At 40.9% G+C, this 144,179-nt stretch overlaps 4 protein-coding genes and 1 pseudogene across 4 annotated transcripts; 4 read left to right on the top strand and 1 right to left on the bottom strand.

Annotated features, from left to right (window-relative positions):
* Nucleotides 1-12,798: 12,798 nt before the first annotated feature.
* LOC131263458 (segmentation protein fushi tarazu) lies at nucleotides 12,799-14,528 on the bottom strand. The gene is made up of 2 exons (XM_058265662.1): nucleotides 13,481-14,528; nucleotides 12,799-13,394 (listed from the first exon to the last, which is right to left on the bottom strand). The coding sequence occupies exons 1-2, from the start codon at nucleotides 14,526-14,528 to the stop codon at nucleotides 12,799-12,801; spliced, it is 1,644 nt and encodes a 547-aa protein (XP_058121645.1).
* Nucleotides 14,529-32,910: 18,382 nt separating this feature from the next.
* Nucleotides 32,911-49,408, top strand: LOC131259708 (homeotic protein Sex combs reduced). Its single transcript, XM_058261278.1, has 3 exons — nucleotides 32,911-33,106; nucleotides 33,164-33,772; nucleotides 49,104-49,408. The coding sequence occupies exons 1-3, from the start codon at nucleotides 32,911-32,913 to the stop codon at nucleotides 49,406-49,408; spliced, it is 1,110 nt and encodes a 369-aa protein (XP_058117261.1).
* Nucleotides 49,409-54,468: 5,060 nt separating this feature from the next.
* LOC131263448 (uncharacterized) lies at nucleotides 54,469-56,623 on the top strand (annotated as a pseudogene).
* A 29,435-nt stretch (nucleotides 56,624-86,058) lies between these two features.
* Nucleotides 86,059-100,594, top strand: LOC131259572 (homeotic protein deformed). Its single transcript, XM_058261089.1, has 5 exons — nucleotides 86,059-86,710; nucleotides 88,630-88,730; nucleotides 88,844-89,027; nucleotides 99,698-100,101; nucleotides 100,202-100,594. Exons 1-5 carry the CDS (start codon nucleotides 86,059-86,061, stop codon nucleotides 100,592-100,594), a joined length of 1,734 nt encoding a protein of 577 aa, XP_058117072.1.
* A 22,445-nt stretch (nucleotides 100,595-123,039) lies between these two features.
* Nucleotides 123,040-126,433, top strand: LOC131263437 (homeotic protein proboscipedia-like). Its single transcript, XM_058265641.1, has 2 exons — nucleotides 123,040-123,307; nucleotides 125,142-126,433. Exons 1-2 carry the CDS (start codon nucleotides 123,040-123,042, stop codon nucleotides 126,431-126,433), a joined length of 1,560 nt encoding a protein of 519 aa, XP_058121624.1.
* The last annotated feature ends 17,746 nt before the right edge of the window (nucleotides 126,434-144,179 follow it).

Below are 144,179 nucleotides of genomic sequence, written 5' to 3'. Positions count from 1 at the left end.
GGCTCGTCTGCCATCTGACATACATGGGACACCTTAAAGCTTGTTTTACTTGGTGTGTTTGTATTTTTTTTGTCTCGCAAACCAACCCCCGCTCGTTTTTTATTGACGCCAGCTGTGAATGACTGATGAGGCGTACTTTGATTGCGTACTCTGCTGGCACAAATTGATCTCAGCAAAATTGCTCCCTGAGAACCAAGAGAACATAGTTTGCATACATGTTGTGTGTAAATTGAAGCAGAGAAGCGCGTACAAGTTCATGCAAATTCGCCCTGCTTGACAGCGTTTCGCAAATATATTTGGTAAGTTTGTCCTTGCAACATGTTGTTTGTGATATTTGGAAGTTACATGCTGCTATTCAAAGCGAAATAGAATTTATTGGGTAAATATGCCTCACATAAATACTTGAGGCTCTAATAAAATTAGGGTGGCAATGCTTTTCTTCACACGTCGCTTCTAAAGTTTGCCACAATGCATTAATCAACTATTTTTGAGGGCACCCACTACAACTATTCGCTACAGTTCAATACACCGGATCGCTAGGAGTAGCAAGAACATCATTCACGATTATTGCTCATGTCATTTATCACAATTTGATAGGGCGAGCAGGGCGCGTGCAGGTATTCTCGATTATCGGGGATATGCTAGCTGTCGGAGAAACTTTGGCATATACATTTTATTAATTGAAAAACGTAGACTTTTGACGCCTGATGGGTGCTCGCGTACGTTTTCTTCAACACCAACGATCATTATATTGCATGCAACAGCTAGGTGCCAACGAAACAACACACGATCGCATCGCGTTGGATGGTTATGTTTTTTTGTTCCTTCAGAGTTGTTTCTTTTTATCAACACTATTAAAACACCATCAATCATATGCTCAATCCGCGGGTGGAAGATGGAGAGGTATAGTTACGTCTCGGGTTTGGTACGTCCTGGGAGTTCCGCTGTTGTATTGATAATTTATTGCTTTCGAGCACATTTTTCACACTTCACTCAAGCCAAGCCGCAAGAGGTTATCGGTGTCTTGTTAACCTTATGTCACGTGTTGATCAACGACAAATTCAACAGTCGCGATCGTTTTACGAAATGTTGGTAGTTCATCAAACACTGTCTCTCGAACTCTTCAAGTAACGGTTTGATGCCATCAAATTTTAATGTGAAAATCTACGTTCGAAGACATGAACCACCCTTTAGCAGATGATTAATAAAGCGAAGTTCACGCATTATTGCGTTAGATGTAATTGAATGTTGATCAAAACTATTTGTGAAATTTATTCTTTTTTAGTATGAACAAATTAAAAATTCCTGTAAAAGAAACCGTAGAACCGTCAAATAAATTGGTAGACAGGTATTATGCAGTGGAATTCCCTGACATATGGAAAACAGATAAAACCACATGACACATGAAACATCTCGACTGCTTAAAATTCTAGATTGATTCCTTGAGCCTTTGAATTTTTATAGTTCCTTTGGTTTCATAAATCTATTCTTTTGCTTTGCATCAGGACTGGTTTCAAGCCTAAACCCAAATCAACTATATCGTCACCCATACGCAACGACGTAAAGAGCGAAGAGAAAAACGAACGCTTCTTCAGCAAGTGAAAAAGTGGAGAAAACTTTATTCAGATAAGCCTCCGCATGAAAAATGGTAGGCTTCGATAAGTCGTTTCCAATAAAAGAAATATTAAAATAAGCTCTCTCACGAACCCAGCAAGTAAAAAACCTTTACAGTGATCGAAACTTGCGAGCGATGATATCATACTGGCCTTCCCTGGGGGGGAGGCCAACAAACGGTCCGCTGGAAAGTCGTATGATCAATCGGTAAAACGACGAGCATCGGCATGGCACAAGGAATTTCGGAAAGACAGATCTTAGTATCTGATCACGTGTAATTAATGACCAATTTTCAAACTTCGAATACAATCTTACAACATGGTCCGTAAACAATGCTCCACCATCATCAAGCATTCCTTCATGGTTCGGAGAGTCCATGGCTCTAGCAAGCCCTATCTATGCACAGGGGAGCACCAGCCTTTCCGATCGGGTAGGATTGAATTCATAGGATCGAAATAATAATAATAATCCCTCCAACTATTTACGCATTTTGAAAACGCTGTAGCGACCGTTAGAGTGGTCGGGAAAAAATCGTCGAAATATTTCCCGCCAACATGCCGCAGAGGAGAAATTCATGCTTAAAGGCCACGGAGTGTTGGGGAGCGTTGTCCTGATCCGGTGTCATGTCGATCTCGCGCTCGACATAATTAATGAACAACTTCGTATCTTGCGCTACGGTCAGCATCGGCACGACCCATCGAAGCTCAAGATTTCTATTCTATTCCCTTTCCCCCGATGGCGATCGCTTTATTAAGTAAGTTGTAGTGTTATTTTTCTCTCCGCTTTCTGCGCCGTTCGACGGTTCCTCGAACGTACTACTTGTAGCAAAGACGGTGCTATCGCTCACCGCGATTGGACGATCGTGCCAGCTCGTTGAGCTTTCCGTACCTTGGGACGCACGGTCGGTTCGTCGCAGGAATAGTAATGAATTAAGACATCGTTTTTATTCGTCCAATCCCTACCACCACCTCCGATGCCAAGCACACACACACACACACGCCCACTACGGCAACGTACCGGTGGTACGGACAAGAGGGAAGTAAAACATTATAACTAACTTATTAAATTTAAAGATCATTAAGGAAATTTATCATTGTATTTAAGATCATCAATTACGGAATTGTTATGTGTTCGGTTTCCGATTGCAGTCGTCGCGCCGTCCAGGAATGGCTTTTCGCTTTTGGGAAGAAAAATGGCCGCCGATCGGCAACCAGTGCGGTCAGGAATGGGTAAAGATATGGTCGAGATATGGCGCGACGATCGACGATCTTGTCATAGAATCGGAAGATATTGAATTCAATACAGGCGTAGCCCATGGTCGCGACTGTAAGCTGAGATGTCACCGAGACTTGCCGGACATGTCTGCCAAACGCGGGCCAGGTTAAAAAATGGCCCATTGGGCAAGGTACATTCCGTGTCTTGAACCTATTTATTCATATGAAACGCGAGCAGGAAACGGGATGGAAAAATAAAACATTTCCTTGATGGTTTGTTTTTCACTTAGTGCTGAGTTCTAGTCCGTCTCTAGATTGAACTAGATGAAACAAAAGAACGTCATAATAAACAGCTCAATAACAAAGGAGGCGTTAATTTGGGTTTAGAATTTACACCATTTCCTCCACACGATAAGTTAGTTTTGAAATACGAATTTCAATTCACTTCACCTTTATCACAGACATCACCGTGGCATGACCGGCCCCATTTAATGAGCAATCTGTGCTTCTAAAAAAAACTTATGCATTCGTCGTCTAAACAATCAAGATTTATTCTTCATTTCTATGGTACTTTTCAGAGACGAAAAAATAGTGGCACCTTCCACCGTCTCGATCTGGGGCGGTTTTTATTCAGTCACATTGAATATTCATTAAACAAGTCACAGACACTCTACCACAGCCGAAACTTACCACGAAACCGACCAACAAAAGGCATCATACTCCAAAGTGATTACCTTTAAACATATATTAACTTAATTTTTTTCATTAATGGCACCAGCATTAAAATTAATTGATGTTCATTAGGCGGTTTGAATCTGATGCTTAGTGCGAACAAATATTTCAATAGTGGAAGTCGTAGTTCAATGACTTGCTTCAGAGACAGGCAAGATCTTGAAATAATGAAAACGAATATCATGAGAATTTAAAACTGTTGCAACAATGCAGCGTTTTCATGACGTCCATGTAGAAACCAAACCTTGGGTAAATGATCCAACTTTTTGACTCAATATTGCCTTGTTTAAAAGATAGGTTCATGTTGATGATGTTCCCATTTAACGGTAAAGGGTATATAAAAAAACAGGTATCTGTTCGTCTAAGCCATGTCGGGTGATAACTATATTAATTTTCCAATTTTTTTATATTATGGGAATTTAAATCAATGAACATTAATTCTTCGTAGACTGTGTCAAGTTCCGATGTGATTTCCGAATCATAACTTATTAAATATTTCTTTACATCGTTGCAAAAACATTTCGTTTAAAGATTTCAAATACCATCGACTTTTTCAGTAGCATATACAATATCCAACACTTCTGGGTGGTAAGCAGTACCCACAATAGCTACAACTCGAGACGTCTCCGTTCTGAAACAGCGTTACTGGATATTGAAGCATTAAAATTATCCTCCACTTCGTAGTACTACGAACAAAACCTCTTTACCTAATATCCCGCGCTTTTGGCAAGATTCAGCAGGAGGCACTGATTCCTGAATCTCATCACCGAAACGAGAAGTTTGTGATTGTTTGCGACAGGGATTAATTACTTACCATAAATAATAATTCAAATCGGACGTACTAGGGTAGGGTTGAAAAAGTCGCCAGACGAAGCGATTCCCATGCACGGTTCTAGTTCGAGTTATTTCGCTCGCATTTCCACCAATGCTCCAAGCTAAACAGAGTTGGAAGCCATTTGATGTTTCCGTTATGTTTTATCGGTAAACGGAAAGAGTTCTCTTAAGCTTGCTGAAATACACCGATAGGCACTGGATAATAAGACAGGGAGTCCGTTTCTCAGCCGAAGCAGTGCTTTGCGACCCCTACCGACAGTGCGTGTGATTGATCTTGATGAGCGCAAATAAAGATGACATTTTCTTTTCAATTTTCTCCCTCGTTTTTCTAATGACAATGAGACGAACCTGTTGGTATCAAAGGAAAGGTTAATTGAAATAACTGAGCTCCGACGATGCTTGAGAAGAAGCCTTCAGCGTTGCCTAAACTTTCAGGAAATCTTTATTCTAGAAGAACAATTATTTCTTGAAAATTGTCAGATTCAATCAGGTTATGGAACTAAAACTTGCAACAAACTTCAGAAAGTACCCGCTTTGATGCGATTAATCAAGTTCATCTGCGGGCGCCTTCAACTGTTGAAAACTTTTACGATACAAATTACCCGTCATGATGCTATTTTGATGGAAAACAATTAAATGCGGCCTGTTTTGGTGGCAAAATGTCATCGCTCTTCGATATACTTTCAAGAATCAGTGGAAGCTGCTATCCCGAGTATTCATTGAGAAGCTGATTGACGCAGGGAAGACACGGAATCAAACACACCGGACCTCCACTTCCACGTCCCACAATCTTTGTTTCAACCTCATTGTTGCCGTTACCAATGCAAACTCACACAAATCAACCTTTCTTTGAAACTTTAACAAATGGACGCGTACATTCTGACAACTCTCAAAGGCTGTTGAGAGGAGCTGTTGGCATCAGCAAGGATCCCAAATGGGGTGCAAGATGAGTAGCTAGCTTTAAATGTGATTGTCTGCCGGGATTCGGAAGAACGAAACACTTCAATAATTATCATAATTATTACCTCCCATTTGCAATGGCCGCAGTATTGGATGCTGGTAGAGTTTCTTTTGTAAATTTGAGTCACATAGCACACAAATGGCGCCGCGAATCGGGTGCAATATTTTTGTGCGCAAACGTGTACAAACCGACAAGTCGTCATCCATCTAGCTTCAAGATGCTCGGTACTCTCTGGTTCTTAGGAATCAGACCCGAGGAGATAGAATGGCTCACAGGACAGCCATGCCTCAAACGGAAAGTAAAGCGTGTGCCGATCATTTAAATTTAATTGCAAGCCATAAGATCTAACGACTTCTAATCAATTTATCGTTGCTTTCTGCTCTCAAATTGGTCTGGCAGGTGGTGTGTTTGCGTTTCTTTCATGAAATGTAAAATACTTGTGCCACATGTTTGTGGTTTTTTTAACGTGTTTGTTTGATGATCGAAACAGTTGTTGTGCTTCAACTATTTTTTAGATGATTGAGTGATACGTATACCATTTAAAATATTGTACTTTCCTACCGCGATTGTAACTAATTTAGTAAAAATGCAATGGAAATGATTCATGATTCGAAGTGCTTCTGCAATCCTGTTGGATTGTGAAATTGGTTTTCTAGCGTTGCTGGTTTTTCATATTGGATCGAGGATTTCCATATTTTCCTCAAATCTAAGTCTAATAAGCATTGGGATTTTTGTGCTTTAAAGCTTTTAATGACTCAACTTTCCTCTACCAGATGCCGCCCGGAAACCGTTCCGATGACCTCTGATTAACAATCCCGAAATGGCAATGTCAGACTTCCCGGTTCATGCCCGGTTCGCCCGACGGCCAAGGATGTTGCAGAAAGATGTGCCTACGGCCGAGGTGTAGACGGCAGGCGAAAAAATCTGGAATTCTTGAGGTTTTGAACGGTTCAAAAGTCCGGTACACCGGAATCGGAACAGCAATTATGTGTGAAATTTTGGAAATTCGTTACAAAAAAAGTCTGAGGCATGTTCCTTGAATAGTATTTTTGCTTTTCCTATGACCCATATTGGCAGATGAGTTACAGTTGTGGCAATAGTGCGAAAAGAAAGTTAAGGCAGATTAAGTTATTTATTTTTTAAAGACAAATTTAAACACCCAAGCAGCTAGGGCATTTTCGAATAATGGTCGAACGAAGTCATAAATACATTTAGCCCTTGTTTAAGCAAATGATCACAAATTTGGGACTGTTCATCGTAGGGTTTTGATGATCTTAATCCCGAATCCTGTTCAATACTTACCATAGTCATGAATCACCTGAAACGCATCGTCAAGAATTTCTTTATTCTTCTATTCTATTCTTAAGAATGACAAGAAATTGACAGATAACAGAGTATGATAGTAATATTACGATGCTTTACTTACTTTTATTGAAGTGCGTTGCAATGCAAAGATCGCAACATGCATTTAGATTCGTAAAGAAAATAATATAACCAAGTTATTTAGAATACATCTTCTCTATTTACGAAGTTGAAATTTCGAAGCCTATCGAGAGCATATCTTTCCAAGGGTAATAATTTGATTGGCTTTTGGATCCCTATTTCATGGCTTACCTATTTTATGAATAAGTTGTGTTGGCTCTTAGTTCAAATTTTTATCTGAAGGGTTCTTATATTCTCTATGCTAACCCCCCAGCCAAGTTTTTAAATTTCCTGTATTTATATTACTTTGCAATTTATTGAGCTTTTTATATTGTGTAAGTATTGTCAAGGTTGCATAAGTGACTTCAACATAATTAAGCTGCAGCAGCGGCTCTAACGGTAAGCGGACTAAGCGGCCGCGGGGGGCCCCGACCTGTCTGGGGGCCCCGAGGGCGATGTGGATCACACAAATAATTGCAGCATTCAAAGCTGGATTTCAGCAAATCAAGGAAGCGTTAAATAAAATAGTTACTGACGAAAATGAAAAACAGGGGGCAATTCAGGAGGCAAAATCATTGTTAATAAAAAAATCTAAATTTGAAATTTATTCAATGACCATAATCCGGAATAGAATTTTGCAATGAATGAATGCGACCAATCCGTAGAATGCGAAATAAAAAAATGGTCAATTTTACTTCGATCTTTCACACATTTTGTAAATAATTACAGAAATAATTTTGATGAAATCGAAAGGGAAGCTACAAGAATAACTAGCTTATCGTTTGATTCGAATGAGTGAATTCGAAAAGGAACAAACAAAAATCTGAATGATATCAGAGTCAATACCTTCTACAGCATTTGCGATATTGTAACTGCCCAAATAGCTCAAAGAGCAGACAAATACGAACAAACTATTGAACTGTTTAAAATATTTGTTGACTTGAATTTATCAAAAGAACAAAAACTGCAATTTCGATGTAAATTATTTGATGTAAATTATTGGGAGGATAAATCAAACAATTTTTATTGTTTATTAAAGAAAATAATGTAGTAGTTGGTTTCCAAAATGTACAAGAAAAATTAAACGAGCTTCTTCCTTAAAATAATATAAATTATGTATACCGTGTGAGCCAAGAAATGACCTGCATTTTTCCAAACATTGAGGTAAATCTAAAAATTTATTAAATTTAAACAAAACCAATTCGAATTCCTTAGGAGAAAGATCGTTTAAAGGGTAAAAACCTGTTTGCGTAATTCGATGGGTGAAACAAAATTGAATAGTTTAGCAATACTTTATGTCGAACGAGAATTTTTAGATAATATTGATGCAACAGACATCATAAATATGGACAGGAAGAAATGTCGAAAAAAAATTATTTAGAACTTACACTTACTTTAGGATTTACAAGCGAGTTATGTTTCTTTTATTTGAATATATTAATATCTGAATTTTCATCCTGCGTGTACCATAGTTTCAATTTTATGTTTGCATTATTTGTAAATCGATAAATCTTTTAAAAATAATTTGATAATCTTAACTATTCCTCGAATTGTAAAAAACACATAATTTTTTGAGTAAACGTAACAATATAACGTAATTAAATCCTGCATACATACCTCAATCTTGAATAAATGAACAAAATATTTAAAAAAAACTTACAAGGGCTAGGCGGGCGATGCATCACTTAAATATAATATTTGTAAAAATCAAAACCTAAAGATTGATCAAAGGGGGCCCCGTTTGATTTCCCGCGTGAGGCCTCCTAGTTTGTTAATCCGCCACTGTTAAGCTGATATGTGCTCTGTTTGTTTTGTATACTGGAAGAATATCTGGATCGTTCAGTTATTAAACAATCAATGTTCTATGGTAAATATATAACCGGATAAATATACGGTAACGGCTTGGTGATGTTGGTGTTAATTGTTATGACGAACGTTATCGTACAAACAACAATTTATTTTAAATTTGACTTACACAGCAGATATAGTATATGATACTGATATACATGTAAGAAAGAGGCACACTTTTGTAGTTAGTGTTGGAGTCCGGCCTTGGTAAATCTTTCCGACTCGTGTCTTAACAATTAACAGCAATGGGAAGCGGTTGGTCTAAGCTTCGAAACATTAACACCATCAACCGTTCGAGGCCGTATAAGGGCTTCGTGCACCCAATCGAATGAGGATCGTCCAGCGAGGCTTCTCGAAAGGTGGAGAAATGCCCTGCTGTTGTCGTTACGATCGCCACGATCAGGATCTTGGATCGATCGAAGGACAGAGTAATAAAGACATTGAGCGAGGAAGTTCGTCAATGGCTCACGTGGCCTTGGAATGACGATTTAGGCCTCGTGCCTCGTCACCAGCGTCTGTATCCCAGAGCAATGGCGGCAGGCAGTCGTGTGACCGTCCGTCCGCCTGTTTGACGGTTCGTCCCCGTCTATTCGTCGGCATATCTTATGTTCGTGGATCTCCCGTTGACTTTGGGAGGCGATGCCGCTTAGCAGGACGTCCGAAGCGATCGACCTGGACAGCTACAGAATGTTTGCGTTGTTTTGTACATTATAATTTGTTTTGAACAAACTAATAAACAAATAAAGCGTCACATACTGCGTGCACGAACCTGGAAGCATTAGGGCTTCTCTGGAGGTGTTGTCGTTCCGTAGTTTAGGTTAGAGCCTGCGATGTTTAGTGTGTCGAGCAAATCAAACACCACCGACTAGAGCAATCGCAATCATGCTGGTAAACAGATCGACGGTATGTGGGGTTCTATCAAGCGGCGCAATCTCCCATCGGAAGCTTGTAAACATGACGGATTCTTTCCATCAACATTCGGAAGGCGTTAATTATCTTGCTTAACAACTTCCGATTGCACTCGCGTACACTTGATGAAAAGCGGTTTCGCTGGACTTCTTTCTGGTTTTGACTTTTGCATTCAATGTTTCGCTGCTTCAATGTTTTGGATGGTACTGCCACTGTAAAAACATAAAAGTTATATCGATCCGTCAACGCTCGAAGATATTTCATTCGTAGCAAACGAATCGTCGCTGCAGACTGTTTGAATTGTTCATCGGCAAGGCAAGCAAGGCTTGCCCACTGTAGCTTTTCCATCGGGTCGGAAGGTCGCAGGGTCTTGTCGCCGAAGTTGCAGACGGATTGCTTTATCACTTTATTAGGTACGTTTTATTGGGAACATTTTATTGTGACCTACACCTCCGGTACGTTTCTGACGGACACACAGCCCTGTACGGAACATATTCTGTCCAGAGAAGTTCCGCTATATTCAGGGACATGCAAAATAGGCGATGCTGAAAACAGCCAGCGGATAAAACGTTACCCCGAGCGTCAAACGGCAAAGGACTTCTTACTGTGTTTATTTTCAAATATTTTGATTTTTATGATTATAGAGCCTTTTGACGGATGAATCCCAAGCCGCTCGAGTATCGCACAGATGAAGCGAGCCGTGATTTCTCACAGAAAGAGGACGGAGAATCCTCTACCATTTCGGTACCGTGAACCAGCTCGCATCTATCGATGGCTCAGTGTCATTAGAGTACCCGATGGCTCAGCAGGGATCCGGCCATCTACTCGCCCGTACTGCACACGCAGCAAAACTGACATGGTCCCAGCAGAATCGGGCGAAGAGAATTTTCTCCAACTTTATTGGTATCATTACGAGTGTAAAACCATAAACTAGCGTAGTACGCTTGCGCTCGCTCGTGTGCCTGCGAAATGTTGAAGTAAGGAGCGGGAAAAATGCTGCTTGTCTATGTATTGAGCAGAATGAAAAAGCAAAACGTGTCTCCCGGAGGAAAAATTAAACAAAATAGCCAATTGCGGCAATGCACACGAAGCGTGTTGATATTTTTCTGCATCTTTCTTGTTCTTTTACCTTAGGTACTAGTCTTTTAAATTGTGTTGTAAAAAGTGAAACAAAAAGCCGTATTCCTTTACTTTTCATTACGTTTTCAATAGTACAAACTGTCGAAATACCAACAATTTTGTGTTCCTCTTATTTACATACCCACCCCGATATCGAACTCAGACATAAAATAAAAAAATTACAAAATCCATACTTCGACTGGACACGTAGACACAAAGCCTTTGATAAAGTTATAGAAATTTTATTTTTTTAAAAAGTCATCGAAAGAACTTTTCACCGTTACTTAAATGTTTATTTAAACCGTACTTAACTTCTGTGCCCTGGCAATCATTTAAAACTATATGTTTTTAAAACAACTTGCAACAATGTTGCACGCACATAATAATCCATCCTTAGTTTCTGGTCTGATTCGAGGAAGTACCCGAAATTCAGTGATCTCTGCCGCATGCATCTACCAAACCGCAGTTTGCATACTCTTTATACCCCCACTTGCCGGTCCCATATTGTAAGCGCGTAAAAAACAGGCAATTCTTCGCAAAAGATGTTCCTACAATCCGTTGATCATTCATGAACGCGTCTCATGTTTACTGTCGGACAAACAAACAGCCGCCAAACCAACAACCAACCGAGACCAGGAACTGGTCTCATACACGAAGCTCACGGTAACGAGAAAGAAAACGGGACACGGACACCGACTGAAAGAACGAACTAATAAATTAAGCTACGGCACACATGAATGCCAAGCGGCAGCGCTTGATACGAATGGTAGCGAGCGACAAGTGTTCCCTATTCGCAACCAAAACCCTTTTTATGTCTCCTCTACCAAAACACCACTATTTGAGAACGAAACCCTGCTCAAGCCCTGGTGAGAACTTAGCTTATAACAACAGATCTGCCACGGAAATTTAAAAAAAAATGTTACACGGCCTTTGCGGGCGGGTTGCAATTTTGGTAGAGATTAAAAATCGTTCCGCGATTAAAATCATGTGGCGACAGTTACGCGACATTTACTTTCTATGGTGCGTGCAAAATACAGATTCGTCTTTGCAGGAACCTACAATTTAATTATTTTATTTTCCCCACAACTCGCACGGTAAGGCCACACATAGGAAAGAAAAGCGGATGTTTGGGAATTATAAGAATTGAGTTTTCAGAACAGCCCAATACCTCGCAGAATCTGCAAAGAAACGCAAAACAACATCAGCATAACATTATGCCAAAAACCAGCGGCTTACTGTCCTTGATCACGGCCATTGCAAACACAGCCTGCGTTACTGTAGTGAGCCAACAAGGCGCCAACGTTTACGCACGGTTCGTGATTGGTACTGCTCTTACCGCTAATCCGGATTATCACCGGAATCAATAAGTAAGCCAATCATAGCCGCAAGCAACACCTTACCCATTGCATGGGTTGCCCTTGCTGTGCAAACTGTGAGACGATTATCCCGTCCTAAGCTGTCACCATGCCGGATCGCACACCATGCCGAACTGTCCCCTAGTCCCCTAGAAATGCGCCATCCCTGGGTTTTGCTGGCACAGGCTGGAAGCGCTTGCAAACCTCAACTGCTGCTGAGGGTTATTATTGCCGTAAGAATTGACCCTCCGCTGGGCTGCGTTCGTCCCTTCGTGTGCTGGTTGCCCTTTTTTACCTAAAAACCATCTGGCCCTTGTCTTCACATCATGCTTCGACGCTGTCGGCGAAGGTAACTGGAAAAGGTTGCCCTCACACTACGTGAAGTGCGCAGAAACTGCACGATCCACCGCAAAGCATCAGCTTCACGCCAGGAAACGGACTCTGAACGTTACAGTGTCACGCCGTTTGCGCCGTAGGATCGATTATCGACGAGCAGGAGGAAGCTTAGAGCTACGGTTCTCACCTTGCACGTGCACAACACCGTGTACTATTTATGTATATGCTTTATTATAAATCTTGTTCTTAATTCCACTAATGGATGTATATACTTATTCATTGAATTCTATTTATTCTACACTACCATAGTATTCGTATCACATTTTAAAACCAATCGTTAAGAAATAAAACAAGAATTATTGCTTTATCAAAAAGCATCACAGTATCGCTGGGCAACTATAGATATATGGTCGTCAAAGGCATCTAAGGAGTTGATCGGACCGATCGATCATTTTTAAAGATAAGAAGGCGTCAAATTCAGAGACGACTGGTGATGATCGTACGCCGATTGTCCGTAGGAAGCGACGCTTAGATGATCTTGCTGGTTTTGTAGCTGCTGCTGATGCTGTGCTTGGTGATGCAGATGCGTTTGTGGGTGATACGAGGGAGTTTGGGAATGATGATACGGCCACTGGTTCACCGTTCCGTTAGGTGTTGCACCAGTTTGCTGGTGGACCTGATGGTATGGATGCACGAGGTGGTGAGTGTTCGCTGGCGAGGTTGTCATCGATGCCCCGTAGGACATAGGTTGCGGGTGAACGGCGGATATAGACGGCATCATCATCGTAGAAGGTGCGGGCTGCGAGAGTTCCGGATCGAACACTAAGTCCGGGGTGCTGGAAGCCGATTGGTTGTCCTTTTTGGCCTTCATGCGACGATTCTGGAACCAAATCTTAATCTGTCGCTCAGTCAGTTTGAGCAGGCCGGCGATCTCAATGCGACGTCTCCGGGTGAGATATCGGTTGAAGTGGAACTCTTTCTCCAACTCGAGAGTCTGATGTCGAGAGTATGACTGACGGGTCCTCTTGGTAGCTTCCTTATTGAGAGATGCTATAGAAAGATACGGAAAATAGAGAGCAATAAATTGTTAGTGAAAACCGTTCTAATCGCTTATTTAGCCATTCGATGGTACCTACCTTCAGAGTCGCCATTTTGTGGCCATTTTCCAGCTTCCGATAGTGACAAGCGAGGCGATGAGACAACACTTTCTAGATCCTTCGGGGACAGGGGCGGAGTGCTGACACCATCGTAGGATGGCGTTCTGGGTTGGACCAAATGACTCATCACATAGTGGGTTCCCTCGGCCGCTTCGTAACCATGCTTGGTGTTGTCCAGGAGGCTATCGATGCTGTCGTCGGTTTTATTGGGGGATAACGGCGCTATGTCGGGCACGATGCGATCGCTGGCCGGAGAAAGGACGCCATTACCGCATTCTGCACCGGGGCGTTGGAATGATGCTTTGGAGGCTACGCTGGCATAGTGTGGGTTGTACTTAAGCTTCTTGGCCGGATTGGTGAGTAACGCTCGCAGGGCTGGTGAATCCGTCGTCTTGCTTTCCACATCTGTGCCGCGCCTCTCGTCGGCCTCATCTTGATCTTCCTCGGCCGAGCACTTTCGTTTCTCGGCTGGCGCTTTCGGTGGCTCCACAATCGGTTCGCAGATTTTTCTATAAGCCGTAAGCCCACCATCGGAGCTGTCGGACTCGGGCCCCTTAGTTGCGTTACTGTATGAACGATAAGACGCCAGCGACAGGAATTGCGGAGTATCCTGGCTTTTTGATGAGCCTACGCTATGCTCCAGCGCAACGCTCGAGTGCTGCTGATGATGATGAGGCGTGATTGGCTGATACTGATAGCTGTAGTAGCCATCGAACTGATTACTGTACTGCTCGTAATAGGGTTGCTGTCCAGCGTAATACTGGTTCGGGGATTGATACTGCCCATCGCCGTGGTACTGGGAGGTGCATCCGGACGTCGAGGACGTTACGCTTGTTTGGCTTTCGTACTGAGACAGTGGCGGAATGGACGGCTGCTGCTGTTGTTGTGGTTGGCCCAATGAACTTTCGGGAAACTGCGACGTTGCACTAACGGGGCTATATTGATCATGGCTCAACTGAGAGTAGTTGTAGCATGAGTTGTAATAGTTTGCCTGATATTCATTGTAGAACGGATGTGCTGTAGCCATATTATATCCTTTTTTTTCACTTTTGCCACTTTTTGCGTTACACAAACTGATAACTGGCTATTTCAAATACGCGCTTTTCTGCTCGCTTCGATCTTTCACCGAACGGTTCTAGTTGTCGAATGAGTAGGGGATTCGAATTGCCGGCTGATTTTGTCAGCGAAATTTCTACCTCTACCTCATCCACGGTTTTCGCCTACAGGAGGCACAAATGGCAGAACGTATCGATGGCACACGACCTAACCCAGCGTACGAAGCGTTGGCCGATAAATGCTATAAAATAGTTCCATCCCTTGTACTCTGTAGGGTAGTTTTTCCCTTGCCTTGAGACTGCAGTCCTGCCCGCGCCAAAAGTAAGGTAGACAAAGAGGGGACGAAGGTAACTGTATAGAGGGTGAAGATGAATGCAGAATTTTTCTCCTCCCCGAGAGGCTTTCGGTGATGATTACCCTAATCCGAAAACGCACAGACACATACGCCCCCGGATCATAGTACATAGAAAGATCATCCTAACCGTGAGGAAAATTTCACGTAAAATTTTCTTATGTTACTCTTACCAACATAGCTCGGAGCTCCTATGTACTCTGCCGCGGAGGATGATGCGTAAAGAAATGTTTAAGGATCATAAACACAAACAGACGCAAATACATGTTGAAGGATCGTTTATGACGTTTAGGGGTTGGCTAAACCAATTTGCTTCCTTCGACGATCTCTACGGTTATTTACAGTAAACACGACTCTTCAAAAATGCACACACGGACGACTTGCCTTGGAATTTACGACAAACAAAGGTGCCAAGGACGATGCCGAAGGCTGCAATCATTTCCGACGAAGCGTGGATCTGTTGGATAGAATGCGACAAGGCTGCCGAAAAGTGCAGAAAAGTAATTAGGATGGGAACACGCACGTCATTGACACGTCCTTGCTGCCGCGGGTATTATGGATGGTGTGAAGGCCGTCGTAAGATTCTTTGCTGGCTTCCGAAAATCTTCCAAACGACGCGTGTGATCGTTATAAGTATGCCGTCCTCACGAAGGCCACGTGTAATCCTTGAACAGCAATGTTAACATTTTTCAGATCACCTTTGATTTTACCGATTGAATGACTTTATTTGAATATTGGAATGATAGAATCATGTTTTTTTTTACTAAATGGAAATTGCTTATTTAACCATTGGTAAATCAAATGTCCAAAGGATCATTCGTTCCACAATACACTGTCCTGAGGAAATGTTCGTTTGATACAACAACGATCAAATCAACAAGCACGCGCTTCGGCGCTCATTGCAAGTCGGTTATTCTTCTTCGACCTAGCTTTGCCCTTGCGCCCCTGGCCTTAGGGATGTTCCTGGGGACCCTAAGGTCTTTTCTGGTTCTAAATCATGTGAAAATCGAACGTGGTAACAATAGCCAACGAAGTGCACAGCCAGTGACACTGTAAATTGAATTGTAACTCACAGAACATGCGACACCCTACTTTTGCATCGTTGGACTCCTACTGTCCCTCCCGAGTTGCCACCCCCAGAAGAGGAAATGCGCCTTGTGCCCGTGGCCAGCCTTTTCGCAGCATCCCTCCGATTGATCGTTCGATTGGTGTTGATTTTGATTTCGATTCCGTTTTCCGGTCGCTTTCCCCCTTTTTGCAACGAATCGGCGACAACACCCGCCCCGGCACGAGTAATCGGGCTGAAAATGAGACAAACGCGGGAATAAAATAAATAGTCATAAATTAAGCTTCTGTGGCATGGTAGTGCGTAACAATGGTGCGGGATTTTCGAAGCAATCTTCACAGTGCAGTGCAAAGATTGGCATGGGGTCGCGGAACTTTGCGGCGAGCGCTGGAGTTGAACATCATTTATCTCGTTGATATCGAGAATAGATTTCGGGGCCGCTAGTCGGAAAGCGACAGATGTATGTATGGAACCCAAATCCGAGGGTCTGCTAACGCTTCCGATTTCCAGTAAGTTCCGGTAGTGACCACCATCGTGGCCTTAGGAAGCTTCCGCTACCTTATAGGGAGTGTTAGAATGAGAAAAAAAATGAATCTCCCAAATGTTGGATTGACTTTCTCTTCAAACTGAAACTTTTCGAAATGTGATTCATTAATCATGTATCCGACCGGCCGCTCTTTGGGGTTCCGTCTATAAGGCACAGAGTGCAGGCTGTCATAAAATGCAACTTGGTTTTGAATCCGTCCTGCCCTGTACAAACGAAAACACTGGGTCTGATTCAATCATGATATTACAAAACCAAAAAAAAAAAAAACAAAACCGAACCAAGTCCTCTCGCTCACCTTGAGTCATTATTTGCCCAATGGATGTCCTATTCAGGTGACACGATTACGAGGATGAGCATTCATCAATTACCAAAAAAAGTCCATCAACGTTCAATACGAAGGCGACAAATAAAAATGCATGTGGTCTGCACCGGATTAAGTCTTTTCTTATTTGGTCGGCTTGCTGGCTAAAGTAGTTCATACTGTAACGTTCGTGCTGATCTTGTATTGATGGTTCTTCTTATTTTCCATCTGTTCGATATGCCTGCAGTATTAACCCTTACTTCGTAGCTACCTTCAAATGCAACTCAAACATTCGCAGGCTTTCTAAAACAACTCCCGTGCCCAATTGACCCACTGAAGGAGTAAGGAGTAAGACATGATACAGGTAGCGCCTCACAATAAAATAACGGCACACAAACAAGATGGTCGAGGTAGAAAATATCTACGATACGATACTTTGGGCATGTTAAACTTCCCTGGGTATGTTTTGCTAGTACTAGACACATAGTGACCTTCCTTTACCTGTATTTAGTACCCGCTCCGTTTTCCCCTGCTTCACTCACTGGCAACGATTCGATGCGGTACGAATCTGTCATTTAGCCAAAGTGTTTTCTTTCACTCAATTTTCTTTTTCGTTTGGACTATATGGTTAACCGGCCGTAACTGCCACTTCCGTCTGCACCAAACTACCATTAATTGTGTATATTACTGTAATAAACCGATTTGGGACAATTTCATTGTTTGGAATAAAAATTATGTGTTCAACACGGTTAAATATATGTAATGTCAACAAAATCTTAAGATTTAAACGCGAAGGATACCTGAGTCGAGTTAAACTTAGATCATCCGTTTTCGATTCTATGCGGGAAGTTTGGTTCTTTCCTTTAAAACTGCTGGATTTGATTTGACTGTTTTTCTTAGCACTTTTTTACAACTCTTGTAGTTGATGGATATGCTAGAAAGATGTTTGAGGTACATTTGAGGTGTCAGAATATGATATTTATCAAAAATAAAATCCATCCTAAACAGCTTACAGAAGCCTTCGTCTTTTTTCGGACTCACTTCACAGATAGAATACTCCACTGACACATGCAACTTCGAATTATCGATCGTGGTCGTCAAAATTCGGAATGAATAGCGCTAATTTTAATGTTGATAATGAGAAAACTAAACGGTAGCTTTGTAACATTCTCAAAGAACCAATATGTACGTATCATGAATCCTTATGGACATTTTCCAAATCATTAAATGACAAGCGTGATCTGTTGCTTGCTGTTTTATCCTCACAATGGAAACAGAGCTTATTTTACCACCAATATAATTTCTCCCGCTTACCCAGCAATGCGCATCAGCGTCAGATTGTTTGCTTTATGTATTTTATTATGCACGAAGCGAGTGATTGATTCTTCTAGCTTTCAAATTTATGTGCCAACGAGCCGGCAGAATTTGTTAAGTTTGTCCGTATTGCTATCACTTTTATTTCTCAGCAGAGCATTTGCTACCACCGAAACTAACCCTCCTATCCAACCTCAGAAGGTTTCGTCGTTGCTTCCTCGCAGAGTCCCAAGGCTTTTGTTTTATCGTTCTTGATGGCGATAAAAACAGGTACCCAAAACAAGGCCATAAACTATACAGCACCCATCAGCGCCGATCAGTCAAACGATGGACAATAACGGAAGGGAGCGCACGTACGTTTCAGATTCAAATGTTGTGAATCGCTGAACTCGCACTACCGTAACGCACTGCCACTCCCTCTAAACTAGTCGCTCCTCGTAGCCGTTCGACCATAGACGAAGCTCCAGTTGGCGCTCCACTTGAACGTGCCCGCCCTCGGCGAAGGCGAATCCCACCTGTACGCTAATAAATTACAATAATTTGTTGAAATTCATAATTTATTTCTTCATTTTCGATTCGTGATCGAGCTGGGTCGATTCTGATCCTTCCTGGTGGACGCTTCTCCGAGCTTTCGCTACACAGTCTTGGGCTCTGAAGTAGCGGGAGACTTCAAGCTAGTCACCAGCTATCTAATCAAACCTCTAAGGTTAGCCAATGTGTGTTTGTGAACCATATCGCACGCTCAAACGGCATAGCTGCCAAAACCCACCACTCGTTCAGCTCATGCTTGGTCTCTAAGTCCAAATCCACCTCCGGGGAAGGCTGGAAGGGCGCTTACGCACCGTGCGCTCAACGGCATAATTTATTAGGTTAAAAATTAGTTAATATTTAATTTATAGCCTTTCGGGTATTTCCTGTCCCCGACAAATGGGGGACGAAGCGGAAAGAAGAGCGCTGCAAACCCACCATAAAAAAACTCTGGAAGCGTAAACAACGATACCCTCCCGCAAGAAGAGCCATAGACCATCGGAAAACAACGAAACCTAGCCAACAGTTTGAACTAATTTATATGAGAACCTTCCGCCAGCTCCACACTCGAGAAGGGTTCCAGGGGTCATTGAGGCGACGTTAAACGACGCTTTTAGGAATCACATCGAGAGTCCGACTCGCTGGAGTCAAGCGAAAGGAAAATTTATGCCTTTTTAAGTTGTGCTTTGACGTTTCGTGGTTGATTTTGGGCCGTCTTTTTTATTTATGATAAAATTTGAGCTTTTATCTGCAAACCACTCTTTCTTCGTTTACCACTCCTGCCATCGACTGAAACAACCGAATGTGCTCGGAGTGTTGGCATACGTTGCTGTGTAAGTGACCGGCGAATCGAGATTTCGTTTTATGCAAACCTCGTTTTCGGTTAACGGTGGAAAACGGCTTCTTGTGCTACGGCCAATTCGCAGCCGCGTAGCCTACGGTGTCGGACAACACGGCGAACGCAGAACTATCAGCTTTCCCATCACGGTCGCCCTCAGTCGCCCATCCGCAACGGGCGGTTATCATTTGCTCCACCTCGTCGGCGTAACGTAATCTTCGCCGCGACTTGGAAAATATACCGAAACACAAAAAACTGGGGCCCCAACCGGAGCAGAGATAAATCTTGCAACAAGGTTGAAATTAATTAGAAATCATCTTGTGCGCTGTTTTCGGTTTGCAAGCCACTGCGTATCCTTAAGTGACCGACGCCGACAACTCGCGCAACATGCCAACAAGCAAAAACCACGCACGAAACGATAGACGATCGTGCAGACGGTTCAGATCCTTCCGTTCGCCACAGAAGCAGTCGAGCTTTGATATGCATTCTAGAAAAGGGGATTTCTTGACGAAAAAAGGCTTTCCGCGTGATCTGCACAATGCTTAGAGCGAACGTCGTCAACCCACTCTGGTCTGGAGAAGTCGGTTGGTTGAAAGGAGGGATCATTAATTTTTGTTGTTTTTTTCTCGTAGTTAAACTTAATTTTCTGATGAAAAAGTGGCCGATAACGATCACATTTAGTTTTAAGTATATGGTCATTAAAATTTTTCAATTTTCAACCACTGGTGTTGAATATGATTATTCTTCTGAGCCACCGCAACTGGTTCTTTGTCGGGTTGCCGTTGAATTCTCCGGTTTCCACACATTCGGATGTTGACGTTACTTCAGTTACTTCATCTCGTTTGCTTCATATGTACGCACCGTTCACGACGTGTATCACTATTAGCTGACCAAGATTTTTTCGTTCGAGTGCTAAATCACTTGCCTCAAACTTGCACCCTGTAAATGCGGATTTGAGGAAAGAGTTTTGCAATGACGTGAGATCAGATTTCTTTTCCTTCCCCTTCTTTAGTGTGCGGTTTGCTTTCATGTGTGAAACTTCCTTTATATACCGGTTGTCAACAGCTTGTTGCTCTGGGTAGAGTTTCACTTCGCCGTCACAGGACACAGCGTGGCGGAGACACCGGGCGTCGCAAATGGGGTGTACGATTTATTTCCTCTTGATTTCACTGGTTTCATTTAATTTTTGGCCAACTTTTCCTCGGCTGTGTGTCGTCCCATGAGAAACGCTCTTCGTGCACGGTGATAGCGATGCTGCTCGTCATATGGTGTAAGGTTTCCGGCTCCCGAAACTTGCACAAGCTTCGCTTTATCACTTTGGATCCACTCCGGTAGCATGTGGAGGTATTTACAAGGGAAGCTTTTACTTTTGGCTCTTTGATTTCCCACAGTGCTCAGTTGTGGTCTACGACGTGAACAAATAAAAAATTGTCTTTCATTTTCGATGTAATTTTCATTTTCCAAACGACAAACTAAACCATTAAGAAAACTATTAGGAAGTGATTTGAATAGACAATGAAACTTCTTTCAAACAACTTGTTGCAGAAAAACTGCAAACGCGAGTACACATACCACAATACTTAAATGGATGCCCCTTTCGGGAAGCTAGACAAATTTCTACTGCGTGTAACAGTAAAAACATCACTTCAATTGCCATGAACAAATAAACTCGTGTAAAGTACGAGTGCAACTGTGTCGATGACGGTAAAAAAACGCCATAACCACAAGACGCTTGCCATTTGTGTGTTGTTACTGTTTGTACTCGTCCCCTTCGACTTACTTCATGCTTCCCGATTAACGATGCAATTCCACTGGGCCGAAGCAGAGCGAAGGAAGGCATTTTGTCGGTTAAGTAAAACAAAAAAAATGTTGCGTGTGTAAAACATTCTCGATGAAAAGTACGGTGAATTATAAATGGATTTCCTTTGTAGGAAGCCGCCATATTACAGGATTTCCATGCAGTTCTATCTTGTTGAGGACCAACGGAATAATCGAGTGCAATATAGTGAGTATCACGTTGAAATAGGTCTTTCAAAATGCGCGAAGAATGCTGTTTTCCAGTTGAGTAAAATTATGTTAAATTTTTTTTGTTATTATACATTTGGGTCACTTTTCACACCTTTAGCTTCCTACTGGTTAGATCGTGAATTCGCGTCAAGGCCGAATCATGTATTGTTCTATAAATTTGAATCTTTCCTGCTAGACAATCGCACAGACCACTTTGAATGTCACTTTAAATTCCATCAGACATGAACCAACCACCAGGACTGAATTCTGTCGAAAAATTACTTTAAACCGTCACATTCAGGTATTGTGTTTTCTACAACGCAGCCTCAAACGGTTTCGCAACCTATTTCCTCGGCCACATTCCAGGGGCAGAATAAATAAACAAACCGGTAACCAACACGATCACGGAGAGCAAAATTGATTAATGAATTCTTCAGGGCTGCCAGCGTTTCCCCCTAAGTGAGGCCGGTTTTTCACGAGACGAAGACTTTGCCACGCACGTGCTCACGTCCTATTCGGGCGTGCATCTGCGACGCTCGCCGGGAAATTTCGAGTGTTGGTGAGAAGAATTTTCACAGCTCCAGCCGATAAACCAATATGCCAACACTCGCCCATAAGCAACGGGGAACCGACAACATGCAGAACATTTCCTCCTCTGGTAGAAAACTGTGGTTCAAAAAGGGCACATTTGCTTGTAAAAAACAATCACTCTTGAAGGGAACATGACAACCAACAACATTTATCGACTTTTACATCCAACCATGTCCTCCTCCGCTTGCACAAAGACTAGACGAAGGCTCGTTGAGGAAATATTTTCACATTTCCTTTGTCACTAAGCCAGCCAGCATCGATGAGTTAAGGCAATGGTCGCAGCGGGTTCTAGAAACTTACGTTAAGGTGAATGTTAGACACGCCGTGGAATTTGGGTGCAGTTGGTTTTTGCGTATGCTTTCTGTAGATGCTGCCGGCATTTCCACTGGCTGACGCAATAAAGTTGGAAACGACCGTGACGACTTTTTGGCATTGGCAAGATAAATTGAAAACTGAAAGTGAATTTCATGTAACAAATTCAACCAACCATTCCTGCACATTGAAGTAAGCGAAACTTTGGCTGGGGATTTTACCTAAGAATAGCTCAATGGAGGACTCTACTCCCATGCAATTTTGCGTTACACGTTTTAAAGAATTCATTGAAATGATCATTTCAATTATTGAAAAATCAATAATTCAGAATAAAAATTGACCTGTTGAATACACATTTCATTTAACGAATAATATCAGCCTAGCCGCTTCGGACGAAATCCAAAATGTGATGTGGAAATACGGCACGAAATTGTCGTCCGGTCTCGGACTCATCGTTTCTGGATCGAAAGCGAAGTCCCAAACATATATCCTCAGGACATGCATCCTACTGACATCTATCGATGGATAGGGAAACTCAAAGTTCAGAACTTCAACAGGACCTTCCATGACCTTCCAATTGGTACAATGGAGTGCTTTTCTGAATGAGAGTTTTTTCGTATGAATTGGGCAGGATGATTTTGAGGAATCTTTTTTTCTCAGTGGGACAAATTCACACGAATTACCTTCGAATACATCAAGACAGGGGTCTCCAGACTTTTTTTAATGCAGGCCGCATTGGGTGGAATAACCGTAACGTTGGGCCATATTTTCCCAAGGAGGAGAGGGTCTCGCGGGCCGTAGTTTGGAGGCCCCTGCATTAAGACATTGAATCTTCTATTGCGGTTTTTTCGTTAAAATAGGAATTTTAATTACATTTCAATTAAGTTCATATAACATAATTCTCTTGAATTGTTAGAAGGAGTTGTTTGTGGTGCGTTATACACGTTATTGGGACTATATTACTTCTTCTTCTTCTTGGCGTAACGACGTCTTGGTCATGTCTGCCCGTTAAGGGCTTACGAGACTTGTTTCCCTGTTTTACGTGGATAGTTAGTCCTCTCGTATCTCGTAAATCAATAAATGTTAGACAATGTCAAAAACCTGAATAACTTCAACAGAAAACAGCCTCGGTTTGGGCAGTTGTTTGCTATACATTTTTCTTTGTCTTGTTGGTGGCGCCTCAGCAGGCACATCCTATTTCACAACACCACATCTCGAAAACTCAAGTAATACTCTTCATCTTTTCTCCGTTCAAGATTAAGAAATATGGTTCATTTTGAATTATGCAATACAGCCAATGATGCAAACATTTTCGAACTATACGCTGGCTACACAAAGCGGACAAAAGAACAAATTTTAATTCTTTCTTGTTGAATTTTAAAGTTAACTTCATCAACGTTAAAGATGACCAGTAAGTCACAAATTTAATAGAAAGTAAAAGCAATGGCACATACAAAATAATTGCTTTCATAAGCTGAATTACCACAGCAAAAAAAATTAAAGCATTACTTTACTCTCTCATCAAAACATACATAACAGCTTTATTTAGTGTACACGATAAGTGACTATCATTTGTTTGTAAGGGCCTGATGCAAGATTCTCAAAACAACTACTTGTTGAGTTGGGACCTAGAACTTTATATTATTTTATAATATTTCAACAAACTGTCTTCAAAGATACAGAATCGTGGTTTATCTTTACAAAAACACGCCAGAGCATCCTTTCAGAGTGACCTTCTCCTTTATCCCACATACTGTCCCACAGAGGTACACCACAGCGAATCGATCACAAATACCCATTGTTAACAATGCGTATCGTAACTTTGGGATCACGTTGTGCTCCACTTTTTTGCAAAAACCGTAACAAAAGCCAAAAACCTTGAATCTTACTGGCAGTACAAGAACTTTTACTTGTGGTCATCCCAAAACGGAGAACATGAGCTGAAATACCTGCCGCAAAGAAAAACCCTTCCTGAGGCACCAAACGTGTGTAATGCGCGTAGGTTGAAAGAACCCATTAGCAAATTAGAATATTTGCACCAGTTTGCCAATTGGGTTCTTTGCATGCTGCTCAATATTCGGGGCTTCCTGTCGTTTGCTGCACTGCTTTCCTGAACCGAAGACATTAATTTTAATGGCCGTTTGGTTTCTGCTGGTTCACAAAACTACGCGTGGAAGTCTCTCGTTTCGTTTCTTTGTCTCAAGGTCCCGGATGACATTCGATTTTCAACCCCTTAGTCATACGGATGCTTCATGGAACCGGTTTCTCCCCGCAGAAGCGAGAGCAGAAGAGCAGGTTGGCTTACAACTTGTCCACCAGCGGAACATTTCATCGTGGCTGGAGAACATAGGAAGGACCAGCCTCGGGGATAAAGGACCTCACCTTAATCAACGCCCACTTGCTGCTACCACGTCGCCCCATCGGGATCACGCTTCGCAGGCCTGCCTGGTCGGGTAGCACGCCATGAATCTGTGACGTTTGGCTGCTGACTTGGCTAAAAACATAAATTCAGCGCTTGCGTGTTCGCGCATCCTGCGAGTGTGACCATATATCTTTATCTAACCATCATTGTGGTGCGCTTGCTTGGGATAAACGGGGAAACCAGAGAATCGTAAAGATGAACATTATTTGACTGTTTCAATTTTGTCCTTGAATAGCTTCCGAATTCGAGAGAGTGAGAGAGTCAACATATTCAGAGAAATCTTGGTGTCTAAAAGAAAAAACTACACACACAATAATCATGAAATTCATTGAAATCGTCGTATCCAAATAAAACAATATGGATGTCATCACGCTTGATAAAACAATGTTTACATAGCCAATTTATTTCATAATCTTCATAAAAATCAGTGATAAAAGCCGATTTATACAAATCACAACGTCTTCAGACATATAACTATCTATATGATATTCTGCCATTTCTGGATAAAGTAGTCATTCAGGTGGCGTTATGCTATTCTTCCTTTCACTTATCGAACTTCTATGTAGTCATGCCTACCCATTAAGAGTTTACTAGGGTTTTCCTCTTTATTTTCCCCGTGTGCCAATGCGTGCCTGGAAAGTCTGTCCCCTCTTACTGGAAGGGTTCAATTTGAGTTAGAATTTCACATAGCTTATGAAAGACATCCCACGTCTGACGCGGATTCCATTCCGCGTATTAATACTTAATTTAATACGCCAGTTCCATAGTTTTCTACACTTTTTAAAGCAAACTTCAGTTGGCAGATTATGGAACTTCGTTTACATTTTAAGAAATTATTGGTTCAGCAACCTTTTATTAATGTAAAATCACTTCAATATTCAATTATCTGGTCCTTTTTTTCTATTAGAAACTACATTTGAATTATAAGAATTTGTTGTGGTGAGCTTTGAAACTAACCAAGTGGTGTTATTTAGATATTAAATCTAATTGCTGGAATTTTTGATATATTGAAATTTAAAAATCATAACGCACCACTACGGATCCATAAAATGCTATCAAATAAACGATAGTGACAATCGTCACAGTGCCCATTTTAGAAGGATTCAAATTCCTGCCATAGAAAATGAATGTGAAAGATTTTGGATAGAGAAATGGATGTGTTTCCACCAATATATGTATGATTTAAAAAACAAAAGAGTTAATATTAAATTTATAGCTGTATTGTTCTACTTTTAAAAAGAGGAATCTGTATTGGATTCAACATTTTAATCCACCTGTAAATGTGTAAATCATCTTCATTATTCGATTGCTGATTTCGATGATTATCAATTATCGATTGTGATTGTTTATTTTAGCTTTTATTATTTTTTAGTGCAGACACTCATTTAAACCGATTTAACTCACTACCCCATGTTTGAATTGGCATTCCGTTGGTCAAACGTAAAGAAATAATCACAATTGCATATTTGCTCAACTTCCTCTGTTCGTCGGCCTCGTACACCAATCAGACGGAATCTCTTAATTTACCCTCCTGCAAATAGCCTTGAGACGGTCGCGATTTGCACATCCATCTGTGGTATAGATTACAGTCTTTTTCAAACCATTTATGTCATCGAAATATCGCCTCAGCATTGATGGTAATTTATGTTTGGCCCGCGATCGGCGTCTTCGCTGGCGAACAGCAGCACCACAACAGCGGCTTTTGCTACTTTGGCTGCCGATAGTGCTACTGCATTGCTTTAGGAGCTGACGGTGCATTCCCACACGCAAAGCGATACAAATGCATAAAGCTGCCTTGTGTCGATGAAGTTTGTAGCTTCAACGAGCCGTTTTGTCTCTTTCTGGCCACCTGCAAATCGCTGTCTCCTGTCCTACGTCATCAAATAAAAACGTGCAAGAGAATCGTTATTTATGGTGCTTGTGCGCTCATGCGCGTGATATTCGCTCTCACTCTCGCTGCCCACAGAACGCAACGGAGCAAAGGAGCTGATAGACAATGTTCCATGTGCGCAGGGAGGTAACAATTGACGCAAACGATCTCTTTCTCACCCCTGCACTATTGCGTTAGGTGGGCGGTGCTTGTTGCGCTTGTTGTCTCAACCAGTTTTGATGTTCTTGCTCGTTCGCTCGCAGGTGATTTCGGTCCTGTCTACGATTTACAGCACGAGCGACCGCAAAAAGCAACAACTCGCGTTCATAAAAACAGACCCTTTTTCTTGAAGGTCCCTTGGTGCCGGTAAAGAAAGCAGTAGGACCAGGAGCATTATGTTTTACATCTCGTTCTATCACCTAACTTTAAACAACCCAAGATTGCGTCTGGTGCGCTTCTCTTTCATCGACGAAACTTTACTCGATTGTTGGACACGTGAAATCGACGAAAGTGGTTTTTGGGATGCTCGGAGTATGCGTCGCCCGTGACAGAAACAGTGCCGACTTCTGGTTAGTGAGAGTGAGATAACATAGGGAAAGAGTCAACTGTACGCAAGTTGGAGTGAAGCGATACGCTTCCTCGCGAAACACGATGATACCCACGGAATGGTTTAACGTCGATAATCGTCGTCAACTAGCGACAGTAGCGTAATAGACCGCAACCGAGAAGTAGGCACGCGTGAGCTGCGGATGGTAGCAGACGATTTCGGAGCAAAAGGCAATTCTCGTCGAACATTTGCGCCGTCAAGTGGAGATGAATGTCGTGCAACCACGTGGGGGTACAGTGTAGTTTTGTGATGGGCCGGATCAACACCTGATCGAAGCCGGTGGCTTGCGTGTTCTGTTCGTTCTGTCGGTGGAATCGGTTCCGTTACTTCACCGTGCCGTTCCTGAGGCGTGCACGTTCTTGGTTGATCCGTTTCAACAGTTTTGTAGTGCAATTTGTGTACAAACTGTGCAGTGAGTGAAGAAACTGGCACATTGGCGCAATAAACACATGTGCGGCTTATGTTCGTAAAAATAACGCCAACGAAGAGCAAAACAGTGTATTCAGTGTGCATGCTGTAAGTTGAATCTTGCGCTGAATGTGTGAATAAAGTCAGACAGCAGTGTGGACAAGATCATTCGCTAAGCAACGTTGACTTATACTTTTGATGAAACAAAGTGGTAATGTGTGACTATTTAGTTATCTAAATCTACATCTAGTATCATAACTACTTAGAAGCCAGGGTTGTGATAAACTATCAATTTTACGCATTACACAAAATGAGAGCATCTCACACACAAAAGCTCCAAAACAAATTGTGCAATTCTCTCAAGTGATACAAATATGTAATGAAATTTCAACGCGAAAAAGTATCACATTCATTACAAAGAAATGAAATATTAATACTTAAAATTTATTCAGTGATCGAGTTGGAATATCTGCTCTTACGGCGGGGTTCATGCACGAATATTAGAAGCGGTCGTAAAAGATGAAACAAATGTAATTAATACCAACAAATTTCATTCATTAATAGTGTTTATAATCCTTGGTGATTGTTGTGGAAGTGCAACGTGTCAGTGAGAATATATTGATCGTTAAACGGGTCAGTTGATAACGTGTTTATTGATGATTTAAACTACTTTCAACGCCACTTTCGGAAGTTTCGATTGGAACAAAATACTCGCCGAAAGTGGTTCTTCTGCACCCAAACCATCATTGCTGACGGAAGATCGTACAAAACTAGGATCACTGTATTGGAATCGCATCGACGTCGGCACCACGTGAAGTGAGTGTATTTTTTATTTGTAACCATTTCATTCTATCCTTTGGAAGGACTTCCCCTTCTAGTGATTAGGGTCAGGCATTTATTGTGTACAGAGATGCGAGAACATCTTCAACATAATGGCAGAAAAAACACAGCCACACTCACAAGACAAAGACTTGAAAGCCTTGACTTATGGTCGAAGGGTGAATGAATAGTGGCTAACCTCTGTTGGGGAAGAACAATACGATAGGGTATCTTTAAGCGTCTATGCATGCAATTGATCGAAACAAAATTACCACAGGCTGGTAAGATAATTAGAATAATTGCATGTGACAGGGTAACGCTCTGGTGTAAAATGCGGAAATGAAACTCAGACAATTTAAAAAAAAAACAAAAACATTTTGAACCCTTTCCCGATGGCCATAACGGTATATGATTTATGATATTTTTATTGACTCTTTTAGATGGGTTATTCATAGTTATACACTAGTTGAATTGGCCAACATCTTTGGTGATCGGATTCTCATTTCATGTTTATTCAATTCAATAAAAACTTCTGACTGCATTGATAAACTAGATGAAGATATGCTCGATAACAATTATTTCATTATATCATTTGGATAGCCAAAAAGAATCCATTGAAATAAACACGTTGAGACATATACTGCGGTTTACACAATTTCTTCTATAAACATTGGTATGTTCTACATTATGTTATATTTTTTCTCTATTGTTGGTTTATCGAAATGGCACAATCACATTCAAATAATTCGTATGCAATACAGCCTTCACGTTTGGCACACAAACCATACCTTTGAAAAATCCCCGAATATTAGTGCGGTAGCAACGATCAAGCAATTTTCCAAACGAGCAACGATCAAGCAAAATTCCAAAATTGTTGACACTGTGTGGGAAAACCTCGGTACATATTTTCAGTTTTTTTCATTGCAATAACCGTCCGTCTCGCTCGGTATCATCTCTCGTCACATTCATAACAATAGCTTGTTATTTCCACCCCTCAGAGTGCCGGCCAATATAATTGCTGTAATAAAGAACCAAAACAATCATTCTTCCTGCAACTGCGGCTTGATCAGTAGCCTTTTTAACAGTACGATTTGACCGTCCGACTCGTTCCCAGCAGGCGGGCAATAGCAGAAGCATTGGGGATGGCGATCCGATTGAACTTAATCGGCGAAAGATTGAGTTATTACACTTCCACCCTTCCCCCATTGCTTTTCTAGGTGCTCGAAACATGGCCTATACAATCGTGGCCATCATCGCTTTGGCTTGCAGTTCCCATAATCTACGCGAAAACTATAATTTCTCGTAAACACGAGCACATACTTGAAACGCGATCGCACCTAGGCTATTCCCACAAAAGACCACTAGAAAGATGGTACCTATGACTTGCAAATTTCCGCCAGTTTTCTAGTAAACCCTTGTCTTGTTCCGACGGTGAAACCCCCCTCGGAATGGAAGCAAAACAAAACCAAATCCGTCAAAACGTTCAATAAACCATATGCTACTACCGGCTTATGCAGAAACCCTAGGTAAGGGGGCTTCCAGGTGATCGGCCAGGCGCAATGCACAGTGATTATGTGATAATAGCCAGCACTTATAAAGGCTGCCTGTAGCTCAGGGCAAAAACATGGCAAGCGATAGGCACAACTCTAAACCTACAGTCCAATCTCGAAGTCCGAGCGAAGTATGGTCTGTGCTGATTCGTGATGTGCTCCTTCGATGCTAGAATTGATAGTTTCATGCTATTACAAGTTAATAGTTTCGTTTACTTTAAAAATAAAGATAATTGAACCACCACGATACACCCAGCGCCGAAACGAAAAGCGGAAAGGAGGAAAGGGGATGGAAACGAGACGGCCTTCAATATTACCGTGGCTAATGGCAGCAACCGAGGTAAAAGTGGTTGTTACGAAATGCATTGCTGGGATTAAAAGGTAAACACCGTATGCCTTCGTCGACCGACGGATCAACGCCATTCGGTCACTTTCCACCGTATCATGTCTCGTTTTGAGCAAGACTGATTTATGGCGTTTCCAGAAGCGTTCTGCCTACAGCGATCCTCTAACGTGATCTGCAGCGACGGCTTGGCTGATGCGACGTTCATGATGATCGGTTCTTGGTGATCCTTTTCCTTTGCCTGGCAAGATTGACTCAAAATATTACTTCTACCCGGCGTCGGTTATCAAACTCAGATGAGTAATTCTTCGCTCCAATGCCTCGAAGCAGCAGCACAGGCAAGTAAGGGATGGATGGGAATGTGCACCCCACCAATATGGGACCTTTATACCGATGGTGAACATTATTGTGCCGTTTAAGCGCCATGTGATAATTTCTCTCAACCGATGAAAGGGTGACAAATTGGAAATTAGTTACTGATGATAACGGTTGTGTTGTTTTGAACTTGGCGGTGGGTAAAGAAAAACAACGATTGAAAAAGAGGTTTTTTAAATATGATTGTGAGCTTTACTTGACAAACGACTGACAGTTGGACTGATAAACTGAACAAAAATTGCTTTCAATTGAATTTTACATTTGTTTCAACTTCATAATTTTCTATTAAAATTTGAATGACGTTACAACCTGTAACGTTACAAGTTTACAGGTTGGCCTCAAACTTTCAAGCACCAGATTTGTGTTTTATGCATGGTAACACTTAAACAGAGAACAGAATTACTCATTTACACATGATATGTTAGTTCAGAATCAAGGATTGACTTGCTTAACTTGCCTGAAGGGCTTAGAGATTTCTTGCAGAGTCTAACCAATGTTACGGTTAGTCATGCTTCGACGGCAAACCAAAGTAATGAAAATTTGCTTCTGATGTTGACCGTGTTATTATACGATTGAAGAACATTCATAAAAGTGAGATGTAACCAAATTGATTTCCAAAAACCAAAATTTTCAATGAACAAATTCAGCACGTTCTACAGAGATAAGATATAATGAAAATAACCTTAAGGCTCGATAGTCCGTAGCCAAAAGCAGTACACAAATTAGCCCCATATTCAAAAGTTTTCGTTTTCGCCACTTTGCATTTTATTACTTCAGTGTTGAACAATAACCTAACCCAAGTTGTAAGCATAAGAATTGATCATCGTACTGCTGTGAAAAGGACGTACGGCTATCGGCATTGTCCATTGTCGAGTCAGATCGTGCAGAAAATGTCCAGCGAGGCCATACTTACGTCGCATTTCGCCATGATTCAACCACCCATCGATGCAACGTGTTCGATTAGTACCGCTATAACTTTAACGTTTGGCAGCGTTACGTGCCATTTAATTTAAGACCATTTCAGCAAAACAGAACTCCAATACACCAACACGCACACTTACGAACAAATGCGATCATCAGCGAAGATCGGAAAGGGAAGTTACAAAAAGGATCGTTGTAAGAGTGCACTGTAATGTTTTGCTGGCGTTAGTGTTTTTCTCTTTTTTTGCATCTTGCCTTCCGAACAATCGGCCAAGTTTTGCCAATCTTGTTTCGGTCTTTTCCTTTTCCACAACTCACTGATACTTCCTTTTTGCTTTTGCGAAGCGGTCGTTCTTAACAAACAGTTTTATTCAGCTCGAGCTAGCGAAGCGTCCAAGTAGTTTTCTTCTTTTGCAGTCCAATCCGAGCAGGTTCTTCCTCTCGATGGTTTGCATGGAAAGCCGATCGACGCTCGATGATATTGCCCGAGGGTTAAATTGTTCATTGGCTCGAAATTGCAGGGTTACTTTCGGAACTCCGTGCTTTTGAGTCTTCTCCTTCCTCCTACAGAGAGAAACCAATTCATCTGTACGCTCGCTGTCGGTGGATTTTGTATGCTAACGCTCCCCATGTATGGGTTGCAGCATCACGGCCGTCGTCGGCAAAGCCACAATCGTCGCCATCATTAAAACCACCTTTAAGGCTGATGGCGAACCGTTGGGATCTTGGGTTGCTGCCGATTAATTTTATAATCCAGTCCTTCTCCGTAAATGATTTCTGGTCCGGTAGCACTGACGGAATACCCATTTATTCTGTGAAACGGTTCACTTGTCGGTGGAAGTATTTATCTTTTTCAAATACATATGACGTTCATTTCCGGTTGTTTCCAAACCATTTCGTCATATTTTAACTATTAAGCCACCCTGTATGAATTTTATAAGTATTTTCAATTGCTGGGATGGGTAAAACCATTGAAATATATAATATATAAATATATTTTCCTGTTTCGTAAACATCGTAAATCTTGCTTCTTTTCAAAGCCCGGTCTAATAAGCTTGCATTACAGATGAATACGATTTAAAAAAAAAATAATGTAAAAGGACTAACACATTTTTTTCTTCTTTTTATAGCTCTTTCGAAATCAAATAAATCTGGAACAGCCGCTATAACAAACGTTTAAACATGGATGCCAACAATTTTGTGATGTCTTCCTATCAGTTCGTCAACTCGATTGCCTCCTGCTATCCCAACAATGCACAAAACACAAACAGCACGCAAGGTGCTCCGGGAGGCCAGGGAGGCCAAACCGATGGCTACTTTCCACCATCCGCCTACACCCCGAACCTCTACCCTGGCACGCCTCATCAAGCTCACTACAGTCCCCAATCCTACAACCCGCTGACCGGCGCCGGAGCCACGAGCGTGAACAGTGCAGGACCCGGCGCTGGCACCGGTGGCCACCAAGCGAGCGATATGGTCGACTACACGCAGTTGCAGCCCCAGAAGTTTCTCCTCAACCAACAACAGCAGCAACAGCAGCAACAGCAGCAGCAGCAGCAGCAACAGCAATCCGCCCTTAGTTCGCAAAGTTGTAAATACGCCAGTGATGGCACTAGTGCAGGTACAAATGTAGTTAATAGCAACAATAACAATAACAGCACCACGAGCCCTCAGGACCTGAGTACAGCCAGCGGGGCAGGTGGCGGAGGCGGCGGTGCCAGTGCCGGAAATGGTGGTCGCCCGGAGATTTCGCCCAAACTGTCCCCGAATTCGGTCGTGGAAAGTGTAACTCGCTCGCTCAAGTCGGGCAACTCGGCCACCGCCGTGAGCTCTAGCAATACGAACAACAACACCAGTAACATCAGCAATCGCAACCAGGTGAGCCTTCCGCTCGGTAGTCCGGATGGCGATGAGTCGGACGCAAGTGATGACGACAGCGGCACGGAAGGAGGAAGCTCCCAGGGTGGAGGTGGAAGTGGCGGCAAGAAGGGCGGACCTCCTCCACACATTTATCCATGGATGAAGCGAGTGCATATTGGACAAAGTGAGTACAAACCAACATAGAACAATACATTCCTAGTGCACTTTTCCGCGAACAATAGCATACATGCGATGCAATAAATTTGATTATCATTAGATTCATTTAATGTCTCGATCGACTAATAAATGAATATGAAACATGTTTCACAATTGTTTTGAAATGGATCTTTCCCTAATGAAAATTCGATGAGTCAGTTTAAACAACATTACAAAAATTGCCAAATATTCGATATGTTAAAAATGTGGTTGGTATATAATCAGTTTGTCTATGTAACTTCTAGATCGTTATCATTTCGAATAATATTTATCTACCAACATTTTCAACTGACAAGAGAACGTTTCAACCCCTTTTTAAGAATAGGGTTTGTTCAACAGTAAACCACTTCATTGGCAATAACTGCCATGCGCAACTATTGATATGTAAAATCTATAATAACCAAATTCAATTTATTTTATTAAATTGTGGACGCATAAGATAGGCGTTGGATAGGCGTAAAACCAACAGCGTGGAACGGATTGATTCACAACTTCAACAATATAATATCCAGGGGCAGTTCTCATATTGATCTTGAATAGTTTGAACGTTTTATTAGTTGATATAAAATATCGGGTGTTGAAACCATTTGAGATCAACAATTAAAACAATAAGCGAAAATAGGACTGAATTAACTTGATTAGCTGTAAATGATCATGATGTAATTAAAAAAGAATGCATGGATATTTCGTGAATAATCTTTCATTAGTGCTCATCGCTGTGGGGTTAGGTTTTCTAAAGCTGATCGTTAGAGAATGCATCTATCAATATTTTTTCACGATTGTAAATGGTTTGACCTAATTCTGTGCTGCACATTACATTCGTAACACTAACGCTGAGAAGCTCTCCCATTCTATTCACGCATGTTCTTCTCTGTTTTTTGTCACAAATTGAACAAGCGTATCCCAATCGGCTGCATGTAATGCTTCACGCACGCCAACACTTGACGCATGCATGAACCTCTTCAAATAAAATATATTTCAATCAAGCGCGTGCATAACAAACAATAAATTAATCATCGAATCACTTCACACCTCACTATACCAGGCCGTTGTCTTAGTGTGGGTGTCCGTGTTTCCCCACGTCACTTCTTCAAAGCCACCCTGACAACGCGCGCCTCCTCGACAGGCAAATGAAGAACGGCATGCCGATCACTGGAAAAGTGTTCTACACGTATGCCCACAACACTCCTGGCAACACTAGGGGTGTACATGAAGAAGGGGAGTGAAAATTGATGGAAAAACAAACAAAAATATTCCTCAACATAAACACGCTAAGCATCCACACTTGCTCGTCAGTCAATTGAGCAGAGCTTGCGGGAAACCGGTGTATGCGGTATAAGGAAAGGCAACGCCGAGTCCAGGTGAGGGTACTAGGCGGCATTCAAGCCTTTTGTTCTCACACTAATCATTTTCCATCGGTCTTGTAAAACCGAACTACTTTGCTTCGTGTGTGGAACATCTTCCTCCGTGGAATCTGTTTGCACTTCCACCCCATCCTGGCAGTCGAACATTGTAGCGTAAAGCGGGGCCTTACTGTATTTGTTTGTTGGATTTCGATGGCAAAGGCCTACCTATCGACTCGTGTATCTCGATCCGTCGATCGGAACCACCATTTGTATATTTACTGTACCATGTTGAGAGAGAGAAGGAGGTAAGCTACCGTCTTGGTGGCCTCAACGTGAACGCTGGACACCGCTAATACAACTTCCGCCCGACCGCAGGTTTCGACCGTCCAGCAAGCGTTTGCAGCTCAACAAGTGTGAATGACGAAATAGGAACATTCCCTGACATATGAAACATATTTCAATCACGCGCATCATGATCGCCAACTGTCCTCTTTCCTTACCAACGAACCACAACCATTACAATCATATCGAGATATTTAAGAGCTGTCGATGTATTCAAGTCATACCGCTTAGAGCAAACAAGGCCGGCAAGCTCTTCCGGTTTTATCAGAACTCTGCCGTTTCTGTTCCGGATGCCGATGGTAGAAAGTTGGAGAATCGATCATGATTTGTTGTTCAGGAAAAATGATCATACCCTCGATGACTTGTAAATTACAAACTACTAGTTTTCCGTTAAAAATTTGAAAGTACTGAAGTAATCATAAGATTCTATCTATTAATCAGAATATTATTCCAGGATATAATGTGATATTATAGTTCGCTAGGTTTTATTTCTATTTATCACTCTGTATCTTAGAATTATCATTTAATCCTTTGTATTTTGGAAGGTCGTTGTAACGACCTTTTTTGACCTCAGGGCTAAACGGGATGACGATATGCACAAATAGGCAGACTCCTGTTGTAAATTTTGAATATAGCATATGCCAGTTATTATGTACATAATCTCGATGGGATTTGAGCTATTTAAAATAATGTCAAATAACCATTGTAACAGATTCATCTCATAAGATGGTATTGGGTTTTGTTTTGGTTCATGGAATGCATAATAATGCATAATCCTGTTTTGGCTCTGTATCGTAAAGTTGGATTGAAACCTCAGCGAGAAGTATGATAATGTTGTTGACGAGAGCAGCGAAATTATTTCAAAATGTTCCTTCACATTTCCTGTTGCATATTGAAAAGTTTGGCAACCTACAGCAGGAGGACATCATATGTAAGGCCATCGATTGGATTTACGTGAAGAACATGTCAAATTGATAAACTTAGCATTACAGAGTGACGTGTAGGATCTATGCCCCTTTGAGATTTTTCTTGTACTCCACAGCTTGGCAAGAATCTATAATCCGACGGTGAAAATAGTCCCTTCTGGATTGAGAATATTTAAATTTTATTTTATTTATTTCGGTGATGAAAACTCATTCTTGATAGCTAGATGTTGTTTGTTGTTGTTGTTCAGTAAATATTTCCACTTTATTATCAGGTGTCAAAGGAAAAGGTCAAGCTCTGGTATGACCAACACTTGTAGTTATTTCTTTATTGTGTACCCTAGTTTCCTCAGCCCCAAGAAAAATCAAGTTTTTTTTTAACGTTGAAGGATTTAATTTTTGAAAATTATACAGCATTTTATACATAAAACATGGAGTGCCCAGAGCCTGAATTGATAAGAGATAATTGACGGACGAAAGAGAAGAGAAATGCATTTTCTTTAATAGTTCTGTCCTGCGGATTTAAAATGCCGCGCCACGGCAAAATGTCCGCTTGGGTACCAACCAGGCAATCAAGAGAATGAGAAAGAACGGTTCCCAAAAAGGGCACGTAGGCTAAAATTTGTGTCCATTATTGCAGTGCAAGATTTCGAATATTTTCGATGACCCGTCAAAGAATACACCTCATCGCGTAGCGGTCGTTGGACCATGCTGCTTCTTCACTGGCCTGGTTGTTGACACAAAAATTATGTGAAAATCTGATGTAAGTAATTTTTCGATTAAAAGCAATTTACCCTCCTCTGCCCAAAACCGAATCGTGCGATCGATCGTACGATCGCCAATTTTGGGCGTTCTCGTCCGTTGTTCGTTCGAGGCTAGAGTTTTTATTTTCACGGCAACGCTAGCAATTCCTTGCCGCCCTGATAGCAGCTGCAGTGAGGAAGTGAGAGCGAGGCGATCACTTAAATGACGATGATGAGCGTCAAATTAAAAAATATTTTCCATCATGCAACTTGTTCCATTTTGGCCTGAAGGCAACGCATTGCCCGCTTTATTATTTTTTGTTCTTTTCATTGCTTTACGCCGACCGTCAACGCAAAAAACCAACCTCCAATCGGATCGCTCTTTCCGATCCGCGCATCGAAAAAGGAGAAGAAATCCGGACACGCAAGCATGATAATTTGCATTTTGTGGAGCAACCAAGTTGCAATTTACTTAAGTACGGGCCAGCCCAATTGCGTAGGGCTGTGCTGTCTCTGAATGATAATGGCATGGCTGTATCCGACAGCAGTGTCCATCGTGAGCATGCATACCGTCCAGTTTTTGATTATTGGTCGGTCCTGCTGTCTTTTGAACTCTCTATTCGCAATGGCTGCTCATTTGCGCTTCCTTCGTTGTGCTATCCACGATGGACTGGCTGTGGGGTTGAGAAAATTTCTGCTCCAGAACAAAATGAACGGTCGATTATTGATCACACTTTAGAGCACAGTGATCGCAACATACGAGGGATTTTTCAGTATGCAGAAGAAACCGGCTGTATTCCTCACCTCGGAGGTAGAATGCAAACAAACAATCAACAAATATATGGGAGGCATTAGCTGCCGACTGAGAAAAAGCTCAAGCGTTACATCATTGGAAATCACTTTTCACATTATCTCTCCCAGTTATTTACGCTTTAGGATGAAAAATGCTTGCAAATGTTTTGTTACAGAAAGCATCGCGGAACAAATGTTACCCCAAAAATGCCAGTAGAACAACAATGCGGACAACAGATCCAAACAAAACACGGCTGATACAATCATTTTTTCTCTAGCAGATCATTACAACCCACGCACGGTTCCGTATGGATGCGGAACATAATAAATGGTTGTTTAATTTTCGGAGGATTTTGTTTGGTCCCCTGAACTGCTGCAAAATGGACACCAACCATATGCCGGCTTATAGCATTACGAGTGAGGCGGCTCTAAGATCGAGAGCTGTAAAACATCATGCTAGGCTCATCATTCTAGTTGATGCCGATGGCGAAACCATCTCCTGTACCAACTCAATTCACCTCACCACCCAGTGTTTGCTGCTGCTAAATACGTATCCAACAACCACACGAATCTGATGGAATCATATGGCACAACATAATAACACCAAGAAAGGTGCAGATGCAGAACGCACGCAGAACATCATTCAAACGCGTTCTCCACTAGCTTCTAACTTGGTTGAATCTAAGTCACACTTTCCGCTAGAATTCGAATGTTCCACACGCTTGAGTGAAACTCGCATAGGACGGAATGGTACGAACGTGACACTAGCTGGCTCACATGCTCCAAAGTTCATCAGCTGTGCCATCAGTGAGGAGATCACGATGAAGATGCTTATGATTATCAACCCCAAGGTTTGGTGAAGGGGCGACGAATCAAATGCAATATTCAGAGTCGATTGGGCTCTCCTTGGAACTTCTTATCGTTGCAAAATAATCGTGCTAATGTAAGTGTTCGTGTAATCATTTCGCAAATTGTTCGTTTCCACCACTCTATTGCGGTATCAAAGTACTGCAATCTTACCTACCACAACATTTTAGGTAAACGTCAGTATTCAAAAAAAGGGCGTGAAATTGGAGCAGAAAGGCTAAATCGACCTTACGTCTTATGTTTATTGTGGGTATCAGATACGTACAGGTTGTTATTTATGAATCAATCAATGGGCATGGGATGTAAAACAAGTGCTGCAATATTTTTGACTCTAAGATATGCGCTCCAAACGAAATACGAGAATCAGGATGACACGGAGACGAATTGTATGCAATAGCAGGGAATCAAATTCGATGAACAGGTTTTGTTTGCATACGTTGACGTCTTCACGTGCCTACTTGATGTTCGAATGATGTCGCGAAGTTTCTTCGGTTTCAAATTTATGAATTTTCATGCTACAATATTGCATAATCACTTTTGCGACATGATTGTTGTCGGTGATTGAATATTCTTTATTTTCAATGCTTTTCGATGAATACCAGCGCTCTAACATGTTTAAGTTGAAGGAGTTGATGGAGTGAACGCATTTCCAGAATTAAGATCGTGATCTATTTTTCAACTCAGTAAAATTAATCTATAGATGAATGGGTTCATACTATAGGTTTTGCACTGCATGAAGCTCCTTTTCATTTCATCACATGCTTGAAGCGAGATGTTTTCTCTTTCTTTTGGAAGATGAATTGAAAAATTACTCCATTCCACATGGTAAGAAAGCAATATACAAGAAATTATTCTTTTTTGACGTACAATTTCGAATCCTCTTTGCTCCGTACGCTTTGTACCACCTCCATGTTCATCACGCCCTTCGTTTTACAGTATTTTTTCATTCTCTAGCTCTCTTTATCATTTGTTTGTTCCGCTGTGTTTTCTTCGCACTGGTCAATGAACGTGGTTGTGCCTTGAGCCGCTGTTCCTGGAAGCGAATGAGATTCGTGTACATTGCAACTGCATTGCAATCTCTGGCCATGTCTAAGGTCAACATCCTTCCGCACCCAAACGTTTTCCAATGACCCGATCGAATGTGCAACCCTTCACTGAAACGCACATCCAGGGAAAAGTAAGTTAGTAAATTCATGCACAGTTGTGGGACTTCTCGGTGGAAGGATAAGAAGTTTCCTTGTATCTTGTACTGTTGGCCTGGAAAATTGCTAAGCTTTTAAAGGTTTATAAAAGAAAATAAAAATAGCAACTAAAGATCTAGTCAGACTGGAGCGTTGACTTGTTGAAGTAGTGAGCCAGAAAAATAAATAAACTTCTGAATGGCATGTAAAAAATGATTATTATTAATTTCAGATTAGATTCGCACATTTTTGCATTTTCATTTGAAATTATCATCGATCCTCTTTTCCTTCCTGCTTCGTAGCACTCCTTGCGTGAGGCAAAAAGGGTGCAACTGTCCTATATTCCCGGCTACTTCCTCCTATATTACCCGCGACATTCCCAGCCACCACCGTTGGCCGTGTGTGTGCTCGTTCATTTCGAGTACGTGGAACAAATCCAGGACCCGCTCGGAGGCCCCAGTCTTACTGCATTGATTATTAAACTCGTTGAATGCTGCTGCTGCACGGATCCAATCTCGCGCCCACTAAAACGGTACCGATGATTTACGATCATATGTTACAGTTCACCGCTTCCTGTCTCGGACTCCCTCTAGTTCGATGACGCAAATGTGCCTCTCAACAACTACGTAGGAACACATGAATGGAGTTGAATAAGTGAGCCCGTTCCGGTGTCGACGAATTGTGCCATTGCCTTACCTGTGTTATCTAATTGTCGCTTTTCCACCTTTGCTATGGGCCTTACGACTTCACGCTTCATACTTGGTCAGTTCCTTTTGGCCAGCGGCGGGTCCTTATTGAAGGATCAATTTATCCTGAGAGGTTGCAGCCATAGGTTGGCATGCTGTACCGATACTGGCTAGGTCTTAGTTCACTTGCCAAAAGGGTCAGTCTAAATCCCGATAATCAAGCGACAAGAGTGGTTTTGCTACACGCAACGCTGCTTCTGGACCCCTACAAACGGACACTCGCACAAACAAATACTCGCGGTCAAAAGGTTCTTCTACCCTAGTCGTAGCGAGATCTGGTAAGTCTTCCAGGTACCGTAAGGCACGCACACATCCAACCAACGACGAGGAAAACGAAAAGCCAAAGAGTGTTAAGGTTACGCCGACCACACCGGCCCCGGCCATGCATCGGGCCAGTGCACAAGGTTAAGGATATTATTGTCGTACAATAGATTTGATAAACACCCTAGAGCCGGTGTTTTGACTTAAGTAAAATTTATTGCTTTATTTTCGGACATTCCTCTTCTCACCGTGTGGCTTCCATCTGTCCGCGTCCAAGTCTGCAGGGTTTCCCGGAGCGGTTTTTTTTCTACGGTGGTAAGATTATTATCATTGAATCCAAAGACGCCGCCAGGGGAGGTGTCTCGATGAGCTTGGAGTGTGCAGCAACTGGTCGTAATCCGGTGCTTGGTAGGAAGATGGTCTTCAGGACGGTTATTATCATGAGACCGAGGCGACGGAGGAATTCGATCACCGTCTGGCTCTTCCCCCGACACACTCGAGAGTGTGTATGTATATGGGATGGATAGGGCGCGTCAAAGAGTTGCTCAAATGTGGGTTACCACATTCTAGTGCAACGCACGTTTCGTGCTTTTCCATGAGGGGATTCCCACAGTGCGGAAGTCAGGAAAAGGTACAGGTCGTAATTCAATCGCTGATTTATTGCTGCTCAAACTAACACGTTAAAAAAACCGAAAAGGAAAAAATATGCTCACTCCATAGTGACCGCTAAAGGTACGCTAGTATTTGTGTGTGTGAATTAAAATTAGTAGCAATTTTAATACCCCATGACACTTGGTAAATCCGTTGGCAACTATGTTGAACAGGCTAGCTTAGGTGATGGATAGCTTACCGGATACGTCATTCCGTAACAGTACTTTCTCTCCATTTCTGCCAGTTTATCCCATTTTCCTGTGTGTCTCCTAGCCTGGGCTGACACTGTAAAGAACCGCGCTTATTTTCATCTTGGCCGTTTTCTGTACGCTTTACCATGTGCGTGTCGAATCTTTTGTTTTTAGTTCGTTTCCTCTTCGTCGGCCTCTGCTTGGACACAGCCGTGCGAGCAACGGTTCATTTGGTTAAAGAAGATCTATTCCTCATAGCCCTTGGCAAGCACTAGGATACCGGGAGGAACTCCTTGAAACTATATTTCATGGCCACGGACGAGTCCATTGTAGCGAGGTCCACGAGTTGCGTTCGGGTGGCACGAACGATTTTGCAATAAAGATAGAAATCAAACTTACAAATTCTTTTTCTTTCGCGAGGTGAAAACTGGCACTTTCGAACCACCAAAATGCGCACCAATGGTGGAATAAACTTCCTGACTGCCGGTCACCGGCGATAGGTTTTCTCAATGCCGCAAAGCGGGACAGTTAAAGCCAAAGACCAATGTATTTTATTAATTTCGTGATCCACTCCGAATCCCGAATGTTCAAGCACGGTTAAGATAACACCAAAGACAGCTAACAACAAGACCGTGCACAGGGAACTGCGGTGATTCCCTTGGGCTTAACAAGCAGGTCGATTCTTCTTTCTTCTCCACACTTCTTGCTCCGTATGATTCCACCAAGCCCAAAATCAGGCTCAAACGGTTAACCTTACGTTAAAACGGACATGATGCTCCTTGTGTACGATCAGCAGTGTGGCTTTCAGAAAGAAGTCGAGGCGGAAAGAAAATGGAAAAATTTCAAATTAATTTAAAATCGCACGCCATTACCTTTATAGGTTTTCTGCACTGCTTTAGCACGGCTTTGTGGCTTCTTTGCGTTGCTGTGTTCGATAGCGAGGTTCCGATTTCGCGCCCAGTACTCCAATCAGTACAGACCGTTTTTGTGCTTTTGTGAGCATGTTCCATGGCGCATTTCTGTGGTGGAATACATGCCTTACTTGTAGGTACTGCTGTGAAACAGAGATATTAAGATGAAGACAGGAGTAAAGAAATAGTAATGTAACACGTTTCGTTGCTTTTCTAGTGTTGGCACTTGATGACGCATAACTTATGCTCAATACTGGGGTCAGATTCTTCTCCGAAAATAGAATCTCACTCGCTATTTCAACAGCGTTTATTATTGTAATGGACGGATAATTTTTAAAAAGATCCTACAAGTCTTAACAAAATTTCTTACGAGTTCTTATTCATCAGTTTTAGAATAGTAAACGAAATGAAAAAGTTTCATTCCTCCCTTGGAAATAAGACATAAGTACCCGCCTAAAAGAACAACTGTTTCAAAAGTTGCAGAAATTCAGGCAAAGTGACAAGACAGGCAAAAGATAACTTAAAAATGTAGGGAAAGGGTGAGGAGGTTCATAAAGTATGTTTTGTATACGTTTTTACACATCATAAAATATTTTGTTAACTCCGTATTGGTCCCATTTAAACGATGCACGCTATTCGTGTCCAGAATTATGTTCCGGTACCCGAAATGTAAGCAGTGCAAAACGTCGGCCAACCAACGGTGGAAGGGACTCGTTGGATATGGTACCGGTTTTGCATGATTCTTTTTCGTGCTTCGCAATCATATGCTATCCTTTGTGCTGCCCTGAGCAGCCATGGGAGGCAAAATGGGGAGGCGAACAAACCGTGGACAGCAGTCAGGATTCTCAACGCAACTACACTGCATCGTAGTCATGTGGCATCGGCTGGGTTGGCTCGGGTAGTAACGATTTGTTGTTGTGTGTAGTTTTATTTTATTCACTCTGCCTTTTCAGCTCTTCACCACAAGGAACCCCACACACCCTGCGCTACTTGGATACTCTTAGGCATATCTTTCAGCGTCAATTCTCGCTTTTCACCTCCAAACCAGGCCACTTTGGAGCCCTCTGCTTGGTGCTGCTACGACGTCGATGCACACCTTGCTGGCTTTATTGCGATTTTATTATTTATTTGTGCAGTTTTCGTCGTTTATTGTTCACACACGCACACAACACCACGACCCACAATCAATGTTACTGATAGTTGTCGTCTCTTTTGGTCTCATATATCCTTGCTGCAACGAATATCGTTTAATCGGACGGCTTGGTGAAGTCGCGATGGAGAAATGAAAAAGTGCAAAACTAAGTCGATTTCGAACGTTTAGTCAATATCTCTGTCTGACTTCGTTCCCCAATCATATCCCCTTTTCTAAACTGTTTCATCGGAGGGTAAAATGAATTATCTCAAAATGCATTTCACTTCAAGAGAACGACCTGATGGTTCCATCATCCATTACTAAGCCCCTGACGTTTTAACTACGGCTAGACTATGACAAGTATGGTTAATAATGCACTTTATTTTATGTCAAGTATATTCTAAGAGTGATTAAGATGTAAAGCATTTATAAGTATACCTACATGATACCATATTTTAAAAAAATGCACTTAACATCGCCTTCCATACCACATTTTTATTTTCATTGCGATAAATGCAATTTTCAACTGATATATCTTGTTGTACTTTCTTATAAAAACAAAGAGTGATATCTCATTCAAAGAACATAAACGTACTGATTGGTATGCTTGCATAGCTTCGATGATATTATAACTGCTATATCAATCGATAAATCGACCTATTCGTGCAAAATTTTGCTTCACTGACCTATCTCAACAAACACATTAATAAATAATACGAGGGTTAGCAATGTCGCGCCATCACGAAGACGAGAGTTTCAAAGACTCAATACAATGTCAAATACAAAAATACTTTCGTCAAAATGTTCCAGCCATGTATGGGTAAATGTGAGGTTATCGTGTTTTTTTCGAAGCTAAACTGTGATAATCTACTAGTATGATTTGGTATATATTACTTGAACCATAAATGTTTATAATTCGTCGTTGACCATAATATTTCTGACCATTTATCAATAAGTACGAATGTTCTAGCTTTTATCTGTGACAAGTCGTAATATATTTAACTATCTCTTTCTTATGGATTGATTTGCAAGGGTAATTTCTTTTCAAATGGTAGAGTAAATACTGTTTGATTTTCAGGGTTTATTAAATTCAAGTGTTTCAAGTTCATTAAAAAGCAACTTAAAAAACAGGCAAACAATTCTTTCAATCAATTTTTATTGCAAGAAGGATTGACAGCCTACACTATGTAAGAATTTGTCTGAAGAGTAAAAGGTATGCGTAAATGTGAGACCATGATTAATGATCTCCAGTGAAATGAAAAAGGCCAACAAGGCGACTGCTGTTTGACGCTGGGCTTTAAAGTAGCAATTGCCGTGCAGTGGCAAGTGTCAGGTGTAACATTTCCTAGTTCAAGGAGCTTAAACAATTATTTGTTTTTTCGTAGAACGCACGACATCTTTAATGTTCTTTACGACAATACTCTCCATTGTGGGGGAAACGGCATATGTAAGCATCGCATTGAACGAGACATCTGTCAAGGGATGGCTACCGCGAGCTGAAAGAGGTGCTTTCAGGTCGAACAAGCAGTGACCAAAAAAATTTGGCAACAAACGAAATCGAAACGCTACTTCTGGAGGACAGAAGCATAAATGTATGTTGCACAACATGATTGTGTGTGTGTGTGTGTGAGTGTGTAGCGCGCGAGGGTGGCTGTCATAATAGCCATTGTCTCGCTTGATTGATGAATGTCCGATATAGTTTAGTTTCGTTTCAACCACTCTCCAGAATTTCATTGTATGCTTTCATCCAATATTCGTTACATTTCAAATTCTGTCTCTTGGCTTAGTTTTTTGCTCCTTTCTGCTCTTGAACTCTTGCAACCCGTCTACACAAATTCCATATCGCTCATATGCGGTGGAGGAATGTTCTCCCACTACCCTGCGGCTAATTCACTTTGCTGATCATAACATTTCGTGTTGGACAGTATCGATTGGTTCCATGGATAGCAATAAAAAAACGGCAAAAACCAAGTATCTAAAACACAAAAGTTAAAGGAGTTAAAGGTGATACGTTCATACCACCATCAGTGGACCAATGTTCCATTACTCTCAATCGATCAGCACTGCGCGATGAAGGCAACGATGGAAATTAAATCATTCTCTAGCGTTGGGAAAATTGACGGCAATCGTCACTGCGATATTTGTATCTCAAGGCATCTTTTTTCGCTCGGGGCATGCCGTCCGCTACTCAGCAGTCTGTTGCAGCGGTGATCGTGACTCGTAAAGAAAAGAGCACGTCGACTAAGCGAACTGCTGCGGTACAAGCTCTTGATCGTTGCTCTAATTATATAATTAACATGGAAGTCAACGCGTTTTTCACACTCATCCGTCGTTCGTTGGTATTTGTGTATGGTTGGGATGTTTTCGTTTTTTATAGATGCAAACTGTTCAGAATAAGAGTTTATTTCCCACACAAGTTCGGATTGCCTTGGATCTCCCTAACAAAACTTATTGCGAAGAGAAATACAAGTGAACCGATTATACAAAGGTTACGTATGGACTATGAATGGAATATGAAGGAGAAGTTTTACAGAACTCTGATTGCTTCCTTAAGGTCACACACGTAATTAGTTTTACGTGATGCGATTTTTTCTAATCAATATTTAGCCGAAAATTATAAAATTGTAAATGACAAAACATGGTCTCCATTTTCAATTTTCTACAGTTGTTTCATTGTGTTTCCCGGTAATCTTAGTTGTATTTGATCATTTGCGAATCAATATACCATAACCGTGTACCTTTACGCAATAGATAGAAAAGCAATCGAGAAATTCTGGACCAGAGGGATTTTTATAACTCTGTCCTTATTAATTGTAGAAAATGATAGATTAGGAGCTTATAGAACAGATTCGTGGGGATTTATAAAATTGAAAGCAGGTAAAACTCATTCACATTCATATGACTGACTGAAATTTAATATTGCAGAACTCTGTTTTTTAACGTGGACAAAACTTTACTGCCATTCTCTTACTTTATACACTCTCACATTCATCCAACCTCCCTTGGCGAAATGCGGACGCGGTTTTGCCCTTTGAGAATGATCTTCATCGCCACGATTGTTAACTTGTTGTGTGTCAACGTTTTGTCACTTGTCTCTCCACCGTTCACGCCACCACTGACAGAGAATGTAGCAAAGGATAGGACATAATGAACGCCTTGTGTCGCTCTAAAGCGATCTCGCAGTAACGAAAACTGTCGTCTAAATACCAAAGTCAAAACACGATCAACGTTCAACGGCGGTAGAAGTACCCGACGATCGCATTGGACGGGCATTGAAAAAAGAACACGCTCCCAATGTCGTTGGGGAGGCAGCCGAAGAGCTCTGCTCCAATCTGTGGTCATTTTCAATCGATCACCAAGTTCGCACCCTACCCGACCACAGTCTGGCGGACGGTCTGTGTTCGTTCCAAGTGTGTGGTTGCTACAGGCCATCCAACTAAAACGAGATGATGATGAATGTTATGTTGTCCTACTTAAGATGAGCCGGTGCTGGACAAAATATTCGGCTCGAAGAGACACTCCCGCATCTTCGTCTGTTGTCTTGAACCCGATTCACAGTTTCATCGGCTCGTCCAAATCGAGAGAATGACGCATCCACCACTTTTGCGCAACCTTCTCAGCGCTACGATCCACCGATGTCACCGGGTATAGTGGTCTGTCATGTTCCGGCTGCTTACGGCCGATGCCACCTTGCTTCAATGCGTTCGAAGGATTAAGATACGACGAAAACGAACAAATCGATGTAAATTAGTCAACTGAAAGTCAGGAACTTTCGAGGAACGCTCAATGGCTTCAAGTATTTTCTGTTTTCTCAGACGCTCAGGCGGAGCAGGTCAACCGGTATTTCAAGGACACTGACCTTTTGGATGGGGTTACTAGCAGTGCAATTCAGGTCTGAGTTTATGTGCGCCATCGATCCCTTTTCCGGATTGCTTCGTCGTCAAATCACACAACCATGTGGTTGGTAGACAAAAAAGCATATATTTTCTGCTTTCTTGCTTGTTCTCTCTTAAAACATAAAAAATCGATGAATCCCGCAAAATACACACATGGCTATTTTACCCCTCCTGTAACCACCGCCCCCTCACAGTGGTGGAGAGAAGATAAATTGAGTTTACTCAATTTTCTTTGCGGCTGACAAGCGAGGGAGAAAATTCCGACAGAACCAAGGTAGATGTGGTGGCACTCGGCTAGATTTTGAGTTGTTCTTTTCACTGTTGGAGTGGTGTTATCTGCCTCCCGTAAAGGGAACAATGGTTTGGTCGGAATTCCCGAATTGAATTTAAGGAAGTGACCGTGAGCAGCCTCTCATGTTTTTTGCTACCGGACGTCATAGCAAAGTAAATGATAGTTTTTCATTCATCCTGACAGATTAATGTTACTTTAATATGATACACACACTTTATGTCCGGTTGCTCTGAACAGCCGACGGGGGCGCAAAGGGCTTTTCCCTTTCCCAAGCCCTGGTGTCGATTGGATGAAATAGATGTAAATTTGCGAGGTTGATTGAAGTTCGATTGAGAAGGGATCCGTATTATCATATTGATAAACTGTCCATCACACTTTGCCATCACTGAACAGAACGTAAGGGTTTCGAAAACGCGAAATTTTAGCTCTACCCAAAACACCTAACAGCTTCACCGAGTTAAACCTCTGTTGAGGCATGAGCTGAAGAAGATTAATTATTGTTGCCCTTAGAATTGGCATTTATTTGAATTCTTCCGACGTAGCGCTGTTTTGTATCGTTCGGCAGCGGAAGGGGACAATCGTGTTAATGGAGTGCCGCGCGATACGGAAGGAAGTGTGAACAACTCGCCCCTCGTGCCATGTCTAGTTTTCTTTTATGGAGTTTCTCTGTTTCCAGCGCCCGTCGCCTGCAGGTTTTTCGCCTGACGAGTGGTTTTTCTCCAATTAATTGGCAAACTTATTTCTTCACCATCGCACCTCAAGCCACCGTCATAATGATACGCTAATTGTAGATGATAAAAATGTTAATTGCCTTAATTGAATTTATCCGTTTCCTCTGACTTACGGTTTTTACTCTTCTCTTTTTTCTATGTCCTCCCCTTTCATCATCATCGAACGGAATGTTCATCGACGGGACTACCCGGAATGCTGCTGATCGCACTGATTCGTGATGGACGATGATGGAAAACTTGTCCCTACTTGCCGGATCGGATGACTGCTTGGAAACGACCCTTCAACTGCGTTAGGTACAGTGAACGCTAACGGCGAGACAAAACGACAGCGCACCTCGTACACCCGTTATCAGACGCTCGAGCTCGAGAAGGAGTTCCACTTCAATCGATACCTGACGCGCCGACGGAGGATCGAGATCGCACACGCACTTTGTCTCACCGAGCGGCAGATCAAGATCTGGTTCCAGAACCGGCGCATGAAGTGGAAAAAGGAACACAAGATGGCGTCGATGAACATCGTCCCATACCATATGTCGCCGTACGGACATCCGTATCAGTTTGATATTCATCCGTCACAGTTCGCGCATCTGAGCGCATAGGACGCGTGGCACTTTTCGGGTACTGGTTAGAGACTCAACCAGCTCTATCAGGAGCAGTATCAGGGATATCAGGGCAATCAGGATAGCGTCCTGTTTGGTGGTGGTGGTGGCGGTGGTGGAAGTGGCGGCGGCAGCAGTACGCCCTCAGACACTGCCAAATATAATCAGGAGTTTTGATTGTCCCCCGAGCTGTTCGCGATCACCCTTGATCCGTGCTGACTCGGAGGAGAAACCAAAACTACCTTGCCCACTCTTTCGACGGGAACGGCTCCTACGCTCCGCGATGTCTCTGATGCGACTCCCATTTGTACACGAGCTGCTGTTGGGCGGAGAACAACAATGGACACTCAGAAGAATAATTGGGACTCTGTACACGCATTCCCACGCGTGGCTGTAAGGATATAGCGCCCAACACTCGATACGTTGATTTCGCGCTTATTTTCTTCCAGTGCACTCTACACCTACTCCAACCTATCCAGATGATTTCACTACTTCACTATGTACATACTTGTCCGTAAGCGAATTTCCTTTATAGTGCACTGGAAGCAAACGACCGGAAGCACGTATCGAGTGTATCTCTTCTCTAATCAGTATTCGAAAAGCAAGCCTCGCATTCCACGAGGCGCCTCCCCTTATGTTTAAGAACCATGAAGAAACGTATTCGTCACCCCGCTAGATCAAGGTGCTTTATTTCCATTTCTTCAATCGACAGACAAACGACAGACAAACGACAGGACAAGTTTAGTTGTCAGATAGTTCTGGTTTTCAGATAGCACTGTATGACGAGTATGTGTTGCTGAACGAGATGGAGGGAACGTTTTGCATTGATACCAAGGGAAAACTTCCATTAAACAACAATGAATGAACGTGATAAACAATAGAAAGATAGTTTCAGTTGAACGATAGTTTTGAGATGAATTAAGTTCAGATGGTAAAAATACTTGACTTGATTTGTAAACGGTACAGCACCTCTTAGTCAGATTTACTCCTCATTATATTCAGTTTATTTTCCGATCAAATTCATATTCCTTTCTGTTCAGTGACACCAACAAACATTCAAAATTCCAAAAAAAATTTCAACAAAACAGCTCAAATATTAATAATCAAAAGTTTGCCATGGTTTTCTTTAGCAATATTTTTCGCTATGATCCCTTGATGATACTGAGTTGAGCTTCAAAACAGCTGGGTGATTGACCCACGTATATGAATCATGTATAAAAGCAATCTTAAATTGAGAAGACAAGTTCAGGTTCAACACCATGTTGGATGCAATACTAAATTCGTTAAAATTATGCATAATTTACTTAAGTCTTGCTGATATGAGTTGATAGTTTGTTTGTAACTTTCAATGTTCTAGAAACGGTGGGAACAATATGTTCATTTCTGTTTGAAATTCCGTAAATCTGTTCTTCATGGGTTGTAGTTTATTACCTGCAAAATAGTTTAATTTTCTTTATTTGTTATTTTGAGGCTCGACGTTAGCTAATAATTGATGAGTTTGTTATACTAAAAGAAATTTTATAGCCTGAAAGAGAAAACATTACAAAAATAATTGTACCCTTCAGAAGAAGATGGTAGCACTCTCATGTGCACGTTAGGCGACAGCAAATTCGGACGCATACAGGGGTTTTTGTGTTTACGATCAACGTGTTAGAATGATCTTCTCTTGCACATGTTCAGATCACTTCCTTCCACAGTTCTTTGATCGTGTTTCATTATTCCTATTAGAGGAAATAGAAAGGCCAGAGAACATGCATGATTGAATACGAAAAAAATATTACGTTTATGTGAGTGATTATGTTTTGTACATAGCTTCCCTCATAGAGAGAGATAGTCCGAAATAGAGAAAAAAGAGAACAGTAAACCACAAAAGCATTACAAAATTGAAATGTGTTGCATCTTAAATCGTCAGTACTAAAGAAAGCAAATGTTAGGGGCTAAAGGAGAAAGTTATGAATATTTAAAAATTGTCATGATAAAACAAAACAAATCCTACATTTTTTAGAAACGGAATTGATAACAGTTCTCAGCAGATAAACGCAATACACTGCATCCTCAAGTGAATAGGTAAAACAAATCACTAAATCATGACCGCTAGTTCGAAGCTAGCACTAATGAGCAGTTGAACAAATTTTCTATGCATTCCGGGAATTCTACGATAGAAAAATGCTCATTTCCAGGCATCACTGCTATCACGAGGAAAACAACTGCTGGTTCTTAAACCACCCCCTGATCCAGTGTATGTGTGTAGAGGTCATAGTGTAAAAGGTCTTTTATTTATTTTGTTTTAAGTTCTAAACTAGACCATAAGTGACACTTTGAAAGGCTTGTACCGACGAAGAAATTTACGTTTATGTAAACATATGACCACTAGGCAGTTCAGGCAAAAGTATACGCATGAAATGGTGTTTTGAAAGAGTCAAGGCCGATGGTACATAAAAATGAAATTAAAAGCATTCTCCCAAGATATCACAAAACCAACAAAAACTAAATTGAACGATTTGGGAAAAAGTGTACTACTAAAAATAGAAAGAAACATCACACAGTTTAGTGTTAATTAAAACAGAACGAAATGAAACCTATATTTAAAACCACGCTAGACGAATAAAACCAAGATTAGGACAGAATAAGGAGTCGAGTTCATTTGGAATACAATGGGTTCCGCTTGAAATGGACTCAAATATCATTGAAAAGGGTACAGTTAAGTGAACACAGAAACACAAACAAATACATCAGAAAACCTGCGAACTGCTAAAATAAAATCTTATTAAACGTAATCGTCTGCATCGAGTTTTTCAATGATTCCGATTCCCTCCTTATAACGGGTCAACACCATGGTAATCAGTTAAACCCGTAAAAAATATTCATCAAAGAGCAGAACATTACATCGTAGTTCCATGATGCACATGGAAGTTTGCACAGTTTTGCATTACCCGAGTCTATTTCCAGCTGTTGAACGAAAATGATAGAAGAGTCGGAATACGAGATTAATTTTGATTGAAATAATATATACCAAAGACGAAAAGAACGAAAAGGAAAGAGTTCATTTTAATTATTGTTTGATTTTGTGTTAGATACATCGGAATCGCGAAATTCCAAGTGATTAATCGAGCGATGTTTAATGAGTTTATATTATAAACCGACACATAATGGCAATTTTGAAAATTAGTCTTCTTCTTGTCGCAGCCCAAAACGCGTCAGTTTAAAAAAAACCATTGTTTGGATCTTTACAAAACTTACAACCAATCATGTGCATAACTCAGCCACAGCATTGAAAATCAAACATTTTCAATCCCGAAAACTCAAAACATTTGTTCTGTGTGGCAGTAGGTGTAATACTACGGAAGAAATATGATTTTGCAAAGAAAGCTACAAAACGTACGTCTATCTGTAGTCTTATTTGCGTCTATTTGTAGTCTTAATTGGCTGCGTGAACCAGCCAAAATGGAAACGAACCGAGAAAGTTGACATTGTCTATTTTAGCGGGGTCTGTTGGGCAGAGGTCATCGAACCGGGTACCCTCTAGCGGTCGGTTCCAAGTTGGTTGATTTCGAAATTCGACGACCGGAACGGGTTTTTATTTTATTGGATACAACCATGGTCTAATGTAATACTCTAATACTATTCATTAACCGTGGGATACAACAAAGAAAAGTGCATGGTTGTCAAAATGTCCGACTTCTAGCACGGATTCACTGTTCACTGAACTTCACAATCCAGCCCAGCGGGCTTTGTCATCAAACATTCTTTTAAGCCCACATTGAAAATTATCAACTGTATTCTGGTTTTATTAATTAAATTAAGAATCGGTCGATTCCATTCTGATTCGTTAAACAGAATAGCATTTTATCTTTTAAGTTCTACGAAATTAAAAGCAACATCATTTTGCAAAGCGTAATCAGCTAAAACAGCTGATTTACGATGGTATTTTTTGTAAGCAGATTTGAAATTAAATTAATTTTTGCTACGCTCTTCAAAAACCTTATTTCGCTTCGCAAATGTTTTTCCGAAGAATGCAAATAAATCCGCCCGGTCACGAACACCCTGGATAATTGACTTTTATTTGAAACTGTTGTTTTACGAAGAACAGTTAAATGTTCAAAATTATCAATTTCTAATTTCATACTTAGGCGAAAAGAAAACAGATAAAATTTGGCAAACTCCTCTAAGAAATGGTATCATCGTAATTTCTTGTTTCAAGAAAAAACCTTCTGTAACTAAACATGATCAATTCATTTCCATAAAAAATGTGAAGTGAGGAATTTTCTGAGTTTATGGAAATCTTCTTTCAACCCTTTGCATCTGTGACGCTAAACACAGCCCTGCCATAAAATATGACAATCGCAATCAAACCCATTCTCAGATCCGGATCTTCGAATCCGAATCCTAATCCGTCATATCCTGCATGCTCACCTAATTTGTCGTTATTTCATATCATTTGTTAAAGTAATAATTAGACAATCAATTGTTGATTGCGCCCAAAAGCAATTTCGATTCTGCTAAAGTTCTACAGGATTACCAGGATCGCAATCCGTTCCCAGGGGGAGCTGTTTTAATTAAGTTCCCTCGGAGTTACCCACCACTACGCCACAAGTGCTGCGTGTGGCAGCATTATACCCTTATTAGACGAGGAATATTTCTGTCCGTCGATTTTGGAAGATAGTGTCAAGTGGCCATTGACAGCAATATTGCTGTCAGAAAATCGGAACCGCCCGCTAGGCGGTTTCGAGTACTTTCCTCCATCCGCAACCACCCCTGACCTATACTTTGGATGTTGCATACAACACTCGGTGCATGCTTTCTCCCTTACACGCACGGGCTATTTTTTTGCTATCTTCCTCTTCTGTGTTATGAACGTACCGCTTCGAAACAACATGGTGTGTGAAACATAGTAGCCCGTGTCTGTACACTCGTGTGTTTCCTTGTGTTGGTGCTAGAATTGCTCGACGATTCGGTGAAAATTTGACAAGTTCAGGTAAGCGCAAAAATTTCATTCTAGAGCAAGCCGCACTAACGACAACTCTTTATATTTTAGACGATCTACGCACAACTCTTCAAGAATGGCATCGAGATCATCAGAATATCGGAAATGTCTCAGCTTTCTGGATGAGCTACAAGAAGAAGTGGAAGCAGAATTCTTGGAGATTCAGAGTTCATCAAATGTTCCGGAGGGTTCAGCGGTAACGGATAACATTGCAATTGGTAAGTTAAAAATATATAGTGAAAACTATAAATCCGTAGTGCAAAAGCGGTCCCAAGTTATGATGAAGTGTTATTATTGTGTTAAAAGATGGTAGCCCATATGTTTCTATCCCCATGCATTCCATGCAGCAAAGTGCAAGTTTACGCTAGAGCCTAGCTGGTCTTCCACCTGTTGGCTGAGGCACCATCCGTTGGTCCGTTGTCGGCCGACATCACCTTTGAGATGTGTTAGAAACGTCGGTTCATTTTATTTACGAATGATTTGTTTGTATCATATCAGAAGTAAACAAAAGTGAACAAGAGAAAACTACACATGGAGGCTGGAGATGAATCTAATCACAATATTAGAGCGCACGATTCATTTTGATCATCGGCAGACTATCATAGAGTTACCAGTGCGTAAGACTAATTCCAAAGTTACCGATGCACATCGCATGCCAACACCAAATCCTGCCATGACGTGCCAAAAGAAGTGGGACGATCCGTTGATGCGGTAATACGAGCCGGTCTACCGTCGAACGATCGGACCACCGGTCAAATCCGGCCCGCCAACTTTTGTATCCGAGCCGTGAAAAAACTTTGGTGCTTCATACAAAAATTGCATCTCTATTTTTATCCGATTTGTTCACGATGTCACGATGTAAATTATCGTGTAAGGTGTCCGGCCCACGCTTTCAGTTTCCTTTTACCATTTGGCCCTTTTTAGGAAATGTATGCCAACCTCTGGTCTAAAGCATCGGTAACTTTATGATTAGTCTGCCGATGGTCAAAGTAACTCGTGCGTTCTAATGTTGTGATTAGATCCATCTCCATTAGGCCTCAATGTGTAGTTTCCTCTTGTTCACTTTTGTTTACCTCTAATGTGATAAAAAAAATCATTCGTAAATAAAATCAACCAATATTTGTAACACGTCTCAAAGATGATGTCGTCGGTCGGCAAAGTGTTCAGATGCTGTATAAAAACTTATCATGCGAGCTGTCATGGGAAAAGTGATAAAATATCCCTTCATTTTCGCAACAAATTAGCAGAGGAGCCAGACTCTAATCCTGACTTTTTTTTTGCTTTGTTTTTCTTTGTAGATGAAGCGGAAAGATGCACGTCCAACAGAGTTGGTGAGAGTAGCGGAATTGGTCAGGGTATTTATGCTAGGGAAACTAACAACATTAACGATACTAACAGCTTGAACGAAACTTACAATACTAACTTGGGAAATGTAGAGGAATTAGAGAATTCAGAAAGACACACAAGAGTAGAACAGAGAGAAGAAGAATTTTGGAACGAGACTTATAGTTTTTTGAACAAGTTTAAATCCCTGAGAGAGGCATTGCGCCATATATCAGTAGTAGGGAACCTTTCTCGGAACTTTGTTAATCTATTATTGGCAGTTTTAAGGATGTTTGGTCACCCTGATCTTCCAACAGATCGGCGAGCACTTGTAGGAACTCCCAAAGTTAGTCATGAAATTGTAAAAGTAACGGGAGGAGATTTTTGGTACCAAGGGATAGAGGTTGCTTTCAGAAATTATTTCAAAGATATCATTCCTGAGGCAATGAGTTTTACGCTACAAATTTTCATAGACGGGCTACCACTTTTTAAAAGTTCTGCAACTCAGTTTTGGCCAATCCTTGTAAAAGTTGTAGAACTACAAGATAGCCCAGTTTTTGTAGTGGGTGTGTTTGGTGGTCAAAAAAAACCTGAACACTTAGAAACATTTTTGCGGCCTCTCGTGGTTGAATTAAATAATTTACAGCAAACAGGCCTGACATTTGATAATAAAATAATACCTGTTAATGTAAGAGCATTTATTGCCGATTCTCCGGCGCGCTCTTTTATCAAATCAGTAATGGGATTTTCCGCAAAACATGGATGTACCAAATGCAATATTCTTGGAGTTCATGTACAGCCAGAAAAGAAAGTTATTTTTGAAGGTGTATCTGCAGCACCACGCACGGATGCTGAGTTTCGTGCTAGAGTAGATAAAGCACATCATAAAATCATTCGCTCCCCCTTAGAAGATGTTGCTAATCTTAACATGGTTTCCAATTTTCCAGTAGCTGATCGACTTCATTTAGTTGATTTAGGTGTTACTCGCAAGCTACTGCAGGGATTTATAAACAATAAAATGGCGAGCTTCGATCGGTGGTCCAATGATCAGAAGACTAACATTTCCAAATTTTTAAAACAAACAAAATTACCTTTCGAAATTAACCGACCCTTTAGGCCTCTAGATTCCCTTCATTATTGGAAAGGCACTGAGTTTAGATCTTTTTTGCATTATGCTACTCCGGCCATTTATAAAGACTTTTTACACAATGAAGGTTACAATCATTACCTTCTCTATTTTTGTAGCATTACTATATTTTCTTCTGCTGTATACAAACATTTATGGCCTCTTGCTGGAAGAATGTTAGTAAAATTTGTTAAAGATTTCCCCACTCACTACGGCCGCACACATATGTCTAGTAACGTCCATAACTTGCTTCACATTTATGATGACGTTCAAGTACATGGAGAACTTGATAATTTCTCTGCTTACGATTTTGAGAATTTTTTGCAATACCTCAAACGATGCGTAAAGAAAGGCTCCAAATGTGTGGAACAAGTAGCAGCTAGGTGTAAGGAATTTGCCTCGATTAGTATACCTCCTCAGACTGCTAAAACGAAATATCCTTATTTGACGGTTGATGGATTGAAAGTAACTTCCAGTTTTATTTTACTAAAAAATTTTAAAGATCAATGGTTTCTGACCAGATCCAATTGTATAGTCAAATTTTTAAAAGCGGAAATGTGTCCGACTAACGGCATTTCTATTGTTGGTATATTGTATGATAGTAACGAGGATTTTTTCAAATGCACCTTACAAGATGATACTTCTACACTTCACATTCCTTCATCTAAACTCCATATTTACAACATTACATCTTTCAATTCATTTAGAAGAGTGAGACTTACAACTAATTCTATCAAATGCAAACTAGTTGCGATAAATTTGCCACCTCGCCCCCTTGTTTATTTTGAACCTGATGAAATCGTAGATGATACACTTGGATCCGTATTATTCATTCCACTACTACACACTTTTATGAACAACTAACATTATTAATTTTCGTAACTTGGCGTATTAACATTTAAATATTTTGCTAGTACTGTTGTTTTGGTGATGGGGCAATCGTAGTTATTAACAACTAACTTCAATGATTTTAATGTAACCGTATTAACATTTAAATATTTTGCTAGTACTGTTGTTTTGGTGATGGGGTAATCGTAATTATTAAAAATTAACATTATTAGTTTTCATCACTTGACGTATTAACATTTAAATATTATGAATGTATTGTTCTTTTGGTGGCGGGCCAGTTGTAATCATTAACAACTAATTTTATTGATTTAATCGCATGAATTTAATTGTATTAACTTATAATAGTTTGCTTGACATTTGGTTATGGTGGCGGAAAAATAATGATGATGTAAAAAATAGAAAGGAGTGTATAGTGTCGAGACTCGCGCGCGTTTTTGATTTCGATTTTCGTTTATTCTCAATCTATACACGGGAAAGGGGTGGGGCTTCATCATTATTTTTCTCTATACACTTATTACTATATTACAATACAAATTTTATCTCACTCATCTTATTTATCAGAATAGATATACAACAACAGGTTTCACAACGGGACTAAATAATGCAAAAATATTATGTAAGTATTAACAATTGCTATTCCAAAATATGTTTGATGTTTTAACCAAGTTGTTTTATTTTGTGTATATTTCAGACCTAAACCACATCCCAGTAATAACACTACTTCACTAGGGACAATGCAATCAACAAGTATGTTTAGCGTCTTAGATATTGTAAGAATGATTAACTCTGCGTTTCATAGTTCAAAGATATTTATTACTTCAGGTCAAATCACAGTTCAAAACTATTTACATGATTTTAAAAACTATTTACATGTTTGTACTACAACCATAAAAACTTTTAAATTATTTACGTGATCTAAATCTAAAAACATTATCAGCATGGTTCAGTTTCAGTTTAATCCAATGTTTGATCTCTAGTTCTGTACATTCTCCAGCCACTTCATGAATCAAATTAAAAATATTCTGAAATTTCGCAAACGGGATTTTGTCATCGTGCTTTCCTCGCCCGCTCCACGACATAGTTACCAATAACGGTCTATCAACTATGATTTTGAGGCTCTCGAAGACCCGCTGTTTGGAATCACCAGTTCGCATTTTTGTTTTCAACCATGCAGCGAATTGGTCCAAATAGCTTCTATTTTGTAATTTGTTATCTAGGGTTTCAATATCTTGTAGTGTTGTAGCTGGTCCGGAAAAATCAGTGGGGGCCGGCACGAAAACCTCCGTGGTATTATTGTTTGTGTTTTTAGCTTCCCGGGCAAGCAAGAGATCTAATTTTCGATTGATTTCGGTTTGCCCTGCGTGAAGTCTAGCCACTGCTAGCTGCACTAGCCGAATCGCCTTAGCCTGATCCATTTGATTTGAATTTATCTGCAAGGAAGATTTTTTTTGTTAGTTACCATTGTTATTCTTCAATTGCAGCACTTTAGATAGATGACTAACCTCGTAAATTTATTTTTCAATAAAGCACCTGTTTCTCTTGAAGGAACAATTTCAGTTATGAACCTGAGTTTGCTTCAATCCGAAAGAAATGCGCTAGCACTAATACATGCATGAGAAGATATCACAAACACAAGTAAACACCTCCGAGCACACTCACACAACTACAATTTCTGAGTCGCTGGATGCACGCACACATCCCCATTTGCTCTGTTTATTTGACTGCTCGAACGTCCTCCAACGTTCTACCGCGTGCAAGCTCCCATATAAAAACGTCCTCCTTTTACCCAGGCCCGAGGCCTGATGACACAAGTGGAGGACAACTTGCATGCGACCTCGCCTAGCGGGCGGGCACGACCGATTTTCTTTCGACTAGTATTTTTATGTCAAAGTAGCGATTTGTTTACTTTTTGCTCTGATGTTTGCAACAGATTTTGTTCGTTACTCTAGGTTGAAAAATACGCTAAATTCAAACATGATAATGATCAATTAAATGCAAAACACGTTTTGTGGACCTTTGCGTTATTACACGAGCGGACAGTATTTTTATGTCAAAAGCCAATTTTGGCAGAAAAATACTGGGCAAAGATGACAGAAAAATCCCTCGTCTAATAAGGGTATCAATGTCTCCAAAACTAGGAACGACGGATAAATCTTCTTATTTCAGTAGAAAATACCTACCAAGGTTCCTGTACTTACTCCTCATTCAATTAATTATTTCATAAACTAAGAATTACGGAGAGAAATCTTTATTGTATAAAGTTGCTTGCCTTCAAAAGATCGTTAATTTGAGGGTTCATCTATTAAAAATGGCAAAGGCAACTTTTTGTTCAACAAATTTGCTATTTCTGCCATTATTCGTGACCCTGGTCACCTTACACACTGGTCACCGTTGGTGGTATGGCAAAGTCACTGGACTGCCAAAATTTTGACATTATAGTGCCTCTTGGTAGTCTGATAAGGCTGGTGTCAGTGCTTTACCGCGTCAGGTTTTGACAGGCGGAAATGTATGGGATTTGACAGCTGCAAGCTGTCGCATGATTTTATCGTACGATAAAATACGTACGTTTAATCTTATTAAAATTGGAAACATTACAGAAACATTGGTGGTCCGATAAAATATCGTGCGACAAAGCACTAAGGCCATACCACTTGGGAGTAGAAGTTTATGTCATTCATTTTCGGTTCATGCGGTTTTCGGCTGTTGATCATTGAAATAACGGCATATTGATTGTTAATAAAATCAAGAAACATGAATCACGTTCAAATCGAGCTTAATGCCAGATACAGCAAATTCCACACAATGACAGCTCAGTGATATGAGAAAGCTAATTTCACCAACGGAACCCCAGCCACTCCAACGTCATTCTCGTTTGACAATCCAGTGACTTTGCCTTGCCACCATTTGTGGCCAGTGTGATAACGCAGTAACGAATATTTTGCAATAAAAGTAAAAACAAGTAAATATGTCCCTGAAAGCACATATTACACCACAGGTGAAGGTGCAACCTGAACCAACAGGGAAACCGAAACCGCAGGTGGTAAGCTTAAAATATTCTTGTTTTTGCTTTTTGTATTAAAATCGGTCCAAAAATAATCTATCATGCTCCCCTCGCTACAAAGAATGGTAGCAAATAGTTTCAGTAAGACTTGACGTGCTATATACACTTTTAGTGGCGACCACTTGTACTTTATCCTCAGCGACTCAAAGGGTTGTGCGTGTAGCCACCCCCATGTGTGGGGGTTCTTCTTTTGATTGAAAAAATGGAACGAATAAATATATTGTTATCATCAATTACAAGAACAGGAACAACAAAAACAGCCTAATCAACGTGACCGATACATTCAATAGATGCAGCATCATCAGAAACAACAGCAACAACAACTTATGCAACAACAAATAAAACCCAAACAACAACAACAACAACAACAACAACAACAACAACAACCGCTGTTTGGTAGAACTATGGTTTATGTTTCAAATATTGGTTGTTGGCTTGTATCGCATTGTATTAAAATATGATTTTCATTTAAAATTGTCGACTACTTATTCAATTGTGTTTTTTTACTACATTTCAGGTGTCATAGCAAATGCAAATACAACAACAATAAATGGAGCGGCAACTGCAACAGTTGAAGGAACAACTAAAATTTCATCTGCACCAACAGGAGCATCAGGAGCTAGTCAGATTAAATGTTTACTTTGATTTTAATATCCACTTTTTTGCACGATGATCGCATTTTCGTCTAGAAAAATTCTGACAATCAGCTGTCAGAGTCAGAATGCATAGAAATTTCCGTTGCAGCCGAAACCAAATTTCTTTGCAACTATTTTGTCCCACTTTTACATCGAAATTAAAATTATTTTGCGAGCTCAAAAAATTAAAGTAATGTTTTGATATTTCCTAAAAACCCGCAAAGCCTAAGAAAAACATTACTTCCGATGTTGTTACGCAATGGTTGCTTATATTTCAAGCTGGGCGAACTATCGGCTTGAAGTGTGACAGCTTCGCAAATTTTAACAATTTTCTCAAAACCATTGATACTCCCAAAATTGGTATTTGACTATAATAAATCGATTTTAACACTATGAAAAAGGTTAGGGCTCATTCTTATTTGAAATCAGTGTGATAATTGATCTCCTTCTAGTGGGCCAAAAGTCCCGCACCAACCCTACATTCACAACCGAAAGCGATCTTCATCTGTACCGTTTGAAAAGGACAGCAACGGTTGGATGAGAAAGAGAGCAATAGACTCTCGCGTTGCTTTTGTGGTGATATATCTCTTTACCGTTTTGCCAACATTCAGTTGATTTTTTGACTTCTAGCATTCAGCACCGCCAACCGAGGACAAATCAGTCCACGCAACCGTGAGACATCGTAACTTAAGTTGCAAAAGGAGTTCCTAAACCATCCAGTGTTCTCTTCAGTGTTTTAAAACCCCTCGTAATCATATTTGCCTGCATAGTATTTCAAGTAAACCCTTCAATTTTCTCTGCAGTTTAAGACGCACCGCTGATTTTGCCAGGACCTTGCCAAATTTAAAGAACTAATATTGGATGGCATCAGAAAGCAGCGAAACAGACAGCTTCAAGCTAAGCTGCATGGGCTAGTGAACGAATGTTACAGTAACTTCAACCTAATAGAACGAATTTACGTTGCATTGGCATCAGAAAGTGAAGTCTACGGAAGCCTACCATCCATGCACCATGCACAGTTCACGATGCTTACGATGTTCCAGTGATGACCTTCTTGTGAAATTATCCGATCTGGTGATTTGCAAATGCTTGATGGCGAAAGAAGTCTATGTAAGTTGAAGCAACTACTTTTTAAACCTTCGTTTATCTTTATGTTATTCATTTTTTTCTTCAGTGTAAAACATCCAACATTTGGTCGATAATTTACGCTCGGTTGTATCGAGATACCTGCTAGTTTGGGTCTGTTTGGTTAGTTTTGTCGCTACGCTTTTTCAGCATCCTATAACGATTCTATCTCTCCCGGGGAAACACATTAAGAACTTTATTGTTTTGTGACATTACTGGAACAGAGCTCTTCAATCCTGAAAAGGTATTTTTTACAAGCCTTCGGGCAGAGCCTACCGTTTTGGCCTTTAGTAGTGGTATAAGGCACACCAAAAGTACGCATGTGCAGCACCCATTTTGTCCTCTTACTTGCTCCCTGTTAAATATGTTATCCTTTTTTATTATTTTTCTCGCTCATATCTTTTCTGTCCCAACACGCCCAGTATAATATTTTAATATAAAGGTACTTTTTGAAAAACTTGAACGGCTAATAATGTAATGATATGTGTATACAATTTGAAGCACACGTAACATTATATATATTCTTAAAATGTTCTGATGTTCACTGATCCGAAGCATTGTGATTTCGGTCGTGATATTGATTTTACATAAAAACAAACACATTTGTAGTCACTCTACTACTACTATCATAAAATTGGCAACCCCGCTGAAGGAAGGAGCAGTCCCTTTTGCACTCTATACATAAACTCTCTCACACTGAGAATTAAGCTATATAGCAACACCAACATACACTGGATCAATTATCATATCATACGATTTTCAACAATATTGTCATCAATCTGTCGACGGTGTCTTAACTTGATTTAAATTAATGATGACCAGGTGAAAACTTCACCACCTCCAACAAGGTGTCTGTGAGTGGATTTTTCTTATTTGACTTTTTGCAATGTAATCCTAGTAGAGTACATCACCAATTATTATGTTATGAAGTGTATAAGAAGTTTGGCAACTTTAAATTATGCAAATTTTATTCAAACAACCAAACATTCATATAAAGTCTTTGGACAACGTTCGTCGCTTAGCGCAATGTGTGAAATACTGTGCCCACGATGAATTAGAGCATCTACCTTTCAGTGTCTACATCATGAAACCCGGACCATCACGCGGTCGTGTGTAATGTTGATTTTTCTCATTAGACTGCTACGAGCGGATGGTTTTTCCGTACATTTCTCACCTCTACATCGATGGATTCCCGGGTTGCCTTTGGCATGGGGCATTGGAGTGCGCACGACTGAATTGTCGAGCGGGTTTCGTAAGATAGGAAGAGCAAATTTTGTTGAGCAATCATTTAGCACATCGCTTCTTGCGGTATTCACCTTACTGCTTAGGACGTTAGCAACCAGCAAGTTAAAGATTAAGTAGAAAATATCAACCGATTGGTTGTTTTTCCTGTACATCATTCTTGGAATGAAAACCAAAGAAACAAATGCTCGGTAGTTACATTTAAAAATTAATCATGCACATCACAAAACATTCTATTTTAACGCTTTCTACTAAAATATCATACTAACAATTTAACTTTTTCAAACCTTTTTCATAATTCAGATTTTTTGTTTCATACATTGGTTGGGCCTTTTAGTGGTGTGCAAGGCGCACGCGCTACAGTTTGCAAGACTATGTTTTAGAAACGAATTCAATTTAGTAGGATTATTGAACATAGAGAATGATAATATGCCTTAGAAATGAATGGGCTTTCTAAAAGCTTAACATTAATGACTAGCATTGTTTAAATTCATACAAACGAAATGAAAAGGAATGGACTTAGTAAATACAAATTTTTATTTTAAAGTTCATTAATAGGTCAAGTTGATAACACAATTTTTATGCTGTAATGATTGCAAAGAGAATGTTTTCAACTCAAGTCCATTTGTTAAAATTTATGTGCCTTTTGACTCAGGTTTTATAAAGCCGGTAATGTTGCCCTAATGCCAATTGTTTGTGGAGGCTATCCAAAACTGTTATTTAAACTACCTATTTGTGCTTTTGGGCTTATTTGAATTTCAAACTGATTCTTAAGCGGTAGCTATCAACCAAATAAACATCAAAAGTTGGTAAACAAACCGAAGTAACAGATAAGCTCTCATGAAAACCGCTTAAAGGTGTAAAGCGGATGAAGAAAACATAATCCTTCTCAACAGGATTTACCTGCAAGTCACGTGCCATTTTTCAGCGCCACAAATTGTGTCTTATGATCTAATTTCTCATCAATTCGATATCTGTTTGAATCTATGACGTCCGATAGGCGAATGTTTCTTATGTTTCGAAACTTGACTAGTAAAATATGTTTTAATTGAAAATAACAATAAACGCATTGCTGTGTTTACGTTTCTATTGCAGTATTACCTGAACTCATACATTTTTCAAACAAACATTTTAGTTTATAGTGGAAGAAAAAAAAGAATCTATACAGCTTTTTCGGTATCACTTTATTTGGCTGTAAAAAACTCACTGCGCCTCAGAGATACGCATAAAGTCATAAAGTGCTCCCCAACAGGCCCGTTTTCTACCTGGAAAGGCATGCTTCCTAGGGCTCCGACTCTCGTCGGCGAAAAATAGCGGAAAAGAGAGCGGTTGAACCTCCCAAGGCCCTAGGCAAGCCAAAGACCGTGGTCCCTTTTATCGTCCGCTTGCTTTCCACCGAAATATGCTTGGCTATTATTTTCTACCATGAGCCGTGTTTCAGTTTCAAAGGAGAATGGCAAATTTTACCATTACCTCAGATCACCACTACTACCGCGACAGCGTGCAATCATCGCTTCTGTCGACCCCTGTTCACTATCACTTCAACAGAAACGCTTCCTTCAGCGGCACCAATACTGTCACAGTTTCCCAGCATAGCCGCGCCTAGATAAAAGCCACTATAAAAAATCGACCCTCGTCTACAGAATCCCAGCGAACGTCAGGACACATGCGCGGTAATAGAAAATGGGCTCGATGCGATACTTTCCCCTCTCTAACGTGAAATCTACGGCCTTCACTAACGGTCCCACGGTCTTTGTCCTGCTATTCGTGCTTCGTAGGAGGACGACAATCAGTGACAATCACGGCCCTTTCCTTGTAAGGATTTGGGCGATTAAACACTTTGCGAGACCACCCTTTCGCCTTCCTATTTCCGTGCGATGGTGAAAAATTGCGAAGATCCTGATGAGCTCGCATAATTTCGATGAATATTGATCACTTCTCGATGCTTCAGGAAAGGTGTTGATTGGGCAAGGATTTATTATTTGTTTCATATTTTTTATCGAGCGTACAACACATTTGTAATACATCTTTAAAAAATTATGCTGCATCGCAATCCCTGTATAATGCAACGAATATATGCAAGAACAGATATACTCATTGTTGAGAGAAAACATTGTTAACAAGGTTATCTAATCAAATTAACAAGAATCGGAAGTGAACCCTTGTCAAGAATGACAAAATATTTACACGAATAATTATTATCACAAACAAACTACGTCTTTTATCCACAGATATTTGGAACTGCATGATCGATCATGTTTTGCTGCAGGCTTAGGAACACAAGTTTCAAGCTGTCAATGTTTGGAAAAAGCGCCATTTGCCAGCGGTGAAACGGTTCGCATCAAACTTCGTACCGTCCTCGGAAAGCATCCTGTCAATCGGCCTTCAATCATTTTGTGGCCATTTCACCAACCCTCTTGGCACCCGGGTGCACAAATACCACTCAGCAAGTCACGAAAATGACTGCCAAACAAGACCATGAAAAAACCAAGGGGACGAACCTGCTGAGCCACCTCTCCTCGAGCACAACATGAGTTAGGGTAAGAGCCCTAGTATATTGTTAGAATTCCCCGGACGCTCGTTTAACCTTCACTCCGTTTTCCCCTATGCTCTTTTGCAATCAGTTGTCGCTTGAATGTAGCTGCCGGGATACGCTTTCATCCTTCCTCGACCATGCTCGAGGAAAGTCCTGTTGGAAGGCTGTGAGAAAGTAGGAAGGCGACGAGGTCCTTTTCAAAGAGGGAAAAAGAATAGTTTTTATCTTTTCTTTAGCAATTCGATTCTTTTTACTTCAGCAATGACCAGCCGCTGTTGGCTGGTATGAGTGTCATTTACACACACATCTTTGGATTGATTGGGGATTTAATAGGTTTCCCTTCGAGTTTTTTACTTAGTTCGCTTCTATTCCAAACATACCGCTTTAAATGCAAATAAACGTACGAAATTTAGTTTAAATGAAACGCAGGCTAATTCTATTATGATTTGTATCGTTCTTTGCAGCTACTCCTCAGCAAAGGTTTCCAATACAAAATTGACGCTGTTCGTATAGATGATTCTGACAAACTGATAAATGATGTGGTTGTCCACAGTATGAAAATCAAAGCCTCAAACGCCATCGCGCCTTTGTAGATTTTTTCGTCGATTTATGTTCTACATCTACCCTGTAGATCCGAATTTGTTTGAATTTTAAAAAGCGACAAATTCGGTTCTAGAGAGGTTTGTGTGGAACATTTGATAACAACGGATGTCGCAGAAATGAAAATCGACGAAATCTGCAAAATTTGTATTATGTCAATTAAATGACGTATCAAACATAGAAACTATCTGTAAGTACATCGATATCAAGTCATATATTTGTTAATATATCTACAATTTTTCAGGAAACAATCATCATTCATTATGTAAAGACCAGAACATCTTCTGTTAGATTGGTAATGATCGCTTAATTTATAGTTATTTAAAACGATAATAATATTAGCAATATTAAATTGCAAATTAAAATTTTTACGTTTGAAGATGTATACAAACGTTTTAAGTTTAGTTTTTGAAAAATAATGCAATGAAACGTATTACTTGGCTCCTTGTTCAGTCTAATTTTACGAAAAAACTACGCTGCTACAATTGATATACAAAAGATAATTATGAATTTCATAACTAATCAGTACTTCGTAACAGTGCTAGGTTTTGTATGAGAATGTGTTCTTATGGAGTAGAATGGTCCTGCGATAGTATCAAACAGAAATAATGCATACCCGACTTATAAATGTATATGCACTAAAATTTATTTATGGCAACAGCAAAACATAGAAAGCATAAAAATATGGTTGCATTTAAAAGATATATGCATGATACACGCATTAAGGAATATATTCAATAAAATGTGTTAGGTTGGAACCAACCTCTTCTATGCACAGTTTATTTTACTGCATAATGTATGTTTTATAATTCACATTTCGTTCAAGATTAATGATCAATTTTCCTTATTCCACTGTACAAAAAAGTGCATTGAAATTATTTAACTCCGCACATGTTCAATTTTGCTTTGCATAGCATGGTCTTCAATTGAAAATTTTGCTTAATATGATGACTAAAAGTTAACTTGAATTTCCACTATTTTTGTTTCTTCAACATTGATTGCTCCTGATTTAGTTAGTTTTTAAAAGATAAAACACATTTTACAACAAACAGTAAGTCTATTTAGAAACAGCATAAACCCAGGGTAATCTACATTGTACTTACCATTTGACGTAGAAAAGGATTTTGACCCTATTGTGTGGCATTTATAATGACTTTTAACTTATACCCCGAAGTTTACTTTCAAGGTTACCAAGAACCAAACTTTCTGTATGTAAAATGCCATGTTTAACAGTAGATATAAATGAAAAACTATATCGACTTCGTTCCTCAATGGCAAGAAATGGACGGTAGTAGTTAGTTCAACTTGACTCGGCGTAACATTCGTATTACCTCTCTAGTTCCAGCTCATGTAGACAATTAATGTCTACAATGTTAATGTTGTCGAACTGAAACTAGAAAGGAGACCCTTCCACAAACGATCAGTTTAAATTAATAAAAGATTCTAAAAATATATTGTTGTGTTTTTTAAACCACCTGTTAAAAAAACAAGTAGAACTAGTCTTGAATGAATGCATAAAATGCTTCTTCAGGCATGGTCTATGCTTAGTATACATAAGATGGAATCGCATGCGGATTTTTTAAATTTTAACCATGGATAAACGATGATCTATTTTCATAGACCTACAAGCTGACCCGACGAACTTCGTCCCGTCAAATAATTATGCAGTTTCTAATATTCTAAAATTTGAAGCTTACTACCTGTGAGATATGTTAATTTTTGTTTTAAAAAACTGTATAGAGAAGAAATTTGAATTCATTATATTGGAAATCATTTTATTGTGATTTTTTTATTGCTTTTATTGTAACGCACCTTGATAGAATGCATTTTTAGTCTTTTGTTCGGGTGCGTAAATGTACAATGATGCCAGTTTTCCAACGCGTGAACATGCAACATATAGCTGGCCATGAGAAAACCAAAGCATTTCTAGATTTAAGCCACACACTTCCAGCGACTGCCCTTGTGACTTGTTGATTGTCATCGCAAATGCAAGATACACTGGAAATTGAATTCGCTTGAACTGAAATAGCATATCGTTCGATTTCAAGGGAATTCTAGGAACTAAACATTCGGTCCCCTTATAAGCCCCTTTTAAAATTCTTGCCTCTATGATATTGTTCATAAGCTGCGTCACAATCAATCGTGTTCCTTTACAAAGTTTCGGCGCATGAAGGTTTCGAAGCATAATAATTACAAATGATGCTGCGGCATACCAGGCAAATCCTAAGAATTCAGAAATTCCACTGGATAATTCACGGCTTCGTCTTCATTTTCAACACGATCAATTGATTTGTATGATCGCAAATCTCCCTGAATTTGGTTTAGAATTGTCCAGTTGAGGTCATTGACATCTATATTTTTCCGCAGCTAATATTGCACGTGAACTCATCCAATCGTTAGCATAATTTTGGGTGATATTTGGATACACATTAGTTATGAGATCCTCTTTAGCTGAAGTGAATTGGCAAATGGTAGTCGGAATTGATATTAATCCACTGGATATATTAACCGGAATCTGTCCGTTTCCAATTCTTAGAAGCTCTTTGGAGAAAACTCTTGCGCTTCTATCCTGTTGCAAGTGCACTCGCATTTTTGTACGAAGATCTTTGAATGTTCTGTCAAGTGCTTTGAGGGGCCGTTTGTGAGCCATTGTGCACTCATCTCACACAATTAGTTTACAATTTTTCAATACTTGGGCCATAGCTGATTGCTATGAAATGTTGCAAACAGGAGTTTCACTGAGTTGCTTGTTTAACGGTAATTTTAGTGCGGAGTGTGCCGTTCTTCCACCTTCCAGTAGCGTTTCAGCAATTCCCATGGATGCGAGAGCCAACGCAATACGATTTTGAGATTGTGTTGCCGCCAGAATCAAGGATATTAAGAACGTTTTCCCAGTTCCGCCGGGCGCATCCAGGAAGTATAGCCCACCGTTTCCATCATCGATAACCTTCACCAATGGATCATACGCACTCTTTTGCTGCTTGTTCCAAAGTGGGACATTTCTTAGAACTTGTTGTTCCAACGCCTTTATGTCGTATGCGCACTCACGATTCAATACGTCTTGGATTTGGCGATTTGGCGCTGGCATATGAATTTCTGTCAATAATTTGCCACTTATACGCAAACACTAATCTTCAATCAACGCCAATTCTTCATTGTAGATCTTATCGTTCATTTGTAACTCGAAATCTCCTGTTGTTACTCGAATGGGATGTAAAATGTCTTCGGCGATGTCATTTTTGTACGTTTTCTATAGTTGGCGCGGATTTGAAGGCTGACATGTCGAAATGATCTTCGCGAAAAGTGTACGAACTTCAGTGGCATGTGAAGCAGCTGCAGCTGCATGGCATCGTCCATTGTTTGATTCCACTGATTATCATGTTCCAATAATTCTAACTGCTGGCATGCTTCTCGAAAAGTTGAACATACGATACGATTCACGGTACGCAATGACTCAAACGATGTTGGACCAACAACAACCGAAGATAGAAGCAATCATCGTTTTTTGGGTGGATTGTGTATATTCTTCCTAATGCATTAGTTGAAAACACAACTGGATTACCGTCTACTGGTTAGCCTCGCTTTCTACGTAACCATTTCTTTGACGATGCATTCCATGAGTAATATCGAGGCATTTCCGAATAAACTAATGTTCTTGCAAAAGGATCGCTGGCGCAGGTAAAACAAAACTCGTCAAAGTTGTTGCTGGTTGTGTTTCGGCTCGTTGTACTGCATTTTCTAGGTTGAAATACACTCTTTGACCATTCTCCAAATGAACTGCGAGATGCACAACAATAGGTAATCGCTCATGAATTGCAAAAGAAAATATTCTCCATATCGTCCCATTTGATACTTGCTGATCTCATCTCGCTCAAGATGTAGGTAATGTATGTAAGATAAGATTCGTATTTCAAAATTATTAATTTGAATACTACTTTATGAAAAAAAGCCTTTTTTCGAGTTTTCTGATGTTTTTGCTTGTTCTTTAAAATTTTCAAACTTTTCATTTTTCTAAAACCTTAAAATGACCAAAAGGAAGAAATCAGCAAAAGATTCCGTTGGAATAAGTTCAGCCATTTTGTATTTTCGTTAAAAATGGAAGGGTTTTTTTACTTTTGATTTGGAAAAAAGCCGTTTTTACCGAATTTTCCTATTTACCGGCTTTTCCTTAGGAATTTTCAAATTCTCTTTTTTCCTAAACCATCCTTTGACAAAAAGGAACAAATCATATGAAGACGTTATCAAGATTGGTCCAACCGATTTTGAGTTTTAGCATCACGAACATACAAACATGCATTTTTATAGATATAGAGAAGAAGAGAAGAGAAGAAGAGATTAACTGGAAATTAGCATGGGGGAGAAACGATCGTTTGTAGTGATTATAACGACCATTTACTTTGAAAAAAAAAGATTGACAAATGCATTCAATTCATCGAAATTGGACGCTAGACGACAAATTTAACGATGGTTAAATAAACAAATCCGTATGCGATTCCATAAATATTATAGTATTCTATGATTATGAATCAAATTTTATACATGATTTAAGTTGAAAGATTAAATGTTTATTTAGATCTGATGTCCTCCATATATTTTAAATTAATCAATCTTCGTAGTTGCCAAAAATAGACTTTCGTTTTAGGAAATGCTAAGTGCAGAACGAGGATTGTAATTTCTAGAGGTTGTTACAACTTATCAACATCAAGGAGGACGAAAATCGATTGACTTGAGCAAAAAAAGTGGAATATTTTTTTATGTTTATGTAATATTTCTATTATTTTATATATGTAAGACGAAGTTGCTTTCACTGCATAACTAACACATTATTTAACATTGTGAGTTGGAAGACGATTAACTCGCAAAAGAATTAGATCATACGGTATCTATATACACAAACCCGAATGTTGAAACAATAGTGGGGCTAGGCGTTTGTCATGAATTAAGTGCAATATTTAAGTAGAACCATATATGCACCACCACAGTACATAGTACAAACTGTTAGATGTTAGATAATAAAACCTTGATGATTCACGGGGAACAACAAGTATTCAAAGTGTTCTTATGCTTTGATTGGTGAATTTATCTTGACATCTGATTATACGCATCACATATTCCATAAATATTTACAAACAATAAAACAAACGCCAAATACACTATTTTCATTTCTTTCATTATGTTGGAAAATCATTGGCTGAATGATTGACTTACTTGAAACGTAATTAAGATCTCATTTAGGTCATTTGTGAAGTGGATCTGATTGAAATACAGTTGAATAATAGTTATGTTCAATGCAAATCTATGAAAATATTCTTGTTTAACGAACGAAATGTCGCATAACGAATGTTTCCTATCCTTGAATAGCTTTGCATTGCTTCAAAGGTTGTTGATGTGATTTGAATCAAAATGATTGGGGCATGGAACAAATTAAAACTCGATTCATGAAAATGGAAAGCGCTAGTTTTTATACAGCTACTGTAACAATATAATGAATAATGCTTGTTATGATTGGTTTAATGTAATACGAACGTGGTAGTGGCAGTACTCACACGAAAGAGGATATATTAACCAATAAAAAACACGTTTTATTATTTAAAGCATCATCGTGTTCGTAGCTCAGCATCATGAAAAAAGTGGCATTTGTGTTTTATTTCTATTCTTTTTTAACAATTGACGCGCCATTTTGCGAGTCCCGTGAGTGCCGTGAGTGGCAACTTTTTCGAAAAACATACTTTTTCACCCTAGAGGGCGCAAACTTTCTATAGCAAACCTTTCGTTAAGTTTATGCCATAATTGAAAAAGATCACACTGAGGCCACCAGATGACGCTAGTGAGGCCACCAGATGGCGCTAGCGGCGGTCCAATTTCCAACCGGTTCGAACCGGGAATTAGAGTAGTACATGGCTTCGCTCACCAGATGACGCTAGTGAGCCCACTAGATGGCGCCAGGACTATTTACGGCGTAACCGGTTCGCTGGGAACAGACCCCGGTGATTTACGATTTATGACCTTGTTATGACCTTCAAGAACCGTTTCGGAGAACCGGTTCGGTGAACCGTTTCGGAGAACCGTTTCGACCGGTTCGGGGACCAATCAGAAGTCGGGGCCGGGTCGTGGCTTCCACGATCAGCTTTTTTCAAAAAGTAGAAGAGTTGGAAAGATCTTGCTCGGAACAAAGTTGTTTGTTTCGAAAAGACCATTCTTTTGGGGGTTCATTTGTCAAAATCGACCGTGAGACTGAAAAGTTATGTACTGTGACAGTCGAACATGATTTGTACTTTCCGAGAGAAACTGGGATTGAAAGAGAAATGTTTTTGTAATATGTATAGTTTTAACTTTAATTTGAAAGAGAACTTTCAAAACATCAGTCTAACGACAACAGCTTATTGCGGTTCGGTTTGTTATGGTTGGAAATCGAAGAGAACCCCATTTTTCTGTTAGTATTCGAACATTTACCAAAACTTATTAGCAATTTGTTTTAATTGTATTCAATTACTATTGTGTGAAGGTGGTTCACACATATTCTTAAATGCTTTTTGACTGTGTACTTCAGCAGTCTGTTTTGTTGGAAGATCATTAAAACAACGTTATAATTTACTACCAAAAATGATGTAAATAATGAAGCATCGTTAATGGCGTTAACAAGATTTGCTTCATGCAGCTATAGCCTCAAACTCGTAGTTACCGTATCCGTGAGCAGTTTATCGATTGTCCATAGTCGATTAGTTCGGCGGTCGTAGTAAACGGGTGAAAAGGCTCGGTTGATGGTCGGTAACAGAAAAAAGAAAGTAAATGTTTCGTTCAAACATTACAAAACACAAAAATCATCGTCAATAAAAATGAAAACAGGAAAAGATGAACCACACACATTTCTGGACCAATCCAGTCAAATAAAACGGGTTCCTTTCAACCTCCGTTTCTTTTTGCTTGTTGTTTTTAGCGTTTTTCAGAGAGAAGCCACGCGAGTCTTTGGCTATCGTAGGCGGGAACGGGAGCTGCTAACATCGGACAGATTTTTAATAGCATACTTAAGTAAAATTAATTGATTTACAATTGTCTCATTTAAATTCAGATTGTTCTGTGTCGAAGTGTTTGTAGAGGCTTTTTCCCAATCAGTAGTGTTTACGTCTGGCACGACGTTTTCTGTGCCTCTTTAATTCTCTTCACAGCCAAATTCGACCAAAGTTTTGTGGAGCATGGAGGTCGTGACTGTCATTGTTTTCTTTTTGTTGAACTAAACTGTCTTGTCCCTTTGGAGCACGGCCCGACGGCATTTTGGCATAGTAACGATTTTTGTTTGGATTGCTACCTCGCAGAAAGATAACTTTGAAGCACGTGCACTCGAGGTACTATTTTACTTCAAGAATGGGGAGCATATTTGTTATCCAATCGCTTTTGGGAAAACTGATAAACTGGTTCAAAATTACGGTAGCTGCTTTAAAAGTAGCGAACAAACACTTAGACTATCGATGATGGGGCAGAATTGTGGGATGGAGTTTACAAACAAGATGACTACAGCTTTTTTGGAGTCTAATTAAACCCAGCACCCCGTTAACGTAGCTGTACAGTGTGATAAGTGTTAAAAGAAATGCCAAGCTGAAGGTGAAATATTTATGCAGTTGTGATGTTTTTTTCGTTCCCATATGTTTTGGCGAAGCTACTATCCAATTTCAATGTATCTTATTGATTCTTGCTCAATTCGAATCAATTAATCAACATCATGAATTCAAAAAAAATGCGAAGCGATAAAGTAACAGCTTAGAGAGTCTGCATATATTTTTAAATATAGTAAAATTGAGTTTGTAAATGATTCTTATAAAAAAATATGTTCTGGAATTCTACTTCTTAGAAACACGAATACAAAAACCAGCCTAGTTGAGATATCTGGAACTTCAAAACCTTAGTTTATTATTAAAGTAAACTTAACATAAGCACCATACTTAACAGTTTATTCAAATGCATACCCAAATAAAACGTGTGTTTTACTGACCTGAATAAACTTATAAAAGTTAAAACCATCATTATTAAAAACGAATCTGCATCGATTTAGCTACAAGAGTTTTTGACATATCGTTTTAATTTGAGTTGAATTGCGTAGGCATTCTGAGTTCGTAATTAATCAGTGTTGGTTACTTCCGAAATAAACTAGACCCAAAACTCGTAGCAGCGGACACACTTACCGGAGCTACTGGTATTAGTTTCAATACCTGTTTCTTATCGTACGTAGCGCGTGGTCTATCATCATCGTCAGCTTCATCGGCGTGTCGGTGAGTTGGCGGGATGGCACGGAACACAAACCACATGACCACCCCGTTTCACATGGGCATCCCGCTTTTCAGTGTCACCAACGCCAACTCGCGTCACAGAAAAGCTTACTCGCGCCGTGTCAATGAGAGCTAACACGCTGATGATTTTGGTTTGATGGATGAATGGAGTCGATTTCGGTTTCCTTCCTGACGGTCGAGCGAGCAACCTCTCCCCGGATATGCTCCTCGGAATGGGACTCGCACTGATCCGGTTGTTCTCGGCATCTCTTTTTCGAGCATATCCTCTCAAGTCGTACCGTGCGCGTTTAATCAAATCCGAATTAATTCCTGATAAGGTACCTCCACTGTCGAGACCTAGCACGGATCCATCAAAGCCAGCGACATCCGACAGAAGTCGGACGAGTATTCGTTTGGAAGATTGGCCGAACGACCATCGCCACCACCAACGTCGCATTTGTGGCTTTGCAAACGTTCAATGGCCAATTTGTGCACCAGCCTGGCTGGCCACTCTTTCGTTTATGTCGTCGTCTCGGGGAGCGCGAGTCTCGCGGAAACGAAATTGTCGATAATATCGAAATCATATTTTAATTTCTAGTCTAGCATGGTTTATCCCAGCCATTCCACTTCCATTGCCGGCAAACGGACCGACCACGACGTCAACGATAGGACCGTGAGTCTGGTTGACGGGCAACCAGATAAGCCCAGAAAACGAACGACCGTCGGCGTAGCAGTGACTGGCGGCTGGCTTACCGCGATACTGGTCCCCGTCGGGCAGGTTGAGCTTCTGGTCGGCTCCAAAAGAAGAGATACAAATATTTAAAATAAAATCCACTCAATCCCTTGTACACCTCCACACCACACTGCCTCGTCCAATCCAAACCAATGTCTCACAAACAGGACCACACCGTTGTGTCACCGCTGCTGTTGGGGCCGCACAGATGAATGGATGAATGATTTGGTGGATGCCACCGTTGGCGAGTCGGATCGGAGACCACCTAATAAATATTAAATGTTAAAAACCTGTGTCACATCATCACTCATTCTTCGTCCCACTCGTTTACAGTACGGTACACCCATCGGGGAGAGGGTTTTGTTTTTACCAGCTCTTCCTCCACCCAGTGACATGGTTTTGAACCTCAAACCTCACTCGTCTGTTGTTTCCAGTAACCCATCTCGATGCAGCGATCGTCAAAAGATCGTACCATGTGCTCGGTACGATTTTAATCCGACATCACCCACTTCCTGCTTCCAGCAGATATTTTTATAAGAAGTTCTTGGATTCTTTACCGGTAGCAATCAGCAGTTCTGCCGCAAATGATAAGACCGGTACAGGGTTCCCGGTGTCCTTCCTTCTCGATTACCAAAATCGAAACATTAACACGCTTTCGAGCTTTCAACGCAACCGGATGAAAATGATCGGTCTTCAGAGGCCGAATCAGACAATCGAGTAAACCTGTTTTACACCCTCCAGCCTCCGCAGATGTGACAATTGAAAAGAAAAAGAATACACACTTCCAACTTTGGCGCGATCACTCATTCTCAGGCACGAGGACATTTCAGACGAAAACCCGAGTAAAAGGGAGAAAAGGGGAATAATTTTCATTTCTATTCGATCTTTATCAAAGTAAAGGTAGCACCTGGTACCGGTTTGTTCTTAGAGCTACTGTTAAAGTAGCAATGTGCACGCAGCGATGAATGTCAATAAATAGTTGAACCCGTCATAATCGATAACCTGTGGCAACTTGTTTCTTATTCATACAACATAAACATAGCTGGTAAAATGCCAAAAATCTAATAAATTCGCAGCAATACAGTAAATTATATAAACACTATAAAAATTAATGCGCAAGCTAAAGTAGAGGGTAGAGTTACAAACTATCTTCATACAAATTCTGTCGGTTATAGAATGCTGAAGCAAAGTTTTAAAACTCAAAACCAAATTTTCTACCCGTTCGATGGTTATGTTCCCTATGGTTGCTAATGTTTACGTTACCAAAAATATACAACAACAACACTATCATTTTTTAAATTGAGATTGTGACTTTTTTTTAACAAACCTTCAACTACTTCGACTCCAAATTAAAGACGATTGTAGCACGTTCCACATGTTAAAGCAAGGCAAATGCAAATTGATCCCATGGGACTAATATTGCTTTCCGGTTGAGTGTAACCAATATACTCTGCTGTCAAAATATATATATTTGTCTCCAATCTCTCTTGAATACTTCCAAAGCTAAACGATGTTTTGAGGCTAGAGAAAATATGTGTACGCTAGCATGGGCATTTGAGCTGCAGAATGGCCGCTTGGTCCGTCCGTTACAAAAGGGTAAGAAGGAATGATCGATTTCTCCGTTAGCTCCTTGCTTTTGACTAGCTGAGTGGAGGAGAAGGCTATGATTGATTGAAAACTAATTATCTTTTATTATTCATTTAGATTCACCACCCGATTTTACGTCTACCGAGATATCTGTTTTTGCTCTCTTCAGCCCATGCTATCTACGAGTGAACATGGCTCGCTTTTCTTTACACGCATGCAGGTTCTCGCCTCCATCTTGCTGACTTCTTCGACCTTTTTTGCGTTGCATTGAGCTTATTTTATATTTAAAAATTCTTTATGCTACCTTGGATCGAATGTTGGTCTGCTTTTAATTCGTCCAACATTAGGCATGGCGTTCAAGATCTTACAATCACGAAGGATGCCGCTTTAAATACCACACTAATTAGCCACCTCCGGACCTTGGCCATGTACACTTCGTTCCACCGTATATAGGCGTCCAGCGTTAGGTTTAACCCTAAGAAACTGTTCCCTAAAGTTCACCGAGTGTTATCAATCACACTGGATTCCTACCAAAGACAGCTTCGCCCTGGATGCCAGAATTAGGTGGGCTTCGAAGGCTAATGTCAGCCCCGTTGGCCACTGTACTATGTAAATGTAATTAATGGCTACCAAAACGAAACCATAAGGGGATCCGGAGGAATCAACGAACGCTTGTCGAGCCTTCGACTGTTGAAGCGTTATTGGAACCTTGATTGCAATACTTTAGAAGATGTCTCTAAATAGACCGATATCAATATCAGCACCGTACATTCTTTACTATGACGATACCAGAGTTGTTCCATATCCGTCTTCAAACCTATAATTCATATATAATGTTTCAAAATATCTCATTTCGGGGGATCGGGCTTTGTCCGTCAGATTTGAAAAGAACATTATGCAGGGTAGTGCTTAGAGAACAGAATGGTTCCTAAAGCTGCATCAACAAGGGTTCGATCGAAGAACTGAACTCTACATTGCTGAAAGCTAGTGATAAGCGGTCATTTCATTCCCGTTTCTGTGGTTCTCTTGCCAACCGGAGACAAAAAATAAAAACTTGAACAACTAGAACAAAGTAAACCCGTTTTTGTTTTTATTTTCGATTTTGCTGCTCCTATGCTGTTCCTCGGGTTAGAAATATTTGACGAGATCGGGGAAAGTAAACGCGATAATGGAAATCCACCATTTTAAATAAGCGCTTCCTTTCAAGTTCTATTCACTTAATGTTTCATCGTACAAACATAAAATATGTACACAAGCAGAGTTGATTTCAATAAGACAAAAAAAATGGATGTCAAATATGAAGTGCAACTCCATATTCCAAATGCGTACTATCCCAAGACAGGAGCGTTCTGAAATGGAATGCCAAAAATGCTACTGAGAAAATCAAACAAATCTCAATATAAATCCTTTCTCAGCCATCATCATGACCATCGGCTCGCTATTTGTAGCTCTCCCTTTCATACTTTAGGTTGATTCGTCTCTTTCCGCTAACGGGTTGTCTGATTTCCGTGGCTCAACGGACAGCTGACGTTCGCATGGCGTCCAGCGCCACAACCCGCACCATCGCCAAAGGCCCCTGCCGGGCCGAAACGGTTCCGCTGTTGGATCCCCAGAGAGCGTACACCAGAGAGCCTCTGCAAAGGAATGACACTGCAGGAAAGCGTATTGGATCGAAGGCTCCTGCTGTTTGCAGCGGGTCCATCGCCGGCTTCGCTCCCTCTCGGGTCGGGCTCTCGTAAACATAGTGGCCATGGTGGCGGCTTTTCATGACTACCACTACCGCCTGCGCCGATGGTGCCTCGGACGACGGTACAGGCAGGAACTCCTCGTTGATTGCTGCGCTGGTGGTGTCGCTACTTTTGCTGCTGTTTCCTCGAGCCAGCAGTCGTCCTCCGTATCGACCCATAATAGGGCCGGTCGTCGACGGGGACGCAGCGATGACGCTCATTGGGTTTTCAGTTCATTCCCTGTCTCCTTTCCCTACTGTTCTGCCGAGTCATTTCAAATTAGCCACCTCATGCAGCGTCGGGACGGTGTTGGAAGCCAAAACCTGCAGCAGGAGCAGCAGCTAGTTTCATATCGCAATCATGTGGAGACGCTTCATCTCCATATTTAAATAACCGACCGATCCAATCCGCAGCCATTCGTGGATGTGAGTCGTTCGTTTGATTTTCTGATTGTTGTCCGAACTCTTTTTATTTTTATTTTACGTTGCCTTTGACTCCCGGAGAAGGTTTGGATTCAATCTAACAACAACTTTACAAGCATGGCCCTTCCCGTTCGTGAGGCTCAACATTCTGTCCGGGCAGTGATCGCAACCACCGAAACACGATTATCATCACGGTTCAGCTCTACCGAATCGGTACGATTTCTATCAGCTTCGGTTATCTAAATTAGGAATGATATGCATTTTTCATGGCCTTAATTCTGCAGACACCTCCTCCCGATGATACGCTATTTGGATGAGAAAGAAGCACACAGAAGTCATCTTCGCTAACATCGTCGTCCTCGTCGTCGTCGTCACTTTGCAAGACTGAACCAGGTAGACCAATCGACCAACCAAGACTCGAGATCAAGCAATAACAACTCGGTGATCTGCAATTATTGAGTCCCACATCTTATTAAATCGATTCGTCGAGCTGTTCAGTATTCGTTTACGATGAGATCGCGAGAGGAACAAAGCTATCAGTATATGGGGGAATTGATTAGTTTCTGTTTAACAAGTAAAACATACATATGAACTACACCATAAATACATTTGAAAAAAAAAAAACAAATATAGAGAGAAGTTGCTCGGGGTCTGCGACAGCCGAGCGCTAGCGCCGGTTAGAAAATCGGCCCATGAGCACCGGGGCTCACCACCTCGACGGCGTGGGTTCGAATCCCAACCGAGACCGGACCCTCCCCTGTACGAGAGAACTGACTATCCACGTACACATAGGGTAAAAGGTCTCGTAAGAAGAAGAGAGAAGTTGCATTGCATCTACATCTTACACGTTCGTAGCATTCCATTTCAAAACTATTTGTAGAAAATGATAAACAAAACTATAGAATGGATATCCAAAAAATTATCTATAAAAGTGTTTTTTAAGACTTTAATACACAACCAACAAATTAACTAAGTTAATGTTTAAGTAATGTCAAATTTCCTGAGTTTTTTTATAAGCTCGAGTTTCAGAGAGAATACAAACATAAAGATGTTTCCCACCACAGAAAAAATGACTTTTATCTATGGTAAATTCATGAAATATTGATTGTTTTGTTTACGATTGTTGTTTAGAAACTAAAAACATCAAAAATTGAAAATGAATAATAAAAAAAAATCCTATATCCTCAAATGAATCAGTATATTTATTTATATCCTTTAGGGAGTTAAGCTTACGATCTGATAATTTTGAGCACATGATTACTTCTTGATGGATTGCTTTAAAAAGAAAAGAAGTGAGAATAATAAAGACAGAAGCCAAGGATTCAACTCCCTGTAAGTCCCTAGACATAGATAACTTTATTTCAGTGTTTTGTGTGGACGGTGTACACTAGCTGGGCTCAATTAAATGTTGGTATTGTAATCAAGATCCCCCTTCTGTGAAAGAATTGATTTTGTTCGACTCACAAACTTCCAACATTTTTTCTAGAAAGATCGCATCAGCCCAAATAGACCATTACAATATAGCGATCTTACTCAATAAGCAGTAGACAAGGCAGATTTATACGCTTACACTGGTGCAATGTGTGACTGTTGGTGCTGTTTTCCCCAATTTTGTCAGAGATGCTTGTCGAATTTCAATTCAATCAATACGCAAGGGCTCCGAGCGATGGTGGTGATGGCGTCACCATTCATCACTCTGCGTCATCACCGCCATTACCAACGCCATTTTGCTTGCATTTCGGATTTGGGATGAATTCTATTTCCCAGATGCCATCCACAACATCCAGAGTATTTTGCCGAGACTAAATTTCCTTCGATCGGTTGGACACAGGGCACGTTACATGGGAATGACAGCCGCATTGTCCGGTAGGGCTTCGTTGAACAGTTCACTCCACCTTTCCACCTCCTCCGGGACACCTTCAGAGTTTTCTTTTCATGTGCCGTGCTGAACCACATCACCGCCAAGGCTAAGGCGAACACTTGGGTTTAAACGAGCGCTAGCAAAAAGGGGGAAAACGTACTCCGTCAGCGCCGTATCCTAAAACGGGGAATTCAGAAAAATACATCCCGACTCAGGCATCGCTACCATACGTATGCCTTGCGCACGTACAAGGAACCCAGACCGGGATTCGTACAATAAAAAAAGGCGAAACAGAAACAGAAAAACCACCCAACCATCGAACACGAGTCCGTTTTCAAAGGCCGGTGGAATAAGCAGACACAGGAAAACTAACGAAATCATTAATCATTGAACATGAAGCTGATACATTTTTATGCTTTTTCAGTATTACTAATGTAATGTGTTTTTAAAAACATTGCTAGTGTGAGACCTTTAACCGTACGGATTTCTTACGTTGCCGATCATACCTTTTCTTTCTCAATCTTTACATTCCTTATTTAGCTTTCGTCTGCTTGATGATCCTCGTTCTTGTCCTGTCAATCTTTCTACTGACCAAATTCTTCACAAACACCACTCGTCTCGTACAGCGCTCGAGAATAATCGCTTCACAAGAAGCCATTTGTGACCAGTTAAAGATTAAATTCCAATGCGTCTTCACAGACTGCTTCCTCACGACTTTTAGCTAGGTCAGCAGTTGATACCACATTTTCTCTTCAAATTTCTAGAAAAATCTAGTCATTTTCTACATAAAAATTGATTTTTTCCTGATTGACAGAAATGGTAGTCGATGGACATTCTTAGGATACTGTGTCAAATTTGATCTTCGTGTAACATTATTACGGCAAGTGCCTTGTTGCTTTTTATACACACATTTAGCGATCTGTTACAGCATTGTTTCGGTACTATCAATGAAGAAAGGTGTGAAAATCTGTGCACTATTGCAACATCATCGTGCTGGCGCTATCGTAGTTTACAGCATTGATCGTTCAATCATTCTCTAAGACACTCGCTTTGACTCGCTCTATTAACATGGTAAACAATTTGAGGTTTATCCAGCCCTGCTGATGATCAAATGATTAGTTCCAGATTCGTATCGAGATAAACGTAAATAGATCCATCGATCAGTATTTGTGGCCGATAAATGAAATAAAAATGCCACGTCATGAATAAGGTATTATTCTTCTTGAACATGTTACTTAAGCCAAGGAAAATTTCATAGCAATTTCATTATGTTCGACGATCACCTCACGATAGGTACCGAGAATGAGGAATACAGATAATAAGCCTATAAAATAAGCAAAATAAATGGTAAATCATGAAAGGTATCAAATGTGTTCATTTGCTTGATTTGCAGAAATATACTTATTTGTTGTGAGTTCTGACAACGTAAGTAAGTGCCATTGCATGGAGGGGAGTGAAGACAAAAAAACCAAATCCAGTGTTGTTGACAGCAATGAAAGATTAAGGATTTGGACATCAATTCATCGTGTCTTAACTTGTTAGTATAGACAGATTTATAATTATTGTTTTAATTTCTACTTTACCATGTTTCTTTTCGCCTCTTTTACCATTACAACAATCGGAAGCAAGGTTCAGTTTATTCCAATTTTCTGCTACTTCTTCTGCTTATTTCGCCTTTAAATCACTCATTTTGTCAGTAATGTAATTTCTTAATAATTTTGAAGATATTCTTTAACTTCTTTCAGATTATATATTCTTCTACTGTTGATATTCGAGGAAATCTCCGTGCAACAAAGTTGATAGAATTGACTTTCGCTATCAGTACATCTGGTAAATTTTGTTAACGAGTAAAAAATCATAGTTGTGTTTAATGGTTGCAGGATAAAAGTTAATTCAACTGGAAGATCAACAGAATACGGAGTTAAACAAACAAATTATATAAATAAATCAAATTACTATTTGTTTCTTGAAAATTGAATATGTCGACGGTGACGATAAAATTTAACTGACGTGCAACACACAGGCCTGACGTTCCATTCCTACCTCGAAGCTATAAGAGGTGCTAAAATATCAACCTCAATCTTGCGTTGCACGACATTGTAGCAGTGCATCCTTTCTGCTCCAATATACACCACCTTAAAATTTAAAATATCATTAAAACATCATATATTACGCGGCTAACTGACGGCAGGTAACGGAAGAGGCAATGATCGTGTTTTTGGGGCGTTGGCCGCTACCGACCAGTCGGCCACTAAATGGAAAGTAATAATTATGACATGCCGATGAAAAAAAAACACAAACTATCAGTTCAAATGATAAATATTTGGTACCGCGACGTCGGCTTTTGGCGAGGTTACTCTAAAGGGCTTCCGTTTCTGACTGCGTGAGGGTATCTTTTTCATCTTTTTCTGGAAGGTGGCCATTTGACTGCCAGGTTTTCGACGATCACTACCACCAACATAACCATATCACCTGTTGGTTCGTCTCATTATTCCGCATGGTGGTGTTGCCTCTTTTTTACATTACTTTTTTGATGGCTTAAAGGAGACCCCAACGGTTTTCGACAATTTGTTGTTGTATGTGTGCATGCGAACAGAAAATTAATGATTTCACAGTTTTTCAGCGATTATATTTTCTTGCTCGTAGCGTTCGCTAGTCTGGCTACGAAGCCAAGGGTGTGGAGTAAATGTACCCTTTGGGCAGAGACCGGAGTGACCAAATGACAAATTGGTTAAATTAAATGACATTCATTGGCGGAATTGTTATGAAGAAACCGTCGAAAAGAAACACAGAAATATGTGCGAAGGTGTTTTATTAGATGAACTGGTTGAAACGATTCGATGTGGATGATTGATAGTTTACCGAAGCGTCGCTCTTATCGTGGGAACATTTGAAACTCTTTTTTTCTCTCTGGGTAATTTGCACATAATTTTTAACATTTCTGTTTTATTGTTTATTAAATTGTGAAGCCAAATATTCATTCTACATCTGTACTTAAAAAATCTAGTCAGAAGTTTTTCTTTCATGTGCGTTCTGTGATTTTGCGTTTCAAACATCACTGACTCTGGAAGACACCGGGATCAGATGCTTGCAATTACCTTCACAGAAGAGGGTGTGGCTACTTACAATAGCGATCTTAGGGGAACCATTTTTGTCGTTTGTTTTTTGTCGCGGTTGTTCATTAGATTCATACATTTGTCATTTTGTGCTTGTTCTTCAAAGTTTACTAAGTTAGAATGAATTTACTGCAAGTTACTATTATTTCTAATCAAACTAATCAATACTTGTTTGGAGTGGCAAAAGAAGATAACCAGGAATAGCAAAAGATAACTCAATGGCCATTATGGCTTTCAACTAGAATAAGTTCAATCCACCCATGTTCTAAAAGGAACTATATTTAAATTTCTTTTTATGATCACCTTCAAGAACCATGATGCATATTACCGAATTCAAGAGTTTTCGTATCGTAATATGATAGTATTGAGTTTTTTTATTACCATCACAAATTACAATACTTTTCAGTGCGTTGAAGCTTTCGTTGTCGTTTTGAATATTTCTTTCTTGGCAACACTGTACTTGTTTGTATGACAAAATTGACTGAAGACTATGCATTCCGTCTCGCTCTTTCCAATATAAAACCAGGTCTTCACGCTTCAAGTAGGAGGAGCCATGAATCGTTTCTTTTTGATTTTCTCGCGTTTGCGCGCTGTGGCCTGATGTTACGAGGAAATTCAAAAGTGGTGTTAGTGTTTTCCAAGTGATTGAAGCGTGGTATGAGTGTATGAAGTGCTGTTTCGTGTAATCTTTTTTAGCTTTTTCATTGCAGCGGGGAGGGTTCAGTTGGTTCAACATCTATCTTGTTTATGTGACTCCCTCGGCTGCATAACAAAAGAGTTTGTCGATCGAAACGGACGGATTTCTCGATGTTTGTGGCGATGGTAACGGACACCACGGTGCGATGATGAAGTGGCTGTGCCTGCAGTAAGTATTCGCGAGTGCTGGCAGCGTTTCAGTCACAGTTTCCTTTTCGCTTTTGCTATAAGCTATTCTGCAACCGTCATAGACTATCTCTCTTGATGAATTTTGAGGAAAAATTTAGTTGAAACTAAACCAAACTTTACGTAATTTCACAACGTGGTCGGCTTCCATTTCTTGACAGATTATTTGAAGTTATTAAAGGCGGTTTCCATTTGCGTGTGATCTAGTTATTTCGAGCGATATGTGCGAACGTATATTTCCGTGCTACAAATGTATGGTGTGTTAAGAGTCTGTATGACAACGTATGGTGTTTAATCACAGTTTTTTATGAAAACATGTTTATTTTATGATGCTTACTAAGTGTACCGAATAGCGCATCTTATATATCAGTTATATCAGTGCAACAGTGTGTGATTAGTGACAACAGAGCTTTTCAGCAACCTAAAGTATTTTTCGTATATTTGTGTTCTGGCTCCTATAGAAACGTATGCTGCGAAGCAACAAGTTTTGTGTGTTTATCGTAAATTGTGTGATAGTTTCTAATTGTGTGAGTCAGTGTGCGATTTGTGAGGGGTCGGTATTGCCGCGTGGTGTTGAAAAATGAGCTCCTTCCTAATGGGTTATCCGCATCATCACATTCAATCGATGGGCATAAATCTTGAACCCAAGTTCCCTCCGAGCGAGGACTACACTAGTTTTCATAACGGATACGGCGGCGTCAATGGAATCACACAGACCGGAACTCCGGAATACTTGCACCACACCCAACCGGACTCACTGCATCACTCCGGCTCGGCAGGAGTTGTCAGTGTTGGAGCTGGAACCGGTGGAGCTGGAAACGGAATCGGCAATGGGCCGGGTAGTGGCGGGGGAACCGTGGCGGGTTATAACGGCTATTCGTCGCCTATGGCCGGACACTATTACCATCACCCGCATCATCATCATCATCACCACCATCATCACCCTCACGCGCATCACCCACACAATGGCTACGTGTCTCCGGTGCAAATGCAACCTGCACCCGTTGCCTCCATAGCCCCACCTGCCGCCGCCCTTCCTACAGCCGTACCGTCTGCTGGATCGAACAACCCTATTCCGAACCACAACAGTTCCTACCCGACTAACGTAACCTCCAGCTACTATGGGGGATACTACGGGGCGACGGCCCAAGGCCATCAGTCGATGATGGACGCACCGTTACAATGTGCTGGCACGGAAGTGACCAATACTGCTCTAGGATTGCAGGAACTCGGTAAGACAAACGGTGTGAGACCAGCAAATGTTGTGGATTGCGAACACATCGAATCGATTATAATGCGAAATGAATGAATTTAACTAGACTTTAATCAAGCTCAGCATGAACATATAACCAAAAGGACACTATAGAATGATAAAACAATAATGGTTTTCGTAACTCATTTCGTCAAGTGACGAAAAAAGTGACTTTTTCAGTGCACATTTGGTAGATGATTGTTGCAAAATATACTCTTACATTAATGTGCAAACTAATGGTGTTCAGTGATTTCAAAAGATGATAGTTTATAACTCTGTAAATTATTACTTACTCTCTCAAGTAAATTATTACTTGAGATATAATATATTATATTATAAAATAATATAATAATTACACATGAATTAGTTAAAAAAAATTGTAAATAAGCCCTTCCTATTGAATTTTGGCAAGAGATTTGGCTTTTTCATATTTGGGTGATATAGACACAGGGGGGTGCCCATGGCGCAGCGGTAGCGCGAGGAAACACCACACCACAGGTGTGGGATCGAATCTCGAGTCTGGCAACCTCCGGTATTACGAACGGCTGACCACCGATCTATAATATACCGTCTTTCGGTCACACAAACTCTCTTCGGAGAGAGGCCTTGTCCCACTAGGGGATGTCGTGCCACATTAAAAGATATAGACACAGTACGACCCTTTACGTTTTCTAACGTTACGTTCAACCAGTTCAGCGAATTGTACAAATGAGAGCTACGGCAGATTCTACGATACAGTCAATAATTAATCAATGAATTTATCTCTCGATGTAAATTCATTAGCATATTGTTGTAAAGAACAAATTTTGCTCGTCTAAAAAGCTTTTATAGCAAACCTTTTTTTTAGTTTATAATTGAACCAACGATAGTTCATAATGGTTGCGAATTGCTGCAACCTTTCCTCCTGCATTATTTCCAAACTATGACCAAATTTATAATAAATCAAATTATGCTAAATTTACACATCAAATTATTGACTGGTCAAAAAATTACAACAGATTTTGTTAATTTTGCATTTGAATTTTTATCGAATAAATATTGTTTTTAAGTCACGCATAGGAAATAATTTAAGGACGGCATAATACTGTCAATTTCTATGTTGATTTTGTTAATTTTTAATAAAATTCAACGGACCATGTATGGCCTCCTTGAAGCGTATTCCCATACAACACATAGCCACGAATACAATACAAACATGTTTTGTATGTTATCATGGGACAGTTAAAGACTTTTCTGTACTTTTCAGAATCAGAATGTGGGATATATGAAATACAATAACATTGCTTATTACTAGACGTATTCCACTTCCATCAGGCATATTTACCGAAACATTGTATTAAAGTTTTGGATAATGTTTTACACAGATTTAAATAAAATCGAATACACATTTTACGAACGATTTCGAATAAGGGTCTCAATCCAACGTCTAACTCAATGAGGGCATTCAAGCAGCAGTTATTTTCAGTCAAATGATAAATGATATTATGATTGATATTATCATTTGATATTAATATACTTGAATCCAAGAACTACAGCGTTGATAAAAATGTGTGCTTATTTTAAAGTGTTACAACAAACCTATTCTATGTTGAAACTGAAAATAAGGGAACTAAATAACACAATAAAGATATTTGTTTCAGACGAAATGATGTAGAAGCAACATACAAATTACGATTATACCACACTCTATCGTTTAGAACAATATTGTATACAAATGTCATAGTTCTGTTAACATTCTAATTCTGAAACTTAAACAAGACGAAATGCGAACAGTCATATTTAAGAACTATTTGATTTTCCATTTTAAAATATAATTCTTTTCCAAATGCTATACTTTTAATTTCATGTAGTATACGTTATGTATTCTAAATTCTTTCGTTTAATGATCTTTCTCCACAGGCATGAAATTGGATAGGCGAATAGAGGAGGCAGCTCCAGCGGGTCAGCAGCTGCAAGAACTGGGTATGAGACTGCGTTGTGACGACGCGAGTTCCGATCAGGTAAGATCATATCGTTGTGTACAGACCCATGCGTGGGCATTTTATGCAACATGATCACTATATAAATGATCTCATACCAATTGCTAACCGAGCCCTTTTCTTGCAAATTCTAGGATGAGTTTCTCGACGAAGAGCGCATGATGCTGGACCGGTCACCCGACGAGCTGGACTCCAACGATGGCGACCTGGACGAACTTGACTCGGATAATGATCTTGGGGATGAACTGATGCACGCAACAACCGACGGAGAACGCATCATTTATCCTTGGATGAAAAAAATCCATGTTGCCGGTGTCGGTGAGTACAAAGTTTCTTTTTTCTGTAATTCCTGATCTCCTAGAGTGACCGACAAGCTGGGAAGTTGGAGGAAAAGGTTTCGACATAACAAGCTTTAACGAAATTCAATCGACACCAATCTTTGCCGAGGAGCTCTTGCGCTGTTTCGGTGAATTTTGAAAAATAGTCTACCTACTTATCACCGTGACTGATCAATCGGCATTGCAACCGATCTCACAGCTTACCCGCCACCAGTTGTCGCTATAAGTATGCCCACTTAGAGGTAAAAGGAAGATTTTAAGAAAATGTAGGACCAAAAACGCTCAGTAAAACTAGCCGAAAGTATTGAGGAAAATTAATTGCTTCCCATTTATCACTCTTCCGGCGCGTTGCTGCTGCAGCACTTCAAGTTTCCTGCTGTTGAACCAAGGTCAGAGGCTTGAGGTCGCATTTGGGCTCAGAGCATCTTACGGCACTTCACAAATGACGCGATGAATGCCTTTTGACAAGCGAAGGACAGTTTACACCGACAGGTTTAGCCGATTGCTACACAAACGGTAGTGACGGATGGCCTTCATCAGTAACTTCATCACAATGCAGTTTGTTTACAGTTTGCGCAGGGTAACTATTTTTCTAAAACATTGCTCCCTAGGGCGACCGAAAGAAAACATTATCGTCGGCAGGATGCCGCCCGCAGAACTGGAGGCATTTTGAACCGGAATGATTGATTCCTGTTATTTAAGAATCATTTGAAATGTGGTTAGTTTGATCCCTGCGCATGAACTCTTCAAGACGAATTTGTTATGGTTCGTCACAATAAGTGGCCCACACAAGAACTTGAGCTTTGTGCATTGCAAGTATTTTAGCGATTTTACAAATAGGACTCTACCTAACAGGGTAATTTATTTATTTTACTATGGGATTTCAGTATTCAATTTCCATAATCCTTTTCGAACTGTGTAGGTATTGATCATCGTTTTAGCTCGATTGTTTCACGTATTTGTTGAAATTTGTGGTTTTCTTGGTCAAACATGTACAGGATAATATTCTAAATTAAGAGGCTTCTATGTGAGGCCTACACATGCATAGTTTTAATTGCTCATGAAATGCATTATAAATTATGGTAAAAATACCTAAACATAATTATATTAGCTAGTTGCCATCATTCTTTTAGACATTACATATATAACTAGAAATTATTACTGGTTTGATACTTTTGAACTCGCTCATAAAACCGGTATTTTCCGTCAAGAGTTCCAGGTGTACGGATTCTTTTTTGTTACCGATTTTGAGCCTTGTTGTAGGTTTCTCAAAACAAAGTGACCAAAAGTAACTGTGACAATGTCTTAAATACTCATGGAGTGGAAATGAATTGAATAATATAGCTACGAATAATATAGCTAGGGGGTCCGCGACAGCCGAGCGCTAGCGCCGGTTAGAAAATCGGCCCATGAGCGCCGGGGCTCACAACCTCGACGGCGTGGGTTCGAATCCCAACCGAGACCGGACCCTCCCCTGTACGAGAGGACTGACTATCCACGTACATCAGGGAAACAAGTCTCGTAAGGCATTAACGGGCAGGCATGACCAATAGGTCGTTACGCCAAGAAGAAGAAGAAGAATATAGCTACGTACAATAAGAAGTTTAAATGTTTGTCATGGATCATGTATTAGCTGATATAAACAGACTTAACATTAAAATTCATGGCTGTAGGGAATCTCTATTATCCAAATATATGAAAAATTGAATTTTTCCAAATAGCGAGGAATTTCAAACTAAAAGCTACCGGGCCTGACATTTTGACTGATTTTAATACAGTTGCAAGTCCAAGAAACTCTAGTGTTAATAACGGCAGTTGTATCACAAAAATGGTTTGCACAAGTAATTATTTCAATGGACATGGATTATTCTAAATCCTACCAACCTTTAAATCCTAGGGAAAATATGGTTTCGATAGCTTCGATCGGATCTTCTGATTTGACTCAAAGTGCCCTTGATTCTCACCGGTCACCAGCAAAAGTGGGCATTGTTAAGCAATTAAATTATTTCCTTCATCACTCTCCAATTGAATCGATCCAAATAATTAAATTATTTGAGAGCGATTTAAAACGTATCACATGCTTTATGAAAATGATCCTCATTAATTTCATACTCCATAAAATGATCCGAATTTCATTAAAGAACAACATGAATACCCATTTATCTAAAAGCAGTATTGAAATTTGTAATTTACAATAGGCCTGATTTGTTTGGGAGCCATAATAAACAGAAAGAAGGTAGAGACCTATCATATGATATAGTTGATGAATTTGTAGAAACAATTAGAAATCTAATCTAAATCTAAATCCAATCCAAATGTCAAAGAAATCAGAGTGGCTTTAAACTACAGTATTATTTTATAATCTTCTATTGATATTGCTCCTGTAAACCAATTACCATTCGTAAAAAGTTCCGTAATTGAGTTAGAAAGCAAAACAGAAAAGCTTATAGAATTTATTCTTAATGAATAACATGAAGGCTATATGCTACAAATATGTATGAAGGATTGAAAGTTCTTATACTTAATAAGTACAGCTTTTCTTATGCAATATAAGAAAAATATATTCAACCTCCTCAAGAAAGCCGTAAGGTTCGAAGCAACTCTCGGATAAAGTACATGAAGTAAACAGATGTTCAATTTATTCAAATTTAAAGCCCAAACTTTTATCATTCTGTTGATGATCAAATGAAGTGTATAGCTGGATTAATTTTTTTAATTGGTACTACATCCCCTAGTTGGACTACGCATCTTTCCGAATAGAGTTCCTGTGATCAAAAGACCGAATCTCATTACCTGTTTAATAATAAACAGTATGTTAGAAAAACAAGAATTAGTATGTCCGAAAGACGGCATATCTTCGGTTGTCAGCTGTTCATCGCGTGTATCCTCACGCTACCGCTGACCCAAGAGCAGAAACATAATTGAGCAGGATTTAGGTGGAAGGTGGAAGATAATTAAGGATTACATTTTCAAATACATAGCATGCAGCCACTCTGGAAAAGTGCTCCACAGTGCCTGATTTTTACTTCAAGTTGTTTAAAAGCTTTACATAAAGTAGATTTAAATACCACCTATAATTATAAATTCAATGTACCTTCCATAGTATTCTTCCTACGATTTTTTGTCTAAAAGTAAAGCAATATAACAACCACACATTTACATGTTCACACCACATGCTACCTACATGGGACGAAAGAAATATAAGGGGTTCTTCACGTGTGCCCCAAGTACTCTACAATAATTGATTACCCACAATTGGGTGATGTAGAAGGCGATGATGAGGCCCGACAGTACCTTATACTTATTCATGTAGCAAAGGAGGTGTTAATTCGATAAATCCACACTTCTCACCTTGCGCATCTTGTGGCCAAACAAGGTGAAGATTAAGTGAAAGTTAAACTTCTACACCATCCATCTGGCATGACGCTCACAGTTGTCCTTCCAATCACAACTTCATCCAAACATTGGAGCACCAGCAAAGAAGGTTTCTGCTATGTTGCCGTATAGCACGCCAAAGTAATCGATTACAGTTAATTTATCTTTTGCTCTGTGTCACGTTTATCAGCGTGAGGGGAGCTCTGTTTATCGCCAGTGGCGTTGAAATGGATGTATCTTTTTACACTGCTGCCAAAGGATATTTGAAAATTGTTCGTGGGACATTCAAGATTTGATTACAAACTTTTAGAAAACCGTCACTTAGTTGTTGAAAAATTTGAAACAGTCAAAAAAATCCCCATTGTTTCAGAAATCACCAATCAGAAAATAAAACTTACAGCGGAGTCCAAGTTTTGAGCGCAGCTATGTTAAATGTTGCTCCATACATCAATGTCAGAATGGAAAGTTACAAACAAAAAAATCTTTGCAAAGGCTAGCCCCTCTGCACCATTGCGCGATAGAAAACGAAAATATTCCCTCATAAACAACGATACTTCTTGTCTTTGAAGCAGCAAAAGACCAGCCGAACGGAACTGGTGGTGTTTTGGTCCAAGCTGGTGTATCATTTTTCCATCAACTAGTCAAACTTGTCGAGCTTCAGTCACTTTTAATGAGCTCATCGCTCGCCGCTCGTTGGCCAAACGGGGCAGTGGAATTCGGATGTAGAGGGAAAAACTTTGCTAAAATCCCCGACTCAATCCCACCCTTACCCGTGGGTAATAGTAGAAGGAAGAACACTCGTGGCCTATGGTAAGGTAACAAGGAATCAGGGTGCTGTCAAAAAGTTTCCTTTCTTGACTCGTTTTGGGCGAGATGAAGAATATAAATTGAAGTATTTTCGTTCCACCCTACACCATCTACGGTGCCACCAAGAACTGCTTTTCTTTCGAAACACGCAGCACCGCATACTTTTCAGCTGTATCCTCACGGAAAGTTTTTTCTTAGGATGTGTTTAAATATCTTCACATGAAAGGGAATGGAATAACGGTTAAAAATAAATTATTTTGCTTCTTACCATACCAGTTTTTTATTTCTCAAAACTACACAAAAGCATGCTATGTAAACTAAAAAAGGCTTATTGAAGATCGAAAATCAAAACAATGTAATATTTATAGATAGAAAGTATTGAAAATAGAAACTTCCCAAACCAGTCCTAGCTTAGCTTAGCCGTTTCCTGCATTTCTAGTGTAGACGATTTGGTTTAGATTGTGGCAACATGTAAAGCCCGGAGCGATTAGCCACAGTTTGAATCAATCTCTACCAGTCCGCTGCTAACGAACGTTTGTCCTTGCCCTTCGGTCGCCTCACTGTCCAACCCACCGTCGAAGCTCAAATGTGTCGTGATCAGTGGTCTTAAGCCTCTTTTGCCTACATCGAACATTTATTTTAATAAACACTGCACCGAAACGGATTCGAGAAGAAGCTGGCGCTGGCATGAATGAAGTTTCGACTGTTCGACAGTTGGGAAAGGAAAGGGACAGCATCGAAACAAGTAGCCATCAGCTACGCAGTTATCGATCGTTGGGAATCTATTACATTTTTATGTCGTTTCATTTTCACGTTTTTGTATATTTTTTTACCTCTATCGATTACGAGCGATCTCCACTGTGGCACCGGGATGGTTAAACGAATATCATTAGAACGAAGGGACGCGATGAAACGAGACAAACAAATACACAAAACCGGACTGCTTGTCGGTCTGTCATCACCCACCCAAATGGTGAATGACGACAAGGTTGATTATCCGTCGTCCCCAGCCCCAAACCGGGATCACGACGAGGGGACCCGATCCATTCCACCTGGTAACGTTGGTGTTTGTTGCTGCGCTGGGGTTCACTCGCTCGACTGGCACATGGCACTAGTCATGCTTTTCGTATTACCATTCCCTACGCCAACGGACCTTATGCCGGTGGGTGCGAATTATCCGGAACCGGGTTTCCTCGTGTCTGCCTAGACAGAAGAAGTGTGATGATGCGCTCTGAAGAGCTGCAGCCCCGCAGACATCGTGCCAGGCTTTGAGCTAACAACGGTATGACATGGCACTCCGAGGCATCGACACTGACCAGACTACGCATGAACGTACGATGACGCGTCATTCTTACATAGTCATCGTAAGCAATGTAACAAAAACTGAGTAGAAAATGCTGAAAATGTGTGAATGATTCGAAGAAATTGGGATGGCTCCCAATAGCAAAGCAAATGTCCCAATATGCGGTTTTGATTATTACAATCAATTTATCAATTCATGATGAATATACTATATCGAAATGCACTTTAATATTGATACTAATGAAGTGGAGAGTGGAGCAACTTCACTTTGAAAGCGTTAATAAGAGAATACCAACTGATGCAGGGCATTTATAGATTTGCTCAACAATTTTGTCAAATATGAAACTAAAGTGGCCCATGTTTCAATAAGGTATTTTGTAAATATCCGCAAAGGGCGGGCCTTCTAATTTTTCCCTGGTTCGATGGTTTGGCTCCTGTTGGGAGACGAAGCCACGCAAACGCTTCGGTGTGTACCAATGCATGTATTGAGTCAGTTTTTCTTATTTTCCCATGAAATAATGTAACAACTCTGTAATTTTGATATTGTTGGAAATGCATAAACAATGAATAATAACTGTTTGGAGAAACTTTTTCACTTTCACACTGTTTAGAAATTTGTTAGGTTGATTTATTCTCTTATCAAAAAACAAACGAGTCACCGTTCAGGGGGCATCATACTAAGAGAAGATTATAATTTAACAAAAAATCAAGGACGGATCTAGACTTTTCAATCTGTACATAAACTTTGCAACCCGTTTGGTAGCGTCATATTCAAGCGTGACACACCGACAAGATTTTCAATAGCAATATCAAACGTTATCATTACATCATTTCGTCTTATGGCGGAAAATGACTATTTCGTTTTCATGGATCGATTTATAAATCTAATCTGAAGTCATTCCCTGAATTCTCAACGGCACTGATTGTCTAAGTCCGACAACCACCGGCGAGCTACACCCTGTGCTCGAACGCCCTTCTTAGTCGATCAGGTATAGCCTATTCGCTTTGCCAATCCGTGCCGATTCATTAGCCTCCCTTTCAGGCGTCAATTGCATCACATGCAGTCCGTGCTCCTGCAACTGATGGTGGATCGTGGATGCAACAGACGCCACTGCGCTCGCCTTGTGGCGGACAATTAACCTTGAAGCATGTGTGACCACGTCCCGTCCCTCCGGCCGCTGTGCCTTCACTTTCCTCTTATTTCTTAGTAAATTAGCTTCGCATGCCTTTTTGCGGAAAGTGTTTGCGATTTTCCTTTATTTTTCTCATTCCGATTATTCCTTCAAGTTCTATAGTTTGCACCCCACGTAGTAAAGGGCAAATTTCTATACTGAGCACAGCTCGTCGCCACACACTTCGCTAGGAACGAGTACGAACAAATGGCAACGGGTACGATGCATTTATAAAAATCTTGCAAATCATTCTACTCTGCCCTCCTTCGAGCAATATTAGATCTTACCTACCGACTGCATGTTTGACCATCGGCGTTCGTGTGTATTTGTGAGGCTCTGGGGTTTTCGCGACCAAGAACTCGAACCCTTTGTACAAAAGTGCAATTGAAAAATTCTTTCCATACCCCGCGACAGCTGCCCCACGACCGGGTTCTTTTTATGGAACCGTTCGCTTCGCGGGTGGTTCGACCATAAAGGTAGAAGGAGACGAATAAAAGTATAATAAAATTCTCGGCGACCCGTTCAACGTCGAACGCTGATCGATGGAACCGGTGAATGTTGATGTGATTTTTCTAAACCCCCACTGGCTGCCTCTTATTTCACTCGGGTAACCGTGGATAGCCTGCCGATCAGTTCCTCTTTGAGACGTATCCAATCGCCGTACGTGTGAAGGTTTACAGCGAAAAGTTAGTGTTGCAGAATTGCACCTAAAGTGCAGTGTGGACCCCCATCGATCGCGACGCTGCACTGGCACTAATGAAGAGACGAGCGGGGTCGTAAAACTGGCAAGTCATTCGCGTCAATATTACGGCAACCTGCACCAGTGCACAACGACGATGCCCAACTGTTACGGTGTTACTGTGCCATTGCTAAGGCATCATAATAAAAATAGTCGGTGAGGCAGTGATCTACGTCGAGTCAGTCTATTCCATCTGGCCAGCATATGTAATTCAGCTAACTGTGCCAAGGTACTTTCGCTTGCGAAAAGTTTCCTCAAGCCCTGGCCTTTCCTTTTCTTTTAAGATCGACGAACCAATCTTGCAAGGCTCTGACTCGGGATTGATGGCAGCAAACAAGGGTGTCAACTTTCGCTCTCGTTTCCGAGAAGAAACCAGCTTCTATATTGTTTAATTGTAATGTGTCACATGTCTTCTAAGCTATACATCATTCGACTATCGTAAACAAATGTATTTTCGGCATGATTTCGATGTAATAACTTTTTTCTTTCGTTTGCTATATGTTCCAAGTAACGGCTAAGTTTCCTCAATTCGTTTCAAGCCGCGGCTCGTCGCTAAGCCTTTTGCTGGGCAGCGTAGTACGAACAAGATTAATGATCATCATGTCGCGCCCATTGGACACTTCAGCAATACACGGTCATCAGCATGAACGAGCGGGACTGTCGATCGATGACCACCCGTACGCCTGTATGAGACGCGATGTAAATGTCGGTTCACCAAGAGTAGTAGTAGGAACGGTGACTAAAATGTATATGTATCCGAAATATCCTTCCGACCTATGGAGATCGATTGAGTTAATGTTTCTGGCGGATTTTCCCGTGTTTCAGTACTAGAAAACGAACTCTTGTGGAGTCTAGAGGAAGACCTGAGGTAGTTGGCATTAAAGGCTGGTAGCACAATTTCGTGGTTTTATGCACATTAATAACGTCGACCTCCTCTTGGGAAAGACCGTATCATTGACTCCAAATAGGGAGGTCTTGCTGATAACCATCACCGGAATCGGTGTGTGGCAGGTTGTTGCTTAGTGTACGGTCACTTCTGTGGATTTTTTTTTACATGTTACAGGAAATCAAAAACAGAAAACCGTCACCGATGTTTGCCTTTGTTGTGTTGTTCTTCGAAATGGCACTACTACGCACAAACACTGTGGGGTTTGATACGTCCCGTGGCGGGAAAAGCAAGCGCCCTAGTGCGTTAATGATTAATTATTATTTCTTTTGGGACGTATACGCGAGGTGTCTCGTGACGGTCCATGCATGAGGATTGGTGCACGGTCAAAGACACGTCTTTTTACGGTACTATGGATGTATGGTATGGAAAATGTAATTTATTATTTATCAGACCGACAACCGCATGCTGTTTTGCGGCAGAGAGTTGAGGCGAGTGAAAAGAATTATCAGTCAACCTGCAGCTTCGATAACCGAACACCGATTGTCGATCGTCCATCGAACCATTTTGTTCTTGAAGTATGGTCACGCCAAAGGTCGTTACTTTCGTGAGGCTGCACCACAAATGGGGCTTGGATTGGTTGTTTCTACAACGCGAAGACAACCGAGAAAGCCGTAGCTGATATGATGATCGTTGACCACGATCGTTGGAGACAACGGGTAGCTGTCAGGAGGAGAACAGATGATGCGCGCCATTTGAAACGGTTTTAATACCGAAATATAAAATAAAGAGTCGAACAAAACAATAGGAAGTATGGGCTTTCAGTAACACGCTGGTTCCCCAATTGCAGCTCGTTCCGTAAACGGTACCCAACCGGGCTACATCGAGTTTTACCTACCTTTTGTAACCGATAGAAAATCTAATGTTGGGCTCCTAGTATTTGTTACCCGGTGTGCTGATGGATTACCCCCCAATGAGGATACAGCCGGTGAAGTCTTTTATTCCGCCACGGCATTGCGAGGATGGTTGTTTGGAATGGTGGCAGAGAAGGCCGAATGCTGTAGGTAGAGTATGGCGGTTGGGCTTGTCAGATACTTTTCACGTCAATCAAGAGAAGCTTTGTATGTCATTCAATGGCAGCGTGGATAGACAGTCGAGTGACGTCCCTTGGCTGAGCCTACAGAGGATAAGTCAACAGTATGGATGAGGAAAGACGAGTTTCATTCGCTCTTTTCAACACATTGAAGTTTTTGTTTTTGTAATTTCCTTTTCTCCCAGAACTCGCACAACCGTTATCATACAATGAAAAATTAAGAGTTTTATAAAAAGGCTGTTTAGTATGTTTTTTATTTTTTCCCATATTTATGGCATACTTCTCTATGGCATCGAATCGCAATGTTTAAATGTATTTCACTGGGTTAAATAGAGTGAGGTTTACGGTGAGAATTCTTCATCTTCATCATGCTCCAACGATCGCCTTTGGTTATGCCTGCCAAGGTTTACTGTAATTTAAGGGTTTACTGTAATGTTCTCTCTGTGTATGTATACAGTGGACGATCCGGTCTCGCTAGAGATTTGTTGGTTCAAATAAATTATCAAAATTATTCAATATTTTTTCCTGCTACTTTAAAACGTTGTAAACACAATTTTAAAACAACGAATCCGATGATTCTTCCCTTAAATTGTGTGTCCCATGATGATGAAGATGTAGTTTCTCACAACTTACCGAAGTCTGAAATATTTTATACAAAAAATTGATTAATTAAACAGAAAAAAGATACAGTAGACACCATTTTACCCGTTGACGGATTATCTAAGATTGTTTTCATTTTTCTTTTTTTATATATTCTGCGTCAAAGTTTGCCATATGCTATGATGAAACTGGTGAATTGGCACCCAAAACTTGTTCAATTGAATATTGTTGTATTACTAGAGATACCAAATTGAATAATATGCCACCTTTCTTTGAACAGTGGTGAATGGTATACAAATTTATTTACCCACGATCCAGTCCATACCGCGTGAAATCGGGAGTTTACTGTATATCTATGTCAAACATTAAAGGGGTCTTAGTTCCCTTTCCACATGATAAAATTGGATAAGAATCGAGTTTGTTTTCAGAATATAATCTTAGACGATGCAAGCTTGCATCCAATTCGGAAGTTTTAGACCTAACATAAAAGTTGACTATAAGCTTATTTGGAGCAGATAAAGATTTCCTCCTGTTTTAATGTTTTAACAGTAATTATCAAATTGAAATGATGTAGATGTTTTGAATTTCTTTTCTTCTTTTACTTCAATTTATATTATTGCATTAATTACTAACGAGTAGCATACTTAAACTTAATTTGTTTCTTCTGCATCCTTAGCAAATGGCTCGTTTCAACCGGGCATGGAACCTAAACGACAACGCACCGCATACACCCGCCACCAAATACTGGAGCTGGAAAAAGAGTTCCATTACAATCGTTACCTAACTCGTCGTCGACGCATAGAGATTGCCCATACGCTGGTCTTGTCTGAGCGGCAAATCAAAATTTGGTTCCAGAACCGTCGCATGAAGTGGAAGAAAGACAATAAGCTTCCAAATACTAAGAATGTGCGGAAGAAAAGTGGTGACCAGGGTAAAACTGGCGGCAACGCCACTACCACCAACGGTCAGTCGGGTGGTGGAGGAACCGCAAAGAAAGGCCGTAAAGCGAATGGAACGGGGATGACCGGCAAGTCGAAACAGCAGCAACAACAACAACAGCAACAGAGTCTCCAAAATGAAGTAAGTAGCCAAGCCTTCCACCGGACTCATGCCATGCAGGCCACAAGTCCTTCTGATCAAGTACGACCATCTTGTTTTTCCTTCTTCCCCACCCACATAGTGCCTTCGTACTGACAGTTTAGAAAGTTTGTCCGATGTCCATGGGGGCATGCCGGCAAGCAATAATGCATCTTCACCATACATTTCGGCCTCCGATGTCACGGGCATGCTGCCTCATTCAAATGGAACTAGCGGGTCCAATGCACCCAGTAACACGAACCATGGCAACGATCTTCTCGCTCAGCACCAGCATCAGCAGCATCAGCATCAGCAACATCAGCAGCAACAGCACCATCATCATCAGCATCACCAACAGCAACAACACCAGTCTCATTTAAGCAACCAACAAGCCACCAGTAACAATAACAATAGTAATGCCGCAAACAACATGAACAGTGTTCAGCAGCAACATTCCATCAGTATTAAGAATGATTATGATCTAACCGCACTGTAGGACAATATTGTGCCCTCCAGCGTTCATTTTCGTATCTGCACCATTGCTTCAAACTTTAAGCATCATTTAGAAACGATCGAATACAAATGCTGAATTGTGAATCCAACCGTTTGAAGATCCGTTAGGACCATGAGTGGAATGAGTGGATGTGCTGTCGGCACAGGTGAATTGTTAATGAAGCGTATGTTCCACCGGAAGCCGTTTTTGTTTCGCGACTGGGACAAATAAGAAGTTTGAAGTGGTGTAGATTTTTCAGAGAACTTTTTTATAATGCAGTGAGAGGGTAGAGCAAATTAGTGCCCGTGTAAACGATAACGACTACATTAGTGCACACCATAGTGACCAAACACCAGCACCACAATCACCAAAAAACAGTCGAGGTGTAGAGAAAACACAAGATATCCAAATTTGCTCACTCACCAGAATCAGAAGAAATTGCTGCTGGTTCGTGAATGTTTGTGAAAGCAGAGGATTTATATTTGTTTCTTATAGGTTTACTATTTCATTGGTGTCGGTTTGATTGAAAAATGTTGCCACATGTGTATCAGCGGGATTATTAAACGAAAAAGCTAAACGTTTTTTGTGAAGGTATATAACATCGAATTTTTCATCTAACTTTCTGTGTCTCTTCCTTTATAACAAAAACATTTAACAGAATATTTTTTCACCAAACCAACATCTAATCCCTCTCTGATTCTTGGTTCCACCTGATGCGTTTGTTGCAGAATGTTTCACAAAATACAAACCGACACCGACCATGATACAAATTCGGAAGAAACAGTGATTTAGTTATGTAAGGAAAGTGCGCCAGCAAAACATCCATTATGTACATAGATGTGTATACACGACTGACGAGGAAACCAGCTCAAATCGCATGAAATCGATGTATCTTGCACAATGTTCTGATATAATTCTCAAATGGTTTGGAAGTACCACCGCCAATTGGTTTGTTTGTTTATTTCAAAATTGTAAACCGATTGTAAATTTAGATTAAAAGTAACGAAAGAAAGTGTCATGATCCCAGTTGTACAATTTGCACAATGTGCCATTTATTGTTTATATGTATAACCGTTTGGAATCGTGTTAGTATGGTTTCTTAAGTATATAACTGATCTTTTTGTGAGGATAATTCTGCTCGCAAAAACGAGGTACATTTGGCAAAGATTATTTCTTCATTTTTCTTTTGTTTGCTTCTGTTTATGTACAGATATGCGGAAATAACACTGTAAGTAGGTGTAGACATAGCTAAGAGGTAAGAGAAGCCGTTTGATACTTCCAAACGAGGAGCCCAGTAGAAGTAACAGCATGCGAATAATAAAGCAAAATATAATAATTTCGAATTTCGCCTGTGTGTTTTTGGTGTCTATTATGGCTTTGAGAAACATGCCTTGTGAATATTTCCAAACCTATTTCTTCATAAATATTTTCCCCTGGGGACTTACACCCCGTGAGATTGCCTTTCACTGTCGCTTGGCAACAGGTCCAGATTGTAGATCCCCGAACCCTTTGGCATGCCGGTCCCGGCAGACGAGGCAAATATAAAAACAGCAACCGTAAAAGAAACAGTAGCACCGTTGGCCGATTGACCAGTGTCCAGTCCTTTTCTACCTACGATCGACATGCTTCGCCCCGGGGTGTACGAGTACTGGGAATTGGTTAATCCTTTGACTTTACCATTGCAAGATCATAAATAAATACAGGATAATAGCACTGTGATGGTACATCCCAAGCCGATCTCCAGTCGTGAGCCCGACGATCTTGTGCAGCGGCTAGCGACAATTCACGGCACACTTCAATGCGATTATAAACCCTTTCTCAGACCGCTTCCGTCGCCGTTCGAAGGTGAAGGGACGAGATTTAAGGCACATTTCGTTCTCGGTACCTAATTGCAGCTTAACGGTCGGATTGCTCCCTAGCAGGAAACTCATAAAAGTGACGGTAAGGCAAAAGAGCCGACGGGAGTCGATGGTCACTTTTCGGAACTACTCTCACGAGAGTATCACATTCCAAGGATTGGAACAGCGACACCGCCAAAGCAAATTCGACTCCATATCTTAAATGGGCCTGATTTTTGCCGGCAGGACAACGGTGGAAACAAACCACACTACAAAATGGCTGTAGCTCGCACGTCAAAGTGGAAATATGAAGAAACATCCCTCGGGTGAGTGATTGAACTGGGAAACTGTTTCAGATAGGGCCGAGGGGAAACAACCGATCCCAGGAAAAAAAGGCCGTTGGGATATGTCAAATCCACGTCACATTTCATCCAGATGTAATTCATTCGAATCCAGCGTAATATTATCATACCACCACCAGCATTAACCCCCCAGCATAAAGGAGAACGGCATGAAAAAGACGAAAGCTGTACACGGCGACACTTTTGAAGCGTGCACATGGCTCGGCAGGCCGCGCGTCGTCTGCTTAAATTCCTATCATAATGGAAGCCACTTCACGAACAGCATCGCCCTTTTCTCTCAACGCACTCGTCGAAAACATGTTAGGGGAAATTTTGTCCACTGTGACCCTCGCGTTTTCTTTCTGGAACTGAATAAACATGGATTTCTACTATTCAAAAAGACTCTTGCCACGGAATGCTCATGAAACCCCCTCAATGTGGAACCCTCTTCAGGGCACCTTTTTAACGAAGCAAAACCTTCCGAAGAAAGCAAATATTAGCACATCGAAGGGAAGGATTTTGCTTTTTCCAGGACGCAAAATTAGATTGGGTTTGGCATAATTCTCCTCTTGTCAGTTTTATCTACTTTCGCATGCAGACAGGGTTCGAGACTGTCGAGTAAAAGTCCCATCACAACTGGCTAGCTGAACCAGGATGAAAGAAAAACCTTACCCGTCAGGAAAGAATGGTGCAAAAGGAACGAAGGACGAACGTCAACAATGAGAATGGTTCGCCATTTTGTACCCCTGCGTTGTGCCGTTGAAAACCACTCCCATGTTTACCAGGATATGTAGGAGACCATCTTGAAAAGTTTTTATCTTCTTCGTTTATCTTCTCTATAAATATGATAATTTATAAATTTGAAGTATCATGCGCAGAGTATTGTAGGCTCGAAATAGTATCGGAATATTTGTTTAATTAAAAATCAAATACGGTAGAATGAGTGCAGTCACTTTAAAATCAAATCCAATCTTAAGTTGAACATGAAGTTGAATATTTCTTACAAAAATAAAATTATTGCTGTTCTGTACCAGTGTCAAAAAGAGTCGGTTAAATGAAATAACGCCAGTTTGCTTTCATTTCTATTATTTGATGTTTGAAGGATTTTGTAAGCATATATTGTTTTGATAAGCCTAATTTTATAAAAGTGGAAAACATTATATGATGGCTCTCACATAAAACCACCAGCATTAAAGTTTTTTATCACATGACTAAACCACTGAAAGAGGGTAACATCGTTGGAAAAAATCTGGTATTCAGCTAAATAGTACTTGTTTCAGTTTAGAGCACTCTTTCCACACACATAATTTTTCATATGAAGATTGTTTGATAACAGTTTTGACATATACCTGCAATCTGTCTCCGTATTGAATAGATTCACTTACACAATCATGAAGGATCAGTTTTTCTATGATTTCAAAAACTAATATATAGAGAAAGAATTGGTTTGTTTATTTTTGTGGATGAAAATTATTTGGAACAGAGTATTGCGTGTTTCGCATTTGTAGATTCCAATCTCCTGCGTGTAAACATAGCCATTATCGGTTCATCTGCAATCAATTAGCACTTAAGAGTGTAGTTCATAGCCATCAACATTAAACAACATTGCTCCATTGGCAATGCAAATACAATCATGATGGTAATTGGAAGAAACACACCTATGGTGTGTTATAAAGCAAAATTCAAAGCACTAGTTGGTGGAAAATGTTTTATTATTTTAAAACGCAGCACCGTTCACTCACAGTTTGATCAATTACTCCCAAAGGAAGGCTATCCATTCGCTGAACCAAGAATCAAGTATAATAAATTGCGAATAAAATACTTTTGCATTGGCGAGCTAATGAAAAGAACACATTCAATTAGCCAATCATCAGATAAACAAAACACATATGTTTAGATTGCACTGACTGCATCGTGTCAGGCAATGCCAAAATTGTACCCCCGAGGAATATTCTCCAGTTCCCAGCACGCATCCAGTCGGCCACTGTCTGGCGTGGCGGCTGTCTACATGCGTCCGGTGGTCCGTGAGTAAGCCTTGGGCGTCAAATTAAGAATAAAACAAACACAACCCCAACCAGAAACACACTCCTACGGCAGAGACTGGATCAGCGACGCGTCATTAACGAATTAAAACATTATAAATGTATTATCACGCCGTCATGCGATGGTCAGTTTTTCGACGGCTCGAAACCCGGTCGGAGCCACTCTGAGCCGGACTGGGCAGTTTGCGAGCGAAATCATCAGCAACTTTCGGTGGGGAAAAGAGGACTGCACACTTCAAGGATAACACTGCTTATCAACACCAGAACCGGCGGACAAACGACCGTTTGTATCCTTCTGGGGAACACATATATGCAGGTGAGGATCGCTAGGAGGTCGGGAAAAGGGTTGCTGTCGACAATCAACTCAACAGTGGCCGGAACACAAGAAGAGGAACGGTTTGGAATGTGCAAAGTTTGACCATGGGTGAGATAAGATTAATGTTTTTCCCTCAACCGTTCTTGAATGTATTTTTCCTCGGGTCCGGTGTCAATGAGGATTTTCTCACCTTCGCAACACATAGCACGCACTCTTGGAAGTGGCAGTCGACGGTAGCTCCTGGCGATATTTAAAGCTCACTCTATCATTCTTCGTATACTCGGTCTTGCCGACCGTGGGTATGGTATCGTTCCTATCAAACAATCTCAAAATCGATGGGGCCACCGTCCACCACCCACAATGGTACCGAAGGACCGATAGCACAAAACCAATCAGCAGCCAACATACGTACGGTTCGAAATTATGCGAAACTTGGCTCGGACCCTGGTGGCCAGTTCTCACAGGACCTTCCGTTCAGCTGCATGCAGTTCATTTTTCTCTTTCCCACCAAGTGCCATCCCTCCGCTGCAATATCCACACACTGTCTCGGGGGCTCAGGGAGAGGGCGCGGGATATCGTTTCGGACAGAGCGCAGGAACAGAAATCTATTTGTGTTTACTTGCTTTCTTGCAATTTGATTAATGATCACACTCCACATCACATTCTGGGGCTCTCGACGTCGCCGGGGTCGCCGTCGTCGTCGACGTCAACGTCTCGGGCACACAAGCGCACACCCGCCTGGCAGTTTTCTTTTCCTGAGGTTTTTTTTACCACATGAAATATCCTCTCGGGAAGGGTACCTTTTCCCGGAGCCGAAATGCTAACTGAAGCGAAGAAAACTCGGAACAATAGTCACAAAAAATGTTCCAGCGAGGAAAAAGACATGCTGTATCCTAGCGAATAAGGCCACGCAATCTAACTTACCTGAAAAGGATGGGGAAAGGCACGGAGAAACGAAGTAATATGAACTATGAAACGCCGAAAACATTCTAAAACCAAGTCAAAACCATAATTCCTGCCGTTCCGAATGGGGCCACTACCGGCGGATTGGAAAGAATGAAGGTAACCGGAAATAATTTCCGGATGTTCGTCGAAATCGAGCCACTAATCCTATCACCCAAAAATTGGTTCTTTGCAAAGAATGTCTTGCTGGAAGAGAATAGATCAAACAGGTTTCGAATAGTCTGCAAATCGGGAAATTTCTTTTTGATTATGCCATTGCGAATTTTGATATCTTTACGAAAGAAATTGCCTTTTAATCGGTGCATTGCATTGAGTTCCAGCCCAATCCAGTTGAATGAAAATAGGTTCCTAAGCTACGGGGGTTTGTTTCAGTTCTAAACATTCAATTGTTTTTTCCAGGCCAAATACCTTTCAAAAGAACACATCGTGTGCAAATCAATAGTTTTTGTTGTTGGTTCCGGTTATGTTCGACTACCCGAAAAAGGGAAGGTTTCCTGGAAAGCAACCCTTTCTGAGACGAATGGTTGGAAAACTTTGTTAAGAGAGGTAAAACACACAAGTAAAATTTGCGGATACCGTCTTCGAAAGTCTAATGTGATATACTGTTACTACTTTTGCACTTCTATAACAAATCAAGTTTATCGACAAAAAAAATGCGACTAGTTTTATGCCAAACCGCCAGTTTGATTTTTATAGCTTCGAATCAAAACATTTAACGAAGATACAAATTTGGTTCAAACATCTCCAGTGTTGAAAGCAACCATTAGGATTACTTTTCGAAATTCGAAATAGATGACTCCAGAGCGCCATCTGGAGTGATACGGAAGCAAAGACCACTCAAAAGCTTTGGTCACTCAAAATCCTTCAGAAAGGATTTTCGGGAGCTTTTTTCTGCACAATCACAAAAACATCATTTGGTTTGATAAAAACCTGAGATTTTCAAAGCATGCACATTTTTGTGATCTTTAGAATCGAAACTACAAACAACGTTTTGATAAAACAGAAGTAATACAGGTTTGAATGGGTTTCATATTTCTTTTATTATATTCAACGCAGCTCGCAGCTGGACTTTCCAAGCCCTTTGTTTGAGTCTTATTTATGGTTCTTTGTTCACACTACCAACCCCGCCCAAATTTGGAATGATTTTTATTGTCTGTAAAAATGAATGTTCTCGAAGATTGTTCACCCCGTGAGATACCTCTATAGAAACGAGCTTCTGATAAGTGTATATGAATTTCCATCTTTTTCTGATTTTCAACCCACAAAAGCCCGGAACTACAGGGTAGGTCACGGAGGAGCGCTTGATTTGCTGGCTGTTTCGCTCGATGCTGGCACGAATTCACTGAAAACACATGTAATCTTTAAAATGAAAAAAAAAAAAATCATAAGTAATCATAATGGACCATGATTCTTAATTTATTTAACAGGTCTTCCGCAAAGTAAACACTAAATCACCACCTTCTTTTGACATGAATCTTTTCCTTAAACACCTCGGCACCTTTGAATCGTTTCGTTCATCTTTTATTCATCGAGAGCTCGTTACGGCGGACAGTGATTATTTCCCTTCGGAGAATTTTCCTTTCGATCGGCCCGTGAAACACACCAGTACGGTTAGACACATGCGTTACATTGCCCTTCCCTGCTTTCTTTTTTGAGCAGCCCACGCGTATCAGTTTTTATTCGTTGTGGGGAAAGCGTCCTTTTCTTGTACACATTCACCGGAAGCAGCTAGCTGGGGGACTCTCCATTCAAGAGAAAGCGTCCATTCATTCGAACAATCCAATTCACGGTGGAGTGTATAAATAATTAACGAATGCAACACCTTCCCAACACCTCACACAAATAGCGCCATAGAGGATTGCCAGAAATCGCCCTTCCTTCTGGCGGCCGTTTTCCTCTTGTTTCGACGGATAATTCTCACGAAAGCGTTCCGTAAAATTGTGCAAAGTTCTTCAGTCGTTCACTGACCACCAAACAGAGACACGCGGACGCCGCCATGCTGGCGACGTTGATGCTGGGTAAAAAGAAGCTCTGCACAGCAGCAGCAGTAGCAGCAGAACCAGCATCGGCAATCATCTTCATCCGAGCAATAGCAAAACGTATCCTAGCTTCGGTCTTCTTTCGTCCTTTTTGTGACTCTGTCTCTCTTTGTCTCTGTATCCCTCCCGTACTCGCACATACACAATCGCGGACACGAACACGCATACTGACGCGATATGGCGTAGTTCAATCTCGATAAGCCTCCGCCAGTTTTCATGCGAAATATCACCACCCATCTCGCTCGTCCCTTTGTCCGGCGGTCGCCAAACCGAACCGGAGGCAGCATCCCCTCGTCGTTGGGCAATGGTGTGTAGTTTTCCCACCATACAATTTGGGGTGCGGTTCACTTTTCATTGCCCTCGAGCGCGCGTGTGTAAAAATTTCATCTCGTTCAACCACAATACAAACACACGCGCACACACACACACACATAAACAAACGAGCAAGGTTTACGCACTTATGCGTTGTGAAAAGCGGAAGCAAACCTTTTGGGAAAATGAAAGGGAAATTCACGTGCCTCACAAACGGGCCGAATACGCGGAGGGCCACTTTGTTCTAGTTGCTGTTCGTCGTTTTAAAAAACCGAGAAGAAAACTAAGCACTAAACGATTGGCAAAGCATCCCCCAGAAATGTTGCTTATTTCTTCCAAGATAAACTCGCATCTTACTTTATTTAAATATGTGAACTTTTTTGTCATCATGCAAAAGGTTTGACATTAGAAAGTATATACCGTCAATTGGAGCAACTTAAATGAATTTAATTTTGAGCGAAAAGAAAAAGCATAGAAAACTGCGCTACTTAATTATTGAAATATCTTTGAAAGCTGATTCAATCCTTCACAAATCACGCATGAACGTACCACACTTTGTTCACACACTTAATTCAACTTTTTTATTCCCCTTGGACCTACCGGAGGACGCGGATCGCACGGTTTGTTGCCACTATTTGCCATGGATGCCAATAAAATGCTTACAACTCTCGGCGGAGGTATAAAACAAACACTAGCATATCAGATTAAAAAGGGAATCTTCCGGGTTATAGCGCAGTCAAACGCGTGACAAAATATCGCCGACATGTTCGCCCTTTTCTAGTACCCATACTATTTCGTTGCGTGTTCCGGTATAATCGAACAATCAGCACGGCATCATCGTGGTGGTGCATAGGTGCGAGAGGAAACTCCTAGGGGTGCCCAAAATGAAAAGGATATAAACGAAGATAAATAATACTATCGTCACTTTTATTCTGCAGACGATGTCATCACACACACACAACCATAACGTTCCAAATTCTCGTTTCGCACAAGAAACCCCCATTCCATGCTTCTCCCCTGACATTCTGGGTTGTGGCATGAACGCTGTGGCAACGGCATTGAAAAGCGCATGCGTATCAACATTCACAGCTTCCAGCCTCCACAAGGCACGTCCAGGAGCAATTCCTTCCGTTTGCCCTCGAATGCTTTGTTCTACATCGATCCATGTGTACTTCCGGATGGTCAATGGTCGAGTAGAAGTCCTGTGGCTTGCTGAAGCCTGTCCATACGTTTGCTTCGGTTAGCGTTGTCATAGCAGCATCTACGAGCAGCACCTACAGATCCTGGCAGCATGAAATCATGCCAAGACTTGTGTGTCTCATTCTTTTCTGCTATATATATATTTTTTCTTTCTCTTTTCTCAGTGATAAATGCCACAACCAAAGGCTCTCTATCGTTCCAGCATGTGGTAGGATAGAGATGCTTAATACATTTTGCCTATTGAGTCCAAGTTCATGCAATCAATCAATCATGCTGAAAGGTGGCTTCCACACTTAAAGTGTCCTTATCCATTATTTTAACGGGAGGCGTGCTTTAAAAGCAATTTAAACTCGCATCATTTCACTTTAAAACACGTCCCAACTACTACCTGCTTCAATTGCGCTGTTCAATTCATGCACATTTACAAATGTGGTGCTGCTGGATGTACATATGTGAAATTATAAAAGACGTTATCTAAGCCTCCAGATCGCGTTTCAACACTCGCAATAGCCATTGGTGGTTGAAATTTTACAACCAATTGTAGGTCGGCACCCGCTTCTCGTATCACGGTAAACGATGTAACTGTCGTAGCAAGGACGCATTCGGTCTCAACTCACCATTTTTGGCTCTAGGATGCTCACTCAACATGTCCTATCGGAGGCCATAAAATCTGTTTCATTTACCATGTCAAGACATAAAATATCTTTGTATTTCCTTCCGATTCCACTGCCTTTCGTTCTCACACGCACCGACCGGCAGTTCCACATTAAATGCGCTTTATGCTACCAAACGTGTTGATTCCACAGTCGCGGCCGGAACCGTATTTTATGGACGTCGATCAGCGACTGAGCAAGGCTTAATCATGAATGAGGCTACGCTTCCCGTTTTGCTATCTATTTGCTGGTATAGGCTCTACAGAATCTTGCCGAGCAGAAGATCCTCGAAGCAAGCTCTTTCGCACATATATCCGGTAGTCCGGAACACAAACACACAAATCTTTCAGAAAGGTTACTGGCCGACGAAGAAGGGTAAGAAGGGAAGGGGAAAGATAAAATGATTGATTGCACATACTTCTACAAACACTCACAATAGCTCCCTGGCGGCATGTCCCCGGAGCCCGGAGGTCACCGTTGTGAGCACGTCGGTTGTTCTTCGTAAACTGGACCTATCTCACACCTGGACAGGGCGGCTTCATGTGATATCTTTGATGGTGTGACTTTGTGTATTAACACATCGTCTTCCACAGGATATATGCCAATAGTGCTTTCATCAATGAATCGCAAACGGTTCGATTTGCAGGAAGTGAGCATAAGCGAAAACGAAAGCGACTATTATGATTTTACAAGGAATTTTCACTTGTCGTATAGGATTTTATTTCTTATTATTGTAACGATTTTTCACGTATATTGATGTTCCATATAATGTCGTAAATATTTCATTTACAGTTTTTTAATGTGACGTAAAATTAAATTTACAAAAGCAAAATAGGTGGAATTTTCCGATGTCACAGATAACAATCTGTACAACAACTTTTTCTTTTAAATGTGAACACTCGCTTTGACCCTAAATTTGCAACAATGTATGGCTCATATGTTGCGGTTGAATTTAAAACCGATTCAAATAATCCATCCCATGCAACCCTTCAAATCGGGAAAAAGTCAAACAACAATACAATCACGATAAAATTTAACTTTCGTCACCTGCTCCCTTTCCATAGTCTACTGTCGGTACGACAGTTCATAAATAACTTTCGCACATTGCGCATGAAGTTTAAAGACTTGATTACGAAGCCATTGGTAGAGAGGCGACCAACAAAATATCGCACCATACCAAAGACCAACAACTACTACCTCCGGTTTTCCCATTCCGTGAGTAGTGGGAGTTGCATAAAGTTATTCGTTCTCCCCGTTGACTAGATCTTGTTACTCTTTATCCACCACCAACGTAAACCACGGTTGTAGAATACCACAAAACGCCATACATAACATGGCACATTGCGGCATCCCGCTAAAAAGGCGGATGTTTTTCTATACGCGTTGATTCGTTTTATTATTGTAATATTCATATTCACGTCTAGCGTGTGCACATGAATACACCAAACGACGTACGTTGGTCCCGGAAGCTGACAGGAACTGGCGCGGATAAATATCTATCTCGTGACCCTCGATCCGCGACAAAGGGTGCAACGTTTCTATTGGCCTTCGGAAACGAGTTGCGGCAGAGTATCTGTCAGAAAGACATATGGCTCCTCATCCCTTTTCAGTGGAGCTAGGTTGAAGTCAACAGTGACTAGTAAGTTAGTTCTCGCTTTTCATAATCCTTGCTTTTCACGACATCAACCGAGATTTCCCACCAACGCAGGGGAGCTTGTTGACTTGAGGGGAGTGTATTGCGTTCAGTGAGGGAGAAAATAAAACATTGATTCAAATGGATTATGGGATGCTTCAATTTCACGATGCTGTAAAAGGACACATGCGAATGTGCCAAAGAGAGATAGCTCGCCAGAGTTAAACGATGAACAATTTTCCTTCTTGGAATTTGGAACCACAAGCTGACATTTGTATCTACCACAACTTGTCTTTCTACATGCCATTCCAACTCTTTGGTGAAGTAATTTAACCTAAAGCTGGTAAAATGTTTTAATTTTTAGTAGCAATAAGTCCTTTCGTTAACGTTAAGGAAGTACATTTTTGTAACACACGTTTTTATCGTCTACTCTAAATACATATAATTTGTTTTATACTGTACGTTTCGGCGCTGAAATTATCTTTTCAAAGTATATTCCAACTTGTAAATCAACGAAATACACCTGTGATAAAGACTGTGCTCGAAATTCGTCTTGATTTAATTAAATTAAAATCCCGAAAGCATTTTAAAACTTCAACCAACGACCACATTAAACGAAGCGTCGTGATTGGTCCGCGAACCGGTCGAACCGGTTCTCCGAACGACCTTGACGAAGGTCGTCGCCAGAGGGAGCTACAAGCGGGAAAATTTCGTTAGCTTTTCGAGCAGATTTGGAAAAGCTAAAAAGCTTCCATCATTTTGAACGAAGCAAAAACGGGCTCCATTACAACACTTCCAGATATTGGACTCGACGTTTTACTTTTTGGTAAAAAAATCATCGAGCGATTAGAATAATGCTACTCTTAGCAAGAAGAAACCAAAAGAAACGATAAACCAAGCTTTAATTTGACAATGCAGCATCAGTGTTCGTGACGGTTCGACGAAACTTGCTTAAGCCTTCTGAGCATTTAAAAATATTAGTATACTACATTTAAAATATAACTTAGTATATCTACACAAAAACAATTTTCACGATTAACTGCTACCTTTAAATTCACTCCAGTATTTGCCAAATGATCATAATTGGAGTTCTGGACAAAACGAAAAAAATTAACAGGCATATTCATAGATCGGTAAACGGGTTTCTGCTAATCATAAGCAATTGTTGCCAGCTCCTTAAAAAGTACAGATAGCTTATGTATTCGTCTTCCGCTTGATAAACAGCTTCTCATCTCATTATTCGATACGATCAACATCGTCGCTCCTGTTTAGTTTGTTGATATTCTTACAAAATGTTTGGGAACAAGCGACACTGCGCGAAAAAGTTAACGAAACCTACATCAATCAATCACATAAGAAAAAGAAGTTTTGCAGCGGCTCCCATGGAACAAAGTTTGCAAAATTTGATACACAAAAAAATAAGCAAATTGTTAATTGAAATATGAAAAGCTTCAGTTTAGAGATCATTTATAAAAAACATTATCGCACATCATTAGCTATCAACCGAATCAAGGAACAATTATAAACATGCATCTGACGTTCTCATTTGCATTTGAGACTATGCAGTTTCATTCATATTCGCGAATCTTGCATGGATGTGTTACAATAGATGTTATGATGGTGTGGTATACGAAAACAATTACCTAATATTATGCAATTATCCAATGTTTCATTTAACGTAAATACAATTTCTCATTTGAAATAAGCTTTACTAAAAAAACAAATAAGAATCGAAAAAGTTTCTTTTCCAATAGCTTTGCCTATCCAAAGCGAATAAGCAACTGCGCAGAAATCCTAGATAAAAACATTTGATACTGATTCAAAAAAAAAAATTGAACCAGAGTCAATCAATCTAAAACTAACGATACAAACTAGAAATCGTGAGACCTTCTCAATAAATTCATGATGATTCATGAATTCATGATTTCATGATTCCAGGCATGCACTTGCAAAATAAATAAAAAAACACTTTAGCGTGATTGTATTTTCAATACTGCCCGAACACAAAATATCATTATTAATGCCCTTGATTCCTTTTTTTTGTTTAGATACATTTTATTGTGTATCTAGTTTTTAATCAATGATTTTTTTTCATGAATTCATGAAAACTCAAAGCTATAAATGGTGACTAACATATTCTTCGTAAGGACGATTGGTCAAAAGATACAGTTATGGAATGATTTACAAAGTGGGGAAATTCGTCAAAAAAATCTGGGTGACGAGATTTCCAGTTGTCACCTCACACTCCAAGGAAGCAAAGGTCCAAACATTCATAAATCATCCAGCAAGCATCACTCAACCCCATCTCCGGGAACATTCAAACCGAAAGAACCGCCGCATTGGAAAGTCTTCTAACCACCGTAACAAACCGTATGTGAAGCTAAAGGTCGTCTGATGACAACCATACGGCTTTTAATATCCCACTGTTTTCGAAGAACCTTCATCAGGGCTCCGAAGGCACGTGGTGTGTCAACTGAAAAGTTTCGGTGGCTTAGCCCATAGATAATGGCTGTGCAATATATTGAAATAGGCCTACCCAGTTTACCCTCCCAGCGAGCTCGTTCGCTTAGCTTTCCCCCGGTGGAAGTTCGTCTCAAATGTTCAATGACCGTTTTAGCGGGACAGATAAAAAGACACACACTACACTCCTTCACAGACAATCTCGCCCGAAGCCCACCGCCTCGCTGTTCACAGACATCCTGCTTCATCCCACCACCAGCGCCTTTTTTGACTACTGCTGTTTAAAGAATCATTCTTTCTCGGACTATTACAGAGCGCTTTGTTACAGCTGTTGACGTCGTATATTTAAACGACAGCCTTCAATCCCTGAAACCAGACCGTTTGCCACACACCGCCGACTGCCCCAGCGAATGCCACCAGTGTATCCTTTAGTCGGTCGGCCGATCCCCTTAGGAGCGCCACATTCCGGCGGGACGGGTTCTATAGGCGCAGGAAGCACAGTGTCCCTTAGACTCGCAATCCTCTCCGGAACAAACGGAAACGAAAGAAGCTGGAAAAAGAAAATCTGCAAACCATCATCGGCCGACGGTGCGCCCTTCCGAATGGTTCCGCGTGCAACAAAGCGACAATGAAGGCCAGAATGGAACAGTGCTAACGGTGGGTCTACGGGCGCCTTCCACAAGGGGCGCCGAGGTTTCGCAGCATAAAAATATACTTGTAATTCAAATGCGTAAATTTGCATAAAGTTGTCATTAATCATCGGTATGATTTGAAATTAGAATATTTCCTACGCATCTTCCTCGACGGGATCGGGATTCCGCTTTAAGGATATGGTTTCGTGGATTCAAAATCGCGATCGTGATTTTTCGTTCCTTTTCCCACTTTTCACTAAGCGAAGCTTAGTATTCAATTTCTCATATGCCACTGGCCAAGAGAGCAAAACTTTTTTGACGTCGTGCACGCCGGTTTTCTTCTACCATTGCCGACACGATGTGTCCCGTGTTTGGTGGCCCTGGATTCGCGGCGCGTACAATCAGTTGCACATGTAGGATATTTTCTACTTTTCTCCTACTTTCAATCGCTACCATCTGGCTCCAGCATCGCGGGCGCAGATTTTGGCAATGACGTTGCCGTTTTTCCCTTACCTCTGCTGCCCACCTCGCATTACAATAGGTATGTGCTAGCGCGATGACACAGGGAAACGGTCTAAGAAGTGATGCAATTTATTTTTTATGAAACGAACACTACCGGTGGAATCTCCTACAACGAGACAATGTGAACCAACGATGGGCGAATTTCCCCCTTCTAATCATGGGGTGTATTTCAAATGGATTTACCCATAAATTTGTAACGATTTAATTGTTTTATCGCCAAAAGACCGTTACGAATCGCTTAAATCTCTTCTGAATTATGGCAGTTAAATAACTTCGAGAGCGGTTTTCCCTGCACCGCAGAATAGGAAACTTTATTAAATGCTCTTCTAAGGTAGTGATACAAACCACCTCGATTTTAAAATGGAATTACTACTAAAGAAACCGTGGAAAGTAAAAAATATTCATGTGACATATTTACCGCTTACCTTTAGAAAAACTATGGTTAAAATAAAATTAATCTCCATCAAAGATTTTCGACAAACCACAATAACAAATAAATAAAAATATCTTCCGAGTGCCCCAAAGATTTGGGTATAAAATACAACGTTTGCCCCCGAAAAAATAGTCAATATATCATTAAATTAAAATCGTTCTGAGGACTATTTATTTCTATTATCACTCGAAATCCAACATTAATATTCGTAACAATCCCACCACATCTTACAATTGATGCCAGTAGATTCCCCACCCTTCTTGTTTACGATGCCAGGATAATAATCCTTCCCGCAACCAGACCCTGAACAGTGGCAGTGGGTAATTTTTGAAGTGAGATTCTTAATGGTGCCACAATTAAGTTAGCACAAACAATTTTTCTTCCCGATAATTAACTAAAAGTTTGGCCGCATAGTCGAACTCTTTCCAGGCTGTCATTCGCGTCAAGGTGCTACAAAATGCCAAACGATGGTAATTATTAGATTAAGCGACATCCTGCGCAACTGTTGCCGGAGAGCAAAGCGGCCAACAAATGAATGATACCGAATGATAATCACCCTGTAGCATCCGTTTTGAAGATGTTACCCAATTTTTGGCGCGCTGTTTACTCGAATTATTCCTTTCTCGCTAAACCCTTTCTAGCCGCGAAGGAAACTGAGTCTGATTTCACATATTTTTCTGCTTTCTGAAGGCCCTAGTTCCGCCTTGCTTCAACCCGCTAATTGATTGATCGAAAAAAAAATAAGAAGGTCTTCCCGCTATAAAGAGCTATATAGAATGTCATCCCAAGGGACACTTATGATTGTTTGGTCAGGGCAAACATTGTCCCGTCGAAAGGCGTCTTGGGCACAAATTCCCTCTCTACCACTCAATCTCTCTTGGCCAGACTTTTTTTTATATGATAAGCTTCAATCCGTTCCTAAAGTTTAGCCATTTGACTATGGAGGGTGGATTTTGAATGTCCGGCCATTCAAAAGGTCAAGAATTCAAGGAAGGGTATGTGGATAAACGGAACCATCACATAAAAAACCTATTTGTCAACCCTGCCATTTTTCTCGGCCATTTGTACGGAACAAAACGGCTTTTTTGAACCGGCAAACATCGACCAACCCTACGGGAGCTAGGCATTTCAGGGGGAACATTTACGGAGCAGATTTCTTACGGAATTCACTTCCTTAATTTTCAACGAGCATAGTCAGAACAACCCACACAGCTATGTTGTGCTGTAATAGTTGCCGCCACAGAAAACACAAAGGCCAAGCGCAAAAACCCTGTCTCCATTGGCACTCGAGACCTCCTTTAAATTGGAGATTTATTATCCTCTTTACGTTGAATATCAACTCCTTATCCCCGGTGGGAACGGTCTCGGGTCGTCTATGCTGACGTCCTTTTCCTCCTATGCCAACCTACACGGTTTTCTTATCAAACCGCATTAAATGCCACCGTCTACCAGCACTGGCATGATTCCCTTATAAAGGGACATTAAAGTTGAAACATGAATGGAAAAAATAACAAACAAAAATACTTCCACTCAAATAGAAAGGTTAGATTAGCTTTATTTAAAAGCTTCGAGACAGTTTTAGCGTTGGAGATTATTCTACCCAAATGCAATACCGATACATCCCGTTTAATTCTCGAGGCCCGGCGTAAACGATAATATTCTAAAAAAAAAAGAACCACCAATAAAATTACCCTCCCACTACAATCGGTAGATATTTTCCTTCCTCTCAAATGGTTTCGGCTGACTAGCATTCCTACTAAAAGAGATAATCTCGAAGGTGGTGAAATGAAACCGAAAACATCTCAATTTTCGATAGATTTCTGATCCAATTTGTTCGGCGAAGGAGGTGGATGTGGGTCGCCTTGAATTCCCCTCGTCACGCTATACGCAGTAGCATCAGCCGGCAGTCCATATCTCATTTAGGTTCGCTGGTTGTTGAAACCGCTCACTAGAGTTTGGTTGGACAGCTTTAACTGTTTATCAGCATTGAATAAATGGCTGTCGAACGACTGTGGAAATGGGGGAAAAAATAAACGTCACCAAAATAACACCCACTCGGCTCGACCCGGTCTTTTGCATTGCATCGGTTTCTTATTCTTTTAAGACGTTCGATTTTGCATTGGCAAGACAATCGCGAAGAACGTCGCGGAACTGAGTGAAAGATGTGTTTCAAACAGAACGCTATACCGTTTAAACGGTTGCATTAAATTGTCGCTCGGTAAAACGCCCAAATGTCAGTGTGCAGGGAGTGCCTTCAACGTTTGGAAAAAAATAGGGAGCAGCTAAGAACACGAAAAAAACACGCCGTTCAGTTCGCGGTGAAATGAAGCGTTCCTCGCGGGTTTTGCTTTTAAATTAAAGATATTTATCCGATCAGGCATAATTCAATCCCCTACCTTTCTACCCGCACCGGCCTTCCGTTTCCAATGCGGAAAATGGCTTGGGGTAAGTGCTACCGAAGGAAGCAGCCCCGGCAGCGCGACTGTTTAAAACCGCAAACCCAAGACGAGACCTTGGGTTGGGATGATGGAGGGCAGGGCAACTTATCGATCCGTTTTGTTCCATGGCAATCGAGCATTCCACTTCGCGGAATTTGTTGTTTTTAATATTATTTTTTTGTCCTTTCTTTTTAAGTCCTCTCTCTCTCCTAATCATTCAATATCTCGAAATCACGCAGTTTAGGAGCAAACATTTTAAGTGTGGATGGAAATACCAACTAAACTACGGTTTCACTTTTCCTCTAAAGTAATTTCAACATGCTACTATCTACTGCGAAACAATATTTTGCATTTCACAGTTGAATGTTATTCAGAGGATATATTTTTATCGTTTAGTAGCACACATTCTGATACAAAATTATTTTTTTTTTTAATCTTTCACATCATAAAATAAAATCCCAGCCTTTTAGGTCATTACATTCCATTAAAGCTATTCACTGCCGTTTAGCTGCTCCTTCTACAAGAGTTGGTAGTAGAAGTGATTCAACATTGCGTACAGCTTAGAACCATCGGCATTAATTCTTTCGATTTTCTTTCACTAAAGACTGATCTGAGGCTGACGATGTGGTGGTCTGTCTTTTTTCCTAGAATCCGTTCGGTTTCGTCTGCTCACGTAGAGCCAAGTTCAGGATACTTTTTCTACTATTTTCTTGGTTCATTAGTCAAACTCGCGGACCGAACGGATGGACCACCTGGACGCATACTTCCGAGGCGCTACCGACATGATTCAGCATCATTCTTCCTAGCTCCTACCACCTGTCTTCTTCTCATGGGCCTCGGGATCTGCTCGGCGAAGCTAGTATGACTATGACTTCATTCACTTGCGTGTACTTGGGTTAAGCCTTTTTTCTCCCAAACATTTGTTCTCCCTTCTACTTGCTTCAATCGCTTTCCCGCCCATAGGCGCGTTCGGATGCGGCCATGTCTAATTCACACACTCGCAGAAGGACACACCGAGGGGCCCCGGTGTGGTGGAAGCGTGAAGATCATTAATTATCTTCACACCGCTAGCGCATCCACCAAATCAAAGCACCCCGTTTTGACGGACAATTCGGATCGGTTCGATGCGTTGGCTAACGCTGCCGGTTCTTCCCGGTTGGAGCGTCATAGAGGCTCGACTCACAAAAAGGGAAGATCAGCACGGAAGGTTCCAACACATAAAAAACCCCTCATCGAGCGGTACATCGAAACGGGCGGCAAAAGCAAAAGAACTTTTTTGTTCACTCCTCCGTCACACTGTGGCTGATTCTCTCCACATTTGAGCAACACACCAACCACTGACGGACCAGTGCACCGAGGACGTCGGTCGATCGGATGATCAGCGAAGGAGTTCAGCAAGGTCGAATGCCGTCCTAACCCCGGTGATTTGTGGCTCGCGGTCAATCGTTTCTGTGGTCAAATGCTGATGAATCCTACAGCACAGAACCCTGTCCTCGATATGCACCCGCCATCCCGCACCAATCGCCTCAACGGGCTGTCGTATCACATTATCCGTTTATCTGAATGCTGAACCCCTAGCCTGAGTTACGCGGGAGCTTTTGCTTCACACTGACCGACGTAGCAAGTGTAACGCTTCTTTAATTATGGTAATGAAAATAAATTGTTTTTTATTAATTTGAGCGCGTTCCCGTCAGCGGTTCCGCGGTTGACGGATCGTTTCGGTCCGGGATTAGTCACGGGTTTTTTTGCTACCTTATGCTTACTTCAGTTCGACAAATCTCGTTACTCTTATGCCACTTCTTTTTATACTTTCAAATAGTAAAACAGTTGAACAAGCAACGTATTTGAAAGTGAAGGTATTTGAAATTTAGTTCACATAATTTTAACTTTAGCTTGAACAACAACACCACCACAATTTACACAGCTCGCTAAACTTAAATGTATTGAAATTTACTGGCAATATGCTTACAATCTCGAAATAATTGTTTATGGAGTTCTATTCGGCAAACCCCCCGACTTCCGAATGTTACCCAATTAGCCTAATTACCGTGATTAGCATCCTGAAACCCACCTCCACTGATTGCCGTAGCCAGCCGGTCACAACCAACCAACAATGGCTGTCGGCTGACATCGGAAGCGGAAAATATTCCATTCTTCCTGCGCCCACGAAGGACCAATTAAAACCAACACTCGCACCCGATGTCTTGATGGCGGACAGACAGACCTAGCATGCAAACCTGGCCAGCGTGGACCTCACCTGTGCCGAAGCGCGTCACGGGAATGTCGTGGAAAGACTCTGCCTACAGACCGGACCAAAATCAGAACTAATTAAAAACAACTTACGCACATACCGCCAACTTATGATCGCCGAAGTGTCCGAGTCCTAGGAGAATGCAAGCCTTTCTCACCGTCTCGTGCAGGATAGACAGGCTACTGGTGCACGTTCTCTCTTGCAGATCCTACCTATAGTCCAGGGCACGATCCAACGGACGAAGCCGCGTGCGGAACTTTGACGTGATGGCGCTTCCCAATAATGAGGTGGCACGCGGTCGGCTTCTCTTCTGATTAGGTACCTTTCCGCGACTCGGAGCCTACGTCGACAGACGGACACCTTACGCGGACCGCACTTCGGGCGAACTAATTAAAGGTGTGTTCATAACCGACCGCTCGAGTTTGGCCAGCATTGGCCGCTGGTAATGAGCCAATGTCACGTCACGCCATCGACGTGTGCCCAACCCCAAGAAACTTTAATCCCGTTTTCATGTAGAACTTGTTTTCCAGGTCGCAGTCCTTGCTTGATGGGAACCAGTACATCCTCCGATGAAAAATACTGTGGTTCGCGAGGTAAAGCGATACCCAAAGAAAAAATGGGGTAAAACTAGAAAGAATGGGGTTTTTCCACTGTTTGTAATTCAGTTTTAGCTCCGAGAGCAAGTTTGAGGGCCCAAAACTGCCCAGCACCTGTCACCAATCTCCAAACAGCCCAAACCTGGATAGTAAAAACAAAACATATTACCCACGACAAGATAAAACGGGGTAAAACTTTCTATATCCTTCGTCGAAAATTGATGAACATACTCCCACATCTTTTTCAAGCTCCTAAAACGGTTGTTATTGACTAAAGTTGTTCCTCTCCTACCCTTTGGCGGATAAGTTTTGAGCTGAAGATGCTGTAATATTTAGAATTTCTTACGAGACAGTTTGCGCCCGTCTACCTGCTTCTTCTTTACGCTACGAGCTAAACTCCTCCAATTGTTAGCCAAATAAAATGGTACCAACACAAAAAAGGGGTTGGTGAATTGGTGCATTGATCGAAGTTTGTTGTTTTTACGATCACGACCGTCCAGTCGCCTCAGTTTCTAATCCTTGCAAGCGCCAGGGATTACGGTCTCCGGGGAAAAATATATATCTACACCACACCCAAAGAGTGGGTAGAAACAATAACCATCTCTCGATCGAGAATGTTCGTAAGAAAGCTCATCGCATGCAGATCGTTGTGCTACAGTTTTCTACCTGAAATAATAGTAAGCAAAACTGAGCGGATAACTGATGGCACCATTCGCATGATTTAAACTGACTGTTTGTTTTCATAATCTCATTAACAGTACTAGCCGACCAAAGATATAGAGCCATCGATAATCATTCACCTATTGATAGGCTACCACGGCTAGACCGATGGTCAGTGGTCAAACTGTCGGGACGTCAACGAAATGTTCGGTCGGACGCTGGGATCTGACCCAATAAGGCGAAATTGCATCGCAAATAAAATCTGCATATCCTTTCGGTCCGTTTGCTTGCAAAGGTCACTTGGCCTCGCTAACAAAGGCGACTGACTTTGCTTATTAAATGTAAATAAACCGTTTGACGCCCAGTTCCCCGACTAGACTTCTTTGCACGCTTTCTTCGACCAGCCACAGGCAATCGGCCAGCCGTCGCGGGCAGCACGACGTTCCAGGTATCAGCGATCGGGTCATCGATCGCACCAGAGGGAGCGAGTGGAACGGCACGATGTTTACAATGTCGTGTCACCGGCCGTCCGCTGGTGCCACCAAGACGCAATATGATGAACTGCAAATAAAGCTCATTTTGCCGGTTCTGCCTCTCTGGCCCATGCCCCGAGTCTATCGGAACGTGGGCACGGGAAAGGCACATGCCGGTAGCAGCCAGACAGGCGGGCACAACTATGACCGCAGGTAGTACAGACAGTACAGGTCCTCCTCCAATCGGATACCGTTTGCCCTTGGTGACACTTGACTTGACTTTATCCTTTTTCGAATTGCTCCTCGTCTTGCCGTACCCACACGTACCCTTTTTTGGTTCTTTCACCGCAATGTGTTTTCTCTCTTCCTCGCTCTTGTACACTAGACCCACCCTGGCTGGTCGGGAATCTTTTGGGATACTTAGAATTATAAATAAAACGACCCATCCTACGCAGGATATTGTCATTTCGGTGCGAAACCTTGGTTGAACAACACTTATTGGTAACGTAAGGACTTTTCGTTACGTGAAATCGTTTCAAAGCTTTTCTGCTGTCGTAGCCAGTGAATTCACTCTCGTGTTCTGTGGTTCTCGTTGCGAACTAATTGTTAAGTTCACAAGCTTAAAAAAAAAATCGAAACGTGCAAAATGTTTTCGTCTATTGGTGAAATTTTTGGCGATCCAGGAGTGAACGAGTACAACGAATACGATTCGACCAGGCTGAACGATGGAAAGTATTGGTCCACGGAGCTGATCAATATTCCGTTCCTTGACCGCAGTACGAACGGCTCGCTACTCGATCTGGAAGATTCCCCACCGACGTACGACGAGTATTATACGTCAAAGTTCACTTCATCAACAGTCCATCCCGTGGAAATAGCCGGTATTTCCCCCCCATCGACGGTGCTTCCCCATGGTGAGTAAATGTTCGCGTCAAGTTGAAAGGAACCCGAAAAAATCAAGTGGAAAATAACCAAGCGGGAAGCAGTATGGATGTTTCAAAGTGTAATTCCCTGTGGTCAATGATTAGAGTAATTGATATAAATTTCTTCCGTCACTATCCGGTCCACGAACGAGTGACCCAAAAGGACTGCGAAGGAGCTAACGGGATACAAAATATCAAGCCAAACATGTCGTTTGAGGTTTTCCTCAGGGCGAGCCTGTTGCACATGTTTCTAATGCAAGGCCTTCAATGGCGCTGATCTGCGAAAAGGGATGTCCAACATCCGGTGAGGGATAGATTGACATTAGGGCTCTGGACATCCTTGCATTCGAAAAGGGAAAACCCAAAGAATCAACTATTCCAACTGCCCCAAACTACTCGTTTCGACCCGAACCCAAAAGAGATGCCGGAACCGCACAACCTAAGAGCCGATTTCTTTTGATGGTCAAATTTATCATCATCATTCCTCATCACTCTCGCGTCAATCTAGGGAATCCTCACGCTCGGAGCCCACCCTGTTTCATTACTATTATTGGACGTTTACCGTCCATCCTTGAAGGCGTGTTGGTTCATAATTCGAGCGCGCTTCTCACTCTGTTCTGCAGGGCTAGAAATGTGTTTTGGAAAGAAAATTCCAAACACTGTCCCATCTTGGCACACGGTTAAAAAAGCTATTTGTCTATTTGTCGGTATCCAGACGCATTTGATGAAACTTTGTTGCGCACTTTGAAAAGGATACGAGTATTGGAGATGGAAAAACTGATGATAAATTAAATGTCTAGGAAACAAAGAATCTCCAAAATTTCCACGAAAGCGAAAACAAACACATCCGTATTCACTTCCGCCAAGTTTGGCTTTACCAAATCATTACTTCCCTTAAGTGCATTTCAGTTTTCTCACGTTTTTCGTTGGAGTATAAACCAACCATTCAAAGAAGAAGGCCGCCGTATGGCATATTGCGTAAGATCCCCATGCTTTCCTCTATTCATAACCCTCCAACGACTACCATGAGAACTCTTTTGGCACAACATTTGACTCCTCATCATACAACTTTCCGCGAACTTCTTCGCAGCAACTAAAGTCCCCAACAAAACTTTGTTCGTTCTAACCAGATGTGGAAAACGGCGTGATGGTGTATGAAATTTCCTATTCATACATATATTTTCTACCCCACATTTGTCCCCGGCTGCTTCTTCTTCCGGGTCGTTCCGCGGGGCACTGATACACGCCGATCTGATTTCCGTAGCGGAAAATCCGGTGTTGCGACACCGTATGGCATAGTATCAAATATAACCGTTCGATCAATTTTCTTCGTGGCTAAGGGGGAAATTTGGCATACGGTATTCATCCCTTCTACCACTGTTGCCACTGTTGGCCAAGTGTAGTACGCCGGGAGTATAAATCATACGGCACGCTGTATACGGGCGAATGGAATGGGCACGGTGGAATAGGCGAATGAATAGAGGGCTATTTTCCAAATGGAGCCAACTTTTGAACTCTTCGTTCACCTCGGTCTTTCCGTTGCTGAGGAAATGCTCTGCGAGCCTTGTCGAGACGAAAGCTATTTCATGGGAGGGCATTTTCCCGTTTCTAGCTGGCACGATTCGCCTCACCTTAACCTGATGGGAAATGCGTTCTGAAAAGGGAAATGCAAAGGGAAATCATTTACCATTTCATACCCAACAATGATATGCATGCCACTGGCATCGCAACTAGGAGAAGCAGGAATTTGGGCTGGAAAACACATGTTCTTAATTCTAGGTCCATTTCACTTACCTCTATCTCTTTCTTTATTTCCTTCTCTTAGACCGCAAGACTACGGTTTCACAATGGGAAAAGACAACGGTTTTGACCATGCATCAGCCCCATACCATCGATCCCAACAGGTCGCCAACATCCGGCAATGGAGAATCTGTGACCTCCGGCTGCGGTGTAGCAACGAAACGCTCGCGCACAGCATTTACCAGCTCCCAGTTAGTGGAGCTAGAGAAGGAATTTTCCTCAAATCGCTACCTTTGCCGGCCACGGCGCATTGAACTGACTCGTAAACTGGCGCTGACCGAGCGACAGATTAAAATATGGTTCCAGAATCGCCGCATGAAACACAAGAAAGAAAGCTCCAACTTGAAGGATGTGAACAAGATGAAAGGCCCTTGTCACTGTACTGAAGGGGACTCTTCGATGTCACCGAAAATGTCGTCGCCATCGTCTCCCCATCATGCTCATAGCGACGCTGATCGGAATGGTCATCAGAGTATCGTTAACAGACTTATGGCTCACTCCACCTACGCGCCCAGAATAATTGGTTACAGTAGCAATAATGGTAGTGGGAATCCTTTCCCCAAAGAAAACCAATTTCAATACAAAGATTCGCTGCCCAACAATACAGAGCTAATGTATCAATACGTGAACAATGATGTCGAAACCTCCAATGCTGAGCCCCTACCGTGCGATGACCTTTTGGATCAATCGGATTTAATCCTTTCTTCTGATCCCGATACGGACGCCGAGCTGAAGGATCTGGAAAGCTACGCCTTTTTCCCGTCCATCATCCAGGCACTTGAGTCCAGCATGCTTCCCCTTCCACCGTCCATCTCGACCAAGACAACGCCGATTGATGAATCACTTGAGGAAACTTCCCAGATGACTATGATCCCGATGGAATCATCATCTTCTGAACCGATAGCAGCCAACCCTTTGAATGATTCCCCGTTTCAATTTCTTGTGGGCACTAATCAACTAACGCCAGAGACGGGCGCTTCCTCCGGCAACATCGTAAGCGTCAGTGCACCATCTGTCACTATTCAGTGGGGCAATGGGAACCACCAAAAACATCACCACACACCCAACCAACCACAGCAAACACCTTTCCTTGGGGATTCGAATAACAACAAGAGCAGCAACAGCTTCGCAACTCTCTCGACTGCCCACCAACAGAAGCACCACATTCCATCATCAATTAAACAGCAACATCAGCATCCTGCTGGGGTACGAGCTTCCTTGCATGTGACTACCATGGCACCGGCGTCAAGCACGACAACGACAATGCCGACAAATTCATCGGGTAATGGTGGTGGTTGCGTCTTCTTAGATCTGTAGAGATTAGAAAACCACACCGTCTATATCTCTCGCCTTCCCTAGCTGGGAAAATTTGCCCTGATTATTACCGGAAAATTTGCCCTGAAGGGACGCAGACGTGAGAGTAATTAGAATTTAAGAAACACACAAATCCTCTCCGTCGTCGCCATTTGCCTTCGTTTGTCTTTTATTCGGGTACGGAGCTAAAGCCAGGGTCCAGCCATGGCGCCATAGGAATGACAAAAGATTTTTAGCGTAAGTTCGTGGAAGAATGTAAGATTTTATTATCCTCTAAAAAACAGGGCTAATCGATTTTGTGAAGAATTAAGAGTCTTCAGTTCTTGGCGGTGCGATTCCCACCAGCATCAAAGCAAAGTACCATTTCGGACACTAAGACTAACTAGACAAGTTAATCTAGAGGGTGACATTATGTTTTACGACTGTGTCAATAGTGCTTCCATTGTTAAAAAGGAATAAACAATAATTAGTGAATTTCAATTCGAGTACATTTTTTTAGTTCATTGATTCGGGATCGTTCGAAGAGAAAAGTCATACCATCGCTCTATTCAAATTAATAAATGTTGGAAAATTCTATCACGTCATAAGGAGTTATTTTCATTCTTCCGATAAAAATGTAAATTAAATTCCGCATTGCTACCTTCGTTTGAGCAAGTTATGCTTATATGATATGATGTAATCATTTATTGCTATATACAATGTAAATGAACGATCGACACATTCATCATAACAACTCAATTCATCATTCATCACAACATCAACTACAAAGTTTCAATGTCCTTGTTTTGCGGAGGCGTGTTTTACTAAATAAGCTTTAAATAAATGAAAATTTTCCTTCGTAAACACTTATTCTTTTCAGGTTCTAAGAGGGAAAACTTTTCTGTTGTAACCTGTGGGGATCGAGTCAGAGAATATGTTTTATTTCGTAGACGTCGAGCTGATTTCAATCTGTTTCCCAACGTGAAAATAGGTTAAAACAGTCTGCAACCAAATGGCTCACCATTTAAAATAAAATGAAGTTTTCAACATACCACGAAGATATAGAATGGTCTACGTAAAGGCATTTGGACCCCTTGGGCTATCTATTATTGCAATTATTTATCCTTGCTTAATACACTCACAATTTACCAAATTGCAGCAGCTCGCTGTATAATGTGAAGTTCTCACGCGAACCCAAAAAGGCAAGATACACCATTCAGCAAAAGTTCGTCGAGACAAAGCCCCCAATGCTTTTCCAGGGCCCCGATCATCTCCGACAAAAAATTCGTGTTCAGTGGTTGCTCCAATCACTGTCGGTAGGTGCTTCTCCCTCGCACACTTGCAAAACGTACCAACATTTTTCTGATCGTGATTATATCCTCCTTCTTTCCAAGGCATTTCGTCTCCGAGGTTGAACAACTAAACAACTCCATAACGATCGCAAATCAAAATCAAACACTGCACGACACACAATTTGCTCCTCCAGTCTTCTCCTCGAATCTCTATATTCACCAACCCGTCGCATGCGGCATGCACAACTTTTCAATGTGACGTCCACTTTTTCCTTCATGGAAACACAAAGCGTAACATAAAAATCCACTGAATTTACAGCTGACCCCAATTAAACAAATAAATGAATGCTGCGTTGGAACAGTCGTTCCCCTTTTGATCTTTAGCGATGATATCGATTTTTTTTTCGGTCAGATTTTCAAGTTCCCAAGTATTCAATACTTGGTTTTATCTTTCAGCCCATACCACGCAGTACTCTATGACAATTCCACATCTGGCAGTTAATGTTCATACGATCACTATGAAATATTTGGCATTGGCTTGCCCTGAGCATGATGTGCCTGAGGTAATCCAACCAGTCCACGAACAAATCGTTTTTTTCTCTCTTAACAGAAGTTGTAGCCGCCACGGTTCAACGAGAATTGTGGCTGAGAGTAGCTTGGGTCGTTATTCATCAGTATTGGGTGGAGTGGTTGTTGGGGGAACAAGTACAAATGGAAAATGAAAATAGTAAACCCGCGTAGTGAAGGACATGTTCAATCGACAACGGAAATGGAATAGAAAAACATTTTCTGACTAGAGCTGTTGCTATAACCAGAAACGGCATAGGAAAATTGTAGGAAACAGGAAATTATGCTCCACCGAGGGAGCGCTTAAGCTCTCGTAAGTGACGTACGCGCACGTTAATTCTAATCCCTGATTCTAATTTAAAGACTTTGTTAATAATACAAAATAAACTAAAAGGGGTGGTCTATATTTCGGGCTCGCTTCCCAACATTTGAAACAGTATCTACAGTCTTATAGAAAAAACATACAAACGAAACAACACCACGTTCAAAACATCGTGCAGTTGTTACTGTAGTTCAACAAATCTTATCATTACTGTTACTATGGTGAAATTCGAAAAGATTTATCCTTAATGGTGGCTAGTCTCAATGAACAACTAGTTACCCAACCGGAAACTATCCTCCAAGGTAGCAAACAATTGGATGATCATCTCCAGATGATCGGTCTAGAAAGTAACCCTACCGATCACATCAAACAAAATTACAGACTACCAGCTCGACTTTCTCATACCGACTGTTTCCCTGGCTACGGTTTTCGGAAACTTTCACGACACACATCGATGTTGGCCAGTGTCGCCATCCACCCTTTACTTATCCACCGCGGAAATGAACGGCGTCACTGTATAGCTTGGAATTATTCATCCGTCCATGATTCTCCACGTTCGCGCCTATCGGAACATCGAAATGGCGGAGAAAATATCCACTTTCCTGCCATAAGAAGGCAGAAAAAGAAAACGGGGACACGCAACTACGCAGACCACTCCAACTCCACCGGTCGATCGAATGGGAAACCTCAAAGGAAAAAGGCTGCCAACGAGACGGAAAACAAAATATTAAATTGCATGAGCTCTGTCATTAAGCGTCATTACATTTTATAGCCTATAATTGGCATTCGGTTTTCATATTTGCTAGTCGGTTGGTCCCCGTACTACGGCGCATCGGCCGCTCCTCAAATCCCTCCCAGCATTACCAATCGTCTTCCCCACGACTGCACGACTAAACTCTAAGGACAGGAAAGCCGCAATCGACCATTCCCGCTGACGCGACCCAACATCTTTCCAGTTTCTTTTTCAACCTAATACCGGCTCCATACTCGCCTAGAAAGGTCGGTCGGTTTCACTGCTAGGTGCGCCTGGGTACTGGCTGGCCACAACACAGTCCGCAAACACCCTTCAGGCCTGATGTGCGTGCTGGCGTTGGGGCGGCTTTCGTGCGCATACTAGATGTTCTTCGCCATGATCGCGTTCTGAAGGACGAATTAAATAACGTTGGCAGGATGAGTGGGATTGACACGTGATGGTGTTATTATTGTTATTATTGTGGAAAAGGTTTGGTTTACGTTTTTGTTATTGTCTTCATCGTTGGGCTTTTTTACGTCCATCTCTTTTGCGCTGAACTGCCGCGCCGCAGCCAATGGGGGATTGGGTAAAAAATTGTGCCCAAACACGGAAAGCGCCGCAAAGGAAGGAACCAAATAATAACAGCCTACACGAGAGCCATACATTTTTTATCAAACATTCCCTACGCCTCTATGTTGCAGCAAAATGGAACCGCTTGCAGCAATTTTCTTCTTGCCTCTTGGTAAGATCCTTCTGTTGAACCGTGCATCATGAGCAATTCGGCAATAGCTACGTCCGTTCCATTTACGAATATTACTGCAGTGCACCATCGTGTTGGCAAGTAACCCTAGTTTGTGCCAGGACCTTACTATAATGTGTACTAATGGACGTTAGACTTATGAGCGCTGCAACGAAGTAGAGGTCTTGTGGTTCTTGCAACTGAAAATTCTCAGGAATTATGCTTTTGATCTAAACATTAAAGAGAGGGCAAAATATATGAATAAAGACATTTTTTCTTAGCATACATTATAACATAAAAGTGAGTACACAGCAGGCCAAAACAGAAGCAAATTGCAAACCATTTGTTTAGTAGTGTAGTTTTTCTTTTATGTGGCACGACATCCCCTAGTGGGACAAGGCCTCTCTCCGAAGAGAGTTTGTGTGACCGAAAGACGGTATATCATAGATCGGTGGTCAGCCGTTCGTAATACCGGAGGGTGCCAGACTCGAGATTCGATCCCACACCTGTGGTGTGGTGTTTCCTCGCGCTACTACTGCGCCATGGGCACCCCCATAGTGTAGTTTAGTGATGGAAAAACGAAAGCCATGCTGAAATTTTATAATGAACTGGTTGTTTTACCACCATATTGATCCGGGGTGGGGGATGAGATTAGAACATTTTTATGCTGAACACACTATAAGTACCCCAACTGTGGTGAGACTTCTTACAGTTTTTCTGGTCTCGTATGTGCATCAATATTAAGACAACAGTGTAAAAAGCAAGCCCTCATTTTTACTTTTGTTGTCAATGTTCCTTCCAAAGCAAATGGCATTTGTTTCTGTTTTGGCCTGTTGTGCACAGATTTACGTAATATGATGTTTTTTTGCAGCTTATTTAAAAATTTAATGAAAATAGGCACAATCAGGCCAGAGACGTTTAAATAATTGCATGGAGATCTAAAACTGTACAGAAATCTACAAATTGTTAGTAACAAAACTTAATTGAATGATTTTGTTCATCATAATGAGTATGATTTTGGAATTTCATTGAAATAAGGTTTTTATATGTTTGTGAATGCATCGTTACAATTCTTGAAGTGAAGCTTATTTTTATATCAAACTAGACTCTCCCCCATCCACATCAACATTTTTAAATGACTCAAAACATCACAAAAAACGGCCCCTGAAATTACAAATATCCTGGCTCGTTGCATGTAACAACACATACCGGTCACATTCACATCTCCAAAAGGTGGTAACGAGTGGGTCCATATTCCTTTTTTCTTACAAAAGAAAGCCCAATAAGCACATACAAATTCAAAGCTACATCATACAGGTGCAACCTGAACTCTAATTGTTAGTACAGACCAAACTTGCCATACCGAACTAAGACTCCCTGGCGCTGGGGGTAAACTCATGCCCACGGCACCTGTATGTCATGGAAACCCATGCTAATGGGTAACAGCATTGCTTCGCAAAACAGCAAATGATACAGGCAAGGTACGAAGGGCAACAACCGGCCTTTCACTTGATGGGCTAGATTTGGTGTGGCGTCGGAGGAAAAAAAATGCAAAGTGGCAAATCTCTGGCACGTGATGAAAAACATTACAAAAAGGTTTTCGCACTTATGGTGCACGCTATGAACGTATCTGCACTTACCATAAGACCTGCATACATTGTTTCGTTTGTATGGAGGATAGTTATTAAAGCTTCCGCTTTGTTCAAAGAATATACAAATTGAATATCATTTGCAAGGCATTGAGACCTAAAAATATGGTTTGATTTACAACATTTACAATCAAAATGGTACAGCAGTAGTCTCACACACGAACATGTTTTCCATCAGATCAAAATCATTCATTTATCATTTCATGCAGTTTCTAGATTTTCAAAATGTTCAATGTCAAATCGATCGTAAACTATATTTGAACCAGTCAAAACATATACCTGCCATCCATTGTTCAAGTTTTTGTACTCTCAAAACGATAAACATTGATTCCTAGCCCGAAGCCGTTCATAGTCAACAACAGGTCAAGTTTTTCTCCGATTTATACCAACGTTGGGCGATTTACACGTCTAACTTAAAAGGATAACAGTCCTGAAGCAAACCCCACTTGCACGGCCCGTACACCACATAATTTGCAATATCATTACCTTACGAGGCAATCCTGGGAGAGGCATGGGACCGTTTACACATCATTTGATTCACACATCAACAAATCAAATCCTTTCGTAGAGAAGTTGTTCTTTTTACGGTCATAAAAACCTCCATCCAAGTATGGGCAAGGATTGCGAGGGGAATTCAACTGTTGCCTGTGGACGGACAGAAACGATTTGCGCAGCCACTCCAGAGCCCGAAGGTGGTGGATTTAAATTTCCCAAATGCGGAAAACTGCTTTTTCTTAACTGTTCTTTAAAACTTCAAACCCCTCGAAGCGCCAGCGTCCCTGGAGCTGGAGAACATGCTGTCGGACTGCACGGTCTCTCCCTGGCCGAGAGGGGTTTGTGGTGAGTGATATCGTTGCCCACCCTTCAATTATTATCGTACGATGCGTCGTGCCGTGTGTTTCGCAGGATTGACTGCCCTCCCGTTTGCCTGCCGGCATATGCCGAGCCATGTTTACGGCTCGCTCGTCTCGTGCGGCTCGTCGGTTCTGACTGGGGCCTGTCCCTTTTTTTCTGCCCGTTGATATACCGCCGCTCTCAACCTCTCGAATGGCACTCGGGTCGGCACCGTCAGCCGGAAGGGAAAACGCCCGGCCAACCGAACGACCCACCGACCGCCCGAGCGCCCGAACGACAGCCGTCGTCAGTGGCCCGGTACCACAGGCCCTACCAACAAGAGTAGCAACAGCAAACCACGGCTACGGCGACGCTGACGTAGATATAAACAGAGGGGAAACAAGGAAAAAACGGGGAATTCATGGCGATCATCAATCTTCTTCTATCTTTGACTGACAGCTCTGGGCTGTAGTCGCGGACGAAACGCTGCTAGAACGCAGTAAGGTATAACGCGGCCGCCCTGAGCCGGGAATTGATCCGATTCTTCTCCATCGGTCGCAAGTTTTTCCTATCGTTGCGCCATTCGACGCGGTTCTTTGCCGATGGAATACAACCCTGGTGGAAAATGCCTCGGACCACCCGGACACCTCTCACCTCTCTACGAGGGTTTTTTTTTGCGCCCTTTGCGTGTTTCCACTTTGTTCGTCGTACACAAAACATTCAGCAACTCTAATGAAACTGACGAATACAACAGAGTCCTCGCGGACTGACGGAAGGCCAGACGACAACGCGCAGCGTTTCGAAAAAGTCGGAAACTGTCAAAGTCCCGCAAGAACTCCTCGGGACAAACTCGTCGGCGGCTGTGCGTTTGGCGTTTTCATCGCTCTGTTTTTGCGCTTCTTCCTTCTCTCCAACCTGCCTGCTAGCAACCAATCTACTGAAAGCGGAGCTGCATTCTACTGTTTGCCATCGCTGACGTTTGCACTTACAGTCGTACGCTCTGCAATAGCACATTAAAGCGATTTCATGTCACAAAATAATCTGTCACAAACTTACTGTAACATCCTTACAATGTTTTGAGCTCTGCCCTAAGAACTATAATTTTACTTTTTCGAAACATCATTATATCAATTATTCTATCCGAACAATCCTATCATCAACATGGTTGGTTTGGCCGACGTAGAAATCATACCTTTAAGCCAGTGGCGGATTTAACGGAGCGCGGACTGAGCGGCCGCCGAGGGCCCCGAGGTCACAAGGGGCCCCGATCCTTCGAAGGACAAGTTTGCAATATTTATATTTAAACAAATAGTCTATAGAATTCATCAATTTTCTTTTATGGATGAAATCAATTTTCTTTTATGTTGGACCGGATAATAATGGATAATTTTAACGTATCGTATGAAAATTAATGCGAAGAACCCAACGAAATAATGAAAAGATGGTCTGGTATATAATCAGAGTTAAAGAGAAACAGAAGTAAAATGTTTTATAGTTAATAAATTGGAATCAAGCATGTATTTGCATCAAAACAACAAGATTTTGGAATATATCAGGCATATGACTAAAATAATGCCTTGAAAAAATAAACAGTTTCATCTAACTGGAATTGAGCAATGTGTTTTTAACGAAACGAGAAAGTAGTTTAAACGGATCTTAATGAGGCAAGTAGAATTCTGTAATTTTGCTACCCTAATTTTTTGAATAAGAATTGTTAGACAAAATTGGTAAAATCAAATTTTGAGGAATCCATCAGAAAACTTATTGGTTGTAGGAGAAAAGTAACATCTAGCATTGATTTTGTGGAAAAGCGTATAAACAAGGCGAAAATGTCTCATGTTTCACGGTATTGCATAGGGGGCCCGTTTATTTTATCGCTTAGGGCCCCCATGAGTGTAAATCCTCCACTGCTTTGAGCTGTTCTAATATTATCGTTTGCAAAAAGTTTCCACTTGTTTGTCGCTCACTGTGTTGGTATATCAGAGGCTTCCTTTTTTATCAACAGCTGCTACAGCTATGTTCTTCGTTTGCTTGATTCCTGCATATCTTACCTTAGTTCCACCTTTCGCAAACGCCACTCAACTTGTCCACAGTGAAGGGATGCGGGAAATGTGATGTCATTCGGTTCCTCGTTCTTTCACATTAGCCTGAACAATTTCTTTCTTCCTTCACACTTCACAGAGCAGAGCCAGGTTAAAAGTTTTTGCAAATAAACCCAACAACGCAACCTACAGGAAGTGCAAGAAAAAGGGAAGAAAATAAGGAAACAGGAATTCACTTATACAAACACGCCCGTCCACAACACCCATCCTTAGAATGCCCCAGACGGTGGAGGCAGGAAGCTCCGAGACCCGGGAAAGTCCCAGTTTTTGGGTACCTCAGTCAGCTTCAAGGACAGGTCTTCTGCAACCAACCAACGAATGGAGGCTGGGCACGGGAGTGAAAATCTAAATAAAATGTGTTGCACGATAAGACCAGGGTAGAACATTTCGTGTACGTCATCAGCGCCACTCATCGTATTCGATTCGCCACGTATCGTATTCGATGTAGGAAAGCCACTCACAAACGATACAAACAATGCTTTCTAACAACTAAAAAAAGATCCTTGCTAAACATTCAGAGTGGTAACCGACGCAAACACGCTACAGTTTACCTTAGATTCACAGACCTTATGCTACCATAGCTATGGCATGATGTTGGAAAACGATCCTTCTATGGTGCGTACTGTGATACTTATAGGGAAGAAAAGTGAAGAATGAAGCCAAAAACGAGAGGGGCGCTATTTATTTCGAGTACGAAAAGAAAATCTCTATGGAACGACCTGCAAACCGGGATCGGTGATTTTCATGGGAAATTTTCCAACCCACGGTATCATTGTTAGCGGCAAAACTGCAGCCGTTTTATCATTTCTCCTCATCAGCGTCATCTTGCTGTATTTCTTTTCGTGTCGAAATGATACGCAACCGATTCCATGGCTGGCAGAGCGGTAGGAAGCACTCCCGAACCCATGTGCCGTGCAGAAGTTGACAGAAAACGAAACATCCACCATCAACGCTTAGCGAGATGCGTGCAACATCTTTACACAGATCGCAAGAAAAAATGTATATCTTGGTGATGTTTGCTGATGGCCGGGGTTGTTTTTTCTATATTCAACTAAAGAATATTTCTTTCCATGCTACTTTCCCACTCGTATTTCTTGGTTGAACCATTTTCCATGTGCTACAGGAAACGGAAACATTCGTTCATGCTCGTTGTATCGTCGCCTTTACGCAACAAACTTATCTTTTTCACAATCCGGTGTTGACACTTGTCGGTTTGTGAATTTCGGCACAGGCCAACGTACGGAACGAATCCGAAATCTTCGGAATGAAAAAGTAGCTCCAACGATTTGGGCAGATAAATTTTAAACTACATAATTTTTAGACTGTTTCATCCCGCCCGGGTTTCATTATCTAAACGTGCTGTAGAAAAACCGCAAATGTTCACTAGCCGGTCAGTTTGGCACGGCGTATAAAGGTCCAGGCGGTCATTTTGCGTGCACACTAAGTACGATAAATTGTTTCCCTGCGACTGGACATTCAGTGGCTTCCATATCTCGACCATAATTCATTAGTGGTGGTAGTGGTGTTAAAATATTTCCAACCTTCTTAACGTCCCAGGGCAACACGTGTTCATTGCCGGAATTACGATAAAACCCTTTCCATTCTGAGTGTACCATTTAAACTCTTCGTCCAACCGATCCTATACATGCTTTCTAAACTTTCCCAACGGGCGCACCATTCCTAGATTCCAAATTCCCTTGCTGACGTTACTACTTTGCATTCCCCTCGAGAGAATGCTGTCGACATTCGTAGCTGCTCGTGACGGTAAACCATTTCTTAAGGGACTATTCGAACCGAACCGCGCCCATCCCACATCTTGAGCAACGAGTAGGAAAAGACAGCAAGGAACAACAGGATCATCGCGAGGGTGAAGCGTATCGGTAGACGAAATTTAATGGACATGGTCCACCGTAATTCAAAACATGTGGTTGCACGTACCTTCCAATCCGCACGCAGACCGAAACCCGATTCCTTTTGCATAAATACGCCAGAAGAAAAAAATGCGGTAAATCCCATTTGCACTCTTTAGCAACTCGTTACAGATCGTTACAATGGGTAATTCGTTAGGTACATATTAGAGTCTGTCTGGAACATTCTCCCTGCCTTTTTCTTTTTTAAACATTTAACAAATTTTCATTCCAGCCATGCCCTGACCGTGAGTAGGAATTTATCGGTTAGTAAATTACCTATTATCAAATGAATAAAAACTCTGTGCAGCTCTTAGCTGTGGTTTTTGGAATCGCATTTAGGAAGGTGAATATATTTTGATACTAGATATTTTTTTCTACAACATTGCACCAAAAGAATATTATCATGATACAGATGAATTAGAAAAAAAACCCAACGTTTCATCTTATCCAGTATTTATTTTACAGCATATACTAGTATATAGCACTAGTATAGCGCATATATGGTATAGTTGTAGCAATAGCAAGCAGTTAAAATAAGTAGAGCAAGTAAACGTAGGTCTGAAATTTATTTGCGACCATTCTGACTGTGGATCAGTCCACAGCTTCCACAACAATAAACTATTCGACACTAGCCAAACAATGGAAAACCATTCGTCATGTGCGTGTCATTGGTGCTGTGAGGTCTTAGCGCAATCCGAAAATTAATACGTAATTCATTGAGCAAACACTGCACCACTTGCTGTTGTCGGTTTTACCGGCATGGGACACAGATTGAAACTCTTCTTGGCCTCTTTCGGCCGAACTACAATGACCGTGACGCAGCTCGGCATATTTCGCTACAGATCTTCACGGCCGCCCGTCGTTATTCGTCTCTTCGACCATTGCTCACCCAATCGTTCATTCATAGTTTCTCATTCATGCTTTCATTCATTCTTTCGTTCATTCATGCTGTTCACATGCTCGACAATCAGAGAAAAAGTATACACATCTTTTGAATAGAGTGATTATGATTTTTTCCCATCTGGATGCATTCCAGAAAGCCCAAATACTCTTCAAAAATGAAGCCAATCTACTCTGGGTGGTCGTTCCGACTTCCAACCTGCGATGGGTTAAGAAGTGGAGTTAAACGCACTCAAACTTATGAGTAAAACAGAAATGAGTTCAGTGGCCACGGCATCATCATTGTGAAACATTTCCATTCCATTCTGTTAAACTTTCAAATAATGTTTAAGGTCAAAGTAGTAAAGACTGGATCAACCGCAAACTAATGAAATCTAATCCACCTTCAATCGCCTTGGCAACTCAGAAACAATGAACCAAACTCCGGTGAAGATCCGGAAACAAAAGAAAACAGCTCCAGAAGTAGCGATTCCTTCAATTAAATATCAATTTGTGGATTCCGCTCATAACAGCGGTTGAGCCGGGATTTCTGGCAAGAAATGCCTTTTCGATTTAATCGGTATACTTTATCTACGTTCAATATCCCGCTTATTACTCGCAGTCCTGCCGGAATTGGTTCTAGTCGAAAAAAGTAGACTAATCCAACAGAAATTGAATCGTGATAGGGATGCGTGCACTCAAGTTAATTTAAAACAAAAAACTCGTTTAAAACAGAACCCGTATTATGCTGGTTACTTAAATCGAATCAGAAATTGGAATCCAATCAGACTATTTCGGTGACAGCTTTCAGGGTCTCAAAGTTATTGGTAATGTTGTTTAGATGAACGTGAAAAAATATGCTTTATTGCGAATTTAAACAAATGTGGCTAGTATCAGTTAAGCAATTTTTTCAACTTCACGTGAAAAATCTTTCATCTTTAATTCTTTTTACCAGTAAGAACTAACCCGACGAACGACGGTTTATTAATAAACCAAATTAAATTTCCTTCCTAACGAAAAGTAAACAGAAATATATCACTTTTCACAAAATGCTTCAATATTGACTTTCAACAGTTTTCGACTGTTTCCAGCAAAAGCGAAAGTCGTGGGGCGTCTCGGAACGATACGAAGGGGAGACGTTACGATGAGTATTTGATGAAGATTGAATTTAAGACTGCCACACCAGTGGACCACGGCATACTCTTCACACACTTCCTGGACTTGTTTCTGCGGACGAATACTCACTACAGACTGGCGTCATAAGGATGGCACTTTAAATCGGCTAGGGTGCGTTACTGATGACATCAGTCATCGATACTAACACCCTTTTTTCACGCACCTCTTCTCCCAGATAACGTCCATCAATTGCTCTACGCTGCGTCAACAATCTTGCCTGAAACAGCAGAAACATACGGATAGATTCCTACCGGGTTGTACAGTATTAAATTACGTAATTAAACATGTTCTGTTCGGTCTGTGGTACAACGCAGAGGAACACGCTTTCTTTCCCCACAAGCGCGAGTGATTATTTTGTAATCAAGGATTTTTGAGCAAAATCAATATTTGAAATATTGCTCATGCAGGTCGTCACTTAACCTAGAGTTAGCAAAATCAAACTGTGGAAAGCAAATGTGGATCAATGGGGATGTGTGAAAGGGTTTGTTGCTCAGTTTTTTGGCTTAATATACATGAAAGCTCCCATAGTTTTGTCGTGCAAACGGCTCAGTCATCGTTCTATTTCAACCCATACGTAAATCCAAGGTGGGAAACATATAAGTATGTAACATAAACACAAAGCGTATAATATAAATGATAAAGTTTCCAAAATTAAACTTGGAACACTGGATACAGACAACTGGATTACTTTAATAGTTCAAATAATGCTTTAAGGAGCAATTACATTTATTCAATATTATCGAATGAACATTTTTTGAAAATCAACATTCCACGACATATTAGGCTCATACGGAAGCACGAATATTATCTATTTATGTTGTAATGTACAACTCATCCCTTGGAGTGTAGGTTTGACATCCAACTTTCAAAATTCTCATATAAGATAATCGTATTCACGTTCATAGAGTCAATACAGCATGAGGCAGATACTAAAAAGAGGTAATCCTCAAATAAATTTTGAAACAAAGCATGGGCCTGTTTAGAGAGTTTCACTTATCCTTAGGTAAACTGTTGCTTGTTTTGAACAATAAAAAGTTTTCGAATCGCACATTGCCAAAATTAGACAGCAGCTGCTCTAACGGTAAGCAGACTAAGCGGCCGAGGGTGGCCCCGTGGGCAATGTGGATCACACAAATAATAGCAGCATTCAAAGCTGGATTTCATCAAATCAAGGAAGCGTTAAATAAAACAGTTACTGACAACATTGAAAAACAGGGTGCAATTCAGGAAGCAAAATCATTGTTAATAAAAATGTCGAAATTTGAAATTTATTTAATGACCATAATCTGGAATATAATTTTGCAAAGAATGAATGCGACCAATAAGTCACTACAATCAGTAGAATGCGAAATAATAAAAGGGTTAATTCTACTTCGATCTCTCACACATTTTGTAAATAATTTCAGAAATAATGTTGATGAAATCGAAAGGGAAGCTTCAAGAATTTTCGAATTTTCGAGAAGAATTCGAAAGAGCGATTTCGAAAAAGAACAAACAAACATCTGAATGATTTCAGAGTTAATGCCTTCTACAGCATTTGCGATAATGTACCTGCCCAAATAACTCAAAGAGCAGACAAATACGAACAAACCAATGAACCGTTTAAAATAGTTGTTGACTTGAATTTATCAAAAGAACAAAAATTACAATGATGCGAAAAATTAAAAGAAGTTTAAGCAAATGACGTTGATGTAAATTATAATTAATGTTGGGAGGATAAAATCGAACAATTTTTATTGTTTATTAAAGAAAACAATGTAGCAATTGGTTTGCAAAATTTACAAAAAAAATTAAACGAGCTTCTTCCTTAAAATAATATAATTTTAACAAATTTATACCGTGTGAGAGAAATGTCCTGCAATTTTCCAAACATTGAGGTAATTCTAAAAACTTATTACCAATACCAATTTCGAATTCCTCAGGAGAAAAATTATTTTCTGTTTTGAAAAGGGTAAAAAAGGGATGAAACGAAATAGTTATAATTAGTTTAGCAATAATTTATATCGAACAGGAATTTTTGGATAATATTGATGCAACAGACATCATAGATGACTTTGCCAATAAGAAATGCCGAAAAAAAAATTATTTAGAACTTTAGGATGTACTAGCAAGTAATGTACAGTTTATTTGAATATATTAATACCTGAATTTTCATTCTGCTTGTACCATAGTTTTAATTTTATGATTTTAAATCAATAGAGCTTTTAAAAATAATTTGTTAATCTTAACTATTCCTCGAATTGTAAAAAAAGCACATAATTTTTTGAGTAAAAGAAACAACTTCTTCTTCTTCTTCTTCTTCTTGGCGTAACGACCTCTTGGTCATGCCTGCCCGTTAAGGGCTTACGAGACTTGTTTCCCTGTTGTACGTAGATAGTCATTCCTCACGTACAGGGGAGGGTCCGGTCTCGGTTGGGATTCGAACCCACCTCGACGGCGGTGGTGAGCCTCGGCGTGGGACGATTTTCTAACCGGCGCTACCGCTCGGCTGTCGCGGACCCCCGGAAAAAAAAACAACATAACGAAATTAAATCCTGCATACACACCTCAATCTTGAATAAATGTACAAAAAAAATTAAAAACTTACAAGGACTAGGTGGCCGATGCATCGCTTAAATATAATTTTTGTAAAAATCTAAACCTAAAGATTGATCGAAGGAGGCCCCGTTTGATTTCCCGGGTGGGGCCTCCTAATTTGTTAATACGCCACTGCTGTTACATTGAAACTATTATATTATATAAACTGATCACATTAAAAATGAAATCAATGAAAAATGATAAAAAAATCCCTATAGGCTTAGTTATAAATTGTATATTTATTATTCACAAACAATCTTAATTTATCCATGAAGTATTGATTAACCAAATCTTCAATATATATTTTAAATAATTATCCTTATAATTTGTGGGTATCATAAACATCCTCCTCCAGAGGCATGCGTTCGTTTCCCGAACAAGCCTCTTCTCTAACACGCTTTTTTGAGAAGATTGACTGTCCAAGTTCGAGGAACTAAACGTGTACTAGGCTTGAAGATTATTGAATATGGTCATTGCACCAAACGAGAAGAGCATTCAACAGTTTTGTTGTTGAAAAGCTTTTTGAGTTTCAAATACTATGAGACAATACCTAAACTATAAAATTTTCTTCTAGCATAAGCTAAAAAAGGTCCGCGACAGCCATCGGCATTAGAAAATCGGCCAATGAGCACAGAGGCTCACCACCTCGACGGCGTGGGTTCGAATTCCATCCGAGACCGGACCCTCCCCTGTACGAGAGGACTACGTACACATAGGATAAAAAGCCTCGTAAGCACTTAACGGGGAGGCATGACCAACAAGGTCGTTACGCAAGAAAAAAGCTTGAGTACCTGTCATACAAATGTAGAAAGCCTACAAATATGTAGACAGCCTATAAGACTTTTAAAACAAAAATTTCATAAAACTAAGTGAATCTTACTTTTTTATTTCGATTTGAGTTTACCTAACCTTGCTCTACAATCTGAGATGAAAATTATTAAGTCGAAATACCACAATCTAAATTCTCATTAGCATAAGATCCATACATTTGATCTTATTTACCAGAAAAAAAACAGCTGTTCTCAAATACGATACTAGGCCTATGCTTTTCAAAGATAAATTTATATTTTACAACGAATTTAAGAGTAACTTAGGAGACCAGCTAAAGTTTTGAAACATTCAGTGAAGGATTAAAAATTTAGAATCTTTTAAAAAGCTCCAAACCAATCTGTCCGAACAAACAAAATATAACTGTTTCAACAAATCTACATTGATGATACAACCTGCATCCGATTGAGATACATTAGTTCCAAAACAGTGGATTTTCCCACACATTTGTTAGCTCCAGTTACTTAACCTACAAACACTTAACACAAAAGACAACAGACATCTAAGCTCTTGGGAAGCTGTTGAAGCACATTAGAACAATGCACAACAAGGAAAACTCATAACAGAAAACTTGTGTCGAAATCCCTTGATGTTCCACGAAACAAAACAAAACGGCGTTCCATGAAGGCGTTCAACCACAAATGGATAATGATAGCAAGAAAGAGAAAGTATGCGCCGACCGAGTGTCTCTGAATGTTCAAAATGTACACAAACTTCATAGTCGGCTTCCTTGCCGGTAGCAGAAAAAGGAAGGCATTTTATGGTTTTGCTTACATTTTCTAACGTTTTTACTGTACCTTTTTCTTACGATTTATTTCTACCATTCTGGTTTTGTCTTTCTACTTTATGTAGCTTTTTCTTAACAATTTTTTTTCTGCATGAATGACGACAAAGACGTCGTTGGTTGCCAAGATATTTGGATATCGCCAATGTTCTTAAGCCTTTACTTGGGAGTCGCTACGAGATGTTGCATGGACCGCGGTTATATGTGTTTGTGTGCCCAATTTTACCAATAGAAAACAGTTTGGAAGTTGTGATACTAATACTACAGCAATGCATACTTCTATTCGTCCGGGACCGCTTATAATAGAGTCCCGGTAGATGGTAGAGATGGGTTCATTAAAATTCTTTGTTCTTTTAAATGTTGAATTCAAATTTTCACATTAATTCGGAAATGTCGAATCACCTTTCTTAATTGTTCGAGAAAAATCTTGTAGCTTAAAAATAAATCAAAAATTTCTATACGATCTTTCGAAAAAAAAAAGTTTAATAAAGCCTTAATAGTGAATGTGTGTGCATAATAACTCTTACATAGTATAACCGTTCTATTGACCTGGAGTCTTAGCTTTCAATAGTCCAAATATAATACATTATACACTAAATACATTAAGAAAAAAACTTTAAAAAACACTAACTAAAAATCTATCCGATCTATATTCAAATTGTCTTTCGGTCAAAGACCGTCTTTCGGCCTTGTCCCACTAGGGGATGTCGTACCACAAACATTTCCCACGTTTTAACAGACCTTTAAAACGAAACGACAATCATGTTATATTCTATATCATGGATAGATTGTCAACAAACATAACATAATATTACCCTTGTGAATTAATGCCGTAACGTGTAATAATACTAAGATTGAAATCTTTAAAAACTGTGCAATTTAGTTTTTACACTTTTCTTATCTTCATAAAATTTTATTCAAAACAGCTTTTTATGAATATTATTACAGTGTTACATGAAGCAGATATTAATACTTTTCTTTATTGAAAAAATCGTAAAAGGACCCAGCGTTCAGTATCCACTACATTCCATCATCCACCGGCATGTGTAGAGAAACATCACTAACACACATTTGCGTTTGACAAGCTCCTCCCATTGCATCTGCGCAGTTTTCACCAGGTTTCGCTGTGCTGTTGCTGACGTTGTTCTGGCACCACGTGTAGAGTATGCACGTGTATATGCGAGCTTGTGTGCTATTGCAAGCAATGCATTTTCACATGAAGTTTGCTATTAGTTAGTATCGATCTAAGCTTGCTCTGGGCTTTCTTCTTAGCGTGAGGAACGATGTGGGTCATGTTTTTCCTGTAATTTTTCATGTTTTGAGATTGTTTATCCAATTTTTTGTTTTCAAAGCCCTGTGTCCAAGTCAAAAGCTTGGA

The sequence above is a fragment of the Anopheles coustani genome, chromosome 3 (genome assembly GCF_943734705.1).
Source record: "Anopheles coustani chromosome 3, idAnoCousDA_361_x.2, whole genome shotgun sequence".
Taxonomy (NCBI): Eukaryota; Metazoa; Arthropoda; class Insecta; order Diptera; family Culicidae; genus Anopheles; species Anopheles coustani.
This window is presented reverse-complemented; position numbering and strand designations above follow the sequence as displayed.

Excerpts from the sequence above, each read along its gene's own strand:
- LOC131259708 (XM_058261278.1), top strand. The coding sequence starts at position 32,911 with ATGGATGCCAACAATTTTGTGATGTCTTCCTATCAGTTCGTCAACTCG. Across the intron at positions 33,107-33,163 it reads GCCTCATCAAGCTCACTACA|GACCCGGCGCTGGCACCGGT; the intron begins GTCCCCAATCCT and ends TGAACAGTGCAG. Across the intron at positions 33,773-49,103 it reads GCGAGTGCATATTGGACAAA|GTACAGTGAACGCTAACGGC; the intron begins GTGAGTACAAAC and ends CAACTGCGTTAG.
- LOC131263458 (XM_058265662.1), bottom strand. The coding sequence starts at position 14,528 with ATGGCTACAGCACATCCGTTCTACAATGAATATCAGGCAAACTATTAC. Across the intron at positions 13,395-13,480 it reads ACAAAATGGCGACTCTGAAG|CATCTCTCAATAAGGAAGCT; the intron begins GTAGGTACCATC and ends ATCTTTCTATAG.
- LOC131259572 (XM_058261089.1), top strand. The coding sequence starts at position 86,059 with ATGAGCTCCTTCCTAATGGGTTATCCGCATCATCACATTCAATCGATG. Across the intron at positions 88,731-88,843 it reads ACGACGCGAGTTCCGATCAG|GATGAGTTTCTCGACGAAGA; the intron begins GTAAGATCATAT and ends TGCAAATTCTAG. Across the intron at positions 89,028-99,697 it reads AATCCATGTTGCCGGTGTCG|CAAATGGCTCGTTTCAACCG; the intron begins GTGAGTACAAAG and ends CTGCATCCTTAG.
- LOC131263437 (XM_058265641.1), top strand. The coding sequence starts at position 123,040 with ATGTTTTCGTCTATTGGTGAAATTTTTGGCGATCCAGGAGTGAACGAG. Across the intron at positions 123,308-125,141 it reads ATCGACGGTGCTTCCCCATG|ACCGCAAGACTACGGTTTCA; the intron begins GTGAGTAAATGT and ends TCCTTCTCTTAG.